Consider the following 144,179-nt stretch of genomic DNA (forward strand, 5'->3'; position numbering starts at 1 on the left):
CTTTCTCTGACTGTAGCCTCTCTTTCCCTCACTGTAGCCTCTCTTTGCTGAAGTCTTGAAGAGCTAAAGCCTCAAGATGACCACTCTCACTCTGTCCACTCAGACAATGGCCACAGCGTTTGCCATTGCCTTCCTCTCGTTTGCTGTTGCCAGTCAATCCCAAAAGTCGGCTGGTCAAAGTTCTTTTTCGTAAATTGCTGCAAAGCTCTGCCTTTAAAATCTCAATCACTGTCCTGATTAAAGGTAGCTCTCTAATACACTCCCTGCCGTGGATTGTCCAACTCCGACAAAACCGGTGTGCAGCACAGCTTTTAAATCTTGAATGCAGACCTGACTAAAAGATAGCTCTTGCTATCAGCATTGTCTCTTGCTGATTAGTCACTCTTCAACTCAGAGAAACTGCCGCAAAACTCTGTCTTTAAAATCGCAATTGCTCTCCTGATTAGAAGGTTATCTGTCCCAATTTCCCTTTGCCTTGCTAACAGACCAATGTGACCCAATTAGAGGTGTCACATAAATTCACAATGTTGCAATTATGTGGCACCAATTGGTCATTCCTGGGAATTAGTGCTTGAAATGAATCTGAGATAAGATGGGTTCAAATCAAGGATAAATAAGACAGATGATGATTGACCCACTCACATTATTCTTGGCGATTGCATAAATGAATTTATTGACCATCAGGTAAAATAATTCTGTTTAGATTAAAGTGTGAAAGCAGTGTCTGAACTTTGCAAAGGGTTATGTCACCTTTAAGTAATATTTACAGTGTGTCAGTTTCAAAGTCCAGCGAAACCTGTCCGGGATATGGAAAATCTTGAAATAGGCTTGAACGAATCACAGAACGGGCTTCCTGGAACTCATGGCACATTCACTGGTGAATGGAGTTACGTGGGCAAGCAATCTCTGACCTCTGTCACCATTCTCAGTCAAGTGTCTGCTGTCAAGTTTGCTCATGAATCAAACAATCTACTTTCAAACACGTACCCAAGAAGTCTGATCCAGAATCATCCGCTACAATAGCTGTTGACTGAAATTATGTATGCACACAAACATACATGTGGACAATATACATAGACAATATACTTGTACAGGGCTTATGTAAGAAATAGTATATGTTTCCAGTCCATCTACGTGTCCAGTCACAAACCAAATGAGATGACAGTGTTGCTCCACTAGAACATGTTCCAAATGAAAAATCCCATTTCCAGTTTCAATTAAGTCAGCTCTCATTGCCATGTTGCAAGGAGTATGGACCTTGAGAATCATCCCATTGTCAAGGATATTTCCGCAGCTGATTTCCAAGTGAATCTCGGTACTGGTCATACCACACGAGATGACAGGAAGTTCATCACTCCATCACCGGGGTTAGATGCAGTATTCCACTCTGCCATGGGATTATGCTCAATTCCCAAACGTGCTTTACAATGCCGAGGAATCAACTTGTTTCATAGGTTATTCTGCGTTTTGTTTTGTTTTGGCTCATAGTGCAAGCAGTCAGCGTCTTGGGATAGGTAGCAGAGTCATCGAAACCTGATCCCTTGGCAACAGTACTGGATCTACAGCATCCTGGGTACTGTGGATGTTTGTACAAGTCCAGTGTCACACTTCTTCCGCTGTGGCATCGATTCCAGCATATGTGAAGTTTTCAAACAAAGCTGTGTTCACGTAAGCCTGGGGAGAGATTAACAGGTTGAAATAATTATTAAAGGCATTTTCTTTTGTCTTCACTAACTAACTTCCCTTGCCTTTGTAAGACACTGCTTAATTGCTGGGGATTGTTCTGAAGCCCAAATAACAGTGGATAACAGTGCATTATTTGGCAGTGGGAAGCACCACTGGCCACCAGTGAACTTGTCTTCACCTGACAGCCACAAAAGGTAAACGAATGGTATGTTATAGAGTCATAGAGCATGGAAACAGGCCCTTCGGACCATCTGGTCCATGCTAACCTGATCTTATGCCTAGTGCCATCTACCTGCACCCAGACCATATCCCTTAAAAACCTTCCATAGATGTACCTATCCAAACTTCTCTTAAATGTAACAACTGAACCCACACCAACCACTTCTGCTGGTAGCTCATTCCACACTCACACCACCCAATGAGTGAAGATGCTTCCCTTCAGATTCCCCTTAAATATTTTGCTTTTAACCCTAAATATATGACCGCTATTTCTAGTCGCACCCAACCTGAGGGGGAAATGCCTGCATGAATTCACCCTATCTATACCCCTCATAATTTTGTAAGATATATCCTCATTCTCCTATGCTCCAAGAACTAAAGTCCTAACCTATTCAACCTTTCCCTATAGCTCAGATCCTCAAGTAGATTTTCAATGCACTATGCACTCTTTCAATCTTATTGACATCTTTCCTGTAAGTTGGTGACCAAAACTGCATGCAATCCTCTAAATTCAGCAGCACCATTGTCTTATACAACTTCAACATAACATCTCAACTGCTGTATTCAATGCCCTGATACATGTTCTTGCCACCTCCCTTATTAAGATGAGTTTAGTCAGCTAATATTAAAGATTTCTTGGTCAGTTCACATCAAGCCTCTTTTTTTTTTAAGAGTGACCTCACTTTGCTATTTATATAAGCCTTAAAAAAAAAAACTTCCTTATTTTACCACTGAGGAAACCAAACCATCCATTACACAAGTATAAGGGAAATAGCTGGTTCGGAATTAAATCTGAGCAAAGCATATGCTGTTTGAGTAGGATCACACCATCCCTGAGGGCAGGGTCTGAATTGTCAATTCTGTTTTGCATCAGGCTGTTATTAATTCAGAATCAGGGTTCATATCACTGGCATATTTCATGAAATAGCAAGGTAGTGTTCATGGGTTCATTGTCTATTCAGAAGTCTGATGAATTAGAAGGTATCTCAACTAGTTGGATAGGAACCAAATGTAAATTCCAAAATTAATTCTTCACCATCGTACTGCTCATTTCCCCCATGCCCAGTCCCAATCCTATCGCCGATGTAAAGTAAAAAATTACTGTGTAGAACCGTTACCCACATCCTCCCCAGCCTCTGAACAAGTTGCACCACCACAGAGGCTGCAAACCTCTGCAGCTGCCATGTTTGCAAAATTCTCTAAAGATTCATCAATAATGCTCCCCTGAAAAATACCCGGGAAAGAAATGATGTTTTAAATAAAACTCCCAGGTCTTATTTCGGAGAAACCCAAAGAGGTGTTTAATTCAGTTGAGACTTTTCTTCACAACACTGTTTGTACAAATAGATCTAGCAAACATTCTGGATCTACATCAGCTGGTTTATAGTCCACAGCAGGTGTCATTCAGGCTCAGGGAAAGGATTATTGTATCAACACCAGCTGTTTTGGGCTCATAGGTACTGACACATAGTTAATATTCGCAATTACTTTCCATTTGGTTTCACCTTGGGCAAATTACCTTTCTTGCTTCGAGCATTCGGTTCAACTGCACTGATATCTGAGCAAAGGTTGGTCTTTCATGGGGCCGATCTCTCCAGCACTGTCTCATGAATTCATAGCTAATGGGATTTTAGATAAAGAGAGATGAAAACTTTAACCAATAACTCCTGAAATTAAAAAAAAAATAATGCTTCTGATTCCCCCCCTGTAAAAGCACAGCAATAAGAAAACAAATGTTCCTGTTTACAGTGACACACATGGTAACGCACATTTTATGTTATAGAATTCACCAATCAAAACCCCAAAATTTGAGATGTAGGTTAAGATTCACCCTCATGAAAAATGTGGAGATAAATAAGCATGTTTTTTTTTGCAATGTGTGTTTCTTGAAGCATGCACAGATGATACAATTTCATGTGTCAGAAAATTACAGTACGGAATATTTTCTAGGAATGCAGCCTCTGTCCCGAACCATAACGTATGAGTTGCCTGTAGTTAACTTTCAGCTCTTTGTAGATCATGTAAAGTCAGAAACATTGCGCTTTGATTTGATAAAGAATTTCCTATCGAAAGGTGCTGGAGAAAAGATGGAGCAGCCTAATTCAACAGAGTTTGAGTTTACTGGAAGTAAAGGAGAATTAAACCTCACAAGTAGTAATAAAATGTTTTGTCAAAATGTAAATTTCCCCCAAAATGAGGAAATGCCACTAGAAACAATGCACACCATTATGCGCAGCTGATTGTTATGAATTCTACATAATTATGATTGAATAGCTAGGCAGTATTTAGCCTCTCCCTGGATCTTCCCCTGCATATAAAAGACACTCAGTGGCCACTTTATTAAGTACATTTGCTCATTGATGTGAATATCTTATCAGCCAATCGTGTGGCAGCAACTCAATGCAGAAATGCAAATAGACATGATCAAGAGGTTCCGTTGTCCTTCAGACCAAACTAGAATGGGGAAGGAATGTGATTTAAGTGATTTTGACTGTGGAATTGATGGTGCCAGATGGGGTGGCTTGAGTATCTCAGAAACTGCTGACCTCCTGGGATTTTTCACACACAACAGTTTCTATAGTGTTCAGAGAATGGTTCAAAAAACAAATAGTGAGTAGCAGTTTTGTGGGCGAAAATGCCTTATTGATGAGAGAGATCAGAGGAAAATGGCCAGAATGGTTCAAGCTGACAGGAGGGCAACATTAACTCAAATAACCACGCGTTACAACAGTGGTGTGCAGAAGAGCATCTCTGAATGCACAACATGTCGAACTTTGATGTAGACGGGCTACAGCAGCAGAAGACCACCACAGATTTCACTTCTGTACTGAAATAAAGTGGCCACTGAGTGTGGGAGTGTAGGAGTACAAATACAAACACACAGATCTGGAAACTCTCACAGGAATCCATTAGACTGATGAATTACTTTAAAGCTTTGCTCAGAATGAGAGATATTGCAAGATTTTCAGCACATAGAATGAAATGCTCATTAATGTGAAAAACAAAAGTAAAGTGAAGGGATAACATTATGATGTTAAAAGATCGGATGAGAAGAACACTAGTGCCAGTGTAATGAGCGTGTCGCTCATTCCCTCTCACTGCCAGCCGACCATATGACAGCCTATGTGGGCAATCACTCACACTTCATCATCACAGTTGAGGGGTTTCTCCATTCGGAAGCCTTGAGGTAATTTCTCATAGAGTTCAGCACATGTCATTCCACAGTATGGCGTTCCCCCTGCAATAATCAGAAGGCAATTAATGCAAAATAAATATAGAAGCAGGGTAGGCCTTGGTAACGTTAAGAGATTAATGTGGAAGATCAAGGTCTATCATACAGGCTACCATCAAGCTTGAAGGAGGAAGAGAGAGAAGATTTTTCCAGTGTAACTGCTATGTTTCAACTCATTTCAAAATCATTTTGAGAATGGGTCATTTTTATTGCTGCAGCTTGCTTCACCCCATAAGTGATTCATGGGAGGGTGCTGGTGACAACTGTTGCTTCTCCAGGTTGACTTGCCGTATCAATAATCCCAGGCAGTCTTCCACCCAAGAACTAACTGAGCCCAAATTTGGTTTCTGCGACCAGACCAGATCAGGTTTTCCTGGACTTGCATTACTGGATCAGCAATCCTGAGAACATTAGCGCACTTTTCACTATGTAAATTCAACCAGTTTAAATAAGAATTTGGGAACCCATTGCACCAATCATTTAAAAATCAGCGGGATGATATTGAGAAGGGAACACAGACTGATGTACCGGAAAAGATGAGATTCTGAAGAAACACACAAAAATGAACAGAAATTAAATAGCCTGGAGACTACAGAAAGTCATTGCTGCTATTACTTACCAAGGCTGACAATCTCCCACAACAGCACTCCAAATGACCAGCTAAAGGATAGAAAAAAATCTACATGTAAATCATTTTCTAATTGATTGAGAGAAAACATAATTTGAGCAGTGTGTGATCATAATTAGTAACAAACCTAGAGCTGCACATGGTAATTGGGGCCTCAGGGGGAGAGGTCCATGTTCAAGCTAGGCACTCATTACACAGTGAGCTAATCTGAATGTTTACCACTTAGTGACGGCATTGAGTGTGAAACATTCGATGTACAGACAGTGGCAATGGAGTACTAATCTGACAATTCAAGTAAAGAGCTGTGCACGGTCCATGCGGGGACAAGCCTGAAGTGATAAAAATGTGCATGGACATTTGAAGAACAGGGTTACCACTCCTCAAATGACGTGTGTCAGCAGGGTGATGGCAGGGTGGTAGCAATGCCTTCACTCCTGCAGCCGTCACACCTTATGCATGAACATCCTCTCTCTTTATTCTTGGCTCATCCTTCCCAAGTCTCTTGCTTTCCAACCTTTACTTGAGCAGTTAATGTGTTGGGGATTTCCAAACTGAACACTGCTACAGGTCGACCTTCACTAATCCGACTACCTGTAATCCGGTTCCTTCGATAATCCGGCACTGATTATGCTTAATGTGATCCTTCTGTAATTCAGCATTTTCACTAATCCGGCACTCCTCAGGTCCCAATGGTGCTGGATTAGTGAAGGTCGACCTGTAGCTATTTTTAAAAAATCTCTGCACAACTTGTCTCACATGTTCTCTCCAATTAAAAAAAATCTGAATACAAAGCAACAGAACTTTTTTTTTTGAGTATCTGGACCTCACACCACTGTGGTTGAATGAAGGCAAGCTGCTTCCTGAGGAAAGTTAATTTTAATTGTATCGTTCCAACTGAAAGCATTGGCGAGCTGACAAGCATTTCCCTGAAAATGCAGAAGCTGCTCCACAGGACCGAAAAGTACCCTGCATTGTCAGCATTTAATCACCGAAGTGTGTCAATCCTTCTTTATACATACGAGGGGTGATTGATAAGTTTGTGACCTAAGGTAGAAGGAGTCAATTTTAGAAAACCTAGCATGTTTATTTTTCAACATAGTCCCCTCCTACATTTACACACCTAGTCCAGCAGTCGTGGAGCGTACGAATCTTGGACCTCCAGGAAGTGCCCACAGCAGGGGTGATTGATAAGTTCATGGCCTAAGGTAGAAGGAGATGGGTTATACAGTTCTCGTTACAGGCACATACAGTTCAACTCTTTGAGTGATTATACAGAAAGTTTAAGGTTAATAGCTCATCAGTTAATAACGCATCAGGGGTGATTGATAAATTCGTGGCCTAAAGTAGAAGGGGATGAGTTATTAACTTCAAACTTTCTGCATAATCACTCAAAGAGTTGAACTGCATGTGCATGTAACGAGAGCTGTATACTGCTGAAACGTGAAACTAAATTTAAGTGACGCCCTGGGTGAGGGGAATTCATCACTCCATATATTAATGGAAAATAGGCACATCTACAGGGAGCGCTGTCACAAGAAAGCAGCATCCATCATCAAAGCCCCCATGCTCTCTTCTTGCAGTTGGCATCGGGAAGAAGGTACAGGAACCATAGGTCCCACACCACCAGGTTCAGAAACAGTTATTACCCTTCAACCATCAGACTCTTGAACCAGCATAAGTTCATTTACCCCAGCTCCAAAATAACTCCACAACCTAAGGACTCTCTTTCTCAAGGACTCTACAACTCATGTTCTCAGTATTATCTAATTTTTGTATTTGCATAGTTTGCCTTCTTTTGCACATTGATTGTTTGTCAGTCGTTGTGTGTAGTTTTTCATTGATTCTGTTGTATTTCTTTGTGAATGCCTGCAAGAGTGTGGATCTCAGGATGGCATATGGTGACATATATACACTTTGATAATAAATGCACTTTCAACTTTGAACTAGACAATGACAACAAGAGAAAATCTTGAAATAGGATGAATTTAGAATCTTTGTGACTGTTGTCTTACCTTCTCATTCTTATAGCACTGAGGGCACAGAGGATATCACCGAGTTCAGCCCACTGCGGAAACAGGACCTTTGGCCAACAGGGTCCATGCCTACCAAGATTCCCTCTAAGCTAACTTGCATTTGGCCCTTATCCATCTAAATGGCCTAATTCTGCTTCTATATCTTATGGTTTATGCTCTTAAGTGTTGTTAATGTACATGCCCCAACCACGTCCTTTTGGCAACTCATTCCAGATACTGAACACCATCTGGGTAAAAATATTGTCCCTCTGGTCAATATTAAACCTATCCCTTACCCTTGAAGTTATATCCAGGTCACTCGTCTGAGTGCTACTGGTACCATGTAACCCAGTACTACCTGTCACATGGTCGGGTGGTCGGCGACTAAACTGGCTCCCCCACCGGGCTTGCCTGGTGAGGAGGGTGGCTAGACACCCTGCCGGATGAAAAACAAGACCTGCAAAGGGCGGATGAACCCTCTCGTATGGCCAACGGCCATCTAGCAAACACGTGGCGTGAAGCGCGGAAAGGGCATCCCTTGCATCGAAGCTTGGTCTGGCCATTCACTGCAACAGAACTTCCCCCAGCTGTCTTGGACCTCATCATGCCGCTGGATCCGGGAGGGGATGTCGAGAGGGTGAGTCTGGACCTGTGCAACCCCCTACTCACCTAAAATCCATTCATGCACACACTGTTCCTTTCTGAGGAGTGGGGTATCCTCAAACCCCACTAACTGACTGAAAGGAACCATCATCATCCCATGGGATGGATAGCCAGAGAGAGAGAGATATCCTATAATTCTTAATTCCACAAAGCTGGGCAAAAAAAGACTGTCTGCATTGACCTCATTTATACCCTTCATGATTTCATATACCTCAGTATGATCACCCTCATTCTCCTATGCTCCATTGAAAAATGTCCATAAACACAAAGGATACATGGAAACATTAATGAGTGATGTATTAAAATGAGCAAAACTCCATGATCTAATGGTTGATTACTCACACATCGCTTTTTGTTGTATAGACACTGTAGTTCAAGGACTCAATTGCCATCCAACGTACTGGAAGCCGCCCCTAAACGATTAGCAGAAGGAAAATATTAAGTCCTGAATAAGGTTCATTAGAGAAAGTACAGGTCCAGTGCAAAATACTGATTAGAAAAATATTACATAAAAACATTGCATTTGAAAAAAGTACTTATATTGCTCCACCATTTTGCACGTTCAATTTTAGGAAAATATGTTTCTTACTTAGTGTTAGAGTGATTTTTGGGTTTAGCACATCTAGCAAATAACTTCAGAAACCAAACTTGAAATTGGAATATAGATTGTAGATTTAATTTAAAATACAGCTCTGAACAACAGTTTCCTAAAAGCCTTGAATCACAGACCAGACAATGCTGATTAAAGTACATTTAGATGTCTGTGGTGTCAGTGCAAATTGGGAGGTGTGAAGTTTGTGTATAGTTTCAAAGTATTGTGGATGCATTGTAAGTGTGAAATCGTACTTTGATGTCTAGCACATAAAATATTGAGCCCCACGTTAGGCCAGCCAGACTTTTCTACTGGAAGTGCCTCAATATGATGCCTACAGTATCTCGTTTTGTCAAATAAACAGGCTGCTTCAAAGCTATCAGTACTTTTCTCTGGAGACTTTATTCATGCAACAAAATTTGGTGTCACAACCCATCGTGTGGCCTGCAATCTTAGCAGTTTAAGTGGGTGAGTATTTTTAAAATGAACACTCAAACTTGTCTGTTCAGGTTGGCGGTACATGGGAATGCGAGGTTTCATGAACACAGACAGCTGAAATGGTAGATATCAAAGCAGTGCGTGCACATGCATGTGCTTTTATGTAAGAGACAAAACTTTGCGTGTAAATTGGTGAGACAGAGCCACCAGTTGCAGAGGATGATTATTGGGGCGTGTACACTCATTGCGAGGGCTGCATTTTAGCATACACATTTTGCAAGTGTGTGTGCCCCTGGTGCAACAGTTGGAAGCAAGGAATTACAGCAGGCATCATGAGTTCAGGCGTACAAAAGTGGCAGATTACAGAATACCTACTCTGCGGTTCTAAGTATGTACTGTTTAACTGGTTCATTTATATTTTGCCTAGTGTGGGAATTAGCGTGGAGACACTTCAGGGAGAGGATTTACTCAGATATATCTGTCACGATGGCACCTACTGAGTTCAGGCAACGTCAGGTCGGGGATCCTGATGATCCGAGCCAGCCACTGATGCCGATTAGGACTATTCATAAGCCCTTCACCCCCGGGGAGAAATAGAGCATTTGTCAGAGTTGCCCTCACTTAAAGTTGCATGTGGGAGTTCGGAATTCTGGCCCAAGCTCGAGGAAATGGTTGAAATTCACCAGATGCACCCTAAAGATATAAATGTGTTGATAAAAGCAAAGTGCCCGAGGAATATGTGGGACAGGATGGCCCAAGGGGTGCGGGATGGTACACAGGCAACTACTGGGAACACCAGCAATGAAGAAAGATATCTCTCTCTTAAAGGGGAAGTGAGGCAGGGACTTAGTGGGGGCGGGGGGAGAGCAACTGGGGAACGATAATAGCAGTGATTCAAAGAGCTGATGAGATAGCTATGGATTATCCAGAATGTAAATATCGGGCATATGAGGAGTATTGAGGGTTAGGTAATCCAGGGAGGGACATCCCAGTCTTCCTGAAAATGCCAAAGGAAGGCTTGAGCTCAGCCCACTAGGAAGTTTTGGATTTAGGGATAGCAGTGGGTTTGACCTACTCTGTGATAGTTTCATGGGCCAGTGAGATAGAACAAAGGAAGTGCAAGAGAAATAGTAAAGTGGCTATAGAAGATGCTGTTGCTGTGATGTCACAGAGGGTTTGCTTTGTGTGCCAGCAGCCGGGGCATGTAGCAAGGAATTGCTGGAATAAACGTGGGAGGATAAAGGAGCTGATATGCTATAGCTGTGGCCTATCGGGGCATGGTTGGAGGCAGTGTCCAAAAACAAGGAAAGAAAAACCCCATCGGTGCCCAGTCTGATCAATCTGACTACTGATCAGATCACGGAGCAGGTGAAGATGACTTCTTGGTCAGAAAAAGATGTGACAGTGGCCCCCACTACCAGCGCTGATGAACCGTGGATGTACACAACAGCATTGTTAGGGGGCCGGTAATGCGATATGTTAGTTGACATTGGCATTGGTACCGATAACTGACCTACCCTACCCAATAACTGGACGGGCTATTTATATTAAGGATGTAGGAGGAATAACGGTGAAAGCAGAAATAAGCCAATCGTAGATACTTGAAATTGGTGGGGTGCAGCTTCCAGTGTATTTCTGGGTCTATCCAAATAATGAGGGTACTGTCCTTGAACTAACATACTAAAGGAAGCAGGGGCCATTATAGAATCTGAAAAGGGAGAAACAATATGGACAAGTCAGGGGCAGCAAATATGTACAACCGACAGAGGACACAACATAGCCAGCGTAGCTGCACTGACAGCTGTTCACAAGTCAGTAACGATAGATACGGATGCTGGAATGAATCCCACAAGCTCCATCCTAACAGGGGGGGGAGGCACACGAGTGCCAGATGGAAGTAGAGCAGGAGGAAGATATCGGTGTGAAGGAAGCACTTCTGAAAGGGGAAGCAGAGGAATTTTTTATAGACGGGTCTCGGAGGTACATAGACAGGAAGCCATGGACTTGAAGGGCTGTGGTGAAGGAAACAGATGAAGAATTAGCTTTAGGAGCACTGCCAGAAGGTTGCTCAGCTCAGGTAGTGGAACTGGGATGAACAATGTGATTACCTTTTGGGGCAATTCTGGGTCGTAGTGAGTCCGGACTTATAGAACATAGAACATAGAATAGTACAGCACAGTACAGGCCCTTTGGCCTCAATGTTGTGCCGACCCTCAAACCCTGCCTCCCATATCAGTCCTCACCTTAAATTCCTCCATATACCTGTCTAGTAGTCTCTTAAACTTCACTAGTGTATCTGCCTCCACCACTGACTCAGGCAGTGCATTATAGGGACAGAATGACACAGTATGTGAAACAACTTTGTAACCAACGTAAAATGTTAAAGGACCGAGTAAAACAATAGCAGCACATTGCCGATCAGAGAGAGCCAGAGGGAAGGGAGATAGTCCTCCCACAGATGAATAAATTCTGGTGAGAGTGCTGCTTGAAAGGGCATGGTTTGCTCCCAGATGGATAGGACAACAGATGGTACTTTTAACAAGTGACACTTGTGTCTGTGTGGAGATCTGGCGAGGCAGCCAGTGGAAACACTGGACGCAGGTTAAACTGTACAACTCACCTTCTTGTTGCTCCCCTCCCCACCCCAGTCAGAGCTGGGGATCAAGTGTCCCCAATAACCATGTAATTACAGAGAACCTCAGAGACAAACACCAGCCGGCCACACCAGATGAAAACATACCTGCAGGAAAAGTGAAGGCAGAAGACACCAAGAGCATGACAGAAACCTGTGAACAGCTTGCTGAAGTGTGATGGCGATGGTACTCTGTAATGAACGCTGGCTGCTGAAGGTTTATGATTAGTTGAATAGCACAGAACAGAACAGATATTGGGGGAAATAGATGGGGAGGAATTAGGTGAAAGCAGAGACAGCAGGTTCCACAACTTTGATAGAATGGCAGACTGAGAAAGATTGCACATGATATCTGAAGGCAATCACCCCCAGCCTGGATGGGGAGTGAATACAAATGAGCCTGGCCCTTTTGGCGGCTGGGTCCAGTAATCGACTGGACAGTTCGGAAGGGGGTGCCACTGGGAAGAAGGTCCTTGCAGTAATTCAAATGGACACTGCCTCAGCTCCTTCTTGTGTATTGATGAGAGAGCCTGTGAGCCTGTTGCACTTACCTTGCTGGTGCCCCTGGAAAGAGAGAGTTTTAGTGGCCAGAGAATGAAGGAGTGAAGGCAAGGAATGTGATAAGCTGCAATCGGCCTGCCGGGCAAGAGCCAATAGGCATACAAATGAGGCCGCATATCTAAAGACTGTTGTTCAAATTTCTGGAACAAACTCTCTGCTTAGCATTTTGTAGGTGGCAATTAGGAATGACAGAGTAAATGTAGATGCACATAAAGTAATTGGGTGGAATTGTGAGGCAGGGCATTTTTGCTGCCCTGTTTGGGTAGATCCTCCTTAAGGTTGGTCTTTCTTGTTACAAATTAATTTTTGTCCAGGAGGACCAAGAAGAGGAACTGTTAGTGATTTTTGGGTTTAGCACATCTAGCAAATGACTTCAGTCACCAATCTTCTTATCTGAAAATACTTACAGATTGTAGATTTAATTTAAAATGCAGCTCTGAACGATGGGTTCCTAAAAGCCTTGAATCACAGACCAGACAATGCTGATTAAAATTCATCTAGATGTCTGTGGTGTCGATGCAAATCAGGAGGTGTGAAGATTGTGTGTAGTTTCAAAGAAAGCATTGTGGATGTGTTGTAAATATGAAATCGTCCCTTGATGTTTGGCACATAAAATATCAAGCCCCATGTTAGGCCAGCCTGACCTTTCCACTGAAAGTGTCTTAATATGATGCCTACAGTATCTCGTTTTGTCAAATAAACAGGCTGCTTCAAAGCTATCAGTACTTTTCTCTGGAGACTTTATTCATGCAACAAAATTTGGTGTCACAACCCATTGTGTGGCCTGCAATCTTAGCAGTTTAAGTGGGTGAGTATTTTTAAAATGAACACTCAAACTTGTCTGTTCAGGTTGGCGGTACATGGGAATGCGAGGTTTCATGAACACAGACAGCTGAAATGGTAGATATCAAAGCAGTGCGTGCACATGCATGTGCTTTTATGTAAGAGACAAAACTTTGCGTGTAAATTGGTGAGACAGAGCCACCAGTTGCAGAGGATGATTATTGGGGCGTGTACACTCATTGCGAGGGCTGCATTTTAGCATACACATTTTGCAAGTGTGTGTGCCCCTGGTGCAACAGTTGGAAGCAAGGGATTACAGCAGGCATCATGAGTTCAGGCGTACAAAAGTGGCAGATTACAGAATACCTACTCTGCGGTTCTAAGTATGTACTGTTTAACTGGTTCATTTATATTTTGCCTAGTGTGGGAATTAGCGTGGAGACACTTCAGGGAGAGGATTTACTCAGATATATCTGTCACGATGGCACCTACTGAGTTCAGGCAACGTCAGGTCGGGGATCCTGATGATCCGAGCCAGCCACTGATGCCGATTAGGACTATTCATAAGCCCTTCACCCCCGGGGAGAAATAGAGCATTTGTCAGAGTTGCCCTCACTTAAAGTTGCATGTGGGAGTTCGGAATTCTGGCCCAAGCTCGAGGAAATGGTTGAAATTCACCAGATGCACCCTAAAGATATAAATGTGTTGATAAAAGCAAAGTGCCCGAGGAATATGTGGGACAGGATGGCCCAAGGGGTGCGGGATGGTACACAGGCAACTACTGGGAACACCAGCAATGAAGAAAGATATCTCTCTCTTAAAGGGGAAGTGAGGCAGGGACTTAGTGGGGGCGGGGGGAGAGCAACTGGGGAACGATAATAGCAGTGATTCAAAGAGCTGATGAGATAGCTATGGATTATCCAGAATGTAAATATCGGGCATATGAGGAGTATTGAGGGTTAGGTAATCCAGGGAGGGACATCTCAGTCTTCCTGAAAATGCCAAAGGAAGGCTTGAGCTCAGCCCACTAGGAAGTTTTGGATTTAGGGATAGCAGTGGGTTTGACCTACTCTGTGATAGTTTCATGGGCCAGTGAGATAGAACAAAGGAAGTGCAAGAGAAATAGTAAAGTGGCTATAGAAGATGCTGTTGCTGTGATGTCACAGAGGGTTTGCTTTGTGTGCCAGCAGCCGGGGCATGTAGCAAGGAATTGCTGGAATAAACGTGGGAGGATAAAGGAGCTGATATGCTATAGCTGTGGCCTATCGGGGCATGGTTGGAGGCAGTGTCCAAAAACAAGGAAAGAAAAACCCCATCGGTGCCCAGTCTGATCAATCTGACTACTGATCAGATCACGGAGCAGGTGAAGATGACTTCTTGGTCAGAAAAAGATGTGACAGTGGCCCCCACTACCAGCGCTGATGAACCGTGGATGTACACAACAGCATTGTTAGGGGGCCGGTAATGCGATATGTTAGTTGACATTGGCATTGGTACCGATAAATGACCTACCCTACCCAATAACTGGACGGGCTATTTATATTAAGGATGTAGGAGGAATAACGGTGAAAGCAGAAATAAGCCAATCGTAGATACTTGAAATTGGTGGGGTGCAGCTTCCAGTGTATTTCTGGGTCTATCCAAATAATGAGGGTACTGTCCTTGAACTAACATACTAAAGGAAGCAGGGGCCATTATAGAATCTGAAAAGGGAGAAACAATATGGACAAGTCAGGGGCAGCAAATATGTACAACTGACAGAGGACACAACATAGCCAGCGTAGCTGCACTGACAGCTGTTCACAAGTCAGTAACGATAGATACGGATGCTGGAATGAATCCCACAAGCTCCATCCTAACGGGGGGGGGGGGGGGGAGGAGGCACACGAGTGCCAGATGGAAGTAGAGCAGGAGGAAGATATCGGTGTGAAGGAAGCACTTCTGAAAGGGGAAGCAGAGGAATTTTTTATAGACGGGTCTCGGAGGTACATAGACAGGAAGCCATGGACTTGAAGGGCTGTGGTGAAGGAAACAGATGAAGAATTAGCTTTAGGAGCACTGCCAGAAGGTTGCTCAGCTCAGGTAGTGGAACTGGGATGAACAATGTGATTACCTTTTGGGGCAATTCTGGGTTGTAGTGAGTCCGGACTTATAGAACATAGAACATAGAATAGTACAGCACAGTACAGGCCCTTTGGCCCCAATGTTGTGCCGACCCTCAAACCCTGCCTCCCATATCAGCCCTCACCTTAAATTCCTCCATATACCTGTCTAGTAGTCTCTTAAACTTCACTAGTGTATCTGCCTCCACCACTGACTCAGGCAGTGCATTATAGGGACAGAATGACACAGTATGTGAAACAACTTTGTAACCAACGTAAAATGTTAAAGGACCGAGTAAAACAATAGCAGCACATTGCCGATCAGAGAGAGCCAGAGGGAAAGGAGATAGTCCTCCCACAGCTGAATAAATTCTGGTGAGAGTGCTGCTTGAAAGGGCATGGTTTGCTCCCAGATGGATAGGACAACAGATGGTACTTTTAACAAGTGACACTTGTGTCTGTGTGGAGATCTGGCGAGGCAGCCAGTGGAAACACTGGACGCAGGTTAAACTGTACAACTCACCTTCTTGTTGCTCCCCTCCCCACCCCAGTCAGAGCTGGGGATCAAGTGTCCCCAATAACCATGTAATTACAGAGAACCTCAGAGACAAACACCAGCCGGCCACACCAGATGAAAACATACCTGCAGGAAAAGTGAAGGCAGAAGACACCAAGAGCATGACAGAAACCTGTGAACAGCTTGCTGAAGTGTGATGGCGATGGTACTCTGTAATGAACGCTGGCTGCTGAAGGTTTATGATTAGTTGAATAGCACAGAACAGAACAGATATTGGGGGAAATAGATGGGGAGGAATTAGGTGAAAGCAGAGACAGCAGGTTCCACAACTTTGATAGAATGGCAGACTGAGAAAGATTGCACATGATATCTGAAGGCAATCACCCCCAGCCTGGATGGGGAGTGAATACAAATGAGCCTGGCCCTTTCGGCGGCTGGGTCCAGTAATCGACTGGACAGTTCGGAAGGGGGTGCCACTGGGAAGAAGGTCCTTGCAGTAATTCAAATGGACACTGCCCCAGCTCCTTCTTGTGTATTGATGAGAGAGCCTGTGAGCCTGTTGCACTTACCTTGCTGGTGCCCCTGGAAAGAGAGAGTTTTAGTGGCCAGAGAATGAAGGAGTGAAGGCAAGGAATGTGATAAGCTGCAATCGGCCTGCCGGGCAAGAGCCAATAGGCATACAAATGAGGCCGCATATCTAAAGACTGTTGTTCAAATTTCTGGAACAAACTCTCTGCTTAGCATTTTGTAGGTGGCAATTAGGAATGACAGAGTAAATGTAGATGCACATAAAGTAATTGGGTGGAATTGTGAGGCAGGGCATTTTTGCTGCCCTGTTTGGGTAGATCCTCCTTAAGGTTGGTCTTTCTTGTTACAAATTAATTTTTGTCCAGGAGGACCAAGAAGAGGAACTGTTAGAGTGATTTTTGGGTTTAGCACATCTAGCAAATGACTTCAGTCACCAATCTTCTTATCTGAAAATACTTACAGATTGTAGATTTAATTTAAAATGCAGCTCTGAACGATGGGTTCCTAAAAGCCTTGAATCACAGACCAGACAATGCTGATTAAAATTCATCTAGATGTCTGTGGTGTCGATGCAAATCAGGAGGTGTGAAGATTGTGTGTAGTTTCAAAGAAAGCATTGTGGATGTGTTGTAAATATGAAATCGTCCCTTGATGTTTGGCACATAAAATATCAAGCCCCATGTTAGGCCAGCCTGACCTTTCCACTGAAAGTGTCTTAATATGATCCCCACTGTATCTTGCTTTGTCAAATAAAGAGGCTACTTCAAAACTATCAGTACTTTTCTCCAGTGACTTCATTCATGCAACAACACTTGGGATTAAAGTATATTTGTTTTTATCACTGTAATCTTTAGCACAATAATGGAGAGAAATTCAATTTTAAAATCCCATTTAATGTGAGAAGATGGTGGTGTGACGGCAGTGCGCGCGGCCTCTCCGGTGATGAATATCTGTTATCTGTCAAGTAGGGGACCGTGCACAATCCTGATCTGATGGAGACAGACGTGAGAGTATGGAGGAACATCTGGAAAACTTCTGAAATGCCTGCTTCACTGCCGCTGCTACTGTGTGGTAACCGGAATCTCCAGAGCAGAAGGGCCTGAATCCTCAGCTTTTGCTTGTTTCAGCAGCCGGGGATAGGTCGACGGTGCTTGGCAGAGGATGGCGCTCCGGAGGCTGTAACGGAGGGTCTGGTCGGAGTCTCGAAGGTTTCGGATGGATGGACTCAGTGTCGGCTGTGGTCGGCTGCTTCCAAGGTATCGGCAAGTTGACGGTGCCTGGAGGTTTATGGCAGGGAGTTTCTCCCTTTTGCCGCCTGCTATCGGGGACTCGGGACTTTGAGACTTTTTTTTTACTCTGCCCATGGTTTGTTCTTCATCAAATTATGGTATTGCTTTGCACTGCTGTAACTATATGTTATAATTATGTGGTTCTGTCAGTGTTAGTCTTTGGTTTGTCCTGTTTTCTGTGATATCACTCCGGAGAAACATTGTGTCATTTTTTAATGCATGTATGCATTTCTAAATGACAATAAAAGAGGACTGAGTGTTCTCATAATCTAATACGGTGTTATGTTTTACAATTTCATTGCTTCAAGTTTAGTAAAATATCGACCAATGTAATACAGATGTTAATAATGTTTTGAAACATTAATATTAAATTCTATAAAACCTTGTTTATCAGATGAACATCAATATGCAATTAATATTGATGAACTAGTTGAACTCCCCACTCCAACACTCTTCATGAGAATGGAAGAAAATAGGAAAAGGCACAGGTCACCTGTGGATGGCCTGTTCCTGTGCTGTACTGTTCTATGTTTTGTGTTTTACACCTGTTTTAACCATAAAAAGGAATAGGAAATTATGAAACTAATGTTATGCAGTCATCTTAAATAGCAAGAACTCAAAATTGTTAGTGTTCTGGTTGAGGGAACAATGTTTACCAGAAAAGCAACAGAATTCTCTGCTTTTATTTGCTTTCCTAACATTATCACCTGGCTGACAAGAACAAGCACAAATCATCTCAATGCAGTTTCCTTCAGAAGATCTTTGAAGCGTCAGCTTTGAGAATGTTGTTAATTAAAGATAGTAGAATCATATACTATAGTGAGGGAAAAATAAGCACATCTCACTTCATCTTACCATGGTCTTTTTTACATACACCTCTTCTCCTCGGGACAGCCCAAAGTCTGCGATTTTAGCCACCAGGTTTTCTCCCACGAGAACATTTCTGGCTGCAAGATCCCTGTGAATGAACTGGGAAAAAAAAGACATGCATCAAACTTGAAATCTGAAGCAACATACAGGCTTCGAAATTCAAATCACAGTGGGTCAAAACTCAGGAATGAAACAAACTGCAGCACCAAGGTCCCAACACACTCAGCCACTACTATACTACAATAAGGATTGCCTACCATTCCATGCCTAGACCGCTTTTTGAGAAATCTGATCACTTGGCTGTCCTTCTCTCTTACGCAAGGCAGAGTAGTGGCTACAGGTTTGCTTTGAGTCAGTGGACTGTACTGTGTTCAAGGGTTCATCAGAGGATTTAAATGAATATACCACAGTTGTCACGGACTTTATAAAAGCAGTCATAGACAAGTTTGTGTCCACAAAATCATCAATCTTCTCCAACCAGAGGCCTGAATGAACCAGGAAATGCACAATCGGCTAAGGGCCAGATCAGTCACGTTTAGGTCTGGTGACCAAGATACAAAAGGTCCAGGTACAATCACTGGAAAGCCATCTCACATGCAAAGTGGCAACTCCGGACCAAACTTGAATCTCTGAGGGATGCTCACCAGCTATGGCAGGGCTGGAACGCTATTACCTTTTACCAAGTGAAACTCTTTCAAAGTGAACCCACGGAAAGCATCCGGCACCGATGGGATACCTGGCTTACTGCTGAAGACCAGTGCTGATCAACAGGCTGGAGGGTTCACCGTTATCTTTAACCTCCCTCTTCAGCAGCCTGAGGTATCCACCTGCATCAAGCAGATTTCGATTATACTGGTGCCCAAGAAGAATATGGTAAGTTGCCTCAGTGACCATTTTCCAGTAGCACTTACATCCACCTTGATAAAGTGCTTTGAGAGGTTGGTGATGAAATATATTATCTCCTCCCTGAGAAGTGACTCAGATCCACTCCAATTTGCCAACAAGCACAACAGATCCATAACAAATGCCATTTCATTGGCTATTCGCTTGATCCTGGATTATCTAGATAGCAAAGAAAATACTTCCAGGATGGAATGGCTTGTGATATGAAGAGCGTTTGTTGGCTCTGGTCCTGAATTCACTAGAATCCAGAAGAATGATGGGTGACCTCATTGAAACCTATCAAATTGTGAAAGGCCTTGATAGAGTAGATATGGAAAGGATGTTTCCTGTGGTAGGAGAGTCTAAGACCAGAGGACACAGTCTCAAAATAGGAGAGCAGCCTTTTAGAACGGAGATGAGGAGGAGTTTCTTTAGCCAGAGAGTGGTGATCCTGTGGAATTCTTTGCCACAAGCAGCTGTCTTTACGTCTATTTAAGGCACAGGTTATAGATTCTTGATTGGTCAGGGCATGAAGCAATATGGGGAGAAAGCAGGAGATTGGGGCTGAGAGGAAAGTTAGTTCAGCCATGATGAAATGGCAGGACAGATTTGATGGGCCAAATGGCCTAATTCAGCTCCTATACTATATCTTATGGTCAAAGATGCATACATCAGGATGCAGTTTATTGACCATAGCTCAGCATTCAATACTATCATCCCCTCAAAACCAATCAATAAGCTTCAATATCTTGGCCTCAATACCTCCTTGTGCAATTGGATCGTCGATTTCTTCACTTGCAGACCCCAGTCAGTTTAGAATGGCATCTCCTCCACGATCTCCATCCGCACAGATGCCTCACAAGGCTGTGTGCTTAGTTTTATACTCTAGTCGCTTTGCTCTTATGACCATGAGACCAAGCACGACTCCCATGCCACATTCAAGTTTGCTTTCACCACTGTCACTGGCCAAATCAAAGGTGGTGATGAATCAGCATATAGGGAGCTTGACTCAAAATCTGCCTGAGTCGTGCCGCAACAACAACCTCTCAGTCAACGTCAGCAAGACTCAGGAGCTGATTATTTGGGAGGAGGAAACTGGAGGTCTATGAGCCAGTCCTTATTGGGGAATCAGAGGTGGAGAAGGTCAATAACTTTAAATTCCTCAGTGTTATAACTTCAGAGGACTTGTACTGGGTCCAGCACGCAAGTGCCGTTATGAATAAAGCACGGCATCACTTCTACTTCCTTCGACATTCGTGAAGATTGGGCATGTCATCTAACACTTTGACAAACTTTAATAGATCTCTGGTGGAGAGTATACTGACCAGCTGTATCACAGCCTGGAATGGAAAATCCTACACAAAGTTTTGGACATGGCCCAGTCCATTGCCGATAAAGCCCTTCTGACCATTAAGCACATCTACACGGAGCACTGTCACAGGGAAGCAGCATCCATGACCAAGAACCATCACCACCCAGACCATGCAGCCATCAGGAAGAAGATACAGGGCCTGAGGACTCACACCACCAGGTTCTGGAACAGTTATTACCCCTCAACCATCACGCTCTTGAACCATTGGGGATAACTTCATTTGCTCTATCACTGAACGGTTCTCACAAACTATGGACTCACTTTCAAGGACTCTTTGATACTTATTGTTTATTTATTTACTATTATTGTTTTATTTTTAAAAAATTTTGTATTTGTACAGTTTGTTGTCTTTTGCACATGGGTTGTTTGTCTTGTTGGGTGCAGTCTTTCATTAAATCTATTTTGTTTCTTGGATTTACTGTAAATGTCTGCAAGAAAATGAATGTCAGGATTGTATATGGTGACATGAATGTACTTTGATAATAAATTTATTTTGAACTTTGAAAGAGCAGTTAATGAACAAGGATTAAAATGGCCAATTCAAGCAAAAGCTCAGCATTAAGCTTGCAGGCTGAATGAGTCATTCTGCAGAGCCATAATCATCTGCTTCCCTTGGGTCTTCCCAGCATAATCCTTTTCCTCTTTTGTGATAGGGTTCACTTTTGTCCTCATCTTCCATTCCACCAGCCAATCACCTTTTTATATTAGTGCCCCTTCAATCAGTCTCCTGTGCTGTTTATATTTATTCATTTTCATCTCCTATCTTTTGTGCCTTTAGACTTGCATAGAACTTGTAAGCTCTAATTTTATCTGGTTGTGGCAGAAGGTTATTGATGTATTAACTTTCTTTATAGTTGCTGTCTGATGTGCTGAGTATTTCCAATATTTTCTACGCCCCTTCACACAGCAAACTACAAACCCATGGTTACATGCCCAACACAGCAAAGTCTTTTTCATCCAGTGGTCTACCATGACACATAATAAATCAGCTAACGGCGATGCTCTATCCACTTTGCTTTTAAACACATGCTCACATTTTCAAACCTACATCAACTCAATATGCAAAGACCAGACTTTGTAGTTAACTGCAGGCATTCACAAGCACACCCAAATAGCTTCTGCACATAATACTGGTGCACATGGACCACGTATCCAGAACATAGTATCTTACCATATAGATGTATGTAAACCTATAGAAAGCAAACACATGCCATACAAAGTCATGCAAAGTATATAAATTGGATGGCTCCAATAGAGGCATGTGGAGGAATTTAAATTTGGCTCTTTATAGACACCCACTTAACACAAATGTCTCCATATATTCTAAACAATTACTGGGGAGGAACTGGGTGGGGATATGCTTCTACTTGTCTCATAAAGTCTTCTACTTCCTTTTCAAACATGCGAGCCAAAGTGCATGACTAACTCTCACCCGCTGATTGAAATGTGGGCTGCCTTGCACAACTCTGGATGAGGGATTGTTGCTCTACCTGACACATTTGGGATTGGGGAGCACGGGCAGGAAGCAGCCATCTATAAGTGGGAAGAGGAGAGAAATTACTTCACCTAGATGTTTGTAATCCTTTAGAATTTGGTCTGTGGAGCTCTCTCCCTCAAAAACCAACTGGAACCAGAGTCTTTGAATACAGTACTGTGTAAAAGTCTTAGGCTAAGTCTTTCCAGTTACCAAATAAAACTTACTACTGCTGAGCTAATACAAAGCTAATTACTCATATTTCCGTTTCCCAACAACCTTCCGATTTTAGCCCAAACACTGTACTGTGCGACAGTCTTAGGTACCCTAGCCATATATAGTATATGTGTCTAAGATTTTTGCACAGTACTGTAGATAGAGTCTTGATACTCAAAGGAATGAAATGTTACCCAAGGTGGACACGGATATGGAGTTGAAGTTACAATCAGATCAACTATGTCTTTATTATTTGGCAGAACAAGACTGAGGGGCCGAGTGGCCCACACATGACCCTCATTCATACATTTACTCCAGAGGTTTGGATGCTTGGTTTTGGAGTAGAATCAAACTGAGACTGATTGATTTTTGAATTTAAGAGCAAAAAAAAAGATATAGGGAATGGACGGAAATACTGTGTTTTATTTATTCGTAACTGAAATGCTGACCAGGCGAAAAGAAAGCACTGGCTGGACCATGGTGCTATGTATCAGACAATCTCCTATCCAGTGAGTATTCCATGATTTGCCAATTTTCATATTTCCCATGTACAACAGGTGTGTATACAAGCTCATTCTTGGTGCAGTTCATGATTCTCAGATGTACGCAGGTCTGCAGCAAATAACACCCATAGCGTGCAAAACACTAACTCTACCAAGCTCAGATTTCCTCTGCACCCCCCTCAAAGCTTTTCCTCACCTGCTTCTCACTCAGATACTGCATTCCTTTCGTGACATCAGATGCAAACTGGAGCAGCTGCTGAGAGGTCAGCGTTGACGCAGTTCCGTGCTCTCTTGCAAACACTGGATCTGTCTCCAAAACTCTGCTCTTTCGTAAGAAGTCCAACAGATTTCCATAAGGGGCATATTCAATAGCAATGTACAGGTAACCTGCTCATACAAGAGATGCAGTTAAATAATTATACTTGAACCTGATAACTCCTTTTGATAGATAGCTAGATGCTTTACGATATCCTTATTTTAGTTTTTATTTTGCAAAATCTTTGCTCTCTCCTTATGTATATACTGTAAGCTGATCTTATCTATATAAGTATATAACCACATAACAATTACAGCATGGAAACAGACCATCTAGGCCCTTCTAGTCCGCACCGAACTCTTACTCTCACGTAGTCCCACCGACTTGCACTCAGCCCACCCTCCATTCCTTTCCTGTCCATATATCTATCCAATTTAACATTAAATGACAACAGAGTATGGCCATACTCAATCAGTTACTTGTGCATTGAGTTTTATAGGATTGCTTTTGTATTTATATTTATTGTGTTCTGATGCTTATTGTGTTTTTTTCACGTTGCATCAGATCTGGAGTAACAATCACTTTGTTCTTCACACTCGTGTACAGAAGAATGACAATGGACAATCTTGAATCTTGTGTCTTGATCTTCAACCCGATACCCAACTTTTGACCTAGTAACTCCTGCACGCCTCAGAACATAGAACAGTATGGCACAGGAACAAACCCTTTGGCCCATAATGCTGTGCTGAACCAATTAAATTAGTAACCAAATGGGCAACTGAACTAATCCTTTCTATCTACACAACGTCTATATCCTTCCATTTTCCTCACATTCACGTGCCTACCTGAAAGTCACTTAAAAGTCTCTAATGTCTCTGCCTCTACCACCACCCCAGGCAGTGCATTCCAGGCACCTACCACTCTGTGTAAAAAAAAAACTTGCCCCTCACATCTCTTTTGAAATTAACCCCTTAACTCTTCTTAACTCTTAATTAACCCCTCATCCTATTCATTCATCAATCTAAAGAGTAAATTCTATAGATTTCAAAGCTACTCTTTCAACAATATAAACCTTTTATTTTAAAGCACCTGATACTCATTCTGAGCTCCAGTAGGATCCCTGTCAAGTCAAATAGAATTGAACTAAATGATTGGGTATGTGGCCAATGCAGCAGTTATCAAAGAGGATAATTATCTTGGGTGATGAGAGTGACAAGCACAAGAGAGAGAATTTCCTTGCTGCCCACACACTACCACAGTATCCAATGGGGTTTCAGGAAGTACGGGCAGTCCCCACGTTAGGTAAGGGTTCTGCTCCTGCCAATGTCTCTGAGTTAAAAACATCTGTTTTCTTCAGTAACCCACATATTAGTCTACATACAATTTCTATAGCTTAGACCATAAGGCACAGGAGCAGAATTAGACCATGCAGCCCATTGAATCTACTCTGCTATTCTGTCATGGATAATTTATTATCCCTCTCAACCCCATTCACCTGCCTTCTCCCCATAACTTGTAACACCCTGACAAATCAAGATCCCATCAACCTCTGCTTTAAATATGCCTAATGACCTGTCTCCACAGCCATCCCCAGAATCACCATGCTCTGGCTAAATAAATTCCTCTTCATCTCTGTTATAAATAGATGTTCCTTTATTCTGAGGCTGTGCCCTTTGGTCCTTTACTCCCACACTATAGGAAACATCATCTCCACACCCACTCCACTCTATTTAGGCCTTTCAACATTTAATAGGTTTCAATGAGATCTCCACCCCCCCCACCCACCTTTATTCTTCTAAACTCCAGCGAGCAAATCTTTCATTTCATCAAATATTCACCCAAACTCAATTCCAAAAATAAATAAATGGAACATTTACTGTATTACATTGTTAATAAAGTACATGAACTTATCTTTACTGTCTTGAAAAATTCTTTAAAAATTTATGGGGGAAATTTACATAGAGTTAGATTTGCACAGTTCAAGTCTCCTGTAACCCAAAAAGCTGTTGAATTGGATATTTCTATGTATATTCTGTAGAATGTACATAACTGTAGAATCCTGTGAGATACACTTTCTGTATTTAATCAGCATAAAGGCTGCTGTGGGAAACTCCTCAGATGAAGAGAGTTAATATTTCAAGTGTTGTTTAGCTTTCACCAAAATGGTGACCTGAAACATTAACCCTCTCTCCATAGATGCTGACTGGTCTTCTGTGTGTTTCCAGCATTTTCTGCTTCTGTTTTCAAAAATTTTCGTTTTTATTTGAAATTACAGAGCTGGAATAATTAGCTAGAATCCCTTCATAGTGCTGAGTCCTGTATTCACTTTACTTTTACCTTACGAAGCAACTTTGGCAGTTTTTGAATTCCTACCTCTGTTCTCACAGGCCCCCAGTAGATTAATGATGTTGGGATGATGTCCAAGTTTACACAGAACCTCCAACTCTCCCGCAAAGTCCCTGTGATCATTCTCAGAGGCAAATTCTGTGCAAGTTACAATAGAATAATGTTACATATATTTTACAATGACATCCAATAGTAGCTGCTTACAGGTGCTTTAGCAATAACCATGAAGAAAGTATCCTTGTGCATAGTTACAGAACAAGGTACTTCACATAAACCTTTCACCATTCACCAACCAAGGAAATAAACCACAATCATTATTCAAAAGCACACAGTCAAGAAGCCTGCAAAAGGTTTATCTAATGTACTGTGGAGAGCATTCCAATTGGCTGCATCACTCTCTGGTATGGTGGTGGAGGGGGATGGTGGGGGCTAATGCACAGGATTGAAGTAAGCTTCAGAGAGTTGGAAGCTTAGCTCCATCACGGGGAATAGCCTCAGTAGTATCCAGGACATTTCCAAGGAGTGATGCCTCAAAGAGGCGGTGTCCAACATTAAGGACCCCAATCACCCAGGTCATGCCTTGCTTTTCTTGTTCTTATTGCTACTATTAGGAAGGAGGTACAGAAGCATGAAAGCACACACTCAGCAATTCAGGAACAGCTTCTCCTCTGCCATCCAACTTTTGAATGGACATTGAACCTCACTACTATCTATTTCTATTTTTGCACTCCTTATTTAATTTAACTTATATACTAAATCATACATAATTTACTGTAGTTAACATTTTTTCTCTATTATCATGTATTGCATTGTACTACTGCTGCAAAAATAAATTTCATAATGTATGCCAGTGATATTAAACCTGATTCTGATTTCACAATGAAAAACAAGAGCTGGGATAACCTCAGTAATTTCATTAATTTCCATATTTTCCTTATGAGGCAGAAGGCAATGATTTGTCTCATCAAATCTATGCCAACTCAGACAGCAGTCCCACCAATCCCATTCCTAAACTACTTTTTTCCTGAAACGTATTCTCCCTGCATTCTCATCCAGACCATCTGATTCTGATGAAAGGTCGATGACCCTGACTAGATAACTTCTGTTTTTCTCATAACAGATGATGCTTGCCCTGCTGAAAGTTTCCAATTTTCATAACTCTAGAACTTAAATACTCTGCTTTTTGATTATCAAATACAGTTAAATCAATTCATTAAACTGCAAATGATTTGTAACTTATTTTTCTCTCTTGGAACAGCCTACCATAATAGAAAATAAAACTCTCCTTCATTGAATTCAATGGGAGTAGTGCATGGCCACCAGGATGGACTAAACTGCTCAGAAACTTCAGAAATTTAGTACTTAGGAATCCAATGTCATTGCACAGTCAGCAATTTATGACTGTGGACCTGTCAGTTAAATTCGGGATATCTGATTCTATTCGTTGCAGAGGCACATTCACATGGAAACTGCTGTCACATCTCAAGAGAATCCAACACAAAAAAATTGCCTTAAAATATTCTGTGATACACTTTAGAATTAACTTGGTCCATTTTGATTAATACAACTAAAATAGGTTATTATATTAAAACAAATATTTTAATTCAATTCTAATTTACCACTTCAGAGGAACTGAATTTTAAATTACTAAACACGTCATTATTTGGTAATTATTTAAAGATATAGTATCATTTTTCCAGGTCTGTTGCAGCTAATCCCTTAACACAGTTTTACTCAAAACCTTTTGAAAGTATGCCTACTGTTACCATTGTAATTAAAGATCCATTTTAAATGCTCCTCATAGGACCATTAATTACACTGACTCTAAAAATGATTAATTCACTCCAGGAGTGTGGACTGTTAAAATAAGAGTGGATAGTGAAGACCTGAGTGAGTTGAATGCTATATTTGCTCAGAATTCCACAGCTATCTTAAAATTCAGCTAGTTAGACCTGAAAATTGGAATCGCCATCAACAAAAGCCAACTGAGTAGAAACTCAAAACAATACATGCTGATTTTGTACATTAAATAGATACCTTTCAGCATTTTGATCGCAGCATTCATCTTCAGCCCATCCTTTTTAATTAAGGCTTTGATCACTTGTCCAAAATTTCCTTCTCCAATAACATCCTCAAATTTAATGTCATCCCATTCTAAGATGGGGTAGGTGAGGGGCTCAGGCTGGGGTTTTGGTCGACGTGTGAGCGTCAGAGTTCCAGAGTTAAACTGAAGGACAGTCTCTTCACCCTTAGAACAAACATACAAAACAACTGGTTACCTCAGTGTAGACTTTATGAGGTTCTTTGGCTAAAGCAGGCTATAACACCATATCTAGGCAGAGACAAACATGGTTCAGAAACTACATTTTCTGTCCTGGGTATTATTCTGTCATGATTAAACATCCTATACTTATCTTGTTCTACTTCAGTGTACTATGTAATGATTTGATCTGTATGAACAGTATGCAGGACAAGCTTTTTAATGTTCCTTGGTGTATGTGACAATAATGAACCAATTCCAATTATGAAAATAATTTCAAATGAAAACTATCCCATTTCCATCAAATATATTAAGAGCTTTAAAAAATCTGCAGATGCTGGAAATCTGAAATAAAAACGGAAAATACCTGAGTTGCTGATCAGCTCAGGATTTGTATATTGCGAGAGAAAGAGAGTTACTGACTTAAGTAGATGTCCCTTCATCTTGAAAAATGAGAAAGCAAAGGTGTTTAAAATAGCACAGAAAGGAGGTGGAGGGGTGGAGAGAGCAAAAGAACGAGAGGGTTGTCCTTTCAAGCCAAATTAGAAGGTATAGGTCTGTACTTCCTGCAGTTTATATGAATGAGGGTGGACTTATTCAAATATATAAGATCCCAGAGAGGCTCGACAGAGTTAACGTTGAGATGTTTTCACTAGTGTGGAGGTTGCAAACAAGGGGACTGAACTGCAAGGTAAGGGGTTGTTTATTTAAAACGAGGATGTGTGGAAAACTCTTCTCTCAGATGGTAGTGAATCTTTGGAAATCAGATTTAATGAACATCGAGATAGATAAATATTTGAAAGATGAAAGTATTAAGGGTTACAGGAAACCGGCACAGAAGAGTTGAGGCCAGCAGTGATCAGCCATAATCATTTTGAATTGTTGGGCGGCTTTTAGTTTCCTGGTGACCCATTTTGGCTCCTATTTACTTTCATCTGTTTTTGAAAATTCAGATTTATTTATCACATGCAGTGAAATACATCAACACGAGGAAATCTGCAGATGCTGGGATTTCAAGCAACACACATACAATTTTAGCAACACACATAAAAGTTGCTGGTGAACGCAGCAGGCCAGGCAGCACCTATAGGAAAAGATACAGTCGACGTTTCGGGCCGAAACCCTTCGAAACGTTGATTGTACCTCTTCCAATAGATGCTGCCTGGCCTGCTGCGTTCACCAGTAATTTTTATGTGTGTTGAGTGAAATACATCATCTGTGTTAAAAACCAACACACCCAGTGATGTGTTGGGAGCAGTCTGCAAGTGTGGCCACACATTCTTCAGTGCCTGTGCACTGCCAAGCAAAAAGCATTCTGCTTATCTACACTAGTTACGCCTCTTATTATTATGTAACCCTCTATTGGACCACCCCTCAACCTTCTCTGCTCCAGGGACAACAAGCTCAACCTATCAAATCTCTCCCAATACTTGAAGTCCTTCAATCCAGAGAGCATCCTGGCAAATCTCCTCTGCACTCCCTGCAGTGTATTGAAATGCAGTACTTGGGGTTACAAGAACCTATAGACTAGGGGTTCCCAACCTTTTTTATGCCATGGACCTATTATGCAAAGGGCTTGTGGACCGCAGGCTGGGACTAGATGGGTGAATAGTTTAGCTCATGGGGGAGCTGCGGAGCAGACTCGATGGGCCGAATGGCCTACTTCTGCTCCTTTGTCTTGTGATCTTGTGATCTTGTGAACCCCTGATAGAGGCAGACAGGAAAAAAAAAAGGACAAATTCTCTTACATTTTAAGATTAGGGACCAACAGATATTCTGTTCAGCAAACATTTACCCTTGTTCAATTTTCCTCTGTTTAACTCATGAAATCAAGACTGATGGTTAACAAAGATGTAGGAAAACAGAGTGCAGAGCTGATTCCAAAAAGAGAGAAACCAAGTTAACAGGACAGGAAGGAGATGTAAAGGAAGTCAAAGAGCGGGAAGGATTACCTGCCATTTTGAAGCAGATCCTTTCCCCCTGAATTGCTCCTTTTAAACATCTGAGTGACGTGAAAGAGCATGTAAAGAAAAAATAAGAGTGAGAAAGTAAAGGTGAAATGAGCCTACAATGTGTTGAATTGTCACTTTATGACCTGTTGAATTGGACCAGTAAAAGACCAATCAAAACTGGTAGAGTTAAGACTCTTGTGTTAGAAATCATATGTTTAGCAATCCTCACATAAGTAATTGATTGAAATGCTCAACTGCAAAGCAGGTGAGAAGTATAGGCAGCAACATATCAAGATTTTGTAAAACAATACATAAATTAAAAAGATAGAAAATCATATTATTATATTTATTTTGTGGGCAACTAGTACTTGGTTCCCATCCTTATTTACCAGTGAGAAGATGGCATTAACCACTTTCTTGAACTGCATCAACTCTTCTCATTATGGCATTTAAAATCAGCCTATTCAGTCCATCGTGCCCATGCAAGCTCCAAACAGAACAATCTCATTAATCCTAGTCTCCCTTTTCTAATCTCTATGGGTCTGCAATTTATTCTCACTCTTGTGCACATTAATGCTGTTTTGGTACTGTTGCTTCTTAGCTATACTAAGGGGCAATGTATGGTAACCAATGAACTCATCAGCACAGGGATGTGGGAGGAAATGTTAACACCAGTCCGAAACACAAATGGTCATGGGCAGAGCGTGCAAACCCCACATGGGCAGCAGCCAAGTTCAGGATCCAGTCTGGATTCCCAGTACTGAGGCTGTGTTACCATGTCAACATTTTGGTGGAAGTGCTCCCACATTACTGATGGAGATGGAGTTCCAGGATTTAGACCGGGCATTGAAGAAGCACTAGAGATATACTTCCAAGTCAGGAGGTGTGGAAATTGCAGATAGTGTCCCCAGAAATGTAATGTTCTTATCCATACTGGTAGTAGAGGTTGCAAGTTTGGAGATGCCATTGGAATACCCTGGATGAGTTTTGTAGCCTGACTTAAGTACTTACTGATCCAGACTGGTAAGTGAAGGTTCGACGTCGGTGAAATAGAGTTTTCCGTATGCAGAAGAGGCCCAGGAGCGCCAAGAGGATGGTCATACAGGTGACAGATACTGAGGCCACAATGGCCATTAAGAGCTGCTGGTCACTTCTATGGGGTTTTTCCAAAGGTTCCGTTCTTCGAAACACACTTGATGTAGCTGGGGTAAAGGAAAACATTCAATGTGAGAAAGCAGTCATCTTTTCAGTTTCTTAGAATGATCTTTTTCTTAGCCCGCAGATATCCTTAGCGACCTGGAACTAAGAGAACCACTCAAACAATGTCCAAAGCCAATACAAAAAAAACAACTGCTAGGGTTAAGGCATTGCATTACTTGTGAAAATCTGGGTTGGGACTGATTGTGCTATATAAAATCAGTCTCTAGAAAACCAATGTGAACCTTCAATGAAGATCAGTTCTGAAGGCTCTGCAATGGGAACAGATCTTGTAATTTTAGTCTTGCCCAGACTGCTATTCATTAAACACAATGGGATTTAAACTTAGATGAGATCCTGGAAGTTAGCCTGAGTGCAAATTGCTCTCATTCAATGTTGAGTCAGCTGACCGACATCTACCAATGATCTGAAGTCCTCCCACACACAATTTCCATTCACCCTTTTAGTCACCACAACTAGCAGATATAGCCAGCGTTTCCAATGCCCTAAATTCTTTGCCTGATTTTCTTTTTCTTTTGTTTCCTTCTTTCTTTCTTATTTCATATTTTTTTTCAATTATGTTGTCTTAAGGATTTGTCAATAGGCTGAATTTCTACTCTCAAGAAAGTTCATTCAATCACTATCGATATGTTGGCTGACCTGCACTGAATCCCCATCCAATAAATGCAAATAGATAACAGTCAATCCTTCAAAACTCTTACCTCAAGTTTAAAATTCTTGATCTTGAGGTAAAATCCCTCTGCAGCCCCAAGTTTTAAAGGAATATCAGATTCCCAGTGAATGGTAGAGCTGGAGGATGTTATAACATCCTATATTTATATATAGCATCCTCCAGCCCTACCACTCTCTGGGAATGTGGTATTCATTTAATTCTGGCCTCTTGTACAATACAAATTGCTTCATCCCACCATTAGTGGCTATGTCTTTCTACCAATTTTAAGATTCTGCAATTCTGGAATCACTTCCCAATCATTTCTGCCCCTTTACTTCACTCTTTTCCTTTAAGACACTCCTTAAAACCTCCACAAGGGACCTGGAAGTCCTTGTGCAGAACACTCAAAAGGTTAATTTGCAGATTGAGTTGGTGGTGAGAAAGGCAAATGCAATGTTAGCATTCATTTCAAAAGGCCCAGAATACATGAGACTGTGGCATTATAACGCACTAGTGAGGTCTCACCTTGCGTGTTGTGAACAGTTTTGGGCTTGTCATCTAAGAAAAGATGTGCTGGCATTGGAGAGGGTTCAGAGGAGGTTCATAAGGATGATTCCAAGAATGAAAGGGTTATCATACAAGGAATGTTTGATGGCTGTGAGTTTGTACTCATTGGGAACTTAGAAGGATGAAGGGGGATCTCATTGAAACCTTTTGAATTTTGAAAGGCCTAAACAGAGTAGATGTGGCAAGGATGTTTCCCATGGTGAGGGAATCTAGGACAAGAGGGCATAGCCTCAGGATAGAGGGACATTCATTTAAAACAGAGATGTGGAGAAGTTTCTTTAGCCAGAAGGTGGTGAGTTTGTGGAATTTGTTACCACAGGCAGCTGTGGAGTCCAGGTTGTTAGGTGCATTTAAGGCAGAGATTGACAGGTTCTTGATTGGACACGGCATCAAAGGTTACGGGGAGAAGGATGGGAAGTGGAACTGAGGAGGGGAAAAAATGATTAGCCATTATTGAATAGTGGAGTAGACTCGATAGGCCAAATGGGCCAAATTCTGCTCCTATGTCTTATGGTGTCTTATAAAATCTCTTTGACCAAGTTCAAAGTTCAAAGTAAATTTATTGTCAGAGTTACAATATTCTACATTGAGGCTTATTTTCTAACAGCCATTAACAGTAGAGCAAATAAATATAATAGAATCAATGAAAAACTACACACAATTTCATGTGATTCTTCCTTCTCTTTCCATCCTGATGTCAAATTTAACCTTCTGTCTAATGTTTTTTTTCCCACATTTCCTTATGATGTAGACAGAAGTCATTACAGCCCATCAAGTTTATGCTGGCTCACAAAGCAATCTCACTCACAAAATAATTTCCCCTGTAATCTTTTCTCTTCACATCTTCTTCAATTCCCATCAGGTTCTGTCACTCACCGTATAGCCAAGGGGTGACTTACAGTGGCCAACATCACTTGACTAACCAGCACACCCTTGGGATAGAGTCATAGAAAAGTACAGCACAGAAACAGGCTATTAGGCCCATCTAGTCCATGCCGAACCATTTAAGCTGCCTACTCCCATCGACCTGTACCGGGACCATAGCCTCCATACCCCTACCATCCATATACCTATTCAAACTTGTCTTATACCTTGAAATTGAGCTTGCATGTACCATCTGTGCTGGTAGCTCATTCTCCACTCTCACAACTCTCTGAATGAAGAAGTTTCCCCTCATGTTCCCCTTAAACTTTTCACCCTTCACCTTTAACCCATGACCTCTGGTAGTAGCTCCGCATAACCTCAGTGGAAAAAGCCTGCTTACATTTACCCTATCTATACCGCTTATAAATTTGTATACCTCTATCAAATCTCCTCCCAATCAATGTAGGACAAAACAGGAGCACCTGGAGGAAACCCATGGGGTCAAAGGAAGAACATGCAAGCTACACACAGAAAGCACTAGAGGAAAGAACCTGGGTTGCTGAACATGTAAGGCAGTAGCTCTACTACTCCAGAATCACTCCAGAAGTTCAAAGTATTGGAGATGAAAGCAAAGTTTAATCTGATGCCCTTTAATACATGCACCATTTGAATGCTATTAGTATAGTTTCTGCCTTGCATTATTTGTTGCAAGTGATTCATTACCCTGCATACTGTGTAGGCAAGTGTCTATATGAATTTAGATGCAGACCATAATCAGTTGAGTCTTTAAATCTCTTACCTGGTGGAGTTGCTGCAGTGCGAAGCTCTTTCATTGGGTTTGGGTGGCTTTCACCCATATTGTTCATGGCTACAACCTCCACTAGGTAGGGGGTTTCGGGCCGCAACCCACGCAAGACGTGCTCTGAGGTTGGCGTCTCCGCCAAATTGATCGTTGTCACTTCAGGAGATGTTGTGGCCCCATAGACTTTACACTTTATAACCACAGAGGAGATGGCATGCTTTGGAGGTACCACCCAGGAGATCACCGCAGATGTGTCGGTAATGTTTGATACCTTAACATCATAAGGTGCTGGAGGAATTGCTGGATTTCAAAATAAAGAAAACAATGATTTGTTTCATTTCCCAAGGACTCCTTTAGGCTTCCCTAGACTCCAGGGATGTTGCTCCAGTAATCTTGGGATGTGGGTCTCAGTGACGAGGCCAGCATTTATTGTGCATCTCTGATTGTCTGGGAGTATGGAAGGTAAACTACTTCAGTCCTTCCGGTGGAAGATCATAAGACATAGAAGCAGAATTAGCCTATTCAACCCACTGAGTCTGCTCCAAGAAAGCACACCAACAGGGGTTTTGGGGAGGGGAATGGTAAGGCTTTTGGATGACTTGGATGCAATGATAGTGAGAAATAGCAATATAATTCCTAGTCAGGTTAATGCAACATGGAGAAGGATCTGTAGGTGGTGTTGATGTTATGAACCTATGTTTTCCATGGTGTTAATGATCTCAGCTTGAGAGTGACCTAGGCATAGGCTATTAAAAAGGCAAAACATGGAATTATCTCTGAAGTGAAAAGCTCTTGTGAGCACTCTGATGAACAGAACTTATCTCCAGCACAACCAATTCAGGGAGCAATCACACAGGCGCAGGAAGAGAGCCAGACAAATTGGGGACTTGGTATTGAGCGTTCTCCTTGTTTTATGTGAATTAAAGACCCTGGTTGTACTTTGGACTTTATTGTCCAATTTCTGCCAGCAACAAGCACAAATGATAATGGTACCAAAGAGCATCTTGCACAGAGGGAGTTATTATACCAGTGTGGATATTCATACCACTAGAGACCCAGCTGGGTCTGGCTACCAGTTACAAGGCAGAGAATGACCTGGAGGGTTGTGGGCAGTTGATTGTGGTGGAATGGATGCTTTGTCCCCTTTGGAAGAAACACAAACGTGGTCTTCCCCGTTCGATTATGGGCACTAGCTTCCCCACCATTGAGAAAATTTTCAAAAGGCACTGCCTCGAGAAGCAGCATCAATCATTAAGTCCCCTCACTATCCAGGACATGCCCTCTTCTCATTACTACCATCAGCGAGGAGATATAGGAGAATGAAGACACACATTTAACATTTCAGGAACAGCTTCTTCCCCTCTGCCATCAGATTTCTGAATGGACAAAAAGCACTACCTCTCTTTTAACACTACTTATTTATTTTTATTTAATTCTTATTGTAGCTTATAGTATTTTTCCCTTTGTCTATTGCTCTGCACTGCTGCCACAATACAAGAAATTCCATGACATGCATCAATGCTAATAATCTTGATACTGATTCCTTTGTAAAGAGACCTCCTTAAAATTTTTGAGAACTCAAGGGTTCAGGCCTTAATCCCAACCCACCTATCTTTTTTTTTTGGAGTGATTGCTGGCTTTCAAGACAGACTGCAACAAATTTAATTTTCTTAACAGAATGTGAAAATTACCTAAAATAAAACACAAAGGGGTTCATAAAGTGAGAATGCCAAAGGTGAGAAATCTGTACACTTACAGTCACTGAATGTCCAGCACGTGATGGGAGCACTCCATTCACCTGCAACTTTAGACTGGGCACGGACGCGGAACTGATACAGTGTGCTTGGACTCAGATCCTGAATGGTCTCATTTCTAGCTGCTGTATCAATCCATCTGGGCTCACTGGGCGGTTCCATCTGCTGGTACTCAATGGTATATTTGTTTATTTCCTTAGTGTTGAGAGGTGGCTGCCACTTCAAGCTTATGCTGGTCAGGGACAAGGGAGTGGCCTGGAGCTGTCTGGGAGATGGAGGACCTGCACAGACAGAACCAACAGTTTCAATTATGTACCTCTGACTGTCAAACCGGGCACAGCCAGAGTACGTAAAACAGAATGGAGTACTCTCATACTGAACCAAGATTGGGGCGTTCCATTGGTTAGATATTTAAGCCTCTGCAGCTCTATGTAAGGTATTCTTTTGATGTACCTTGAGGAAATTGGAAAATTGTCAAATGTATCATACACAAAGGATAGAAAACGCCAGAGAAACTCTGCAAGTTAGGCAGCATCTATGGAGGGGAATATTTTGAACCATTCATCACAACTGGGAAGGAACTGGACAAAAGCATTGAGGAAGTGCCTAGGGCAGGGCCACCGGAGTGCTCAGGATTGCCCCGCAGGAGCATCCAAGCCAACGTCAGGGCAGCAGTGAGGGAGCATCCAAGCCAACGTCAGGGCAGCAGTGAGGGAGCATTCAAGCCAACGTCAGGGCAGCAGTGAGGGAGCATCTGGTCAAACATCAGGACAGCGTTGAGGGAGTGCCTGGGTCAAATTCAGAACGGCAGTGAGGGAGCACCTGGGCCAACATGAGGGCAGCAGTGAGGGAGCATCTGGGCCAACATCAGGACAGTGATGAGGGAGCATCCAGGCCAGCATCAGGACAGCAGTGAGGGAGCGCCTGGACCAACATCAGGGCAGCAGTGAGGGAGCACCTGAGCCAACATCAGGACAGCAGTGAGGGAGCACCTGGACCAACATCAGGACAGCAGTGAGGGAGCACCTGGGCCAACACCAGGACAGCGGTGAGGGAGCACCTGGGCCAACACCAGGATAGCGGTGAGGGAGCACCTGGGCCAACATCAGGACAGCAGTGAGGGAGCACCTGGGCCAACACCAGGACAGCAGTGAGGGAGCACCTGGGCCAACACCAGGACAGCGGTGAGGGAGCACCTGGGCCAACACCAGGACAGTGGTGAGGGAGCACCTGGGCCAACATCAGGACAGCAGTGAGGGAGCATCCAGTCTGACATGGGCAACAGGGAGGATCTCAAGTCAGGAGTAGGGGATTTTTGCTCAGCATCAGATCAGCACTGATGCAGCACATAACATCTCCTGCTGCTGTTTATCATTTATAATCAATCATGAAGGACCTCAATAGGATGAATACACAAAGCCCTTTTTCCCTAAGGAGCAGGAACCAAAAACTAGAGGACATAGGTTTAGGAAGAAAGGGAAGAGACTTAAAGGTGACCCCAAGACAACTTCTACACACAGACGATGATGTGTATGTGGAACGAGCTGCCAGAGAAAATGGCTGGGGTAGACAAATTAACATTTAAATTTGGACAGGAAAAGCTTAAAGGAATATGGTCCAAATGTAGAAAAATGGGATGACTTTAGATGGGCATCTTGGTCGTTATGAACATGTAGGTGCAAAGTATCTCTTTCCGTACTGCCTAACTGTACTCTTGCTTCTATGCCTCCAGATCTATCCGCCTGCCTGTATCAAACAACTTCTACCCACCTGCGGTGCAGCCCTGAGCCTCACATAGGTCTCATCAGACTTTTATGTGCCAGAACCCATAAAACTGGAATGGAACCAACTCATTCTCAATCTCAAAGAACTTCCTAAGATCAAAAGTAACACACACAACAACTGAGGTGGAGTAAAGAGCCAATATTTCCGGCCAAGACCCATTATCAAGGCTGCCAAAGATTGACTAATCATGTATTCTGGACCTGAATTTAAGTCTTTGTTCCAACTGACTTGGCAAGTTCATCAGCTAAGCGCTGAATTAAGGCTAATACACAGAGATAGGTGACTGTTTTAGAAAGACTGAGCATAAATCATAGTTAAATTTTCAACATAAGTAGGAAAGTTGGAAACGGGTTCAGAGGGTTCAAATCTGCTCCTAGTGAGAGGATGAGAGGCTTCTCTGTTTGCTGACCAATGAGAGCAAAATTGAATTGTTGCCGCTTCGTTTCTTGTTAGAATTTAAGGTCTGTAAGGAGTTTGTACACTTTTCCCATGACCAGGTGGGTTTCCTCTGGGTGCTCCAGTTTCCCCTGGGTGCTTCTACAAACCTCGCTGATTTGACTTGATGCAAATGACACATTTCAATGTACGCTTCAATGTACATGTCATAAATAAAGTTAATCTTTAATCTTTAGAGTGGCCTGCACTATACAAGAATCATTGACAATTTAATTCAACGAGTAATGACCAGATGGCAGTTATGCTTCTGTGGCCGGGTTAAGATGACTTGTCTAGAAATTGTTCAGTCTCTTTCAGGTCGGTCACTAGACCTGCACCGTGATGCTCGGTTTCACTGAGATTTCCTGAACATGTCAGCAAAGTTGGATAAAATAACGACTCTTTTTGCACACACAGATACCTGGCAGTTGTGCAGTTCCTGTCTGGAGTGCATGTAGAGTTAGCGGCTGCCAAGTTTCCGTCACGCAGTCTGCTTGGAAAGTCTAAAGGACCTTTCCACTGACAGCTGCAGCAGTGTCGGAAGAAGCTGCCGCGAAGGTGGGCTAGAGTACAGGGCGGTTGGGATTGTGGGGGGTGGGGGGGATGAGAGTATTAGGCAGCAACCAGTAATGAGTGTGCCCATCCCCTCCATGTGATCCCATGGCTCCACTCGACTCCCATGCCATCTTTTCTCTGCATTTAGCTGAGATAATTCTGCTCTTGGAGCACTTGGTGCAGACACTAGGTAATATACCCTAGCAGCACAGTGGCATTCTGGTGGTGTAGTGCCTTACAGCACCAACGACCTGGGTTCAAGTTCCCACCGCTCACTGCAAGGAGTTTGTACGTTCTTCCCATGACCGCATGGGTTTCCTCCAGGTGCTGCGGTTTCCTCCCACAGTCCAAAGATGTACGTTTAGGGTGAGTAGGTTAATTGGTTTCAGGGACGTAACAGGGCAGCACCGCCTCATTGGGCCTGGAGGGCAGCCCCCCAAACACGAAGGACCCTCAACTTCATTAATGAAGTAACATAACATTAAAAGAAGAAATACATTAACATGGTCTACAAATGAATGACATCTTCAGTCCTTTCTCCTTCTGGTAGAAAAAAGTAGCCAGAAATATCTTCACTTTATTTTCTGTTAACTTGTAAGGAAGATCTAAGAACAATTCCAAATTACCTGCATCCACTTTTACTAGAACCTTCTCTGATGGGCGCCCAAGGCTACCACAGTAGAATACAATGACATCCACCTCATATCTGTGTCCAGGCTCCAGATTTCTGATCTCCGTGGATCGCACTGAGAAGGACTCCACTCGAACCTCCCTCTTAACAGAATTCTCAAGGTCAGTCACTCGGACGATGAATCCACTTCCATTCCCGTGATCTTTGGAAATATTCCAGCTGACGGAGATGGTATCTCTCTTCTTGGTCAAGACCCGGTCAATCTTTGCCACCACTGTGGGTTCTGAAGGAAGAATTAGTAGTTCATTTGGATGAAATATGCACAGTGAAAAGTGTGATATTGAAATATAAGGCTTCTGAAGGGAATGGATGGAGTAGCTGGGGAGAGAATATTTCCCCATCAGGATACATCTAGAATTAGGGGTCATTGTTTCAAGGGGATGGGAGTTGTCAACTCTTTAAGTCAGAGATAAGATCATGATCCTTTAGGATTCCATAAAGGCTGTCATGAAATATATTCAAGCCAAGATGAGACCATACTTAGAATATTGGGTTCAATGCTGAAATTTATAAGGCATTGGTTCAAAGGTTCAAGGCATTGGTCAGGTCATAGTTGTGAGCAGTGTTGGGACCCTGATCTAAGAAAGGACATGCTGGCATTGGAGAGGGTCCAGAGAAAGATCATGAGGACAATCCTGGGAATGAAAGGTTAACATATGAGGAGTGTTTGAGGGCCCTGGGCCTGAACTTGCTGGAGTTTAGAAGAATGAGAGAGAATCTCATTGAAACTTATTGAATGTTGAAGGGCCTGGATAGAATGGACATGGCGAGGATGTTTCCTATTGTGAGGAGGTCTAGGACCAGAGGACACAGCCTCAGAATAGAGGGACATTCCTTCAGAACAAAGATGAAGAGGAATTTATTCATCACGTATGTCAGGAAAGCACTGGATCCTTTTTCCTGAGAGGAGTTTACAAAACTCAGGAGGGAGAATAAAAAGATGGACAGTTTGAATCATTTTCCATGGTAGGGATGTCTAAAACTACAGGGTTAAGGTGAGAGGGGAGTTACTTAAAGTTGACCCGAGGTGTAATTTTCCACTCAAAGTGTAGAAGGTAGTTGAATAAGCTGCTGGAATGAGTGGTAAAGGTGGGTACAATGTTTGAAAGATAGTTGGACAGGCACTTGGTAGCAAAGATTTGGAGGGATATGGGCCAAACGCAGGCAAATGGGACTAGCTTAGGTAGGCACCTTGGTTAGCATGGGTGAATGGGGCTGATGGGTCTGTTTCCATGCCTTTAAGTTTATGACTCTAAGATAGTCATAGTTTAGAAAGGAGTCGAGTATAACATGGATTGGGGTGCAAAGTGCTTCTGAACCCAAGATCATTATTGATTGTCAGAGCAGACTCAAGGGGTTTTGTGGTTTAATTCTTTTCCTATAGATGCTGCCTGGCCTGCTGCGTTCACCAGCAACTTTGATGTATGTTGCTTGAATTTCCAGCATCTGCAGAATTCCTGTTGTTTGCTCAGGAAAAGTAGGCATGGTTTCACCAAATTGGAAATACAGCATTACCTCTGTAGAAAACATGCACGTTATGTAGCATTAGAGTACTGTGCAAAATTCTTAGACACATATAAATAGCTAGGATGCCTTAGACTGTTGCACAGGATTGTATTTGTCAATGTGGAGTGGAGTGTGAGTTTGTAAATCTACCGGGAACAAAGGATGATGCGAATATGCCAAATGCAGGCAAATGGGACTAGCTTAGGTAGGCACCTTGGTTCAATATGCCAAAGAATGATGTAATGGACAAAATGGGAGGTGAGGACCTCGATAAAATCACTGTCACTAAAGAGTTAGTGATGAGCAAACTAGAGGGCCTGAAGGTAGACAAGTCCCTGGTCCTGATGGGATGCATCCCAGGGTGCTGAGGGAATTGGCAGAAGTTATAGTAGACGCATTAGTAATCATTTACCAAAATTCTCTAGACTCTGGGCAGGTCCTGGCAGACTGGAAGACAGCAGATGTCACACCACTTTTTAAAAAAGGATGTAGGCAAAAGACGTGCAACTATAGGCCAGTTAGCTTAACACCTGTAGCCGGGAAAATGCTTGAAGCTGACATTAAGGGAGAAATAGCGGAACATTTAGAAAGGAGTGATTCCATTAGACAGATGCAGCATGGATTCAGAAAGGGCAGGTCCTGTTTGACAAACTTACTGGAGTTCTTTGAGGACATAATGAGTGCAGTGGATAGAGGGGAACAGGTGGATGTCGTATACTTGGATTTCCAGAAGGTGTTCGATAAGGTGCTGCACAAGAGACTTATAAATAAGATACAGATGCATGGAGTCAGAGGAAGTGTATTGGCATGGATAGTGGATTGGTTAACCAATAGAAGCAGAGAGTTGGTATAAATGGGAGTTTCTCCAGTTGGCAGTCAGTGGTGAGTGGGGTGCCGCAGGGGTCGGTGCGGGGCCCGCAGCTGTTTACCATTTACATTGATGATTTGGAAGAGGGGACTGAGTGTAACATAGCAAAATTTGCTGATGACACTAAACTGAGTGGAAAAGCAAATTGTACAGAGGAATGTGGAGAGTCTGCAGAGGGATATAGATAGGTTAAGTGAGTGGGCCAAGGTCAAGGTCTGGCAGATGGAATACAATGTTGGTAAATGCGAGATCTTTGGAAGGAATAATAGAAGAGCAGATTATTATTTAAATGGTGAAAAATTGCAGCATGCTGTTGTGCAGAGGGACTTGGGAGTGCTTGTGCATGAATTTCAAAAAGTTGGCTTGCAGGTACAACAGGTTATTAAGAAGGCAAACGAGTGTTGCCCTTCATTGTTAGAGGGATTGAATTCAAGAGCAGGGAGGTCACACTGCAACTACACAGGGTACTGGTGAGGCCGCACCTGGAGTACTGTGTGCAGTTCTGGTCTCCATACTTGAGGAAGGATATACTGACTTTGGAGCCAGTGCAGAGGAGGTTCACCAGGATGATTCCAGAGATGAAGGGGTTAACCTATGGGGAGAGATTGAGTCGCCTGGGACTGTACTCTCTGGAATTCAGAAGAATGAGAGGGGATCTTATAGAAACATACAAAATTTTGAAAGGGATAGATAAAATAGAAGTAGAAAAGTTGTTTCCATTGGTAGGTGAGACTAGAACTAGGGAATATTGCCTCAAAATTCAGGGGAGAAGATTTAGGACAGAGATGAGGAGAAACTGTTTTTCCCCAGAGAGTGGTGAATCTGTGGAAATCTCTGTCCAGGGAAGCAGCTGATGCTTCTTCACTAAATATACTTAAGAAACAGTTAGATAGATTTTTACATAGTAGGGGAATTTAGGCTTATGGGGAAAAGGCAGGTATATGGAGCTGAGTTTACGGACAGATCAGCAATGATCTTATTGAATGGCGGGGCAGGCCCAATGGGCCGGATGGCCTACTCTTGCTCCTATTTCTTATGTTCTGATGAATGGTGCGAGTGGAGTGCCGTGGGAGGCATGTGGGACAGGTGGCAGAGAAGGAGTGCCAGGGGAAAGTGGGGGTGGAGCGGCTGCAGACACACCCAGCCCTGAGATACCAGGCAAGGTCATTTGATTCCAAACAATTGATTTATTGGTCATTACAGAATGTCTCTCTGGTGCTTCCTGCTCCCTCCCCTCTCTCTTCCCCTTTACCCAACATGGTTCCCCACTCATTGGCCTCTTCCCACTCTCAGTCCACAATAGAGACCCCTATCGGAATCAGGTTTATCATCACTCACATGTCAAGAAATTTGTTTTTTTCTGGCGGCAGCAGTACAATCCAAACCCAAAACTATGGCAGTACTGTGCAAAAGTCTTAGGTACCCTAGCTATATACATTTGTGACACTATCCAATTTTGTTGAAGATGTATTAGCAACAGGCTCCATTCAGATAAGACTCTATATGTAACTACCTGGGCAATCCGTCTCCAAGATGGCATCAGGACCTGGGGGGCCCTCTCCTCCTTCTCCTGGGCGGGTGAGCTGTACCCGAACTAGGTAACGCGTTGAAGGCTTCAAATTCATTACAGTGATTGGTTCATTAGTATCAACTGAAATAAAATAAAATATTTCTCAATTTTAGACTTATGAGAGACTGCAGATGCTGAAAATATTGAACAACACATACAAATTCTGGAGGAACTCAGCAGGTCAGGCAGCATACGACTCTAGGACATAGGAGCAGAATTAGGCCATTTGGCTCATCGAGTCTGTCTGTCACATCTGTTATTTCCCTCCACAGATGCTGCCTGATCTGTTGAGTTCTCCTCAGCATTTTGTGTGTATTTCTCAATTTTAACCCAGGTATAATTCACCTGTATTAGTTAAACTACAACAGTGCCATTTAAGACGACTGAAGGGATCTGCTAACTTAGTTGTCATAATTCGTTATTTCTTGTTTCCAATGAACTGTCCATAGCATCCCCAAGTTTTCCAGCATACAGAGAGCATACAAATAATACTTCTAATTCTGATTAAAGTATACCAAATAGGCAGGTTTTTCACAACTCCAATGACGATATCATCGGGTTCCCTAAAGACAATTCCCTTTCAGGAATAGAAAGAGAAAGGTGGAAATGTGCTGGATAAATAGCAATACACGAGAGGCTTGCCATTATCTGCAGGCCAGGTCACTGGTCTGAGTGCTACTGGTACCATGTAACCTAGTACTACCTGTCACATGGTCGGGTGGTTGGAGACTAAACCGACTCCCCCACCAGGCTTGCCTGGTGAGGAGGGTGGCTAGACACCCTGCAGGACGAAAAACAAGACTTGTCAAAGGGCGGATGAATCCTCTCGTCGGGTCAACGGCCATCTAGCAAACACATGCCGTGAAGCGCGGAAAGGGCATCCCTTGCATCGAAGCTTGGTCTGGCCATTCACTGCAACAGAACTTCCCCCAGCTGTCTTGGACCCCACCATGCTGCTGGATCCGGGAGGGGATGTCGAGAGGGTGGGTCTGGACCTGTGCAACCCCCTACTCACCTAAAATCCACTCACGCACACGCTGTTCCTTTCTGAGGAGTGGGGAATCCTAAACCCCACTAACTGACTGAAAGGAACCATCATCATCCTATGGGATGGATAGCCAGAGAGAGAGAGAGAGCCATTGTCTGCACGGTGACCTGCACTGACAGGGTGAAGAATCCAGATACTGGCAGAGTTTTATAGCCTACTAGACTCTCCAACTGGCCTGCCCTGTCTTAATTTTGCAGACATAGTGTTTCCCTCCTGTCAAGGCCATGTTCCCTACACCTACGTCAATTTTGTCTGGATCTGTGAGTCTTCTCATTTTTACCAGTACAGTGATTAGAATATTTAATTCAGCAGCATAAAACAGCAGAACTTGCTGCAAAATATACTTGAGGGGAAACAAGAAGATAGGAAAAGAATTATTTATTTTGGAGACACTTGGACTCCGTGCTTTGTCTAAAACAACTGGAGCCAAGTTTTACATAAGTGACATAAGATAATAACAGAAAGTGCCATAAATAGTCAGCAAGTCAGGCTGCACTTGTGCATGAGGACCAGAGTTAATACTTCAGGCTGAAGATCTTTCATCAGAACTCACATCAGTGACATTAGGAAACACTGAAACACACAGTATTAAATATTTGGAACTGTCTTTCACAAATAACAGCTATGTAATGACAACCATTAATCTTAAACAGGTAATTTTTGATTACATAAGATATTAACGTCAGATATGATCTCAGTGAATAGTGAAGCGATCTCAAAGGGTCAAGTAGTCTTCACTGGTTTCTTGTTACCAAAATTGCCAGCAGTCCACTAGAGGGTGTTCTTGTCAAACATTTTATCTGCTAATGCCCTGGCATATGGTTAATCAATTCAATTTCCAAAATTAACAATTTCTTCACTTAAATTCACCAATGATTTACACAGTCTTTTATCCCCGGCAGTTTTCAGTTCATACTGACTCCTTTAAAGTAACTCACCTACTATTGTAGACCATTGTGTCCGACTGTCATTTGGCTTGTAAAGGAGTTTAACTGATTTCACTGGTCCATCTCCAGTGAAGTTTTCAATATTTGGATTCACCTTTAGTTGCTTGCTCTTCTTTTCCAAGATACTTGGGATATTTACTGGAGTAGGAGGAACTGAAACAACAATTGTTACTTGTTCATGAAATAAGAAAGAGACCAATAGCTGACTCTAGCAGGGCTAGAGGAAAATAAAGAGTGAAATGTGACTATTTTTACAGGAGATGGATTTTGAGATTCGTATGAGCAACCAATATGGTAGTAGGTGACTTTGGATCTACTGTTACGCACTGATAAAGAATTAACTAATAATAATAGTAAGAGATTCTTTAAGGAAGAGTCATTGGAATATTATAGTAAGATTAAAGAAAATGTATCACAAACACAAGAAAATCAGCAGATGCTGGAAATCCTAAGCAAACATATAAAATGCAGGAGGAATGTGTCCGAACTTCACGGGTCCTGATAAAGGGTCTTGGCCCGATACGTCGACTGTTTATTCTTTTCAACAGATGCTGCCTGGCCTGCTGAGTTCCTTCAGCATTTTGTGTGCATTACTTAAAGAAAATGTAGACCATCTTGAAATTCTAATTCAAGCAACATGTGAAAGTAGGAAGTGTAGGTTGGTTGCTGTTGATTACGAAACAAAAGTGTTCCAGCTGTGGGTGAGCAAGAGAAATTAAAGATAGCATTAGATAAAGGAAATGACTTGTAACATTGTCAAAAAAAAGGCAGCAGGTTTGTGGATTGTGAAATTCCCAGATTTTAACAAATTAGAATAAAGAAATTGATAAAGGACAGGGGAAAGCAGAATATGAGGACAGTCATCAATCAAGAAACATTAAAGCAGATTATAAATCATTCGATGGATACGTAGAAAATATTAGCCAAATGCATGGTGGGTTACTTAGAAAGAGGGAAATAACATTTTAGAGAAATTAAACAAATATTTTCTTTCCGACTTCACATTAGAAGGTAAAGAAATCCTTATGAAGAGAGTGGAGAATAACAGTTCTCACATTTGATCATGACTTCAGATGTAATCTGTGTGGAGTTTGCACCTTCTACTCATGATTGTCAGCAATCATTGCTCTGCTGGATGCCCCGGTTTTCACCCTGGTCCCCAAAACCTAATTGGCTACTGTAAGTTGCTCTTCAGTGTAAGCAATTGGCAAAGTAAAAAGTTAAAAGGAAGTTGTTGGGCATGTGAAAGGGAACAGCGTAGCAGAACTATAGGAAACTAAAGAGGGAGATGTGAATGATGGAGTTGCTTTATTCAGAGCTGGCAAGGATTTAACAGACTGAGTGGTCTCGTACTGTGTCATAATAAATAAAGGAATTAGTATTAGTTTTAAGAATAGTAGAAATTGATGGGACTGAAGGCAATGAAACCCCATGATGGGTATCCAAAGATTGTGGAAAGATTGCGATGGAGCTAATGCTGATGTCTTTTCTTTCAATGACTTTTGAGGTTTTTCTCTATTCCATGGCTATCTGGGGAAGACGGATATCAGAGTTGTATTGTACACGATACTTTGACAATAAAATGAACCTTTGAACCTTTCTTTTGAACTTTAAAGGATACAATTGTATTTCAGAATTCTGTATTTGCTAGTATGGTTCCATAAACTGGATGATTGATTTACCCCACTGTTTAAGAGAGGAAGCAGGGCGCAAAAGGGGAACCACAAACGGCTTAGCCTAACATTAGCAGTAGGGAAATTGCAAAAATCTTTAGTTAAGTAAGGGGGTAGCAGGGTACCTGGAAATTAATAGTAGGATTGGGCAGAGCCAAGATGATTATATGAAAATTAAATCATGTTTGATACATCAGACATGGGAGAACAAGTAGATATGTTGTATTTAAACTTTAGAAAGCTGCAGATGAAGATTTGAGTTGGAATTTTGACACTGGGGTTAATATACTAGCATAGATTGTTGTTTTTAATTTATTTAGAGACAGAGCATGGTAACAGGTCCTTTCGGACCTTCAAAGCCGCGACACCTAATTACTACACCGTAACCATCGAACTTACTAACCCATATGTCCCTGGAATGTAGGAGGAGCCCCAACATACAATTATCTTACAGACAGTGAAGGGAATTAAACCCTGATTGCTGGTTCTCTAATATTAGTGCTGTGTTACCGTGTCACCCCCTCACCCCTGCACCCTCATTGTAGTCAGTAGCCCCTGTTGTGCTGTGCCTTTCCCTAACTGGATCTACCTGGAACACTAAATCACAGGATTCTCTGTTCTTTTGTAGCTTACAGACCAGCGGCACTTAGAAGCGCTGTTGGTTTGACCTGGTTTTGCAGTGTCAGGTTTATGGTAATGTTGCTATATAAACTGTAATTACATGTTACACCACCTTGCACATCAGCAAAAAGCTGAATATCAAGGCCCAAAGTTTTAAGCCTTTGGGAACTCCTACCTTTTACGATGACTTTGAACTTCCTGGAGTCAGTGCCAGTAGATGTGTTGACCCCACACTCCCATACACCTTCATCCTGTAGACTGACCTGCGGCAATTTGAATTCTGAAGTAGTTAGGTTCCCTTGCATGATCGATTTCATTGCCTGGGATGAAAACACAAGTGACACTTCAAGTCAGTTCTGATATTTGACAACTGGATAACTTGTACTGACTTTATCGTATACCGAATTCCAAACAATAATTAATCCCTTTTGTACAAAATACCAGTGGAAAGGTTTTTCATGCAATGAGAATAGATTGTCCAGTTCATAACATTCAATAAATAAGGGGAAATTTGGATTTTTATCAATTTACTTCGTTTGAGGAAACACAGCATTGAGTAAAGACATGCATGTTCATTCCCTATCGCAGTGTGTTTCCTGGATTGATGCAGGAAAATGCCTTGAGCAGGCTAAAATACTTTTTCTTAGGGATAAAGAGAAAACTGTCAGGCAGGGTTCCCTCTCTGGACCTTACCACAGTATATGGTGTTTATACCACACGATGGTGAACTTGGGCAAGTTATTGATCACACACTGCAGACCCAGAGAAAGCTTGAGATACAATCGGAGGCAAGCTGTCTGACGCAGGGCCAGGAAGACGAGGTTTTATTTAAAGATTGCAATTTCTTTAAAGAAGCAGGGATGGCAAAATGCAATAAGTCAACAGTGGGGATTTTTTTTCTGGAGGGGAATCTTACCCAAACAACTGAGAAATTAATCTGGACCTAACATCGGTGCAGCTACGAAGAAGGCATAACAGCGGCATATTACATGAGGAGTTTGAGAGATTAGGTATGTCACCAAAGGCAATCACAAGTTTCTACAGATATGCCGTGGACAGTATTGTAACAGGCTACATCACTGTCAGTGAGTTTTTGAACAAAATGGCTGTGCAAGTAGAGAATGCACCGGCTGTCATCTTTTAAAATTCCATAGACTCTAAAATGGCTCTCACAGGTCACAAGACAGCAAATGTCATGTTACTATATAAGAAAAGAGGGAGAGAGAATTCTGAGAAATACAGATCACTTCGCCTGATGCCAGCATAGGTAAACTCCTGAATCAGTTGTTCAGGAATAGGTAGCAAGGCACATAGAAAAAAGGGACTTGGCAGAGTTAGGATGTAATGACGAGAGGGAAATTACATGTTAAAAAATTTGTAGAGATACCCGAGATTGTATAGAACAGAACTCAGAAAGTCCTGACGAAGGGTCTCGGCCTGAAACGTTGACTGTACCTCTTCCTAGAGATGCTGCCTGGCCTGCTGCGTTCACCAGCAACTTCGATGTGTGTTGTCAGAAAGGGAGCCAGTGGGTGTGCTGATTTCGACTTTCAGAAGGCTTTCAGTAGGGTGGCAAACCCAAAGTCAAAGGGTATCAAGAAGTACAGCACAGAAACAGGTCCTTCAGCCTATCTAGTCCTTGCCAAAACCATTTAAACAGCCTACACCTTCTTCATAGAAGATTAGAGTACATACTGTAGAACTGGGGTAATATACTGGCCTGGAGTCATGTCTGGCTCTGACAGAAAACAAAGCTGGTTCGGTGTTGTGGGGAGTGTGACTTGAGTCGTGCTACTGAATTAAGATAGAACAAAAATAATTCAGTCAGTGTACAATGAATCCTTGAAATTCTGTACTCAACAGTCAGTGATATCCAGTTGCTGAGGATATTAAGTACAGTGTTTATCAATAGATTTTTGGATATTAAGGAAATAAAGGATTTTAAAATGACTACTCATCAGGTCCAGCAGAATCTACAAACTTTTTTTTATTGCGAGTAACCGATTTTTAGACTGAACTAAAACAGACATGTAACTTCAGGGAAATAAAGGACATGAGGTTGTGCAGGAAAGCAATAGTGAGGTAAGATATCAGCCATCATTTTAGTGGACAGAAAACCGGCCATGCGGGCTGAATGGCCTTCTCCTGCTTCTGTATTTCTGTCTGTTCTTATGTTCTTAGCAGAGCAAAGAGATTGTGCTATTGTCTATATAGGTTGAACTCTATGTTTCAGTGTAGAACTGAGTGGAATCAGTTTGCCACTTTAGAAGTAAGGATACAATCCCGCACTGTATGTCTTTCTTTTGTTTAATAAGGCACCTTTGCTTATTTGATTCACCAACTATTTTCCAGTGTTTTGGAGAGAGAGGGAATGAGCCAGAGGAGAGAAGAAGAGAGATGGAGAAGGGAGGAGAGGGGAAAGGGCAGAGGAGGAGAGAAAATGAGAGGACAGTAAGTAAGAAACGAGAGAAAACAAGGCAAAAGGATGAATTGGGGGCAGGGGAAAGAAAGGTAAAGGGAGAGACACCATTGAGCACAACTACAAGCAGCACTGCCACCGAAAAGCAGGATCCATTATAAAGGACCAACACCATGCATGCCATGCTCTCTTCTCACCACTGCCTTTGGGAAGGTGACACAGGACCCTTGCATCCCACACTGCCGGGCTCAGGGACAGTCATTACCCTACAAACATCAGCCTCCTGAACCACGGTGAGTAACTTCACTCAGCTCAACTCTGAACTGATTCCACAACCCATGGGCTCACTTTCAAGGACTCTACAACTCATTTTCAGCATTATTTACTTACAGTACCTTGTAAAAGTATTCAGCCCCCCCTCCCACCCCCAAACCTTTGTTCACATAAATGAGTATTACGACTGAGGATTTTGATCAATTTAACTGAGAATTTTTATTTCTGAATCACATTCTCATTTCCCCGCCCAACACAGTTGAGCCCCAAAACCAGGGAAAACTGTAAAGCATGAAAAACTAAAAATTTTAAATCTGAAATTGCAGCAGTTCAAAAGCATTCCCCCCACTCCCCCACTTTTGCTCAGTACTTAGTTGAGCCATCTCTCACAGCTATTACAGCCAGTAGTCTTTTTGGAAAAGTCCCTATTAGCTTTGCACAATGTGATGGAACAAGAGTTTCCCATTCCTCCTTCCAGAATTACTCACGTTGTGCCAAGTTAGCGGGGAAGCAGCAGTGGACAGCAATCTGGAGGTCTTGCCAAAGATGTTTGATCGGGTTAAGGTCAGGACTCTGACTGGGCCATTGAAGGCCATCAATTTTCTTCATTTAATGCCACTCCATGGGTGCTCTGGCAATGTGCTTTGGGTCATTGTTCTACCGAAGGATGAACTTCTTCCCCAGTTTAAGCTTTCTTGCAGAGACTAGTAGGGTTTTATCCAGGATCTCCCTGCACCTAATTGCATTCATCTTCCCATCAATCCTGACCAGATTTCCAGTGCCTGCTGCTGAAAGGCACCTCCAGAGCCTGATGCTACCTCTACCATTCCTTACAGCAAGGATGATGTTACCTGGCTGATGCGAAGTATTAGATTTATGCCACACTTAGACCTGAAGCCAAAAAGTTCCACCTTAGTCTCATCTGATCACAAGACCTTCTTCCACATCTTTACAGAATCTTCTAGTGATGTTTTGCAAATTCTTTAAGGGCAAAGATTTTTTTTTGTGGGGGACTGAATACTTTCACAAGGTGCTGTGTGTATGTGTATATGTGTGTATAAAGTTTGTCTTTGTTTGCACATTGGGTTGTCTGTCTTTGCTTATGTGTAGTTTGTGGTTGATTCTGCAGTATTCCTTTGTTCTACAGTGAATGCCTGCAGGAAAATGGATCACAAGGTAGTACATGGTGACATATATATAATAAATTTACTTTGAACTTTGGGACTTTCCAGAAGTGATTTGCCACCAACACACAATAATAGGATATTGAGGAATAGATATTGGCTAGACCAGACAAGAATTCCCTACTCTTATTCCAAATCCAATCATACGTAGCCTTTCTCGGATGTAGCAGCACAACATTGTGATAAGTGTATGAACGAAAGGGGAGGTGTAATTATCATAACAGGTAATTCGATGAGCAGTTTGCCCCTGAAATCAAACTGTTGTTTCTTCAGGGAATCTTACCATAAAGCCAGCAGAGTATTCCCTTGCATTTATTTTACCCCAGCTTCTACATGCCTATTTCTGACTTCAATTATACAGGACTCTTAGGAAACCACTTCAAAGGTATTTCTATAGCAGTAAAGCACATTAGTCTTCCTGAAAAGAATTGGGTGGCCGAGAGGCACAGCTACCAAAGCACCAGAGACCTGGGTTCAAAAGAGAGAGTTTGCTTGCTCTCCTGTGACCTTGTAGTTTCCTCCGGGTCGTCTGGTTTCCTTCTACATCCTAAGGAGGTGCAGAGTAGTAGGTTAGTTGGACACTATGAGCTACCTCCACCGTGCAGATAAATAGTAGAATCTGGGGCAGTTGATGAGAATGTGGGGAGAATAAAGAAAAGGATTCGCATAGAATTAGTATAAATGTTTGGTTGCTGATCAGAGGGAACTCATTGGACCAAAGTGTTTGTTTTCATTCTGTAATGCCCAACTTTGGTGATTTTGAAAAAATCTCAAAAACCATTAATTAACCTTAATCTTACTTCAACTCATATGAGCAACTGGTTCATATCACAAGTCCTGGTTATGCTCTACTGACAATCTCTGAAGAGCATTGAAAATGGCTGGGGTCAGCCATCTTGTAAAGACACCGCCCAGAAGAAGGCAATGGCAAGCCACTTCTGCAGAAAAATTTGCCAAGAGCAATCATGGCCATGAGACCATGATTGCCTGTATTTTATGACATGGCACATCGTGATGGTGATGACTTCGACTACCTTTGCTTTTACTTCTACTGTTTGGACCTATGAAAAGTTAGTATATCCAGTTCTGAAAGACTTCCCTCTAAAGGTCATGCTGTTATCTATACAGATCACAGGCCTCTTCCTTGTATCTGCTGTTTCCATGGAGTACAGTCTTTCCTCAAAATCTTCCTGTAGCCCTTATCCTTCAATATCTGACCACCGAGTGCATGGCTCACACTCCTCTGGATGTGTTGATAATGAGCAATGAAGTGCGGTGAGAAGAGATACGTGTGAGGCATTATCAGTAACACACAGATACAGGACTGAAGGGTTTGTGAAATTCAGTGCAATTCTCTGTCATATTGTCATTGTAAGAATTCTTATTAGTTTTGAAAAAAATAATCAATAAGTTGTTGATTTTATATATTTAAAAAAAATGTGGCATCAGTCTCCTGAGCTATTCTTGGGTGGACAGTGGTGTAAATCTTTACAGGGCCAGCATCGGTGATGTGTGTTCATTTCCTCAAGGTGCTCTGGTGACCTCCCATATTTTAAAGACGCACGACTTAGTAAAACACGAGCATGCTATGTTGGCGCTGGAAGCATGATGACATTTCCTCAGCACATTCTCGCACTGCACTGATCGTTGACGTAAATGACTCGTTTTACTGTATGTTTCAATGTACATGTGACAAATAAAGCTAACCTCTCTTTAATCTTTAACTCGGGCTTGCAACGTCTACAAATGAGAGCACTGCTTCTTAGAAAACTCACCTTTAGAATTACATTGGTTGGCTTACGGATCTGTATTTCTCCATTGATGGGCAACGGTATAGCTGAAGAAGAACATCTCATTATGGGACTTGACTTGAGGTTCAATTCAACTTCGGTAAATGTGTCCAGTATCTTAGGAATGTGATCTTCAAAGGGAAAACAAAAACCAGCCAAATATTACTAAATATCTCTAAATAGATCACAGTTTACTTATCAGGTAGTGAAAATTCTACCAAGTGCACAAGCTAATATATGGAAGTCATCACTGTCAATGTTTCGAGCATTTCCAAAATCCTGGCCGCTCCAGGAACAAGATCATTTACTTTTTGGCATTTCTCCTTGTACTTGTTGTGGGAACATGGGCTTAGCTGGCAAAACTGCCATTTAATCTTCCACTCAGTTCGAAGTGTTCAGAGAAGATGATGGGTGCGGGTGGACCTTCTGTCAGAATCACAGAGAGACTCGACGCTCTACAGTAGCATAAAGGTTAGCACAATGGTTTACAGTACAGGCAATCTGAGTTCAATACCCGCCACTGCCTGTCAGGAGCTTGAACGCTTTCCCCACATCAGTGTGGCCCTCCTCCGAGCGTCCCGGTTTCCAACCACAGTCCAAAGACATACCGGTGGACAGGTTAATTGGTCATTGTAAGTTGTCCCGTGATTAGGCTCGGATTAAATTGGGGGATTGTTGTGTGGCACAGCTCGAAGGGCCAGAAGGGCCTGTTCCGTGCTGTATCTCAATAAATAAACAAATATATAAATAAATTTAGCTGCTTGCCAATGAATTTCAGAAAGGTACTGATGATGCCAGAAGCCTGAAATAAAACAAGAAATGCAGGAAAAAAACTCATCAGGCCGCATCCGAGGGAAGAGAAACAGTTAGCGTTTCAGGTCTGGCATCAATTCTGCTGCTTGACCTGTTGAGTATTTCCAGAATGCCACCCCAAAGGCAGTTAAGAACGAACAGTGACACTCTGGGGACCACACCATACAGGCTCCACCTAATGGACACAGGTCAATCTGTTGGGCATTTTGTCACTTTTACTGATAACTCTGACTTCTCTTTCTAGATTTAAAAATTGTAAGATTTGAATCTTGTCAAACTGCAGTTGAGCTGGGATTTTGGCACACACTCCACTGAATTGTTAGTCTAGAGCTGTTTTAACCAAACCTAAAGCCAGGCCAGGAATAGAAATTAACAAAATTTTATTTCAATACTATTGAGTAAATCATGGAATAGTGAACACTAATGGGTGATGAATCAATGTCTTTTGCACTTTGGTTGTTTGTCAGTCATTGTTTATGTGTAGTTTTTCATTGATTCTTTTGTATTTCTTGATTCTACTTTGAATGCCTGCAAGAAAATGAATCTCAAGGTAGTATATGATGATATACATGTACTTTGATAATAAATTTACTTTGAACTTTGAATCAAGGTTATTTAAATCTTGCGCGCGCGCGCGCGCGCACACACACACACACACACACACACACACACACACACACACATATATATATATTGCATGCTTGTTGATAATCTCAAATTGAAGTAAAAAGAAAATCATTTTTTAAAGATGCGGTGCTCTCTGGAACAAACAACCACTTTTTCAAAGAAAGTACATACACATGTGCATTCCAAGAAAAGCACATGCAAGCACTCACGCGCATGTGCGCACACACACACGCCTTTCTAAGCACCTTTACACGCGTATCGCACACAATGTCTGATACCTGATTTCTCACAGTTTAGGCCGCGCCATCCGGCTGTGCATTTACACCCACGGAATCGATCACATTCTGCTCCATTCTGACACTGACATTTCAGCCTACATTCAGGTCCATAGGTGTTTGGGCTACAAACTGAGAACATACTTTAATTAGGTCAAGCCAAAAAAGAACATCTTAGATCACAACCTCTTTGCCATTAAAGATAACAGTCATATTCATTTAGTGCAGCTACAAGTGTATAAATAGGATTGCTTTAGAATAATAATTCAGCATGGACTAGATGGGCCAAAGGATAGCTCCTGAGCCGCAGCACTCTATATGACTCTATGATTTTATGGTCTAAACTACAGGTGCCTTTGGCGAATCATTTTGCAGTGATCTGTCACCAACACTTTGTGTATTAGTTGTTTCTATAACTGCACACTGCACCCGGGAAACCAGAAATGACCAGGAATCACACCTGACCCTCTGCTCTGCTGCTGGGATCACAGATGAAATGCTAAATGCACTTCATACCCAATGTTTGCCCAGGGAACTTCCTTTCATGAAACAGACAGCCTCACTTTCCAGGATTCTACATATTCATGTTCTCACCGTTATTTCTCTTTCTTTCTCTCTCTCTCTCTCTCACGTTGGTGTGGAAGAGTTTGTTACCGATTCTCGGGTCGGAGAACTCGGGTGGTGGCGGGGGGGGGGTGGAAGCGATGCGATTGACTCTCTCATCGCAAATCAGCGAGTTGTTTTGTTAAGCCTCCCCTCTCACTGTGAATTGTCAGGTGAACAATTAGTTTTCGTTGTACTGCTGATCATATTCTCTCTTGGGGGCTTTGCTATTTGCTTGCTTGGTGGGTGGAGGGTGTTGATGCTTTTTTTGCTGAAGTAATTGGGGTTGGGGGAGGGTTGTTGCTTTACTGCTGCTTGTATGTGTGGGTGGGGAGAAGTAGGGGGCTTTGGGGTTCTAATGGTGTTACTCTAATTCTTTGGGGCACTCTCCTGTTTTCATGGATGCCTGTGAAGAACAAGAATTTCAGGTTGTATATTGCATACATTTTTTTGATATTAAATGGAAATATTGAAACTGTTTAAAAAATTTTTAATTTGCACAATTCGCTTTCTTCTGCACATTGGTTGTTTGTCAGTCTTTATGTATAATTTTCATAAATACTATTGCATTTTTTAATTTTCCTGTAAATACCTGCAAGAAAATGGATAACAGGGTACTACGTGGTGACATGCACGTGCCTCAATAATCTATTTATTTTGACTTTAAACCTGTACAGTTAATAAATCTAATTGCGTGTTTCAGCGGCCAGGGCAAGGTTGAAGGTGCTCAGCAGAGGATGGTGCTCGGGAGGCTGGCCGGAGGCTCGAAGTTTTTGGGCGGACTCAGAGTTGGCTGTCGGGTGCTTCCATGCATCGGCAGTTGTCAGTGCTTGGAGGATTGTGGCAGGGAGAGTTTCTCCCTTTTTGCCGCCTGCTATCGGGGACTATCGGAGTCGATCGGGACTTTGAGACTTTTTTTTACCATGCCCATGGTCTGCTCTTCATCAAATTATGGTATTGTTTTGCACTGCTGTAACTATATGTTATAATTATGTGGTCTTGTCAGTGTTAGTCTTTGGTTTGTCCTGTTTTTTTTTGTGATATCACTGGAGGAACATTGTATCATTTTTTAAGCATGCACTTCTAAATGACAATAAATGAGGACTGAGTGTCCTCATAATCTAATTCCTTCTTGCAGTAAACAACTGAATTAAAAAAAGAGTACCTGACTTAAATAAACAACACCTAAAATAATGGAGCAAGTCAGCCAGAGGGGAACTAACAGTCAGTGTTTCGGGCCGAGACCCGTCATTAGGACTGAATTCAATATCCGTTTGCAGGGTTTGACTTGAAACTTGATCAAATCATTTCCCTGCACAGATGCTGCTTGATCTACTGAGTTCCTGCAGCAGATTTCTCATTGCTCTAACATCTGCAGTGCTGTGCGTCTCTCAGCCGAATTGAAATCTGGGACATCTTCCAGACTCCTGCACAGTGCAGGAAACAAAAATGCTGGTGGAAAGCAGTGGGCAGGTTAAGACTCTTTGTCTAGACTCAAAAAGTGCAGTTGTCATTGCAAAAATGAAGTTTTTCTTTTCTGTTCTGTTTGAGTTTGTGCCAGAGGGAATCGCTGTACAAACACTATCTTGAACATTTCCATTCCAGTGGCCAGTGAACATTGGTGCTTAGGTATATTAAGGGAAATCCTATCATTGTTGCATGATTAATGCTTTCAAGTTCACTGATGTGCTTGATATGCAGGATAAGACCTCCTCGCTCCATCTTCTCAGGAAGACTTGTATATAAATAGCAGTTCTTATAAAACCCTCAGGACATCACTAAGCTTTTCACAGCCAGTTCGTAACACAAAATAATCTGCAGGTGCTGGGAACCCCACCACCAAGCACATCTTTCCCTCTCCACCCTTCTCCGCTTTCCGCAGGGATCCTTCCCTCCGCGACTCCCTGGTCCACACGTCCCTCCCCACAGATCTCCCACCCGGCACTTATCCCTGCAAGCGCAAGTACTACACCTGTCCCTACACCTCCTCTCGTGCCACCTTCCAGGTGAGGCAACACTTCACTTGTGAGTCTGTTGGGGTCATCTATTGCATCCGGTGCAGCTTCCTCTACATCGGTGAAACCCGACGCAGATTGGGGGACCGTTTTGTCGAACATCTCCGCTCCGTCCGCCACAACAGACAGGATCTCTCGGTTGCCACCCACTTCAACTCTGCTTCACATTCCCATTTGGATATATCCATACATGACCTCCTCTACTGCCATGATGAGGCTAAACTCAGGATGGACGAACAACACCTCATATACCATCTGTGTAGTCTCCAGCCCCTTGGTATGAACACTGAATTCTCCAACTTCCGGTAATTCCCTCCCCCTCCCTTCCCCATCCCAGTTTCACTCTGCCCCCTCCCCCAACTGCCTATCATCTCCCTCATGGTTCCGCCTCTTTCCACTACCTATTGTGCTTTCCCCTATTCCTTCTTCACCTTTCCTGCCTATCACCTCCCTGTTTTCCCTCCCCCACCCCTTTATCATTTCCCTTACTGGTTTTTCACCTGGCACCTACCAGCCTTTTCCTTCCCACTCTCCCCCCACCTTCTTAATAGGGCCTCTGCCCCTTCCCTCTTCAGTCCTGACGAAGGGTTCTGGCCTGAAACATCGACTGATCTTTTCCACGAATGTTGCCCGACCTGCTGAGTTCCTCCAGGGTGTTGTGAGTGTTGCTCTTCACAGCCAATTGCTGGTCACTATTGTAATGGATTCCGGTTAACTGGGCAATCAGTTAATAGGGCCGGCTGTTTATTTGGGACTACTCTTAAAGTTGACTCTATTATGCTTATTGGATTTATTGAGTACACCCACAAGAAAACAAATCTCAGGGTTGTATACGGTGACATATACGTACATTGATAACAAATTGACTTTGAACTTTAAAGGCCAAAAACTAAATTGAGAAACTAACCAGGATTCCCTTTGTTAATTTGGGACACAATGCCCCTTAAATAGGGCAGGAGAATGTTGTCAAACAGTTTCTAACTAGCAATACACACAAAATGCTGGAGGAACTCAGCAGGCCAGGCAGCATCAATGGAAAATAGCACTGTTGATGTTTTGGCCGAGACCCTTCGTGTACGTTGCTTGGATTTCCAACATCTGCAGATTTTCTCTTGTTTGTAGTTTCTAACTAGCGTCAGTCACATGTATTTGCATGGCCGTTGTACACTACACTGTGCTCAGAGTGATCAGATTTTAAATAGTGTCTCTTTGTGTTCAAAAAGCAGTGATTTTACTTGGAGAGAAATAAACAGTAAGACAACTCAGAACTGTTTTGCTCACTGTTGTTTCAAGCATTCAGGCTTGGAGATGGTGGAAATAGCCAGGAGTGAAAATGAAACAAATTCACTATTTCAGTAAGTTAGGAGTTATGAAGGTATCGACAATAATTTTGAATGTACAATGAAAATGAAGATTTGGAGGATGCAGTGGTCTAAAGCATTGTATGAAGGTGGTCCATTATCTGCACTAGGTGCTTGCACTGATTTTGTTCACTTAAAGTCAATCAAAAGAACACAGCAGATGAAGTCCTCTGTCGCTAACTATTTGAAACAAATACACAGTTTTAAAGTACTGTAGAGATATTGGTAGTGTTCTAATTTCTCATGTATTTCATGTAAATACACAAATTGTTACTTAGTTAAATGGTATTTTGTCTTTTTTATGGCTTTGAACTGGCTAATTGGGCCAAAATGTGCTGGTCCCAATGTGTCCCAATACCAGAATCCACAGTATAAGGAAATGTATGGACTAATATGCCCATAGCTATCTCCCACAAACAACAATGTGATAATGACCCACATTGAAACAAATGCCCTGCAACTATCTGGAAGAGTTCCTCTTGCCACGTCAAATTTTGTCACTTCATCATTTCCTGTCAGAGTCACCTTATATACAGACACTTGTGGACCAAGAATCATCTTATATACATACAGTCAGACTACGTATATAAGCTAACCTTATAAGACTGTGAGACATAAGAGCAGAATTAGGCCATTGAGTTCACTCTGCCATTCAATCATGGCTGATCCATTTTTTCCCTTCCTCAACCCCATTTCCCGGCCTTCTCCCCGTAACCTTTGATGCTGTGTCCAATCAGGAACCTATCAATATCTGCCTTAAGTACACCCAAAAAACTTGGCCTCCACAGCTGCACGTGGTAACAAATTCCACAAGTTCACCATCACCTAGCTAAAGAAATTTCTCTGCATCTGTTTTAAGTGGACACCCTTCTACCCTGAGGCTGTGCCCTCTTGTCCTAGACAACCCACAATGAGAAACATGGGTGCATTATAAAGCCTCAGCATCACATCCTTGCTCTTGTATTCAAGACCTCTTGAAATAAATGCCAACATGGAATTTGCCTTCCTCACCACTGACTGAACCTGCAAGTTAACCTTTAGGGTGCACCACACAAGGACTCCAAGATTTTTGGATTTTCTTCCCGTTTAGAAAATAGTCTGCACATTTATTTCTACTACCAAAGTGTATGACCATGCATTTTCCAACATTACATTTCATTTGCCACTTTCTTGCCCATTCTCCCAATCTGTCCAAGTCCTTCTGCAGCCTACCTGTTTCTGCAACACTACCTGCCCCTCTACCAATCTTTGTATCATCTGAAAACTTGGCAACAAAGCCATCTATCCATCATCTAAATCATTGATATACAGCATAAAAAGCAGTCTCAACACCAACCCCTGCGGAACACCACTAGTCACTAGCAGTCAACCAGACAAGGATCCTTTTATTACCAATCTCTGCCTCCTACCAATCAGCCAAAACTCTCACCATGTTAGTAACTTTCCTATAATACCATGGGCTGTTAACTTGATAAGCAGCCTTATGTGTGGTACCTTGTCAAAGGCCTTCTGAGAGTCCAAATATACAACATCTACTGCATACCCTTTATCTATCCTACTTGTAACCTCCTCAAAGAATTCCAACAGGTTAATCAGGCAAGATTGTCCCTTCAGGAAATCACGTCGACTTTGTCCTATCTTGTCCTGTGTCACCAAGTACTCCATAACCTCATCCTTAACAATTGACTCCAACATCTTCCCAACCACTGAGGTCGGGCTAACTGGTCTATATAATTTCCTTTTTGCTGCCTTCCTCCTTATGTCCATTATTATCAACCACCAATCACAGCCACCACTTACACATATCCACCCTGCACCCTGCACCCTTTGGAGAACATTATCTCAACTTGAAAGATCGCACTATCAACCATGTGTGCGTGTGTGTGTGTACACACACACACATATTATATATATATATACACACACACACACCTTATGTATATATGGCCACACTGAAACAATTCCTTGTTCGTTATGTTTTATTGGATTGCTTTTATACCTGTATTTTCTTCTTGTTTTTTTTTAATGAATTTTAATGCTCATTGTGTTGCATCAGATCCAGAGTAACAATCCTTTTGTTCTCCTTTACACTTGTGCACTAAGAATGACAATACACAGTCTTGAATACTGATTGAGGGATGAATATTGGCCAGAACACCAGTGATCACTCTTGAAAACAGTGATGGGATCTTTAATATCCACCTGAGAGAACAGATGTAGCCCCAGTTTAGTTTCTCATTTGAAAAACTAATCGACATTCTTGGCATTTAACATTCACTGAGGCTGAGTAAACAGGTTTTCAAACTAGACTCACCAGACAGCTTTGGAGAGGTTACACACATAAGGTGCCAACACTTGATAGCTAACTTTATGCAAAAAGTTGGCTTGAATACCAGGCAGCATTTTGCTCTTTTCCTGATATGATATGTTACTATTATTCTTATCAAACCCCTAATGAATGAAAGTTTGGCTTTCACTACACTCTCCTCTGCAGACATGGTTCCTTTCCAGAGGATTTGGGCAAATGTACCTTGCCGATTCATTTTGCATCTATGCAAATAAGAATATTAGCATTTGTACCACAGTCAGATATTAGATCAGAAGTTCCACACTCGATGCAAGGACAAAGCTCTATTTTGAGTCGGAACTTACTTGGCCTTTGTTCGTGTGCCCTGCGGAACAGGCAGACCCACAGTTCAAAGGGAAAAAGTAGTCCGATCGGCCAGTGAATGCTTCACCTGCATTTGGCACAAACCGGGGAGTGGGGAGAGAGGGAGCTCACTGAAGCCCATCAAATATTGATGTTTTCAATAGTGGGGGAGCCTAGAATCAGAGGGCACAGCCTCAGAACATAGGATGCCTCTGTCGAACGGAGATGAAGTGAATTTTCTTGAGCCAGAGGATGGTGAATCTGAGGAATTCATTTCTGCAGGTGGCTGTGGAGGCCAAGTCATTGGGTATATTTAAAGTGGAGTTTGATAGTTTCTTAATTAGCAAGGGCAACAAAAGTTACGGGATGGGGGGGAGGTAGGAAATTGGGGTTGAGGGGGAAAATAAAACAGTCATGATCAAACGGTCGAGAAGACTCAATAGGCTGATTGGTCTAATTCTGCTCCTATGTCTTATGGACTATGTCTAAATAACAAGGCAAGCTGAAGCATGCCTAACCTACTGCCCTCATCACAGCCCCTCCAATTTTAGCCACTCTGTCCCCTTTCTCTCTCCTCCTGATCTACCAAATTCCTCCTTCACTCACCCTCCTACTAGCACCTGGATCCCCCCTTTCGCCCACTCCATCTGTCCATGAGCCACAATCCTTTCACTGGGCCTCTCTCCCCCCTGCTGTGCCCATCTGCCCACCCCACTTCCCTTAGTTGGTTTCATTCCCCAACTTTCTTTCCCATCAGATTTCATTATTCACAGTCCTTTGTTGCCTCCGTCTACTACACCCCAGACTCTGTCACTCTTTCCACTCTTCTCTCCTTCATCTATCTTTCCTCCTTACATGGATCTGCCTACCACTTGCCAGCTCTTGGATCACCCTGCCTCCTCACCACCTATACTCGCCATCTTCCCTCTAGCTTGTAGTCCAGGTGAAGGATATCAGCATAAAATATCATAGAAACACAGAAATCTACAGCACATAACAGATCCTTCAGCCCACAATGTTGTGCCATCTATGTAACCTACTCTAGAAAATGTCTAGAATTTCCCTAGCACATAGCCCTCTATTTTTTTAAGCTCCATGTACCTATTTATGAATCTCTTAAAAGACCCTATTGTATCTGCTTCTACCACCTTTGCTGGCAGTGCATTCCACGCACCCACCACTCTCCATGTGAAAAACTTACCTCTGACATCCCCTTCCATCTACCTTCAAGCACCTTAAAGCTATGCCCCCCGCTCATGTTAGCCATTTCAGCTCTGGGAAACAGCCTCTGGTTATCCACATGATCAATGCCTCTCATCATCTTATACACCTCTATCAGGTCACCTCTCATCCTCCGTCGCTCCAAGGAGAAAAGGCCAAGTTCACTCAACCTATTCTCGTAAGACATGCTCTCCAAGCCAGGCAACATCCTTGTAAACCTCCTCTGCACTTTCTCTATAGTATCCATATTCTTCCTGTAATGATGTGACCAGAACTGAACACAGTACTCCAAGTAGGGTCTAACTAAGGTCCTATGTAGCTGTAACATTACCTCACAGCTCGTGAACTCAATCCCATGTATGATGAATGCCAACACACCATACGCCTTCTTAACAACACTGTCAACCTGTGCAGCAGCTTTGAGTGTCCTGTGGACACAGACCCCAAGATCTCGCTGATCCTCCACACTGGCAAGAGTCTCATTATTAATACTATATTCTGTCTTAAAATTTGACCTACCAAAATGAACCACTTCACACTTATCTGGGATGAAGTCCATCTGCCACTTCTCAGCCCAGTTCTGCATCCTATCGATGTCATGCTGTAACCTTTGACAACCCTCCAGACTATCCACAACACCAAGTGCCTAGTGACTGCCTATTTCTCTTCACAGACATTGCCTGATCCGCTGAGCTCCTCCAGAGGTTTGTTTTCTGATCCAGAGTCCAGCAGCAGCAGTTTCTCGTGTCTCCCCTTCCACTTGTCGACTTGTTGGAGCCAATGTCTAATCCAATTTACTTCCTCATCCTGAATGCCGAGCAACTGAATCTTCTTGACCAGCCTCCTCAGGACCTTGTCAAGTGCATTACTAAAGTCCATGTAGACAACATCCACTGCCTTGCCTCCATCCTCTTTCTGGTAACTTCCTTGAAAAACTTGGTTTTTCAAAAAAAAAATGGTTGGTTAGATTTGACCTAACATGCTCAAAGCTATGCTGACAATCCTTAATCAGTCCATGTCTACCTAAATACCTATGTATCCGGCTCCTAAGAAAGCATTTCAGTAACTTTCTCATAACTGATGTCAAACTCACCAGCTTATAATTTCCTGGTATATGCTTAGAGCTTTTTTTAAAACAGTGGAACGGCATTAGCTATCCTCCAATCTTCCGGCACCTCTCCTGTTGCTAATTATACTTTAAATATCTCTGCTAGGGTCCTGGCAATTTCTGCACTTGCCTCCTGTAGGTACCGAGAGAACACCTTGTCAGGTCCTGGGGATTTATCCACCCTGATTTACCTCAGGGTAGCAAACACCTCCTCCTCTGTAATCTGTATAGAGTCCATGAAGTTGATGTCATCTTACCTCACTTTTATAGACTGTATTGGTCTGCCGAGTAATAGAAATGCAAAAAATTCATTTAAGACCCCCCCCCCATCTGTTTGGCTCCACACATGGATTACTATTCTGAGCTTTCAATCCTTTTGCTCTTAACATATCTGCAGAATCCTTTAGTATTCTCCTTCACCCTGTCTGCTAGAGCAACCTCATGCCTTCTTTTAGTCATCCTGGTTTCTTTCTTAAGTGTTCAAAGAGGTTAAAGATATCGGTGAACACTCCAGCCAGTTGGTCAGCCTGTCTTCAGGGTACCCAGTCAGGCAATCCATCTGAGCCAGGCACATTCCGTGGGTTCACCCTTGTGAAGGATGTTCTCACATCAGCCTGAAGTTACAGGGTCACCAGGGGCTGTAGGAGTTTGTAAAGATGTCTCCATGTTGTATTGGCCAAAGTGAGGCCTGGTGGCAGGTAAATAAGCTTTTCCTTAAGGTCAGCAAGACAAGGGGGAAGGTTATAGACTTCAAGAGAACTCGCAACACTTACATGCTCCCCCCTTTACATTGGTGGCACAGCAGTGGAAACTGTAAGCAGTTTCAATCTCCCGAGAGTGAACATCACACACAACCTCTTAGAGTCCCAGAACACAAACTACACAGTCAACAAGGCTAACCAATGCCTCTGCTTTCTGAGGAGGCTAAAAAGAGCACATCCGTACTCCCATCATTCTACAGATACGCAGCAGAGAGCATCCTGACAAGCTGAACCACTACCTGGTATGGAAACTGCACTGCGGCAGACAGGAAGGCTCTATAGCACATCTCTGGCATCAGCCTACCTGTCGTCAAGGTGCTGGAAAACTGCCAGTAACATCACGAAGGATAACACACGCCCTGCTCATGGAGCGCTTGACCTACTCCATCGAGGAGGAAGCTACGTAGCATCCACGCCAGGACCACCAGACTCAGAAACAGTGACTTTCCCCAAGCAGTAAGACTGATCAGCACCTCTTCCACTGTTTTATTATTTGCTGCGAGCCGCCTTAGGTGCAGCCTAACATTACTTTATGGACATACAATCAATTTATGTATATCAGCTATCTTTTATATTTATTGTAGATTTTATTATTATTGTTATTCATCTGGAGTAACAATTGAGTTGAATTGACTTTATTACTTACATCCTTCACATACACAAGGAGTAAAAATTTTTGTTACATCTCTGTCTAAAAGTGCAATTCATACTAATTTATAATAAATAGTACGTATAACAGGACAATCAATATAACAGAAATACAGTTGTGTCAGCCAGATGTCCTGGTGGAAGAAGCTGTCCCGGAGCCTGTTGGTTCTGGCTTTTATGCTGCGGTACCGCTTCCCGGATGGTAGCAGCTGGAACAGTTTGTGGTTGGGGTGATTTGGGTCTCCAATGATCCTTTGGGCCATTTTTACACACCCGTCTTTATAAATGTCCTGAATAGTGGGAAGTTCACATCTACAGATGCTCTGGGCAGTCCACACCACTCTCTGCAGAGTCCTGCGTTTAAGGGAAGTACAGTTCCCTTACTAGGAACTGATGTAGCCAGTCAGGATGCTCTCAATTGTGCCCCCGTAGAAAGTCCTTAGGATTTGGGGGCCCATACCAAATTTCTTCAACCATCTGAGGTGAAAGAGGCACTGTTGTGCCTTTTTCACCAGACAGCCGGTATGTACAGACCATGTGAGATCCTCAGTGATGTTTATGCCAAGGAACTTAAACCTGTTCACTCTCTCAACCCCAGACCTATTGATGTCAATAGGGGTTAGTCTGTCTCCATTCTTCCTGTAGACCACAACCAGCTCCTTTGTTTTTGTGACATTGAGGGAGAGGTCGTTTTCTTGACATCACTGTGTCAGGGTGATGACTTCTTCTTTGTAGGCTGCCTCATTATTATTTGAGATTATCAGTGTAGTGTCGTCAGCAAATTTAATTAGCAAATTGGAACTGTGGGTGGCGACACAATCATGGGTGTACAGGGAATAAAGGAGGGGGCTTTGGACACAGACCTGTGTTACAGTACTCCAAGTTCTCCTTTACTCGTGTACAGGAAAGGACGTTAAACAATCTTAAATCTTGAATCTTGAACACAAGGCACTGAGCTTATCTAAGAGCAAAACCTTGATGTCTCAGACTACATGCTGCTTAGTTTTACTTTGTAGGAGGTGATAGCATTAAAGCCTTACCACAGTTGTCGAGCATTATCTGTGATTCCAGTTTCATATGGAATTGTCACTTCACATGTGAGATGGTTTTCTGGAGGTCATACCTGGATCTCTTGTACTTTATTTAGTTGCCAGACCTGAATGCCATTGATCTGGCCCTCTGGTTAGGCCATACTCCAAGTGGACACAGTTCTGGTTGCCTCACTATAGGAAGGATGTGGAAGCATTGGAAAGGATACAGAGGAGATTTACCAGAATGCTGCCTGGTTTAGAGAGTATGCATTATGATCAGAGATTTAGGGCTTTACTCTTTGGAGAGAAGGAGGATGAGAGGAGACTTGACAGAGGTGTACAAGATATTAAGAGGAATAGATAGAGTGGACAGCCAGCACCTCTTCCCCAGGGCACCACTGCTCAATACAAGAGGACATGGATTTAAGGTAAGGTGGGGGGGGGGGGAAGTTCAAGGGGGATATTAGAGGAAGGTTTTTCACTCAGAGAGTGGTTGGTGCGTAGAGTGCACTGCCTGAGTCAGTGACGGAGGTAGATACACTAGTGAAATTTAAGAAACTACTAGACAGGTATATAGAGGAATTTAATTTGGGGGTTTATATGGGAGGCGGGGTTTAAGGGTCAGCACAACATTGTGGGCCAAAGGGCCTGTACTGTGCTGTACTATTCTATGTTCTATATCTCTTGGTTCATCCAGTTTTTCTGGTTGGGAAAGACTAAATGATTTTGTGGAGAGACACTCATCCATGACTGAGTTTACAAAGTCTGTGACAACTGTGGCATCTTCATTCAGCTCCTCTGACGAGTCTGTGAACATGGTCCTGTCAACGGACTCGAAGCAATCCCATAGCTGCTCCTCTGCCTCCTGTGACCACCTCTTCATTGTCCTTACTTCTGGGGCCCTTGCTCTTTAGCCTCTGCCTGCATGCAGGTAGGAGGACAGCTAAGTTATCAAATTTTCTGCAATGAGGCCTGGACATGGAACGGTAGGCATTCCTTATCGTAGTATAGTAGTGGTCAGGTCTGTGGGGACCATTGGTGCTGCAGATGGTATGTGAATGATAATTGGCCAGAGATTTCTTTGAGCAAGCCTGATTGAAGCCCCCCACAATAATCTGAAAGGTGCCAGGTAGGGTTCTTTGTTTGCTTATCGCTGTCATCAATGCCTTGAGTGCATGCTTAACTTTGGATCATACATTGGATCAATCAGGCAAAGATTTTGTTTGTTACAGCTTTATACAATCCTGAGACTTCACCCTCCCAGTTTTCTTGACCTGAAATTTAGCACTTCAGTATCATATTTCTTTCTTCCACTGCATAACAAACTTCACGGCACTTTGGTAAAGTGAACATTATTTTCTGCACCTACCTTCATTGCATTTCTTCCCGTGCCAACCTGCAGCACAAGAGCAGCCATAGGGATCGGGCAGACAGAACCTGTAACCACTGCAGCGCTTTTGAGGTGTACACTCCTCTTGGCAATTGCGACCAAATTTTCCTTCTTCGCAGACTAAAACAAAAACAGATGGATTGCTGAGAATCTGACCATCTTTAGTCCAGCGCACAAGATGAGCTTTTATAAGATCAATCACAATTCCAAATTCTGGATTAGATAGCATCTTGGGAAGATAGTTTGGGTGAGCTAGGGTTTTTCTCTTTGGATAAGGGTTGGCTTGATAGAGATGTGTGAGATTATAATAGGCATAGATCAAGTGGAGAGCCAAAGACTTTTTCCCAGGGCAGAAATGGCTAATATGAGGGGACATAATTTGAAGGTGGTTGGAGGGAAGTATAGGAGAGATGTCAGAGGTAAGTTTTTATTTTTATTTTACTTATTTATTTTTACACAAAGTGATGGGTGAGTAGAACACGCTTCCTGGGGTAGTGGTAGAGGCAGGTACATTAGGGCCATTAAACTCTTAGGGACATGGATAATAGAAAAATAGACGTTTATGTGTGGAAAGGACAGGATAGATTGCTGTTAGAGGAATTTAAAAGATCGGCACAACATTGTGGGCCTTAGGGCATGTACTGTGGTGTAATGTTCTAAGTTTTTTTGTCCTAATGCAACCACAAATGTTAATTTGCTCTGTTATCTCCACCTTTGATGCTGTCAAGCCAATCAAACCTTAATGCATCACCCCTTGCCTTCTCTCTTAGCTCTCACTTCTCCATCTCTCACTGTCACCTCTGTTCATTCCACCCAAATTTGCAAAGTGCACACTTAGCTGTTCTTGACCACAAATTGGCTTATTTCTCCTCGGATCATACTTAGAGACATCATCTGTCATTACCATTCTCCTTCATCTTACAAATACATTCTGCATAGCAAGGATAACATAACTCCTTTTGCATATTAACAACCATGTTCTTATATATTCCTCTCTGTCAATCCACCCTCTCCTTTTAACAGCAGTTTCCAAGAAGCTGGAGACATTTCTGTCACAGGCACTCAGATCCATATTCATCTGCACCCATACCACCCCATCCCTATCAAGCCAAATAGCCCCCCCACCCCAGGCTTGCCCTACTCCTTTCCTGAACCTAAGTACCTATTTGATCTGAGGCAGCATCCATCATCAAGAATCCCTACGACCCAGGACATGCCCTCTTCTCCTTACTATCAGAGGAGTGGTCCAGGAACCTGAAGACACACATTCAACAGTTTAGGAACAGCTTCTTCCCCTTAGCAATCAGATGTTTGAACAGGCAATAAACCCTTGAACACTACCTTTTTATTTTTGCTCTCATTTTGCACTACTTGTTTAATCTTTTAAAACAGTATATATTTATTATTGTAATTTATAATATATTTTATGTATTGCACTGTACTGCCACTGTAAAATAACAGATTTCATGACATGTGCCTGTGATAATAAACCTGATTCTAATTCTGATTTCTCTCCCATCCTCCATCTTGCCCTTTGAAACTTTGCTTATGTGACCCATCTCTTATTCATTAAACCTAAACTACTATTGGGTACTTGCTCATTAATGCAAGTATCTAATCAGCCAATCATGTGGCAGCAACTCAATGCATAAAAGCATGCAGACATGGTCAAGAGGTTCACTTGTTGTTCAGACCAAACATCAGAATGGGGAAGAAATATGATCAAAGTGACTTTGACCGTGGAATGATTTGTTCACCTCAAAAAAACTGATCTCCTGGGATTTTCATGCACAATAGTATCTAGAGCAGGGGTTCCTAACCTTTTTTTATGCCGTGGTCCAATTCCATTAGGCAAGGGCTCTGTGGAGCCCAGGTTGGGATCCCCTGATCTAGAGTTTACAGAGAATGGTGTGAAAAACAAAAACAAAACAACCAGTGAGTTGCAGTTCTGTGGGTGAGAATGCCTAGTAATGAGAGAGGTTAGAGGAAAATGGCCAAACTAGTTCAAACTGACAGGAAGGTGACAGTAACTCAAATAATCACACAATATAACATTGGTGCACAAAAGACCGTCTCCGAACACAAAACATGTCAAGCCTTGAAGTGGATGGGCTACAGCAGCAGAAGACCATGAACATACACTCAGTAGCACTTTATTGGTATAGGAGGTATCTAATAAAACAGCCACTGAGTGCGTGCTTACTAAACAAGTTTTGTGTAATATTGTGTTGGTGTGGTTATTATAATTTGAACTGCAGAGTTAATGAAAGTTTTAAACTTGTAAACTTTAAACTTCATGATTTTACATTTTAGTTCTGTGTTAAGCAAGATATTAGTTGATAGTCACAGGTAATGATCTGGAAATCCCGGTATGCAAAATAGCATTTCTGATTAATAAATACCATACAACTAACAGGCATCACTGGCCATGAGATCCCAATACACTTTTATGGTGTTTGAATGCAGCTTTACATAAGAGAAAATTGTATGACAAAAACGGTCAGCAATTCTTTTTATTCATCTGAAGTTCTTTACATTCTTCGCTTATTGAATGGTGATAGATATTTGCTGAATGATACACATACAGTGTGCAGGGAAGTTTCTACTGAAATCAGCAGAGCACCTGTGGTTAAAATAGCCACAGGTAAGGGTGAACCAATTTACCTAAAATAGCATGTGAAATTTGCCATCGGACTCTTTAACAAAAGAGGATAACTACACTCATTCTATTTCTGGTGGTCCCACAATCAATGATCTCACTTGAAGGACTCTTTATCTTATTATTTCATTCTCTCATTATTTATTGCTACATGTTTATATCTGCATTTGCACATTTTGTTGTTCATTGATCCTGTTTAAAGTTACTGTTCGATAGAAGTATGCCCGCAGGACAAAGAATGTCAGGGTGACATGTACAGCATGTACTCTGATAATAAATTTTACTTTGAACCTTGAAATAGCCATACCCATGGTTAGTGAATGAATTCTGCTGGACAATGCTGCTTTAGATGAATCTGAATCAGGTTTATTATCACTGACATATGTCGTGAAGTTTGTTGTCTTGCGGCTGCAGTACAGTGCAATACATAAAAAAATTACAAGTTATCATTTTAAATATACAAATTAATAAGTAGTGCGAAAAGAGAGCAAATAATGTTCACAGGTTCATGGAGAAATCAGAAACCTTATGGTGAAGGAGAAGCAGCTGTTCCTAAAATGGCAGATGTACATCATCAGGCTCCTCTACCTCCTCCCTGGCGGCAGCAGTCAGAAGAAATCATGTCCTGGATGGTGAGGGTTCTCAATAATAGATGCTGTCTTCCTGAGGTACTGGCTTTTGAAGATGTCCTCGATGGCGCTGGCTGAGCCTACAGCGGTCTGCAACATTTTCGATCCAGGTCATTGGAGCTCCCATCCCAGATGGTTCCAAAGCACAGCTTTTGTTATGCTGTTACTTTTGTTACTCTGTGGGTGTCAGGGTCTGAGCTTCAAGTAAGTTAATTAAATCACCATAAAGCGTGGCCAAGTGGTTAAGGCGTTCGTCTAGTGATCTGAAGATCGCTAGTTCGAGCCTTGGCTGAGGCAGCGTGTTGTGTCCTTGAGCAAGGCACTTAACCACACATTGCTCTGTGACGACACTGGTGCCAAGCTGTAATGGCCCTAGTGCCCTTCCCTTGGACAACGTTGGTGTCGTGGAGAGGGGAGACTTGCAGTATGGGCAACTGCCGGTCTTCCATACAACCTTGCCCAGGCCTGCGCCCTGGAAACCTTCCAAGGTGCAAATCCATGGTCTCATAAGACTAACGGATATAGATATAGAGATATATATATAACATAAATTTCATTCGAAGAATGGTGTGATACAAAAGTCGGTAATTCAGTTCCACAAGGATGCCTGATTTGTGAAATAAGAGTGCTGCTCAATAGTAATCATCTGTTTTCTTACCAAATTGACAATTTTCTCCTGTGTAGCCTGGTCCACAGATACATTCCCCAGTACCTTCGTGACAGATCCCTCCATTCAGACAATCAGGGCATGTTTTATCACATGATGTGCCCCATTTCTTATCAGGACAGGCTGTAACATAACATGAAGATGTTAGTACAATATTAGATCAGTGTCCAATAACGGGTTAATGTTCATGTAACTTTTTTCAGTTATTTCTCCCGGTGATAGGTCACAGCCCACACTGCCACTGAGCTTCATATCATTAACAATTTTAGATGAATTACACATAATTCCTCTCATACAAATACTTACATAGGATGGGAACAGATATGACTCCAGTAAAAATCCATACAGTGCCCCCTTATTCACAACCTTCTAATTTACAAATGACCCATTTATGTTTACTCTGTTTTCTGTCTGGGAAATTAATCACTTATCTACACCAGTATCCTAATCTCAATACTCTGTCCTCCAACTTTGCTTAATAATCTCGTGTAATTACTAAAATTTCCCCAAAATTCCAAAAGAACCCCACATAAATTGGTTTAAACTCAGCTGTACTGCTCGTTACTACATTCAGGCAAGTCAGATTTGATTTTCCTTTCACAAATCTGTTAACTCTCCTCATTCCTATCATTATGTTCTACAAATCCTTTCACCATTTCCTTCATAATAGATTCCAGCATTTCCCTACTACTGATGGCTACTGATTGGTCTATAAGTTTGTATTTTCTCCCACCTTCCCTGCTGTTGTTACCTTTAAATTTGTGGGAACCATTCTAGAATCAAAATAATTTTGGAAGATGACAACTAGTGTCTGTATTACCTCAACCCAACTCCTCAAAGGCTAGTATACAGGTCATCACGTCCTGGGAATTTATCAGCTTTCAGTTCCACCAATTCCTCCAATATTAAGTTTTACTAATCTTTGAAATCCTCATTCATTCTAGACCTGTGGTTCCCAACTAGTAAGCTTTTTGTGTGAATCCTGATGCAGAGTTCTGACCTGAAACTTTGACAGTTCCTTCCCCCACACCCCACAGATGTTGCTTGGCCCTCTGAGTTTCTCAGGCAGATTATGTGCAGCTCCAGATTCTGCCCATCTGCAGTCCCTTGTATCTCCAAACTTCCTGTGTGCACTTCCATGCAGTCAGACAAAAATATTTGTTTCATTCCTCTTCACATTTCATGCTCAGGTTTGGTCAACCCAAGGAAGGAAATACTTATGACTGACGGTGCGCAACAAAGATTAATTAAGATTGATCCTTGGCTTAAATGGCTTGTTGTATGACTTGGAAGACATATAGGTTAAGCATACAGGGTTTAAAGTTTGATGATCTTATCTATGCTGCTAGTTACAATGTTTTGATTAGTTAAATCTGTTTTTCTTTTCATAAACTTATTTTAATAGCTGAGTGTAGATGGACCAAAAAGCAAGTTAAAAACAAATGATCTGAAATATAAATGAAAGGAAAAAATGCAAATGTTCTGTTATGGACAATTATTTTAAAGTATCAGATGTAGATTACTAATGCAGCATCTATTGACAGTTAACCTGTTGACTTTGCAGATTTTGTCATTTGTTTACCTATTGCTGCAATATTAGCCAGCGTTATAGAGAACACATTGTTCAGCATGTGGGAGAGGACAGGTAACTAGGAAATAACTGAGAAAGGGACTGATGGGTATGCTCCAATGGACTCCATAGAGCAAATGGGTTTCTGGGATATATGGAAATATGAGACCTATCATAGATTAGATGACTGAGAAGAAACCAAGCAAAGTCTGAATCTGAGGGATTATCTTGCATTTGGGGTTGATGTGACAAGGCTTGGGGCTCATGATGCAGGAAAACAAAACCACCGAAAACTACAGGTGAGTGTGTGAAAGATTTTAAAAAAAGTGAGATTAAGATAGGATTAGAGTAAAATGAGCTGTTAATGATTGGTGTGGATTTAATGGAACAAAGAGCCTGATTCCATGCTCTTGTGGCTTTGTGACTCGAACTCTCCGCAGTCTTATTACTATATTATGTAAAAACTTTATACAGGGCTTGAAAAGGTATGTGCAACAATGATTTCTTTTCTTGCGGCTGTTTTGAAAAACTCCTTGAAAAATATATAAATGGAGCACTTTTGTTCATACAGTTGAACCCAAAAATATAAAAACTTTTAATCATAATCATTCCTGACCTGTGAGCAACCCAGTCTTTATTGGCTGAAAACAGTTTTTTAACAAATATAGAGAACTACGTTGTAAATAATTACGGGGGCAGCATGGTAGTGTAGTGGTTAGCACAACAGGTTACAGCACAGGAGACCTGGGTTCAATTCCCATCACTGCCTGTAAGGAGTTTGTGCTCCAGTGTCCTCCTACAGTCCAAAGACCTACCAGTTGATTTGTCATTGTAAATTGCCTCATGATTAGGCTAGGATTAAATTGGGGATTGCCTGGTGGCGTGGATCCAAAGGGCCAGAAAGGCTGATACCACACTGTCTCAATATATAAAATAAAAAAAATACAGAAACTGTATGCAGTTTTATAAATTATAAAGGGCATTTAAATTATCTTTCACACCATTCTCTGTAAACTCTATAGTCTACTGTGCATGAAAATCCCAGGAGATCAACAGTTTTGGAGCTACTTAAAGCACCTCATCTGGTTCCAATCATTCCATGGTCAAAGTCACTGCTATCACCATTCTTCCCCATTCTGATGTCTAGTCTGAACAACAACCGAATCTCTTGACCATGTCTACATGCATTTAAGTAGAGTTGCTGCTGCGTGATTGGCTGATTAGATATTTGCATTAATGAGGTGTATTGGTGTACCTAATAAAGTGGCAACTGAGTGGAAGTGCAGGGAAAAAAAAACTATTGGAGAAATCAGAGGTTCAGGCAGCATCTTCGGAGGAAAATGGACAGTCAACATATCAGGTTGAGACCTGTGCATTGTCGTGGGTAGATCCACAGCTTTGTTCATACTTCAACTGTTTCTCCAGCCTCTAGCAGCCTCTGTCATTGAAAGTATGAAAAACCTGTGAACAGTCCTGTTGTTAATTTCACCAACCACCATGAGGCTATCAGCATTACACGGAACTTCTGCAATATTCAACTAAAGGAGACCTTAAAAGGAGTGCAGTACTGTATTGGCATTACTATATTAATCGTTTTTGCAACTTTAAACTTATTAAAAATCAGATTTTATCCAACTTAATCAAAGGAAAACTGTTTAAACAATTAGCTTTTATTAAACATGATTTTATTTAAAATGTTAAATTCAGTTTTCTTGTACTATGAAAGAAATAGCAAGCCTAGGGATAGGTACCTCACATGGTCTCGTCCATCATTTACATAAAACTCCTATCTTTATGAAATATACTAATTTATTCAATTATAACATTTGGGCATCACCAAGAGGCCAGCGTTTACCGACCATCCCAAATCTCCCATGAACTTAATGGCAATCCAAACTGTCTTTAGGGCAGATAAAAAATAAACCATTTTGTTCTGGGTCTGGTGTCACAAATAAGCTAAAGTTTATAGGAACTGGTAGCCCAGATGAGTTTTTATAGATGACAATTCTGGTTTTAAAATTCTAGAGTTTATTTAATTAACTTATTTTAAATTCCTCTGCTGCCCTGTTGAGATTTGAGCTCATGTTTCTTGATCGTCTGTCTAGTTTCGATAGGGCTACTGGACCAAATATGCTGCCGTTTGCCAAATTCAAGAAGAAACTTACCTCGGACTATAAGTCTGAAGAAGGCACCTTGTAGAATATTGCCACTGAGTACTGTTGTGCTATAAACACAGGTGTGAGATGAACTCGCATTTTCAAACTCCAAGGGAACAGTCCCATTTTTTATTTCATTGGTGTGGATTGTACTCACGTAGCTACCTAAGAAAACAAGATGTCACACACTGTGAGACATCGCTCCAGAATTTCATCAAGAAAAATGTAAATAGGAACAAGGAGACAGAATCAGAAAGGCAAATGTACAATTATTTAGAAATGCAGGAATCGGCTGAAATTAGAAATCTAAGGTTGACTCCAATTCCTCTTTCAGCCCTTTACCTTTTCCATTTATCACCTCCCAGCTTTTCACGTCACTCCACCCACCGCACCCATCCACCCACTTTCTCCCTCACTGCTTTCACCTATCACCTGCCAGCTTGTACTCCTTCCCCTTCCCCCACCTCCTTATTCGGGCTTCTTCCCCCTTCCAGTCCCGATGAAGGGTCTCGGCCCAAGACGCCGACTCTTTATTCCCCTCTATAGACACTGCCTAACCAGCTGCGTTCCTCCAGCATTTTGTGTACGTTGCTAAGATTCCTGTAGCTCTCTTTCTACTATATTGGGTGGTACATATCACCAGTAATAAGAGACAATCTCTTTTAATTGTTCTAAAAGAGATTGATAAACCAGTGCCTACTCTCAAGAATGCAACACCTATCACATGCTACATGTTGACATGTCATGCCTCATTACTGCATTCATAATTACCGTCCAAACTCCACACAGGCATGCCCCTCGTGCAGACATCAAGCTGAGCTCCTTCCAACACCTTCAGCAGGGCACTCACTCCTGCAGGAAAGTCCGACAATGAAGCAAACAGGAAGGTTCAAGTCACTCACCATTGCATTTCAACATGACATCCTCGTTTAACAAATTCTGCTTCTGCACTTGAAGGAAAGCAGTTTCGCCCCTGTTCACTGTGGTTGTGAGTCTGTTAGGGTAGAAATCAGCTGGAAAGTCAGAGCAAAACAACTTTAATACCAAAGTAACGAGTGGAAAGTTTAGAGAATGACAAGTTTCATTTCATATATGTTTTAACACTACAAAATCTACCAAGATATTTCAACGGAGCAATATCAAATCTGGCACAGTCACAGAATGAAATAACATTGAATCAGACCAAAAGCTTGTTGAAAAGATGGGTTCAAGAGGCAGCCTCAAAAAGAGGAAGGAGAGATACAGAGGTTAAGAAGTGCATTCTACAATTTAGGGCCATAATGTTCGAAGGAAAGGCCATTGATGAAGGACTCTGGGAAAGATCAAGAGCTTGAAAGGGAAGGAAGTATTTTGGTTTGAGCACTGAAGAAGATAACAGGCTTTGTGGGGGTGGTTAGTCTATTGAGGAACTTGAAAAGTGAAGATTTTTAATTCGAGTAGGTGTTTAATGAGAACCAAATATAGATCATGAAGCTTGGAGTAGAAGAGCGACCACAATGGTATTGAAGATGTTGTCAGGTAGGGAAATTTCAGAAGCTTCCAAATACTGACACATTCAAAGAATGTGAGGGGTAGTTACAAAATGTAAAACAACTTGAGGCGGAGAAGGAGTTAGCAAATATAGACACCATTAGTGAGGGAGGCTCGGGGATTACCTGCAATGGACAGATGATTTGTAGAATTTAGGAAAATATCAAGCATTGGCACACCTACAAATGGGATTAGGAAATTCCCAGACACACCTCATGAAGTCAAAGAAACCTAGCAACAGTCATTAGACAGTTTACCAAACAATGACCTACCTCATGGTGGAATTACCAAACACTGGCATATTAGCAATGAAGGTGATGGAGAAATGAACACAGCAACATTTTGTGATAGAGTTACAGAGCTAACTAGTCATGGGGGTAGGGAGTTACCACACACTGGTACACCTAGCAAAAGAAGTGCGGAAGTTTGCAAACACAGGCTCTGCTGGTTATATTGGTTAATCTTTTACCAAACGTAGTTAGTGATGTCCTCGGTTTGCTTATGAAATTTGGTTCTGAAGAAGTTGTTCAACAAAATCTGAAAGTATTATAGTGCTGCCTCCTCACCGTTCTAGTGACATATGATCCTGACCTTTGGTACTGTCTCTATGGAGTTTGCACATTCTCTCTTTGATTATGTTTATTATGGTTGTTCATGTTTCTTTGCATATCCCAAAGATATGTCCACTGTAAATGACCCCTTAATGGGGACATGTAGCAGCAAAATGAAAGAGCAGCTTTACGGCATATGAGGCAAAATAAGGCAGGAGTGCAAGGAAAGACTGAGACTGATGGGATTGCTCTGCTGGGAACCGGAACAAAGCAGATGTAGAACAATTTGACAAGGTGCCACACCTCAGGCTGCTTAACAAGATACAAGCCCATGGTATTACAGGAAAGACTCCAGCATGGATAAAGCAGTGGCTGATTGGCTGGAGGCAAAGAGTGGGAATGAAGGGAGCCTTTTCTGGCTGGCTGCTGGTGACTTTAGTGTTCCACAGAGGTCTGGTTGGGACCAATTCTTTTTATATTGTAAGTCAATGATTTGGATGATGGAATTGATGGCTTTTTTTGCAAAGTTTGCAGATGATACGAAGATAGGTAGAGGGGCAGGTAGTTTTGTGAAAGTAGAGAGGCTACAGAAGGACTTAGATTAGGAGAATAGACAAAAAAATGGCAGATGGAATACAGTGTTGGAACAATGCACAACACGCTGGAGGAACTCAGGTTGGGCAGCATCCGTGGAAATGAACAGTCAACGTTTCGGGCTGAGACCCTTCGTCAGGACTGAAGAGGGAGGGGGCAGGGGCCCTATAAAGAAGGTGGGGGGGAGGGTGGGAAGGAGAAGGCTGGTAGGTGCCAGGTGAAAAACCAGTAAGGGGAAAGATCAAGGGGTGGGGGAGGGGATAGGCAGGAAAGGTGAAGAAGGAATAGGGGAAATCACAATGGGTAGTAGAAGGAGGCAGAACCATGAGGGAGGTATTAGGCAGCTGGAGGAGGGGACAGAGTGAAACTGGGATGGGGGAAGGGAGGGGAAGGGAATTACCGGAAGTTGGAGAATTCAATGTTCATTCCAGGGGCTGGAGACTATCCAGATGGTACATGAGGTGTTGCTCCTCCAACCTGAGTTTGGCCTCATCATGGCAGTACAGGAGGCCATGTATGGACATATCTGAATGGGAATGTGAAGTAGAGTTGAAGTGGGTGGCAACCCGGATGCTCCCAGGATGAGGCTTTCTGTTCCAGGACATCTCAAATGTCCTCTTTCTTCGTGGTTTCCCTTCTAACGTCATCAATGATGCCCTCACCCGCATCTCCTCCATTTCCCGCACTTCGGCCCTCACCCCATCCTCCCGTCACCACAACAGGGACAGAGTTCCCCTTGTCCTCAACTACCACCCCACCGGCCTCTGGATCCAGCACATTATCCTTCGCAACTTCTGACACCTTCAACAGGACCCCACCACTAAGCACATCTTTCCCTCTCTACCCAGCTCCACTTTCTGCAGGGATCGTTCCCTCTGCGACTCCTGGTCCACACGTCCCTCTCCATGGATCTCCCACCCACCACTTATCCCTGTAAGCGCAAGTGCTCTACCTGTCCCTACACCTCCTCCCATGCCACCATTCAGGGCCCCAAACAGTCCTTCCAGGTGAGGCAACACTTCACTTGTGAGCCTTTTGGGGTCATTTATTGCATCCGGTGCTCCCGGTGCGGCCTCCTCTACATCAGTGAGACCCGACGCAGATTGGGGGACCGCTTCATCGAGCACCTCCGCTCCGTCCGCCACAACAGATAGGATCTCCCAGTTGCCACCCATGAGGAAATGGCAGAGCAGACTCGATGGGCCAAATGGCCTAATTCTGCTCCTGGAGCAGAATTCTGAAGAGGTTGAGGTTTCTCCTCATACATGAGATGGTTATGGTGTTGAGTGGAGGGTTTTGCCAGGGTTTGTAGCGGGCAGATTCATTAGCAGCATTCAAAAGAGAGCTGGATTAAAATCTGGAAAAAAATAGGTTTCTCAGGCCTTGTGAAGGGAATAGAGAAATAGAATTAGGATTTCTCATACAAAGAGCTGGTACGACATTGATAGCTTTTCATTTGTAATCATTCTGTGATTCTGAAATACTGCCACAAAGGCTTTGTGAGTTAAATACCAGCCTGCTTAAATGCAATCCAGTTTATTCTGTCTGTGCTTCCTGCTGCCTTGGGAAAGTAACCAACAGTCAAAGACACCTCCCATCCCAGTCATTCTCTCTCCTCCCCCTCATTGGGCAGAAGAAGCAGAGACATCTCCCACCCCAGTTATTTTCTCTTCTCCCTTCCCTTTTGGGCAGAAGATACAGAAGGCTGAAAGAAAAATGCCCTACCATGCTAAAGGGCAACTTCTGTCTGTGTTATGGACTGTTGTATGGGCCTCTAATATGATAAACGTGAATTCTTGCTCTCTCATTCAGCCAAGTCTTGGGGCTTGCAGTTAACTTGTCCACCTGAACTACAGTTTTTCTGTAACAGCAACAGGTATTGCTACATCCTGCATTGTTATTGCTTTTGCCTTTATAATGCCTCGATGTATATACGTCTGCCTGGATGGCATGCAAAACGAAGTTTTTCAATCTTTCTTGGTACATATGAAAATAACAACCCATTTACCAATTACTGGATGCCAATCAGACGGCTTCCTTATGGTTCAATGTTTTATTTTGTCAAGCTGTATGAGGTCATTAAATTACTGTGGGGGAAACTGGTTGTGGGAGGGGGTACAGAGCAGGGAGTAAATGGATAGGCAGCTTGCTATTAAAGAATTCTAATATCTGCAATGAAATTGAATTTCAGATGTTAAGCATGAAGTAATCATCATATTATTACATTTGTTGAGTGACCCTCCAGACAAATCTCGACTTTAGGCTGTGATTTTCATGAGTGATTTTGGTGTCTAACTCATTTCTGCTCTTTGGTGAAATTGAAGGTTCTGGCAAGAAAACTAAAATTGAAGGTGGTTGTCAGCAAATTCATCCCTGGTTCACAGCACTTAACTAACTAGGCCGTCTGGTGGTCGAGCCACTGGCTGACAGTGCCAGAAACCAGGGTTGAACCCTGACCTCGGGTACTGTCTGTGTGGAGCATGCATATTCTTCATAAGACTGTGTGTGTTTCCTACAGGATGTTCCAGGTTTCTCTCATGTTCCAGTGAGGTACAGATGGAAAAGCTAAATAGCCCCTGAGTGTGCAGGCAAATGGTAGAATCTGGTGGGAGTTGATGAGAAGGTAAATTGACTTAAAAACTGGGATTAATCTAGGATTAGAATATCTAGGTGCTGGATGGTTGACAGGCCAAGGGGCCTTGTTGCATGCTGAACTTCTCTCAGAGCCTAACGAGACAGTCACGTACTCATGCACTCATGCCGAATGCAAAACAATGGTGTAGCATATTGGCTCCAGCAACAAGATTAATATCACCCCTGTTTTTGTCATGTCAGTGATTGTAAAGACTACCTTTAACGCTGTTAATAATTGTCACAACATGTGTTTTCTCCATTTGCCGTCTTGCTTCACAGTAGTAGATGCCCATCTGTTCCCATTCCTTACAGAAGCATCTCCCCAGAACACGATTGTGCTTCTTCGGGTCTCGGTTATAGTGAAACTTGTTTTGAGTCACTTTAATTATCGAACTATCCTTTTCCATTTTAAGTTCCAATCCATCTGGGTGACGCTCACCAGACACACAAGAGAGGGGAAACTCATTCTTAGAATTGAGGTCGGTGATTAGGTAGACGTCTAAAATTGCTCCTGAATGAAGGAAAAAGAAACACAGAACAGAATAATTTTAGAATCTGAAATTCACCCCAAAGTTCTTTGGAATTTCAGATCCTATACTGTATACACACACTCTGATATAAATGTACCTTTGAACAGAGTCATAGAACTCTACAGCACAGAACAGACCTTCTAGCCCATCTAGGCCATGCCAAACTCGTAATTTACCTATCCCAATCTGCAGTTGGACCATAGCCCTTCATACCTCCCCTATCTAAATTTCTCTTAAATTTTGAAATCGTAATCTAATTCCCCACTTCCACTGGCAGCTCATTCTACACGCTCCCCTGTCTCCGAGTGAAGAAGTTCCCCCTTAAGCAGTTCACCTTTCACCCTTACCCCATGACCTCTAGCTCTAATCACACCCAACCTCAGTGGAAAAAAGCCAGTTTATGTTTACACTATCCACAGTAATCCCCTTATTATTTTGAACACCTCTATCAAATCTCCTTTCATTCTCCTACAATCTAGAGCACAAAGTTCTAACCTACAACTCAGGTCCTCAAGATTGGGCAATGATTTTCTAAATTTTCTCTGCACTCTTTCAATCTTATTGATATCTTTCCTGTAGAACTGCATGCAATACTTCAAATTAGGCCTCACCAATGTCTTGTACAATTTCAACATAACATCCCAACTCAGTACATTGATTAATGAAAGCCAAAGTGTCAAGAGCTTTCTTTATGATGTTATCTAGTTGTGACATCACTTTCAAGGAATCACGGCTCTGTATTCCCAGATCCCTCTGTTCTACTGCATTTCTTAGTGCCCTACTGCTTACCATGCAAGACCCACCCTGATGGGTCCTCCCAAAGTGCGACGCCTCAAACTTGTCTGCATTAAGTTCTATCTGCCATTTTTTAGCTCATTTTTCCAGTTGCTCCAGATCCTGCTGCAAGCTTTGATAGTCTTCCTCACTGTTCACTACACCCCCAATCTTGGTGCCATCTGCAAATTTGCTGATCCAGTTTTCTACGTTTTCATCCAGATCACAAACAACAACGGACCTAGCACCTATCTCTGCAGCACTCCACCAGTCACAGGTCTCCAGACAGAGAGGCAACCATCTACTACCACTCCCTGGCTTCTCCTGCGAAACCAATGTTTAATCCAACTCACTGTGAATGCCTAGCAACTGAACTTTTTGACCAACGTTCCATGCAGCACCTTGTCAAAGGCCTCGATAAAATCCCTGTAGACAACATCCACTGCTTTGCCTTCGTCCACTTTCCTGGTAATTTCCTCGAAAAACTCTGTAAGATTGGTTAGACACAATTTACACAAAGTTATGTTGACTATCCTTATTCAGTCTCTGTCTATCCAAATACTTATACACCAGGTCCTTTAGAATACCTTTCAATAACTTACCTACTACTAACGTCAGGTTCACTGGCCTATAATTTCCTCACTTATTCTTAAGGATTTATTTGAATAATGAAACAACATTAGCTATCTCCCAATCCTCCAGCGCCTCAACCAGCAGTAAGGACATTTTAAATATCTCTGCTAGAGCTCCTTCAATTTTTGCACTAGCCTCCCACAGGGTGCAAGAGAACACCTTGTCAGGCCCTTGCTATCTTTTTTGCTCTTAGTATCTCAGTAAAGCCCTACGGATTCTCCTTCATCTTGTCTACTAGAACAACCTCACGCCTTCTTTTAATCCTCCTGATCTCCTTCATAAGTGTTGTCTTCCATTTCTTATACTCCTCAAGTACCTTATTTGCTCCTTCCTGCATATACCTGCTATGCATCTTGTTTTTCTTAACCAGGGTTTTAATATCTCTTGAAAAACAAGGTTCCCTAAACCCATTGTCCTTGTCCTTTATTCTGACATAAACAAGCAAACCATGTACTCTCAAAATTTCATTTTTGAACGCCTCCCACTTATCAAGTACTGTACGTCTTTGTCAGAAAACAACCTGTCCCAGTCCACCCTTGCCAGATCGCATTTCATATCATCAAAATGGGCCTTTCTTCAATTTAGGATCTCAACCCAAAGATCAGGCCCATCCTTCTCCATAATTATCTTGAAGCTAATATCAGTATGATCACTAGATGCAAAGTGTTCCCCTACACAAACTGCTGTCACATGCCATCTTATTCCCAAAAAGGAAATCGCACTCTCTCTTGTTGGGACCTCCATGTGTTGATTCAGGAAGCTTTCCTGGACACATTTGGCAAACTCTATCCCACCCAGCCCTTTTACAGTAAGCGGGTCTCAGTCAATATGTGGAAAGTTAAAATGACCTACTATTACAAACCTTACCTCCTCGCAACAGTCTGTGATCTCTCTACAAATTTGCTCCTCTAAATCCCGCAGACTGTTGGGTGGTCTATAATAATATCCCATTCATGTGGACATCCCTTTCTTAGTCCTCACTTACACCCATAATACCTCACTAGACGAGTTTTTCAGTCTGTCCTAACGGAGCACTGCCGTGACATTTTCCCTGACTAGTAACCTCACCCCTCCTCCTTTAATCCCTCTTGCTATCACGTCTAGAGCAACGGGTTTCCAGAACACTGATCTGCCAGTCCTGCCCCTTCTGCAACCAAATCTGACTAATGGCTACAATATCATAATTCCACATTTTACTCATAAAATACTGTATAATATGTAGCTGTAAGCACTGTTCTAATACTATAAGGAGCTATGCACACTGGAAACACAATTAAAATGTAGGTATCCAATCACAAGCGAGAGAAAATCTGCAGATGCTGGAAATCCAAGCAACACACGCAAAATGCTGGAGGATTGCTCTGCTGTCGGAAAGGAGAGAATGCCTTTTGATTGCTGGGGAGATCACTCCACTATTGGAGAGGGTGGAGGCTGCCGCTGTGCCTGGAGAATGTTTTCTGCATTTTGTATGTGGATTTGGACTTTAGAGCTTTTTTCAGTCTTATAGTTTTTTTTAAATATTCTGTGTTTTTTTTGTCTGATCTTTCTTGTTTTTTGTGTGCGGGGAAGGGGTATGGGGGGGGTCAATGCGCTTGCTGAGTTTTCTTTTTGTTGTGCGGGGAGGAGCGATTAGGGTGGTTGACTGGGCTGCCTTTCTTTCCTTTCTTAATTTTATGGTTATCTGAAATTCCTCTTCTCCAGAATTGTATACTTTGATAATAAATTAACCTTTGAACCTTAGAGACTACCCTCAACCAATCTAGACACTGAATTTAAATAAGATCACGTTGTTCTCAGCCCAGTTCTCCTTGTAAACGTTGGGGAACGGTATCTCGTTTGAATAGTTAAGCAGCAGTCTGACATAGGAATCGTACCTTAAGGAATCTTTGGCATTATCTTAGGCTACCTCCTGTTTCACTGGCAAAACACAGCAATGAGAAGGGAAGGCACTGTAGTAGGGTGAAGAGAAGCCCCCTTGGAATCCTAAACAATGTCTCCAGGTTCCATGGTATTTCAAGGCATCAGATCAAATACTGACAAGGAAGCCTCTTCCTGATTACCACCAATCATCCTTCCTTGAGTAATGAATGCACCTAGATGTGGAATAACACTGAGAGTACCCAGGGCAACAGTATGCACTCTTGGTGGGGGAGCCGCAATGTTCCACGGTGTACACATCACCAAGGATCTCGCGTGGTCTGTACATACCGGCTGTGTGGTGAAAAAGGCACAACAGTGCTTCTTTCATCTCAGACGGTTGAAGAAGTTTGGCATGGGTCCTCAAATCCTAAGGACTTTCTACAGGGGCACAATTGAGAGCATCCTGACTGGCTGCATCACTGCCTGGTAAGGGAACTGTACTTCCCTTAAACGCAGGATTCTGCAGAGAGTGGTGCGGACAGCCCGGCGCATCTGTCAATGTGAACTTCCCACTATTCAGTTCATTTACAGCGACAGGTGCATGAAAAGGGCCCGAAGGATCATTGGGGACCCGAGCCACCCCAACCACAAACCGTTCCAGCTGCTATCATCTGGGAAACGGTACCGCAGCATAAAAGCCAGGACCAACAGGCTCCGGGACAGCTTCTTCCACCAGGCCATCAGACTGATTAATTCATGCTGATACAATTGTATTGCTATGCTACATTGACTGTCCTGTAATACATACCATTTATTACTATAAATTGCACATTTAGACGGAGATGTAACGTAAAGATTTTTACTCATGTACAAGAAATAAAGTCAATTCAATTCACTTACAGTGGCTTGATATCACCACCACAGATCCCATCTGTGTTCTGAAGGTCATTGCTGTCTGACTGCTTCTGCAGCAGATGGTGAGTGAACCAATACAAGGGATATATGTGTGATAAAGTCCCATCTCCACATGGAGGACAGCCTCCTCTTTGTAATGTGGGTACTATAGTTTTGCTAACAGGGATAGACCCAGAAGAGATCAGGCAGCTCAAAACTGGCATCTGTGAGTTGCTATGGACCATCACTGTCAGCAGCCGTAACGACGGCCATTACAAAGTGAAGTCTCATGACCCAGCAGATTCCTCATTCTATTTACAAATAAGCCGGAAATGCAGAAAATGTGTGGAAGTACTCGTTAGGATTATCATGGTAAGTATTTAAAAAATGATGGGAATGAAAATGCTATTTAAAAATTAGGAGAAGCCAAGGGAAGCGACGGTCTCGACATGTGCATCAAACTTCCAGAATCAGCCCAGGACCATTTGTGGAATTAATGGGAATTTGCCTGTTTTCACTTCGATCAATCAACAGAATCTCCTGCCGGTGGATGAGACTGCTGCGCGGAGAATTGTTGGAGGCAAACCACCGTCGTCCATCCCGACACACACACATATCAGCCTAGCTGCAATACAGAACAACTTGAAACATATAAAGCATGAAATGGATAGAGTGAAGCAATTTCACAACCATCAGATTAGATCATAGGTCTTTAGGCAGGAAAGCTGGTGGACAATTAAACTTCCAAAAGGGAGGAAGAAGTTCCAAGAATATCCTCATTCCAAAACGATAGTAGAGGCTAAAGAGGAGCTGGAAATGCCTATTTGATAATTCATCTCAGCTTTCTCCTGAGATTCCTATGAGCCAAAGTGAGATCAAGCCATGGCTGAGAGCACTAGATATGGAAAGGTTTTGGAGCTGGACGTATTCTGAACTGTAGTGCAGAAGACCTGCAATTAGAACCAGCTATGCCACCATCCCAGATGTTCCTGTACAATTATAACCCTGTCAATGTGAAATATATCCCAGCTCTGTGCTATTCTCAGGAACAATCCAATTAATTGACACCTGATCAGTTTACTCTCTATCACCAGCATAGTTACGTAAGTCATTAAGACAGTGCTATCAAGCAGTTGTGGTTATGAACTGGGTTCTGCCAGCACCATTTGGCTCCAGATCTTATCATAACCTTGGTACAAATATACACTATATTAAAGATGTACATTCTAAAGGTGAAGTGAGAGTGATAACTCTTAAATCAAGGTGTCGTTTGAGTGTGACATCACGGTGCCTTGGTAAAACTGACGGCAATGGGCATCCATCATGAAGGCCCCCACCACCCAGGACATACCTTCTTCTCATTGCTGCCATCGGAGAGGAAGTGAAGGAGCCAGAAAGCATATACTCAACATTTTAGGAACAGCTTCTTCCTCTCCCCTATCTGATTTCCAAACATGAACACCAACTCATTATTGTTTGCTCTATTTTTGCACTACTTATTTTTTATATATGTATTTCTTTTATAATTTAATTTATATATTGCACTGTACTTTGAGTTAGTGAACTATGTCATGTTCAAGAACTCATCAGAAGATCAGAACGAGTACACCACTGTTGTCACAGAGTTTATAAAAAAAAGTTGTAGATGAGTGTGTTGGCACAAGATCATTCAGAATCTTCCCCAACCAGAAGCCATGAGATCAGAAATCTTCCAGGAGCCAGATCAGTGGTGTTCAGGTCTGGCGATCAAGCAAAATACAAGAGGTTTAGGTATGACCTCCAGAAAGTCATTGCACATGCAAAGTGGCAATTCTGAACCAAACCTGAAACAACAAGGTTTCGCTCACAGATGAGCTTAATGCCCTTTATGCTTGCACATGGAGGCGTCTTCTTGATCCCCCACGGCCCCCAATGACCCCATGATGTCAGCCTCTGAGGCCAACGTAGGAGCATCCTTCGGAAGGGTGGACCCATGGAAAAATTTCAGCCCAGATGGGATACCTGGTCAAGTATTAAATACCTGTGCTGATCAACTGGCTGGAGCGATGACTGAGATCTTTAACCCCACGCTTCGGCAGTCTGTGGTATCCATCTGCTTCAAGCAGGCTTCAATTATATCGATGCCCAAGAAGAATGTGGTGACCTTCTTCAATGATTATCATCCAGTAGTACTTGCATCCACTGTGATGAAGTGTTTGAGAAGTTGGTGATGAAATATATCAACTCCTGTCTGAGAAGCAACTTGGATGCACTCCAATATGCCTACCATAACAAAAGCTCAGTGGCAGATGCCATTTCATTGGCACTTCATTCAAACCTGGAACATCGGGACAGTGAAGCTGCATACATCAGTATGCTCTTCACTGACTACAGCTCATCATTCAGTACTATTATTACCTCTAAACTAATCAGTTAGTTCCAAGATCTGGGCCTGAATACCCCCCTGTGCAACTGGATCTTCAATATCCTCACTTACAGATCTCAGTCAGTTCGGATTGGCAACAACATCTCCTCCTCAATCATCACCAGCACAGTTGCAACACAAGGCTGTGTGATTAGCCCCCCTGGTCAACTCGCTTTACACTTACGACTGTGAACTGAGCACAGCTCCACTATCATATTTAAGTTTGCTGATGACACCACTGTTGTTGGCTGAATTAAAGGTAGTGACAAGTCAGCATATAGGAGGGAGAGTGAAAATCTGCCTGAGTGATGACACAACAACAATCTCTCAGTCAACGCTAGCAACACCAAGGAGATGATTATTGGCTTCAAAAGAAGGAAACCGGAGGTCCACCAGCCACCTCACTGCGGACTCAGAGGTGCAGAGTGTCAACAACTATAAATTTCTTGGTGTTAACTTTTCAGAAGCCTATAAAAGGTAGTGGATACAGCCCAGTCTATCAGGGGTAATGCCCTCTCCACCATTGAGCACATCTACATGGCGTGCTGTCACAGGAAAGCAGCATCCAACATCAAGGATCCCCACCATCCAAGGCCCTGCTCTTCTTGCTACTACCATAGGGAAGACCTCAATGTCACTCACCCCAACACTGAACTGTTCCCACAATCCATGGACTCACTTTCAAGGAGTCTTCATCTCATTCTTAGATTTTAATTGCTCATTTATTTATTATTATTACTTTTTTTTGCATTTTCTTCTTGTTTTTTGCACATTGGCCAGTAAAGTTGAATGAAGTTATCCTCACTGGTTCAAAAGTCTGATGGTTGAGGAGTAATAACTGTTCCTGAACCTGGCGGTGAGCGTCCTGAGGCTCGTGTACCTTCTCCCTGATGGCAGCAGGACAAGAGCCCATAATCTGGGTGGTGAGGGGGTTCCTGATGATGCTCTCCAAAGCCAGCGCTCTGTGTAGATGAGCTCAGTGGAGGGAAGAGGACTTTATTGGGGATGAAATTGGCCCTTTGATCTACAAATCTGTACTGACATAAGACAATTAAAACAAATCCTATCCACTGATTCATGGTCCACACCCTCCATCCCCTGCCTGATCATGTTCCCATCTCAATGCCTCTTAAATAAAACTATCATATCTGCTTCGACCAGCTCCCCTAGAGTATATTCCAGATACCTGCCACTCCGTGCAAAAAAAGATTTGCCTTGTATAACTCTTAAACGTTTTTCCTCTCACTTTAAATACATACCCTTAAGAATTAGATATTCTGGACCTGGGAACAAGATACTGGCTGTCAACTTCATCTCTGCCTCTCATAATATTATAAATTTCTATCAGCTCACCCAGAAGCCTTTGATGCTCCAGAGAAATCAATCCAAGTTTGTCCAACCTTTCCTTATAGCTAACGCTCATTAATTCTGATGACCCTCTTATGCACCTCATCCAAATCCTCCACAATCTTCTTGTAGCATGGCAACCAAAACTGATAATGTGGCTTCACCTAAGTTTTATGCAGCTATATCATAACATCCCAACTTTTATGCTTAACATCTGACTGATGAAGGCAAATATGTTGTATGCCTTCTTTGCCATCCTTGTGTTGCCATTTTCAGGGATCTATGGATTTGTTTCCTAAGATCCCCAAGTACATCAATGCCCCCGATAGCTGTATCATGTCCTGTGTATTTTCCTCTTACTGTATATCTGACTTCCCAAAGTCCAACACCTCACACTTAGAGTCATAGAGCAATCTGTCTGTCTAGGTACCATATCTGATACGGACTTTGGTGACCATGGTTTTCCATATAGATCTATCCTTCGTTTTTTGGATGAATTTCCAGAATTTCCAATTCCATAGAGCAATACTGCATGGCTATAGGTTATTTAGTCCAGCAAATCCGTGGCGCTTATCCAGTTAGTCCCAATTCCTTGTCTTTGGTCCATATCCCTCTCAGCCCAACACATCCATATACCTATCCAAGTACTTATCAGACTGCCGGAAAATGACACTAAACTGGTAGTAACGGGAGAGAAAGAAATAGCTTAAATAATTAATAATTCAGCTTAATAATTAAACTTAATTAATCAAGAAGATTCAAGAAATTCAAGAGATTTCAATAAGTCCAAGCATGTTGGGGAGCAAAGATGAGTGTAGCTGCTATTACTAAGGAGAAGGTGCTTGGGAAGCTGAGTGGTCTGAAGGTAGGTAAATGACCTAAGCAAGATGGACTATACCCAACGTTCTGAAAGAGGTAGCTGAAGACACTGTGAGGGCGTTAGTAGTGACCTTTCAAGAATCACTAGATTCTGGAATGGTTCCAGACAAATGGAAAATCAGAATCAGGTTTAATATCACAGCTATATGTTGTGAAACTTGTTAACTTTGTGGCAGCAGTACAATGCAATACATTCAGAAATGGGATGGCAGAGGGGAAGAACCTGCTCCTGAATCATTGAGCGTGCCTTCAGGCTTCTGTACCTCTTTCTGATGGGAGCAATGAGAAGAAGGCATGTCCTGCATGGTGGATGTCCTTAATGATGGACGCAGCCTTTCTGAGGCACTGCTCCTTGAAGCTGACCTGGATACTATGGAGGCCAGTGCCCATAATGGATCTGGCTACTCTCTACAGCTTACTTCGATCCTGTGTCAGATGCAGCCAGTTAGAACGCTCTCCACAGTACATCTGTAGAAATTTGCAAGTGTTTTTGGTGACGTGCCAAATCTCACTCTCTCCTCTTCTGATCCCTCTCTGAGGACTGACGTGTGTTCCCTCATCTTACCCTTTCTGAAGTCCACAATCAGTTCTTTGGTGTTACTGATGAGTGCAAGGTTGCTTCTGTGACATCACTCAATAGCTGATATAGCTCGCTCCTGTACACCCTCTCGTCACCATCTGAGAATCTGCCAGCAATGGTTGTATCATCAGCAAATATATGGGTGGTGTTTGAGCTGTGCCTTACTACACAATCACAGGTGTAGAGAGAGTAGAGTAGTGGACTAAGCACACATCCCTGAGGTTGATTGTCAGTGAGGTGAAAAGTGTAAAAATGTCATTCCACTCTTGAAGGAGGGAGGGAGGGAGGGAGGGAGGGAGGCAAAAGACAGGACACTTTAGGTCAGTTAGAATGACCTCAGTGATTGAGAAAATGTTGCAGTCCATTATTGAGGATGAGGTTCTGGGGTACTTGGAAGCACATGATAAAAAAAATAGTCTGAAGTCAGCATGGTTTCTTTAGGGGAATTTGTCTGACAAATATGTTGGAATTCTTTGAGGAAATAACAGGAAAGATAGTAGCATGGATAAAAGATTGGCTGACTGGCAGGAGGGAAAGAGTAAGAAAAAAGGCGGGCCTTTTCTGGTTGGCTGCTGGCGACTGGTGGTCGATGTTGGGACCACGTCTTTTCACATAAATGTCAATGATATGGATGATGGGATTGATGGCTTTGTGGCCAAATTTGGGGATGATACGAAGAGGGACGGGTAGTGCTGAGGAAGCAAGGAGTCTGCAGAAGGACTTAGACAGATTCGAATGGGTAAAGAAATAGCAGATGAAATACAGTGTAGGGAAGTGTATGATCACGTACTTTGGTAGAAAGAATAAAAGCATAGACCGATTTTACAACAGGAAAAAACTAAAAATATCAGAAATCAGAGGCATTGGTCAGACCATACTTGGAGGATTGTGAGCAGTTTTGAATTCTATCTACGACAGTATGAGCTGAAACAGGAGAAGATTCACAAGAATGATCCTGGGAATGACAGGGTTAGCGTATGTAGAGAGTTTGATGGCCCTGGGCCTGTACTTGCTGAAGCTTAGAAGTATCAGGGGAATCTCATTGAAACCTGTCAAATATTGAAAGGCCTAGATAGAATAGAAATAGAGAGGATGATGCCTATATTGGTGGAGTTTAGGACCAGAGAACACAGTCAAAATAGAAGGATGTCCTTTTAGAACAGCAATGAGGGGAACTTCTTTAGCCAGAGAGTGGTGAATTTGTGGAGTTATTGCCACAGGTGCCTGTGGAGGCCAAATCATTGGTGGTACGTAAAGTGGTGGTTAATAGTTTCTTAATTAGTATGGGTGTCAAAGGTTATGGGGAGAAGGTGAGAGAATGGGGTTAAACAGATAATAAATCAGCCACAGTGGAATGGCAAAGCAGACTCAAGGGGCCGAATGGCTTAATTTTGCTGCTACATCTTATGGTCACTGCATGAAAAAGTTTCTTCTCAGGCCCTATTTAAATCTCTCCTCTCACACTAAAATGTACGTTCCCTAGTTTTGAACTCCCCTATTGTGGGGAAAAGACTGTTGCCGTCTACTCTACCCAAGTCTCTCATAATTGTAAGCATTTGTGTAAGATCACCCCTCATCATCTCACAGTTATGTGTGTTTAATTCCAATTGCCATTCTTCAGCCTAGTTCCCTAACTCGTCTGGGTTAAAAAGCATTTGCCAGTTCTCTAGCCATTTTTTCCAACTGATCTATATTCTGCTCAGTCCTTTGACAATCTTTCCAACTATCCACAGTTCACTCATTTTTACAATCAGAATCAGGTTTATGTACTGTAAGTTGTAGCAGTACAGTTGCAAGAAAAAAAAACTACAAGTTACTAAACTAGATAAGACATAATGTGAATCACAAGGTATTGGCCAATTTTGAAATCTCATGGCAGAAGGGAAGGAGCTGTTCCTAAAACATTTATCGTGAGTCTTCAGACTACCATATCTCTTTCTGAATGAAGCAATGGGAGGAGGGCGTATGGCAGATGGTGAGGATCTCTAATGATGGACGCTGCCTCCTGAAGATGTCCTTCATGGTGGGGAAGCTAGTGCCTGCGATGGAACTTTCATGTGGTCTGCATGCTTACTAATCAGCTCATCCACAATTTTGACTGCCATTTATAGATATTGTGATGAGCTTATGACCTGGTAAGTGAAAAGTAACATTGGCTCCAAAAGAGTGCCAGGCAATGGAAATCTCTAACCTAGGTACACGCTGTCATCACTACTGGAATTCCACACCATTAATACCTGTGGGTCAGCATTGTCCAGAAACCTGGATGGACCAGCCACTTAACCATACATGTAGGTCAGAGGCTGGATAATCCATTTCAAATTACTCATTTCTTGACGTTCTAAAGTCTTTCCAACAAGCGCAAGACACAGGTTAAGAGTCTGATGGAACACTTTGCAATTGGCTGCATGAGAACAGTTCCAACTGCTCCCAACTTCATCCAGGACAAAGTAACCTGCTTGACTGGCAACCCATCCACAACCTATACATTCATTCTCTCCTTTACAAGTTGTTACCATGTTTATCGTCCACAAAATTCACTGCAATTACTCACCCAGGCTATGCGATAGTCCTGCCCAGATGCACAAACCCTGTGATCAAATAGGAAAAGGACTGCAGGTGCATGGGAACCTTACAGACTGCTGTCCAAGTCAGATATCATCCTGACCTGGAGATATGTTTTTGGTCATTTGCCACTGCTGGGTACGACCCCTGGAGCTTGCTGCAAACTGCCATCTACATCTTGACCTGGAGATATGTTATTGGTCATTTGCCATTGCTGGGTCTAACTCCTTGAGCTTGCTGCACAAGAGCACTGTGTGAGTGCTTTCACAAGCAAAAGTTTAAGAAGGTAGCTCACCACCACATTATCCAGGACAGTGGGATAATAAATAATAACCAACCATGTCCAATCTCAAAAATAATATATAAAAAGGTGCTCGATTTGAATGTCACGTTCTGCTCAATTCCCAGCAGGGATAACAACTCTTTTCAATTTATTTTGCAAATACTCAGTTCAAAACCCAGATGTGCGAGTTTTAAAATTCATAAGATTCTGAGTTTGTCATAACTGTGTAACTTATCATGATTCCCCCATGTTTCCTGTACATTTTGTATGGATTTGAACTGTAGATGTCATTGATGCATTTAGATTCTATTAACATTTATGCAAGTTCTTTAATAAAAGCTGATACTGAGATAACTGAGACAGATAAGGCACGCAACAGAAGTTTGATCAAGGGGCAGTTGCGGAGGAGTGGCTCAGAGGAAAATTGTTGGCATGAGAGATCAAGAGGGTGAGGGAAGAAGTTCCAAAGAGTAGGAGCTTGTAAGCAGAGGGATGAATACCCATGAGTGTAAAGCAATAAAATATGGCAAGGGAAAAGTATTTCTGGTTAACTAACTGCAATAGCAACTCAATTACTCTTCACAGATGCTGCATGATCTCCTGGGTGTTTCCAGCTTTCACTATTCTTCTGATTTCCAGCAAATTTGCTTATTTTTATTGTTTGCATGATTTGCTTTTTTTTCTGCACACTGGATGTTTGACTGTCTTTTTAAGAAACATGGAGTCTATTGGGTTTCTTTTCCTGGTGGCTGCCTGTAAGGAGACGTATCTCAAGGCTGTATAAAGTATACATACTTCAATCATTGAACTATGAACTGCTGTGCACCACGTCTCATGGTTCTGAAGCATTCTTTCCCTTTTCTTTCTCTCTCACTGCCAGCACCAAGTGCAGTCCCAGATAACTTTGGTTTCTAATATATCAATATTCCCTTCATTCTTACCAACTCTACCTTTCTAGCCCTAAAGAATGGTCATTAACTTGAAATGTTAATCTTGTTCCTCTCATCACAGATGCTGCCTACTTGCTGAGTGTTTCGAGCAATTTATGTTTTAGTTTTAATACATAACCAGGTGTCATATTCAAGTGTTGGGGGCAGAACTGTCATTCACTGATCATCTATGCCATGGACCTTGCTGTCTGCTGGGACGCTGGCTCTCGGTTTATTGATTTGGCCTAGGGCAGCAGTGCACAGCATGCCAGAATCTTCCCAGTGCATGTGGCCATCTACACAGGCAGCATGACTTTGAATTCCAGTGGATTATCAAAGCAACCGTTGAAATTCCAAGACCATAACATGAAGCAGTAGAAATAGGCCATTCAACTCTCCCAGTCTGTTCTGCCATTCAATTGTGGATGACTTTTTTTCCCTCAAACTCATTAGCCTGGCTTCTCCCTATGACACTTAACCTCCTTACTAAATAAGAACCTATCAATCTCTACCTTAAAAGATGTGGCCTCTAGAGCTGTCGGTGGCAACATAGATTCACCAATCTCTGGTTGAACAAATTCCTCCTCACCTCAGTTCTAAAGGGATATCCCTTTATTCTGAGGTTATGTCCTATGGTCTTAGACTTCCAAAAATGGAAAGATCCTCTTTATGTCCACTATATCGAGACCTTTCAGTAGTTAGTAGGTTTCAACAAGATTCCTCCTCATACTCCATCAAGTACAGGCTTAGAGGCATCACATGCTTCTTATATTTTAAGCCTTGCTTTTTCCGGAATCATTTTTGTGAACGTTCTCCAGGGCTGGTACATCTTTCCTTAGATACAGGGCCCAACGTTGCTCACAACATCAGTATCTTTGACTCTGAATGTGTTACAAATTAAAAATATAGACAGAAAGCTAAAGCTTGATCAAAAAATGTGACAATATTAAATACTAAAAACAACTTTAAGCACTTAAATCCATTGAATTAAATTAAATACAACTTTTGTCTCGGTACCCGATTTCTTCCATTCATTCCTATGGATTTGCTTTACTTAACATATAAAATTACAAAAGGAATAGATAAGGTAGAGGCAGGAAAGCTGTTCCCACTGGTTGTTGAGACTAGAACTAGGGGACATAGCCTCAAGATTTGGGGAAGTAGATTTAGGATGGAGACGAGGGGGAACTGCTTTTCCCAGAGTGGTGAATCGTGTGGCATACTCTGCCCAATGAAGCAGTGGAGGCTACCTCAGTAAATATATTTAAGACAAGGTTGGATAAATTTTTGCATTGTAGGGTAATCAAGGGTTATCGGGAAAAGGCAGGCAGGTGGAGATGAGTCCATGGCCAGATCAACCACGATCTTATTGAATGGCAGAGCAGACTTCATGGGCCAGATGGCCTACTCCTGCTCCTATTTCTTATATTCTTAAACTGGATTTAATCTGGTCTAGATTCAGCATGTTGATTTTCACTGCCTGACAACTGGGGAGCTCTGTAGAGGCTGGTATTGCCCTGCTGGTCCCAGATGGAGTCCTCCAACATAGCACAGCACAGGAGTCCTGCCGCTGACAGTCTGTTGAGTGGAAAGCAATGCTACTGTGGAATGGCTCGGTTACAGCAGTTCCCAGCAACAGATCCTTGTGAGGTTTCAGTGAGTTATACTTGATGATCCCTTACATCTAGGTTCCATTAGGGTTCATGTTGCATTATGGTTACTGCCCTTAATTGCTTCAGACACAAATTGCTGGAGGAACTCAGCAGGCCTGGCAGCATCTATGGAAAAGAGGGGTCTTGGCCCGAAACGTTACTCGTTTACTCCTTCTCACACATGCTACCTGGCCTGCTGAGTTCCTCCAGCATTTCGGGGGTGTTGCTTAGGATTTCCAGCATCTATAGATTCGCTTGTGTTTGGGATTGCTTCAGGTTTTGCTTTGCTCTCAGAACATGCTGACCCAGGACATGTTCTCTTCATAATACCACCATCAAAGAGATGGTACAGGAGCTTCAAAGCTCACAGTCAGTGTTTTACGAACAGCTTCTTTCTCTCCGCCATCGGATTTCTGAATGGCCAATAAACCAACCCATGAACTACTTAATTTAAAAATTTTAAATACATTTCTTTTGTCATTTATAGCAGTTATGTGTATTGTATTGTACTGCTGCCGTAAAACAACAAATTTCAATACGTTCCATGAGGGAAATGTGAAGAATATCCTTCACCATTCCCTCCAAACTTCCCCTTTCTGAGGCAGAACATTTTGTCCTCAACAAGCACCTTTCCTTTGTCCCCTTCGCCTGCACATCACTGAGTTCCACACCCGCCACAATGTCGAGCTCTTCTTCTGTTGCCTCCGTCTCCAAGCCTACTTCTTTGGCAAGGATTCCACACGCTGCACTGATGATGCCTTTTCCCCATCTTCATCCCTCCTCCTCCTCTTGGATATTCTGCTCTGGATCTTTTCATCTCGAATTGCAGACGCTACATCAACCGTCTTGACTTCAGTACTCCTTCCTCCTCCTTGAACCTTGCCCCCTTTGGATCATTGTCCTCCACTCTCTGCACAGTCCTGAGCTTATCATGAAACCCACAGATAAAGGATGTATTGTTGTGCTACACTGACCTCTACCCTGCTGAGGCCCGGTGGCAACTCTCAGACACCTCCTCATAACTACCCCTTGAAGAGGACCTCACTTTGTACCATCTGAAAACTGCCTCCAACACTATCGCCGACCTCATCAACTCTGGAGAACTCCCAACCACTGCTACCAAACTCATAGTTCCCTTACTCCGCACTGCTCACTTCTACCTCCTACCCAAGATCCATAAACCAGACTGTCTGGGTAGGCCCATTGTCTCTGCTTGCTCCTACACAACTGAAATCGTGTCTTCATACCTCGATTCCATTCTATCCCCCTTGGTTCAGTTCCTTCCCACCTACATCTGTGACACCTCTCATGCTCTTGATCTCCTCAGTAACTTTAAGTTCACTGAGCCTGACCACCAGATTTTCAGCATGGATGTTCAGTCTCTATACAGTTTTATCCCTCATCAGGAAGGCCTCAAAGTTCTCCGCTCCTTTCTTAACAAAAGAAACACCCAATTCCCCTCTGCCAACCCCGTCCTCTGTCTGGCGGAATTGACCCTCACCCTCAACTGTTTATCCTTTGGCCACTCCCACTTTCTCCAGACTAGAGGGGTGTCCATGGTCACCCACATTGTCCCAGCTATGCCTGCCTCCTTGTTGGCTATGTAGAACAGTCCATGTTCAAAGACCTTCGCGGTAGTACTCCCCAAATCTTCCTCCGCTACACTGACAACTGCACTGGACCTAAGGTCAAGTTTATCAACTTTGCCTCTAACGTCCATTCTGCCCTTAAATTCACTTGGTTAATTTCTGACAACTTTCTCCTCTTTCTCTAACTTTCAGTCTCCATCTCTGGAGACAATCTGTCAACCAATATCTTTCATAAACCTACTGATTCTTACAGTTGTCCTCACTAGATCTTTTCCCCACCCTGTCTCCTGTAAAAATATTATTTCCTTTATTCTGTTCCTTCGCCTCAGCAGCATCTGTTCCCAGGCTGTGGCCTTACTTTTCAGGACATCAGAGATGTTCTCCTTCTTCAAAGGACGGTGTTTCCCTTCCTCCATTGATGCCGTCCTCATCTGCGTCTCCTCCACTTCCCAAGCATCCAGACTCACCCCATTATCCTGCAGCCTTAAAGATGATAAAGAGTTCTTGTGCTTATCTATCAATATATCATCTACAACTTCTACATCTCCATAGGGATCCTACCACTGAACATATCTTTACCTCCACTGCCTCTCCGGTATCCATAGAGATCACTCCCTCTGTAATTCTCTTGTCGATTTGTCCCTCTCCACTAATTCTCCCCCCCCCCCCCCCCCCGGGCACTTACCTCTGCAAGCATCCAAAGTGCCTCACCTGCCCTTTCACCTCTTCCTTGACCTCCATTCAGGGGCCCACGCAGCCCTTCCAGGTGAGGCAACACTTCACCTGCGTATCTGCTGGGGTTGTCTATTGTGTCTGGTGCTCCCAATGTGTTCCCCTCTACACTGGTGAGACCCGTCATAAATTGGAGGACTGCTCATCAAGCACCTCTGCTCCATCTGCCAAAAGCAGAATTTCCTAGTGGCCAAACATTTTAATTCCGATTCCCATCCCCATTCTGACATGTCAGTCCATGGCCTCCTCTTGTGCCAAGATGAGGCCACCCTCAGGGTGAAGAAGCAACTGCTTATATTCCATCTGGGTAGCCTCATATGGCATGAATATTGATTTCTTGTTCCAGTAAAAAAAAATCCCTCCCCCTCCCTCCTCTTCTATTCTCCACTCCAGTCTTTTACCTCTTCTCACCTGCCTATCACTTAAGTCCCCTCCTCCTATCCTTTCTCCTACGGTCCACTCTTCTCTCCTATTAGATTCTTTCTTCTCCACCCCTTTACCTTTCCCATCCACTTGGCTTCACCTATCACCTTCCAGCTAGCCTCCTACCCCTTCCCCTACCTTTTTACTCTGGTGTCTTCCCCCCTCCATTCCAGTCCTGAAGAATGCCGCTTGACCTGCTGAGTTATTCCAGAATTTTGAGTGTTTCTTTTGATTTCCAGCGTCTGCAGACTTTCTTGTATTTAATATGTCAGTGATATTAAATCTGATTCTGATGTTTTCTGACAATTTAACTTGCACTCTTGTTGATAGAAAGGCTTCCTCCTTAAGGCTGTGCGATGCATACAGCAGATATACATCTACAGACTTACCTGAACGAGCCTTCTGTTCCGGTAACATAGAATTCTCCAACTTCCGGTAATTCCCTCCCCCTCCCTTCCTCTATTCCTATGACACTCTTCCCCCTCCCCCAGCTGCCTATCACCTCCCTCATGGTTCCGCCTCCTTCTACTACCCATTGTGTTTTCCCCTATTCCTTCTTCACCTTTCCTGCCTGTCACCTCCCTGCTTCCACTCCCCCACCCCTTTATCTTTCCCCTTACTGGTTTTTCACCTGGAACCTACCAGCCTTCTCCTTCCCACTCTCCCCCCACCCTCTTTACAGGGCCTCTGCCCCTTCCCTCTACAGACCTGACGAAGGATTCCGGCCCGAAACGTCGACTCATCGTTTCCATGGATGCTGCCTGACCTGCTGAGTTCCTCCAGCGTGCTGTGAGTGTTGCTTTGACCCCAGCATCTGCAGGTTATTTTGTGTTTAGGAATATTTGACTGACCTATCTATAATATCCCTTCGAAAGAAGCATGGCTTCCTGGTTGAGGCTTACTTAGTATCTCACTGATGCCATTCCGAAAGGAACTGTCTGGTCCGTGCTCTGTTTATGTTTGTTGGAAAGTCTGTGACCCTCAGGTCACTAAGGCTATGACTGAACACACAGTTGGAGGAACACATCCTGTCCCATTGTCTACGGTCTCATTGTCTTTCAGTGTCACTGTGAATAAAGGACTGGACCTAAAAACTTAAGTCAACTTTGTTGATGTTTGTTCTATGCTAAAACAATGTAAAACCATTCTTACAGTGGAGTAAACATGAACTCGGAGGATCTTCTTCCAATTTATCTTGCCATCAGTCAGGCCCCTGGTAGTCCCTTCAAACCATCTTCCGATTAACTTTTTCCTTTCCAATGCTAGTCATGACTGTTCCATTATATACTGCATTACCCACTCAGTCCTACATTTTACCCTCCCTCTGGCTCTGCTGTCACTCACATTGCCCTCAACCCTCCAGCCACTTCTTCTCCCTTCCAAAGTCGGTGGGGAAGAGTATACATTTTTCTTCCCTTCCTCTTCAAAGAAAAAAAGAATCAAAACTGCAGATGCTGGAATCATAAAAGAACAGAAAATGCTGGAGATACAGTACTCAGCAAGTCTGGCAGCACCAATGGAAGGAGACCCAGGGTTATCATTTCAACTTCAAAACCCATGTAAGACATTCTGACCTGAAACATTAACACTGGTTTGCTTTCCACAGAGGTTGCTTGACCTGTTTAGGTTAGTGATGACCATGCTGAATGGCAAAGCACCCTTGATGGGGTGATGGCCTGATCCTACTCCTATTTACATGCATTTCTCTTGTTTGTGCTTTGTTCTCATCTTGATTTCCAACATTTTCTGGTGTTTTTTGTTCTCTCTTTCCATTCTGCCCGGAATAAGATATCTATTGTGAGTTAGCTCTGGCCTAGTTACTTCTTTCTGCTTCTCTTTTGCCCTCTGTCACAGTTTGGGACAGCAAAAGATGCCTCATAATCAGTTTGCATCGACAGAAACAATCACGGAACTTGCCGGAGTCACTGGATATTTGGCTTCAGGCTTCACATGTTTTGGAAGTACCAAACTGCGGACTCCACCTGAACTTCCACGAGCAGGGAATTTTAATTTCACACTTCCGATTCCTAGGTAAATCCTAGGGTTGGGGCCCATTTCCTGAGGGAGGACAGTAGTTGTGAAAGGGAGAGATTGATTTGGTGTTGGCTGAACGAGTATTCTGTTCACCCTCATCCCACACTCGTCCTAGGTACGTACATAGTTAGAGCTACAAGAGACTACGGATCCTTGAACCTGGAGCAAAAAGCGAACTGCTGGAGTAACTCAGTGAGTCGGGCAGCAGCCGTGGAGAAACCACCCCAGCTGAAGTGTCTTGACCTTGAGGGAGAGCCGGCATACCACTTCCCTCTGCAAATGGTGCCTGACCCACTGAGTTCCCCTATTAATTTGTTATTTGCACATTTACATGGGCTCCCAGTAGCCCCCTTTAAGAACCCCCTTACTTCAGGATAATTCAGGCAAACAATATGAAATGATGGTTTTTCAATGCTGTAGTGCAAAAAAGTTGGCTTTTCAATATGGGACCAACAAAAGTGACAAGAAAGAGCATAAAAGGTTGATCCTATGGATATTCAAGGCCAGAGTGATAGGGAGTGGTCAGTGGAATAGGAGCCAATAAATTATGGTGAGAGAAGTCATTATAGAAACACAGAAAAGCTACAGCACAATACAGGCCCTTCAGCCCAAAAAGCTGTGCCGAACATGTCCTTACCTTAGAAATTAGGGCATTAAAGGTTATGGTGAGAAGGCGGGGGAATGGGACTAAATGGGAGAATGGATCAGCTCATGATAAAATGGCGGAGCAGACTCGATGGGCTGAATGGCCGATTTCTGCTCCTTTGTCTTATGGAAATTACCTAGGGTTAACCATAGCCCTCTATTTTTCTAAGCTCCATGTACCGTTCCAGGAGTCTCTTAAAAGACCCTATCATTTCCGCCTCCACCACTGTCGCTGGTAGCCCATTCCATGCTCTCATCCCGCACTGCGTAAAAAAACTTACCCCTGACATCTCCTCTGTACCTACTTCCAAGCATCTTAAAACTGTATCCTCTCATGCTAGCCAATTCAGCCCTGGGGAAAAGCCTCTGACTATCCACACAATCAATGCCTCTGATTATCTTGTACACCTTTATCAGGAAACCTCTCATTCTCTGTCGCTCCAAGGAGAAAAGGCCGAGTTCAATCAACCTATTCTCATAAGGCATGCTCCCCAAACCAGGCAACATCCTTGTAAATTATGACAGGAAGCAGAAGGATGAAGGGGTACATGAGACTTCAATAGCTATTATAGAACCATATAGCACAGAGATGTGCCCTTTTGACCCAGCTTGTTCATGCCAACTGTGATGCCTATCTACACTAATCCAATTTGCCTGCATTAGGCTCATATCCCCCTATCCTATCCAAATATCTTTTAAAGGTTGTAATTGTACCTGCCTCCCCCATCTCAACCAACAGCTCATTCCAGATATTCACCCTCATCTCTGTGTGAAAAACCTGCCTCTCAGATCTCTTTTAAATTTCTCCCCTATTACTTTAAACCCATGTCCTCTGGTTCTGGTCTCCCCTGCCCTGGGGTAAAGATTCCGCCTCTCAAAACTTTATAAGGCTACCCCTCGGTCACCTATCTAATTTAGAAGTCCCAACCACTTAAAACATTTGTAAGGGGAAAGTGAAATTCATTATGGTGTAAGAATAGCAGCAACTGGATGTGTAGACTCATACAAGTCAAGTCACTTTTTATTGCCACTTCAACCTTAACTGCTGGTACAGTACACAGTAAAAATGAGACAACGTTTTTCAGGACCATGGTGCTACAGGAAACAATACAAAAACTACACTGAACTATGTAAAACAACACAAAAACTACTCTAGACTACAGACCTACCCAGGATTGCATAAAGTGGACAAAACAGTGCAGGCATTACAATAGATAATAAACAAGACAATAGGCACAGTAGAGGGCGGTAGGTTGGTGTCAGTCCAGGCTCTGGGTATTGAGGAGTCTGATGGCTTGGGGGAAGAAACTGTTACATAGTCTGGTTGTGACAGCCTGAATGCTTTGGTGCCTTTTGCCAGATAGTAGGAGGGAGAAGAGTTTGTATGAGGGGTGTGTGGGGTCCTTCATAATGCTGTTTGCTTTACGGATGCCCCTTTGGCCCAAATGGTCCATCCTGACCCTTCTAAGCTAGTCCCATTTGCCCACATTAGGCTCATATTCCTCTGAGCCTTAGCTATTCATGTAGCTCTCTGAGTACCTTTTAAATAGTCTCAATTTACTTACCTCCAACACTTCCCCTGGATCTCACTTGCCCAGAATTACCTGGAAACTGATTTTTTTGTTTGTTTTACATTTGGTAAGCTGTTGGCTGGGGAAGGAGGGTACCTGGCTGGTGTTGCAATACTTGTAAGTAGATTTGCTGCCCTACAGCTCTAGCAACCCAGATTCAATCCTGACCTTTGTTGCTGGCTGTGTTGAGTTTGACCTCTCTCCCTCCGGGTGCTCCAGTTTCCACCTATATTCCAAATACATGTGGATTGGTAGGTTAATTGGGAGATTGCCCCAAGTGAGTGAGAGTGTATGGGTAGAGTTGATGGGAATTTGGGAGAATAAAATGGGATTAATGTGGAATTAGTGTAGCTAGATATTTGATGGTCAGCACAGATTCAGTGGGTCAAGGGAGCTTTTTTTTAATGCTGAGTGATTTGATATTTCTGGGATAAATCACATCTTTCAGATTTAAATAAGACATAAATAATGTGAGGGAATAATGTGACTGTCAAAAAAGCCAGATAAGACCATAAGATATAGGAGCAGAATTAGGCCACTTGGCCCATCGAGTCTGCTTCACCATTTCATCATGTCTAAATTTGGCATGGAATAGAAGGGCTGAAGGGCCTGTTTCTACACAGTAGTGCTCAATGATTCTAAAAAGGTTACCAAATTTAAGCATGAGACAATAGCAAAACGGACACTTTAAACATTGATTTGGATTATATGGCAAAAATTGTGAACACTAATTACAAAGTGAAATGTATATTTCTTTTAGTTCTCAAAAATATTTGGCAACCCACAATGGACCATATTCCTTTTAAATTTATCAGCATTCATCTGTGCACAAAGTGAAAACAATGTTCCATATTTAAAGTGCCACAGAGCTAACATCATTAGTCCTGTCAATACTTTATCAGGCAGACACTGCAGTGGGTGAAGTTCCAGGATCAAATTAAGGACACACAGTAAAAGAGCAGGATTAGACTATTCATCCCATTAAATTTACTCCATGCAATTTGATGAACAAGATATTCATGTCATGTTGTTGGATGGCCTTAAAGTCTATTGGTTGTAGGTAGAAGATGATGACACATCACAATGGCAGTGAAGGCAGAAGAAGGCTTCAGCAGTGAAGAGTTGAGTCATCTTGCATTCCATGCCATTGAACCTTGACCTTGACACTGTCAAGGACCGTGTGATGGCCGGCCATACATCGGCCTCTCCACATTAAACAAAGTCACACACAGGTGTTCTCCGATAAGGGAATTGACCCAACTCCTTTGGAGAGCGTTATACTCGACTCAAGTGCTCACACTGCTATACTCACATGAGACCGTAAGATATAGGAGAGGAATTCTGCCAGAGAGTCAGCTCTCTCATTCAATCAGACTGATTTTTTTTTCAAACCGCATTCTTCTACCTTCTCCCTATAACTCTTAATTATATTACCAGTCAAGAACTTATTAATCCCTGCCTTAAGTACATACAATGATTTTACCTCTACTACCCTTTGTGACAAAGAATTCCATGGATTCATCAGAATCAGAATCAGGTTTATTATCACCGGCATGTGTCATGAAATCTGTTAACTTATCTCTGGGTCCTCTCCTCCTTCCCTTTCTCCTATGGCCCACTCTCCTCTCCTACCAGATTCCTTCTTCTTCAGTCCTTTATCTTTCTAACCCGCCTGGTTGCACCCATCATCTTCTAGCTATCTTCTTCCACACCCCCCACCTTTTTATTCTGGCATCTTCCCCCTTCCTTTCCAGTCCTGAAGGGTCTCAAGCTGAAATGCCAACTGTTTATTTATTTCCATAGATGCTGCCTGACCTGCAGAGTTCCTCCAATATTTTGTGTGTTACACTATATAATTGAGTTATTATCAAAATATCAATATAAGTAACTGAATAATGTGGAAGGAATTGCTCAGAGGCAGACACACAGAAATAGCATACTGTTGGACTATTATAGTGTGGTCTACAGTACTGAAGAACTTCACGGAAAAGTTTTGAAAAACATTTTTAACAAGTGTTTTGAGAGCTTTTGTATTCAAGCATTGCTGCAGATCAATTCATTGACATGGCTCAGAATATTCAGCAGATAACGTAACTCCCAAGACCTAAAAAGCAAAGTCTGAAAACCCTTTTGGGTGGTAGAACATAGAACATAACTGCACAGTATATGTCTGTCAGCCCATGAAGTTGTGCCAAGCTTTTAAAGATCTATCTAATCCACATACCCCTCCATTTTTCTTTCATCCATTGCTAAGAGTCTTTTCAATGTCCCGAATATATCAGCCTCTACCATCACCCCTGGCAGCATGTACCATACACCTAGCATTCTCTGTGTAAAAAAAAAACCTACGCTTGAAATCGTTAGATTTATGCCCCCTCGTATAAGCCATTTCTGCCCTGGGAGAAAGGCACTGGATGTCCACTCTATCTGTGCCTCTTATCATCTTGTACACCTCTATCATGTCACATCTCATCATCTTTCACTCCAGAAAGAAACCCTAGCTCGTTCAATGTACAAAAGATATCTGGTCTAATCCAGGCAGCATCCTAGTAAATTTCCCCTCTAAAGCTTCCACATCTTTCCTATGATGAGGCCACCAGAAATGAACACAATACTTCAAGTGTTGTCTAACCAGAGTTTTATAAAGCTGCAATATTACCTCATAGTTCTTGAACTCGATCCTCTGACTGATGATGTGCCATATGAAGAGACCGTATCTCCTTAACCACTCAATCAACTTGAGATGCAATTTGGAAGGATCTTGGCTGTGGACCCCAAGATCCCTCTGTTCCTCACACTGTTAATAATTCTGTCTTTAACCCTCTATTCTGCCTTCAAGTTCGACCTTCCAAACTGCTGTAATGCCAGATGTGTGGAGGACATGATGTAATATAGAATGTCAAATGGCTGGAATCGCCAACCCTTCAGCTTTGATGTAACCTTTGGAAATGTCAGCATCTTAAATAGGATACAAATGTTTTTATGATAACCTGATTCATTAATTTTTGTGTGGCACAAGAGGGGTCTATGGGCTCACATGTCGGAATGGGAATGGGAATTGGAATTAAAATGTTTGGACACTGGGAAGTTCCACATTTGGTGAATGAGCAGAGGTGCAGAAGCGGTCCCCAATTTATGGCAGGTCTCACCAAAGTGGAGGAGGCCACACTGGGCACACTAGATGACCCCAGCAGATTTGCAGGTGAAGTTTGACCACACCTAGAAGGACTGTGTGGGGTACTGAACGGAGGTGAGGGAGAAGTGAATGGGCAGGTGTAGCACTTTGGCCATTTGCAGGGATAAGTGAGAGGAACAAATGGACAAGGGAATCAGGGAGGGGGCAATCCTTGCGGAAAGCGGAGAGATGGGTGGAGATAAAGATATGTCTGGTGGTAGGATCCCTTTGGAGCTGGCAGAAGTTGCAGAGAATCATGAGGCTTGTGGATGGTAGGTAATGGACAGGGGGAACTCTATTGCTGTTAAGGCAGCGGGAAGATGGAGTGCATGTGGATGTCCAAAAAGTGGAGAGATACGGTTTAGGGCAGCATCAATGGTGTTTGAAGGGAAATCCGGTCCTTTGTGGAAGGAGGACATTTCTCATGTCCTGGAAAGGAAAACCACACAGGAACAGATGCGGCAAAGATGAGAGAACTGAGAAAAAGGAACAACATTTTTATAGAAGTGGGAAGAGATATTGTCAAGATAATTGTGGGAACTGATAGATTTATAAAAAATGTTGGTCAACAGTTTGTCTTCAGAGATGGAGACAGAGAGATCAAGAAAGGGGAGAGAGGTGTCGGAAATGGACCAGGTGAATTTAAGGGCAGAGTGGAAAGTTGATGAAATTGACGAGTTTAGCACGGGTGCATGAAGCAGCACCAATGTAGCTGTCAATGTAGTGGTGTTTCCAGCAAAATTCCGATTGCTTAGTTGTCAACAAGGAACATTTTTTTTTATTACTAATTGCTTCCTAATTTATTTTCTCTTAGTGGACCCTTTGGTCAGATTTGCTGTGAATGACCTTAATTAGCAGGCATACTCAATTAAGTTAGTGGTCAAAGCGTGCCAACGTTACTCCAGTGGTTTATGTACTTCAGGACAGACTTCACACAGCCAGATTAGGAAACAAAAATTGCCCGCGAGCACACTTCCTACTGTGCCTGCACCACTGAGTAGTCACCTATAGAGGGGGCATCTCTCTGTGGTACAGTACCTGTGTTCTGGCCGTCTTTAAAAATATACTTTATAATTACTGAACTAACAGTTAAAATAAACAAAACTCGCAGGCACAGCCTCCTATTTTGTTTTCTCTAGAAGAAATACTTCCTAATAACGTCCCTCTAAAACTTTGCACCTTCAGTTTTCCACAGCTATAATCTGGTAGACGACTGTGCGCGCAATAGCAGCTTTATGCAGACCTGTTGGAATATTTAATTTCCAAATAGCGCGAGTCTCGAACAAGAGACCCGACGGCTTTTAACCCGTCCACCGGAACTTTAAAGCTAACCCGTCTTTACTTACAAAAAATACGATAAAATAATTTTGCTTGAAATACATCAAAAACATTGAAACTAATATTTTTACTCTTTGGAAGACTTACCCGTTATGTGAAAAGAAAGTGCCAACCTGTAGAGATGGAACAAAATCATTCTGCGTTGTAACATGCCGAAAGAATATCCAGGCGTTTTGAATCAAATCCTGATGGAAAAATCCTAGTGATTCCAGCAAAAATACCGTTTGCCGAGTTTTCCTCTCTCCGCCCGAGAACCTCGCCTTGAAGTAGTTACTTTAATTAAGACTAGTTAAAACGAGTCTCTTTTGGATTGATATCTCTAGCAATGAGATTTATTTCCATTTTGAGAGTTATTTTTTTCTTTGTCCCCTTTGCTTCTCTTCGCCGAAGTTTCTGAACTGAGAGCACAGAGAGGAAAAGCGTCACTTGTACTAATGAATCGGGGTGATTCACGAGAACAGGAGTTGTTATCACATTAGATCCGCCCGGAACATCACTGGAATACCCACTCCCCAACTCTACAATTGTTTCACAGCCAAAAAAACACTTCATTGCCCAGTCATTACTCAATTTTAATGTGACATCTATTTAAAATTACACATCAACCGGAATTATTGGTCTATTAATAACACCTCAATACAAGAAATTAAAGGCGGGATGTTGCGCTGGCCATAGAGCATTCCTTTTCCACATGGTTTTTAACTTGCCCATCCACAGCTGTAGGACATTATTTGAAAACCGGCTATCGCCGTCTCCCCGATACCATGGTACCCGGCAAAACACAAACACTTCGAACTGCATCAGGATTTTCACCTTATTACTCTTGAATAGCATTTAAGTAACATTGAATATAAGCAGGCTTTTCCCACGGAGGTTGGGAGAGACTTGAACTAGATGTCATGGGTTAAGGGTGAAAGGTCAAATATTTAAAGGGAAAGTGAGGGTAATCTTTTTCACTCAGTGGATGCAGAGAGTGTGGAACCAGCTGCTAGTGGAGGTGGTTAATGTGAATTCGATTTCAACATTGAGAAACATGGAAAACCTAAAGCACAATACAGGCCCTTTGGCCCACAAAGTTGTGCTGAACATGTCCCTGCCTTAGAAATTACTAGGCTTACCCATAGCCCTCTATTTTTCTAAGCTCCATGTACCTATCCAAAAGTCTCTTAAAAGACCCTATTGTATCTGCCTCCACCACCATTGCCAGCAGCCCATTCCACGCACTCACCACTCTCTGCGTAAAAAACTGAACTCTGACATCTTCTCTGTACCTACTTCCCAGCACCTTAAACCTCTGCCCTCTTGTGGCAACCATTTCAGCCCTGGGACAAAGCCTCTGACTAGCCACATGATCAATGCCCCTCATCATCTTATACACCTCTATTAGGTTACCTCTCATCCTCCGTCGCTCCAAGGAGAAAAGGCCAAGTTCACTCCACCTGTTTTCATAAGGCATACTCCTCAATCAAAGCAACATCCTTGAAAGTCTCCTCTGCACCCTTTCTATAGTTTTCACATCCTTCCTGTAATGAGGCGACCAGAACCGAGCACAAGTGGGTCTGACCAGGGTCCTATACATCTGTAACATTACCTTTTGGCTCCTAAATTCAATTCCACAATTGATGGAGGCCAATATACCGTATGCCTTCTTAACCACAGAGTCAACCTGCGCAGCTGCTTTGAGTGTCCTATGGACTCAGACCCCAAGATCCCTCTGATCCTCCACACTGCCAAAAGTCTTACCATTAATGCTGTATTCTGCCACCGTATTTGCTATACTTATCTGGGTTGAACTCCATCTGCCACTTCTCAGCCCAGTTTTGCATCCTATCAATGTTCCGCTGCAACCTCTAACAGCCCTCCACACTATTCACAACACCGTCAACCTTTGTGTCATCAGCAAATTTACTAACCCATCCCTCCACTTCCTCATCCAGCTCTTTTATAAAAATCATGAAGAGTAAGGGTCCCAGAACAGATCCCTGGGGCACACCACTGGTCACCGACCTCCATGCAGAATACGACCAATCTACAACCACTCTTTGCCTTCTGTGAGACAAAGCAAGGTCCACTTGGATCCCATGCCTCCTTACTTTCTCAATAAGCCTTGCATGGGGTACATTATCAAATACCCTGCTGAAATCCATATACACTACATCTACTGCTCTTCCTTCATCAATGTGTTTGGTGACATCCTCAAGAAATTCAATTAGGCTCGAAAGGCATGACCTGCCCTTGACAAAGCCATGATGACTATTCCTAATCATATTATACCTCTCCAAATGTTCATAAATCCTGCCTCTCAGGATCTTCTCCATCAACTTACCAGCCACTGAAGTAAGACTTACTGGTCTATAATTTCCTGGGCTATCCCTACTCCCTTTCTTCAATAAGGGAACAACATCCGCAATCCTCCAATCCCCCGGAAACTCTCCCGTCCCCATTGATGATGCAAAGATCATCTCTAGAGGCTCAGAAATCTCCTCCCTCACTTCCCACAGTAGCCTGAGGTACATCTCATCCAGTCCCGGCAACTTATCCAACTTGATGCCTTCCAAAAGCTCCAGCACATCCACTTTCTTAATATCTAAATGCTCAAGCTTTTCAGTCCACTGCAAGTCATTACTACAATTACCAAGATCCTTTTCCATAGTGAATACTGAAGTGAAGTATTCATTAAGTACCTCTGCTATATCCTCCAGTTCCATACGCACTTTCCCACTGTCACACTTGATAGGTCCTATTCTTTTACGTCTTATCCTCTTGCTCTTCACATACTTGTAGAATGTCTTGGGGTTTTCCTTAATCCTGCCTGCCAAGGCCTTCTCATAGCCTCTTCTGGCTCTCCTAATTTCCTTCTTAAACTCCTTCCTGGTAGCCTTATAATCTTCTGGATCTCTAACATTACCTAGCTCTCTGAACCTTTCGTAAGCTTTTCTTTTCTTCTTGACTAGATTTACTACAGCCTTTGTACAACACAGTTCCTGTACTCTACCATAACTTCCCTGTCTCATCGGAACGTACCTATGCAGAACTCCACACAAATATCCCCTGAACATTTGCCACATTTCTTCCATACTTTTCCCTGAGAACATCTGTTCCCAATTTAAGTTCCTGCCTGATAGCCTCATAATTCCGCTTACTCCAATTATACGCTTTTCTAACTCGTCTGTTCCTACCTCTCTCCAATGCTATTGTAAAGGAGATGGAATTATGATCACTATATCCAAAATCCTCTCCCACTGAGAGATCTGGCACCTGACCAGGTTCATTTCCCAACACCAAATCAAATACAGTCTCTTCTCTTGTATGCTTATCTACATATTGTGTCAGGAAACCTTCCTGAACACACCTAACAAACTCCACCCCATCTAAACCCCTTGCTCTAGGGAGATGCCAATCTATATTTGGGAAATTAAAATCTCCCATCATGACAACTCTGTTATTATTACACCTTTCCAGGATCTATTTCCCTATCGGCTCCTCGATATCCTTGTTACTATTGGGTGGCCTATAAAAAACACCCAGTAGAGTTATTGACCCCTTCCTGTTCCTAACCTCCACCAACAGAGACTCCATAGACAATCCCTCCATGGCATCCATCTTTTCTGCAGCCGTGACACTATCTCTGATCGACAGTGCCACACCCCCACCTCTTTTGCCTCCCTCCCTGTCCTTTCTGAAACATCTAAAACCTGGCACTCAAGTAACCATTCCTGTCCCTGAGCCATCCAAGTCTCTGTAATAGCCACCACATCATAGCTCCAAGTACTGATCCACGCTCTAAGCTCATCCACTTTGTTCACAATACTCCTTGCATTAAAATAGACACATCTCAAACCATCAGTCTGAGCGCTTCCCTTCTCTATCATCTGCCTATCTTCCCTCACACACTGCCTCCAAGCTTTCTCTACTTGTGAGCCAACCGTCTCTTCCCCAGCCTCTTCAGTTCGGTTCCCAGCCCCCCACCAATTCTAGTTTAAACTCTCCCCAGTAGCGGACCTCCCCGCCAGGATATTGGTCCCCCTGGGATTCAAGTGGAACCCGTCCTGTTTGTGCAGGTCACACCTGCCCCAAAAGAGGTCCCAATGATACAGAAATCTGAATCCCTGCCCTCTGCTCCAATCCCTCAGCCACACATTTATCCTCCATCTCATTCTATTCCTATACTCACTGTCACATGGCACAGGCAGTAATCTGGAGATTACTACCTTCGCGGTCCTGTTTCTCAAATTCCTTCCTAACTCCCTTCAAAGTACATATCTTAGAGTATGTATACTTCATACAATTTTGAGATTTGTCTCCTTACAGGCAGCCACAAAACAAAGAAACCCAAGCAGAACCCATTAAAACAAAAGCAGGTCACCAAACACCCAGTGTGCAGAGAGGAAAGACAACAGATTGTGCGAACATAAAAGCGAGCAAATGGCATTTAGAACTGCAGATCACAAAAATGAGTCCACAGCCCACTCAGAAGCAATTGGATGCAGGCCACAGCCTCAGTTCAGTGCAAAGACGAGTAAACCTTGTGGGGCAGTGAGCTGAAGTGGAATTAATAAAAATAGAGTTAGAGGTTAAGGTACAGATGTGGAATAAATTGTGCATAAATACATATACCTGTATAGCAGCATGTGTTATACAAATGTGTTAAACAGCCTTATACAAAGTTATATTAAAGTGTTTACAGTGCAATCTTTTATTTATTATTTTCAATTTCTTACTCTAGAGAAAGAGACCATTCTGCCCTTCAAGTCAATCGCACATGTCCCACTCCCCCCACTTATTTCCTTGCACCTATTTTCTATCACATAGCCATTAATCCACTGGCCAGTCTCCTGTTGCCCACCCCTCACTAAGGTTAATTAAACTAACTACTAAAACATCTTTGGGATGTGGGGAAAACTGGAACAGCCCGAGGAAACCCATGTTGTCACCGAAAGAAGGTGCAAATTTTGCCGGGGTAGTTCCTGAGGTCAGGATCAACTCTGGGTCACTGGCACTAAGGCAGCATCCCTAACTGCCACAATATTGTGCCAACTCTTCCCAAACCTTAAACTTTCTCAACCCAATGAACAAAATCCACTTGTTTCTGCTTATTGGAGACCGACCAGATGTTTTGAAAGACAAAGCCGTGGAGAGATGGATCATAATCAGCCATTAATCAAATTGGGTGCTTTTTTAATGATCCATGAGGAACCAAGGTAATGTAACCAATGCTAAGATGTCTCTCTTATCATGAAAATGAGCCTGGCTCTTGGTAGGTGGGTGATGCCTTCAGATAGCTAGAGTTCAAGATCAGTCATGATTGCTTCATACTCTCAACTGTATTTAAAATCCTTCTCACTATGCAATTGGTGAATTTTGATAAGAATGGTGGCCACAGGGGTGGCGTGAGTATGAAGGCATTGCTTATTGCTGTCAGGGCAATGTTCACCAGCATGTGTGAGACTAGAGCTCAGTTCTCATCTGCAGTTTACCATCACTTAGTTCATCTCTGGAAAAAGGTGAGGGGGTAGTGGTGGGATGGAGTACCAAGGTGTTCTAATGAGCTTGTTTAAAATTGGAATCTACTATACATCCATGTTAGACCCTTGATTGGACCTCTGATATGATGAAGATGTGCTCTTGATATCTCAGTCTATCTTGTCTTGACACTTGTTGGTCTAACTGAACTTGCTCTGTAACTGAAACACAGTGTTCTCCTTTCTATTATTGTTTTTTTCCTTTTGTACTATCTTGATATACTTAAGTTTGGAATGATTTGCCTGGATGACATGAAACCCAAAGCTTTCCACTGTATCTCAGTACATATGACAATAGTAAGCACATACAGACCGATTTGACAACAATCCAATCAATTGGCATAAATGTATAATGCAGGTTATGTAGATGGTGACAAGGTGACGTACAGGAGTGAGATCGATCAGCTAGCTGAGTAGTGTTGCAATATCAACCTTGCAATCAATGTCAGTAAGACCAAAAAACTGATGATGGACTTCATGAAAGTGCAAGTCAGGTGAACACGTCAGTCCTCATTAAGGGGCCAATAATGGAAAGAGTGAGTAGTTGCAATTTCCTGGGCGCCAACATCTCAGAGGATCTATCTTGGGCCAACCATACTGATGCAACCATAAGGAAGGTACACCAGCAGCTATACTTCATCATGGGTTTGAGGAGATTTGGTATGTCACCAAAGACTGTAGCAAATTTCTGCTGATGTATCATGGAGAGCATTCTGGCTGATTACACCACCATTTGGTATGGAGGCTCCAATGCACAGGATCAAAAAACTTACAATAAGTTACAAAAAGAAATATATCAAACATAAGCAATTAGTGTAAGAAGAGAGCAAAATATTGAGATAGGGTTCATGGGTTCATGGACCCGTCCAGAGGGTTGTGGACTCAGCCTACTCCACCATGGGCACTGACCTCCTTAACGTCGAGGACATCTTCAAAACTGGTGCCTCAGGATGGTGGCATCTGTCATTAAGGACCCTCACCATGCAGGACATGCCCTCTTCAAATTGCTACCAACAAGGAGGAGGCACGGGAGCTAAGGACACACACTCAACATTTTAAGAACAGACTCTTCACCTTCACGATCAGACTGATGAACCCGTGAAAATACCTCACTAATTTGCTCTCTTCTTTGCACTATTTCTTTATTTTTTATATTGCTTGTGGTAACTTATAGTAATATTTAATGTATTGCATTGTAACATCGCTGCAAAGCAACAGATTTCATGACATATTTCAGTGTTAATAAACCTGATTCTGATTCTGATTATAATTTGGTCAATGCTCGTGTATTTTGTGTCTCATTTATACTGACTAATTGAATTGTTTTGCCCACTAAATAACTTCCCATGGTGTTTTCTAGATGTTGGACCTGCCTAATGTTATTCCTGCCTATTGTTAGGAGGAATTATCAGTGTAATAAGTATTTTGGGATGTGGAAGTCACAATGCATCAATGCAGTACTGCACTGATAGTAAATATAGGCTCATATTAGAATGTTTGCATAAGAAGTATCAAGTGGTCAGAATTTGCTTGCCATTTCAGTTATCGAAATGCCATAGAATTTCCTCTTCTATGGTTCAATGCTGATGGGGAGGGTACAGTTAAGTACTCTGTGACCCTTTTAACTCATTTAATGTTGTCTTCTGATGCAGGTCATTATGTACTTTACAGCAAACAATAAAAGCCCTTATATTAAACCCTGGCCTTGTCGCTGTTGAAATGTTTTAAGGCTCTCACATTTTGTGAACAATGTCATGAAAATAAACATTATGATAATTTCGTGATGTTTACATATCTGTTTATGACAACATTACTTGTAGTAGCAAACCAGTGAATAAAATGCTTTCATTGCCCGGTACTGTGATAAATCAGTGTCAGAGCTTGACCGTGGAAAATGTTAATTTTCTCAGCCAATGTCTCTGTGCACAGGAAGGAATTTGCACAGGAAATAGTCGCAGAAACAATCAGCACAGAGTATCAATTTTAGTCAGGACTGGAGATAGCCCTGTGGAAGGAAGTGTCAACTTGGCATGGGTCTTTGGATTGGGTGGGTTAGCAGAACTGGATGCTGGGATAGAGGAAATACTAATGCTGAGTGAACAGAAACAGTCAATCTTTTGACTTAATTTATTGCTTTTAGAAATATAATTTCTACTGACATTATTGTGCTTATATTTCCTATACATGTCCCAGAGGAGAAGATATTAAATAGAACAGTATAGACCCTTTGGCCCAGGATGTTGTCACCATCTATCTATGTATACCTACTCCATGATCAATCAAACTCTTCTCACCTACATGGCCCATAACTCACCATTTTTCTTACATCCATGCAAGAGTTTCTTAAATGTACAGAGTGTATTTCTCTGTGTAAAAAGCCTGCCTCTGACATCTCCCCTAAGTTTTTCTCCACTGGCCTAAAACTGATGTCCTCTGGTATTAGCTTTTGCCACCCTGGGAGAAGGGCACTGCTTATCTACTCTGTCTATGTCTCTCAGAATGTTATACCTCACTTTCAATTCCCCTCTCATACTCCTTCGCTCCAAAGAGAAAAGCCCTAGCTTGCTCAACCTTTTATCTGAAGTCTTGAACAAGATTGGTAGATTCAGAGTATATTCCCAAAAATGAAGAACATCATTGTCTTTCCCATTTATTTATAAAGCATCAGCCTAAGTATTAGGCTGTTATTCCACATACTAAATGGTGCTAAGTTATTCATTCATACTTAATTCCATTGTTTCTTAAGTAATTCTCAAGTTAGGGGATTTGTCCTCTTAGCAAATATCAAGTACTGTATCTTAGCTGCGAAAAGCTCAGAAGTAAAATATCAGTGAACTGTTTTATAGGATTTGTTCAATATCAGAAGATCACAATTCTTTTGGTGGCTTCATTTTTTAACAGTGTGATATCCAGTTATTTATTTACTTAACTGTGATTTTAATTATATCCAATTTCAAATCTGAATACCAACACTGGCAGAAAAGAACATTTATTTCAATGCATAAAGCACATTTCAAGGTTGGATCACAACAAACAAAAATCCATGGTGAGTAAAGGCCGGGACAGCAAAGGTTTTCAAGTTAAGCATTCAGAGAAAACTAAGACCCTGAATGGTTAATACAACAAATACTTCCTCAGATGTCATATCCATTTGGAAAAATATTGTCTCTTATTTAAAGAGATACATGTGCTTGCAAAATATTTGTACAATTGTGATAATCATCCTCCAAGTGTTTTTTGCCCTCCTTGATGTACTGCACACCATAATCAGGTCTTTTTTCTTTTTTCTACATCTCTCATTTAGCCTCTGCTTCTACTGGGCTCTCTCAACTCTCCACAATTCTAATGTGAAAATGAAAGAACATATTTATTTATTTATTTATTTTTATCTTTCCATTCCTGCTATCAGGAAGAAAGTACAGGGGTCTCAGGACTCACACCACCAGGTTCAGGAACAATTACCACTACTCAACCATGAGCAAAGTGATAACTTCACTCACTCCATCACTGAAATGTTCCCACAACCAATGGACCCACTTTCAAAGACTCTTCACTTCACATTCTCGATATTTATTGCTTATTTATTGATTATTATTATTTCTTTTGTTTTGTTTGTATTTGCAATGCTTGTTGTCTTTTGCACACTGATTGAACCTCCAAGTTGATGTGGTCTTTCATTGATTCTATTATGGTTATTATTTTATTATGGATTTACTTTGCATGCACGCAAGAAAATGAATCTTAGGGATGTATATGGTGACGTACATATATGTACTTAGATAATAAATTTACTTTGAACTCTGAGTCCTTCTTGGGACAATTGTCTTTTAATACTTAAACATTTGTCATCAACAAAATGTCTTTTCTACAATACAGCATAATACTTTATGTACAGAGTAGTAATTTAGCCCTTTTGAAATGTCATTCATTTAGAGAATTATTGTCAACATTTAACAGAATTTATATATATAGTGTGCATACATGAATCTTTTATATATAAATAACAGGAACAAGAGAAAATCTGCAGATGCTGGAAATCCGAGCGACACACACAAAATGCTGGAGGAGCTCAGCAGGCCAGGCAGCATCTATAGAAAAAAGTAAAGTCAACGTTTAGGGCCGAAACCCTTCGGCAGGACTGGAGAGAAAAAGCTGAGGATTAGAGTTAAAAGGTGGGGGGAGGGGAGAGGGAACCAGCAGATGATAGGTGAAACCTGGATGGAAAGGGATGAAATAAAGAACTGGGAAGTTGATTGATGAGATGACGTGAGAGAAGGAAAAGGGGATGGAAAATGGAAGGGGCGTGTGTTGGGGGGCATTACGGGAAGTTTGAGAAATTGATGTTCATGCCATCAGGTTGGAGGCTACCCAAATGGAATATAAGGTGTTGTTCCTCCAACCTAAGTGTGGCCTCATCGCGACAGTGGAGGACGCCATGGATGGACATATCGGAATGGGAATGGGAAGTGGAATTAAAATGGGTGGCCTCTGGGATATCCCGCTGGTTCTGGCAGATAGAGAGTAGATGCTCAGTGAAGCACCTATCACTCCACCAGCCTTTGCGTCCAGCACATAATTCTCTGAAACGTCCACCACCTCCAATGGGATCCCACAACCAAACACATCTTTCCCTCCCCCCACTTTCTGCTTTCCGCAGGGATCGTTCCTGTATGACTCGCTTGTCCATTCGTCTCTCCTCACTGATCTCCCTCCTGGCACTTACCCTTGCAAGCCGAACAAGCACTACACCTCCTCCCTCACTACCATTCAGTGCCCTTCACCTGTGAGTCTGTTGGGGTTACTTACTGTGTTTGGTGCTCCCAGTGTGGCCTTCTGTATATTGATAAGACCTGATGTAGAATGGGAGACCGTTTCCCCGAGCATCTATGCTCCGTCTGCCAGAACCAGCGGGATTTCCCAGAGGCCACACATTTTAATTCCAATTCCCATTCCCATTCTGATATGTTCATCCATGTCCTAGAAAATCATAGATTTTATGTAGAAATGATGGAATTAAGAGTAGGTGGCGTCCACAAAAGAACGGACCATGACAGGGATCAGTCCTGGCACCTCTACTATTTAACGTTTACAAAAATGACCAACCAACCTTTCCTAACACATGCAGGTTTATCTATGCAGTTGACCTATACATAGCAACACAAGCTAACTCCTTCCAAGAAGCTGAAGTACGACTTCCAGCAGTCCTCGAAGCAATGAAGCAGTATTATGAAAAATGGTCTCTGAACCCAAATCCATCAAAAACTCAAGTGTGTGCGTTCCAGCTGAGGAATCGAGAAGCAGCTCAGAAATGCAAGATCTTCTGATGTGGGAAGGAGCTCAAACACCATCCAACTCTAGTTTACCTGGGTGTGACACTGGATAGGACGCTCTCATTTGCCACCCACATCCAAAAACTCCGAGGGAAAGTTAGCTCTCGCAATTCTCTCTTGAAAAAATTAGAATACTGTGCACCTGTGTGGGGCAGATCAGCACACGCGAAGAAAATAGACCCGTTGCTTAATGAAGTCTGCCCAATAATCACGGGCACACTGCGCCCCACACTCACTAACATCATTTACAGACTTGCAGGCATTGCTCCCCCAGAGATCCAAAGACACACTACAACAAAAATTGAAAAAGGTAAACAGAACTCGGATCCACGGTGCCCACTACATCATCATGTGCCAGTTTCCAACCGCCTAAAATCGAGAAAAAGCTTTGCTACAGTGGGGGAACTACCGCACGGAACATCCCCCCAAACATACAGGATTGACCTCTGGCAACAAACAGAAGCCAAAACCCCACCAAACAATACAGTGCAAGACCCCACAGGAATGCTACCAGACGGGGCACTGCTTGACAGACGGAAGTGGTGCACCCTTGGCAGAGCGAGAGCGGGAGTTTGTAGGACGGGAGACAATATGGTGAAGTGCGGTTTAAAGACCAGAGAATCCTGTGAGTGTGGCGAAAGGGTGCAGAACATTGAACACGTTCTGTGCAACTGCCCACTCTCACCTGATTTAGCTGACACTGACCTGCTCAATATCAACCAGACAATACCAGAGTGGCTGGCTGTCTGGTGTGACAAGCTATGATGATGATCCATGGCTTCCTCCACTGTCGTGATGAGGCCACACTTAGGCTGGAGGAACGACAGCTTATATTCTGTTCTGATGGCATGAACATAGATTTCTCAAACTTCCGATAAATGCCACCCCTCCCCCGCCATTCTCTAATCCTATTTCCCTCTCCCTCCTATCTTCTTACTTGCCCATAACCTCTCTCTAGTGCTTCTCCTCATTCCTTTTCTTCCATGATCTTCTACCCTTTCCTATCTGACTCCCCCTTCCCTTGCCCTTGATTTCTTTCATTGATTTCTCAAACTTCTGGTAATGCCCCCTCTCCTTTTCCATTTCCCATCCCCTTTTCCCTCTCTCACCTCATCTCACCACTCAGCATCCCAGCTCTTTATTTCATCCCTCGCCCTCCAGGTTTCACCTATCACCTGGTGGTTTTCTCTCCCCTCTCCCCACCTTTTAACTCTGCTCCTCAGCTTTTTCCCTCCGGTCCTGCCGAAGGGTTTTGTTCTGAAATGTTGACTGTACTTTTTCCATAGATGCCACCTGGCTTGTATAAATAACAGGAGTCCTGTTCATTCTGATTAGAAATACTGTTAGTTGAGGCTAAATGGAATGAAATACAGTACAGCAATGGCAAACTGATCCACAATCCTGAAGGTGGATTTTTAGACTGAACATTAATAACATAAAGTGTGAAATACTCCTTTACTTTTGTTCTATTAAAATAATGCTTCATTCTTTAGAGTACAATAGGAAGCAGGACCAACTGTATATGGAGCTATTTTATGATAATGTTACATTGTTTATCTTTTACATAATTTGCAACCATCCTCTCAACTACCATGACTCTAGTCCCTGAAATACCTTTCATAATTCTTTTTCCATTCCTTTGCTTTTTCTTAGCAGCTACAGATACAATTGTGCTTCTGCTCATCTACCGTCAGAAGCATTACCAGGACAAGAGCTAATGTAAGTCAGAAAGTGGTGCTCGGTGAATAGAGCTTTGTGTGAGTCGGGAAACAGGAAGACAAGGTTTGGATAAACAAGAGTGTCGTGGAAGGTCTGGAGAATAACTGAGTCCAGAGACATGTAAGAGGATCCCAGCAGCTGAGTGGAGAGAAGCAGAGTCTTAGTAACGGAAGTGACATACATTTGGAAAATCACCTATAGGATCAAATTAGAGAACAAGGCTGCAAAAGTTCAGTCCCAAACAGATGCAAGGAAAAGGGACACAATTTTGTTTTCACTGAATAATTAACTAAAAAAACCCCATATAATAATATAGCACAAAGAGGGTTAATTTACAACAAATATCTTAAAAGTGTCTTTCCTATTTTGGAGTGGTTAGTAGAGTCAGAATCAGCTGTAATATCACTGACATATGCCATGAAATTTGTTGTTCAGTGACAGCAGTACAGTGGGATACATGAAACAAAATTAAATAGTGCAAAAAGAGATCGATAAATAGTGAGATAGTGTTCATGGGTTGGCCCTTTGTCCATTCAGAAATCTGATAGTAGAGGGGAAGAAGTTGTTCATAAATCATTGAGTATATGTCTTCAGGCTCATGCAGCACCTCCCAGATGGCATGAATGAAAAGAAGGCAGATACTAGTAACAAAAGACATGTGTCATAATAAACATCTCTGGCTCATTTGCTGCACTATACAACCTTTTACAGAACTGAATGAAGTATTTTGAAGCTGATAAACTCAAAATGATTTTCTTGTTTTCAGTTTCTCATCCCTTATAAGGCATATCTTATAAATGATCCCTTATAAACGTGCAGACATGAGGAAATCTGCAGATGCTGGAAATCCAAGCAACACACACAAAAATTGCTGGTGAATGCAGCAGGCCAGGCAGCATCTCTAGGAGGTGGTACAGTCGACATTTCGTGTCGGGACCCTTCGTCTGGACTAACTGAAAGAAGAGATAGTAAGAGATTTGAAAGTGGGAGGAGGAGGGGGAGATCTGAAATGATAGGAGAAGACAGGAGGGGAGGGATGGATCTAAGAGCTGGAGAAGGGAGAGGATCATGGGACAGGAAGCCTGGGGAGAAGGAGAACGGGGTAGTGGAGCCTGGAGGGTGGAGAGCAGGCAAGGAGTTATAGTCCGCCAGAGAAAGCAGGATCTCCCAGTGGCCAAACATTTTAATTCCAATTCCCATTCCCATTCTGATATGTCTATCCACGGCCTCCTCTACTGTCAAGGTGAAGCCACACTCAAGTTGGAGGAACAACACCTTGTATTCTGTCTGGGTAGCCTCCAACCTGATGGTGTGAATATTGACTTTTCTAACTTCTGTTAATGCCCCTCCTCCCCTTCACACCCCATCCCTTATTTATTTATTTAATATATTTTTAATATATTTTTTATTTTCCCCCCCTTTTTCCCTCTCTCTCTTTTTTCTCTCTCTGTCCCTCTCACTATAACTCCTTGCCTGCTCTCCACCCTCAAGGCTCCCCTCCCCCCTTCTCTTTCTCCCCAGGCTTCCTGTCCCATGATCCTCTCCCTTCTCCAGCTCTTAGCTCCATCCCTCCCCCTCCTGTCTTCTCCTATCATTTTGTATCTCCCCCTCCCCCTCCCACTTTCAAATCTCTTTCTATCTCTTCTTTCAGTTAGCCCTGACGAAGGGTCCCGGACCAAAACGTCGACTGTACCTCTTCCTATAGATGCTGCCTGGCCTGCTGCGTTCGCCAGCATTTTGTGTGTGTGTTGCTTATAAACGTGGTCTGTTTGACAGTTCAGCCATTGTTACTTCTTTTACCATTGGTTAATCACTCCCACAGAGACTGAGGCATACACCAAAAGCATAAATTACCTTTCAACTAACCACATGTTAATGATTCCTTACCCTGAATAAAACCAATAAGAAAGTTACTTCTTAATTGTTTCACTTGATATATCTGAATGTAGTTAATATTGTTTAAAAAAGAGAGCAAGCATAAAAACAGTAACTCAAAGCCAGTCAGCTTAAGTCTTGTTACTGAAAATACCTTTAGAAACACTAATCCGTGACCTGCTAAGTCACCTGCATGAAAAGGATTGTTAGCAAGCCTGCCTGGATTTATTAAAAGCAAATAATTTTTAACCAGTTTGATAGATTTTTAGATGAGCTATTGGGGTTGAGTACAATGCAATAGATTTGGTTTATATGGACCAAAAAGGATTTTGACATAATGCTGCACAATAGATTTATCAACAAACTGCAGAGTTATCAATCGATTTATCAATAAGCTGTAGAACATTGCATAAAAGGAATATAGATAACATAGTAATGAAGTTAGATGAGTAACAGATAAGAAAACGTTGCAATGTGGGATTGTATTTCAGACTGGTGGAAGATGAGTGGTGCTGTTTCTCAGAGATTGTTGTTGCTTTTTGTTCTCTATTAACACCTGGACCGAGGAGACCCCAAATTTCTAAATTTTGTAGATGATAAAAAGTGTTGACAGTATTACGAACTGCAAGGGGAATAGTGATACACTACAGCAGAATGGCACTAATGCGATCACCCTGGTTGAGTGTAATGTTCTCCTAAGGAGCTGTCTGCGGGTGGGTCCTCATCTAGCTGTAGAGGTCATTTTGGGACTCGCACATTAATGGAGAACTCCTGTGCAGGACTTTGTTTAACATGGGGAGGATGAAGCATGGGAAATGACCTCACAGCCTTTGACAGATCCAGTTGCACGGAATACAGGATGATTGAAGACCCTTCACCACAGCTGTTTTCCTCCACCTTCACTGCCGTTGTGATGTGTCATCATCTTCTGCCAGCTCCACCATTGAGGTCTTGGTTAGATCACAGTTGGTCTGGAACCTCCCTCTTGATCTTACCACTATGGCTGGCCCCTACTCCAGACGGTATTGCTCTTGGAATCTCAGGGACTCTCAAGCCTCTCCACCGTGACAAGGTGCCAACCCCTGGAGAAGACAGTAGGACATAAGCAGACTGGTGTAATGGGCAGATGCCAAGCAGGTGAAGCCTAATGCAGAGGACTGTGAAGTGATGCATTTTGTAGGTAAAGTAGCAGAGAAATACTGAATAAATGGTTTATGAAGATAGAAATAAATAGCAGAATATGTGCATAAATCATTGAAAATTGTCAAGCAGGCTCAGAAGGTGGTTGTTACTGTCAGAGGGTATACAGACGTTTGTGCATCATCTATTGATGCATGGAGTATAAGAGCAATTGTTTTGCTAGGCCAGTCTAGCCTCAAAAGAGGCATTGTGTCAGGTCTGATTGCCATTTCAAAAGAAGATATGTAGGCATTTGGGGAGATCTAGAAAAGATTCACAGGATCAGACCCTGGATTGAGGGACTGTAATCACAAGGACAGGAGCGGAACAGTTTTCCTTGGAGAAGGGCGAAAAAACAATATAAAATAATGAGGTTCTGGACAGAGAATATAAGTAGGAAGTTGTTCCTTTTAGTGGAGGAGGTCAACAATTTGAAGTCACAGGTATATAACCAAAGGAGAAGAGAATAAGAGTGTCATAAGCAAAAATACTTTTAGGTACTATGTGGAATCTGGAATCTAGGAACTAGAATGCAATGCCTAAAGATGTGATGGAGGGAGGTTCCACTGTATTCAAGAGCGAACTGAATAAATACATGGTGGAGAAAAATTTGCAGGGTTCCAGTAAGGGTTTGCTAGGTGGAATTAGAAAATTGCTCCTGTGGAGAGTGTTACGTACCCCATAACTGGGTTGCCAAAGCAGCAGAAATGGATCACTCAGTTGGAGTCTGAATTACTAGAACTAAGAAAGTGTTATTAAAGGAACAAGCAACACAGTCCTCTAATCAAAAGGATAATGAATGCAACAGTTCAGCAATGATAAACATACATTTACACAGAATTCAGATAACAGGATCAATCAAGCTCTATCGTTGTCTAGGGGTAAATGACCAGTTTCAAAATGACGCAAAGTTCAGTTCAATTTAGTTCAGTTCAGTTCGCAGTAATCGCTGCCGTGGCGATGGACAGTGTGGGGGAAGGAGAGAGAGAGCAAAAACGAATGAATATTCAAGGCTTCCACACAGACCTTCGCAGTCAGCTTTCGGGCGAGTCCTTTGTGATGTCATCTGAGGTCACCGACCGTGACCCCTCCGTTTCCAGATACGATCGTTTCCCTGCGCTGAACCTGGCACCCAGGCAAGGATGGACACACACCAGGTTCCCGCCGATCGTGCCTTTCCACCCTGTGCGCTTATGGCCCGGTACTTCCTACCGACTTGTGAGAGATGCACCGCTTCCAGGGTCTTGTTACCTCGGGTGTCGTGTGTGTCCTGCCTTAGTGAACCTGTCCCTTTTAATCCCCCTGCTGGGGTATCGCCTGTCCATCACTTCAAACAGTTCAGTGTTCAAAGGGGGAGCCGATCTTGACAGCTCTCCTTCCTTCATTAACATTTCCAAATGCTGCTCCATTGTTTTCCTTATCTCTCTCTCTCCTGAAGACAGGTGGCAGACCAACTGCTGATTCCACGGGTGCCAGCACAGGACACATACATCTTAATCTATGTGTATTCTTGTCACAAGAGCCAGTACAGACATGCTGGGCCAAGTGGTTTCTTTCTGTGTTCTATCCATTCTATGGCCTATGATATAGGGCAGAAAATCATCAATGAAAACCATCTAGCTACTCTCAAGAATTAAAATATACCAAGTAGGTTGTGTTTCAGTTGGCTCAGAGTTATCAGTCATCCAGAATCTGACTTAATCATGTGCCAATGTAAAAAGCATTGTAAGTCTCTCCTTTTAGATAACCCCACCAGCTCTCCTGTGTTTAATTCTAACTTTCTGTGGACTTGCTCTGCACTCCCTTCACTACCACTCTCAGATGCAATTGGGATGTTTCTGCATGTTAAAGTTGCCACATAAATTCAACTCAATTTTGTTCTTACATAAGTGAAAGACAATATTCAATACTCAGGTGATATCCAAAAATTCTTTGCTATCTCACCTGTAATTCAATGTCAATTGTCTCTGTTAGATTGGGAGCACAGAGAGAAAAATGCTAATTAAATAATTGGTTCAGTAATTTAGGAGTCAGATAAAGACATCAGAATGTAATCAATTGTGATTCTTCTTTTACTGGCAAGTAGTTCACATTCCCAGACAAGTAGCTCACATTTGTCCCTAACTTCCCCTGTAACCTATTCTTCCCTTTGAGAATGACTTACTTTTTGTTCTGGTTTCAATGGGTTCTGAGGTAGCTAAAGAGGCCAATGTGGGGGACAAGCATCAACAGTTTCTTTTGTCTGCAGACTCATGTACAGGTAGGACCTGGGGGTCAGTGGATGGGGAAATTTTTTTGTACCTTTTCTGATTCATGGCAAAACTGTCACCATCTTAGACTCTAGGAGCAGTAATTCCAATCTTTTCCAGAGATCCGGCCACTATTGTGACTGCAATCTGACAGTCTGCCAGTAGGAAGGGAGGAGACGTACATGCATAAAACTAGAGTTTTTATATCACTATCCTTAGCCCACAAAGGCATGCTTTTCACACTGACTTAACAAGAATTGTACAGAGCAAATTAGAAGACTGAATAAATGGATTAGGATGGATAACTATCAGGATCATTATTCAGTTTGTAATTTTGGAAATCTAAATATCATATCTTAATCTGCAATTCATTTCCTGGTAATATATTAAATTCATTTTTATCTTTATTCGACATAAAGTCAGGGGTCCAACTGAAGCTGAACTGAATATGTTGAGAACAAAATATCACTGGCCATTGACTAAAAAAAAAGGCTTTTCCCCAAACTGATCTGTAGGAACAGAAGCCTCTGCAGAACATAGGTCATTGTATAAAACTGTATTCCATCAGGATTAACCTCCCATCATATGGTAAGCCTCTTACAATATCTGCCTTCAATAGAATTAACTTCCCGTTATACATTGAGCCTGTTAGAATATCAGCACTGTGTCGGGATTAATCTCCCTCGACACATTAGCTCTTTTCTAATCTTGTATTTCACAGCATATAAGTAATAATATAGTGAAAGTCCTGATGTAGAGTTTAAGCCCGAAACACTAATAATTCCTTTCCTCCCACAGATGCTGCTTGACTTGCTGAGTTCCATCAACAGATTGTTTGTTGGTCCAGGTGCCCGCAACTCCAGTTTCTTGTGTCTCTCTCAGAATGCGCTTTACATCAGCCTTCCTATAGAATAGTGCCAACAATGCACATAATATCTGTTGTACTAGATCAAGCTTGAATAACCAAAAACTGGAGTATAGTCAGATTACACACATCAAAGTTGCTGGTGAACGCAGCAGGCCAGGCAGCATCTCTAAGAAGAGGTACAGTTGACGTTTCGGGCCGAGACCCTTCGGTTAGTCCTGACGAAGGGTCTCGGCCCGAAACATCGACTGTACCTCTTCCTAGAGGTGCTGCCTGGCCTGCTGCGTTCACCAACAACTTTGATGTGTGTTGCTTGAATTTCCAACATCTGCAGAATTCCTGTTGTTCGCGTATAGTCAGATTGTTCTTTATCCAACAGTTTAATCCCCACCACACTTGCTCATGGAGCCAGAGATTCTTATTCATATTTCCTCTATAGGATGAATGTGCAGGCAGCTCGGACAAAAGAAAAATAGATACAATGGATTCCCTTTCCATCTCTCTTCATGCCACGGAAGCAAGATGGACATGAAGAATACCAACAGGCAAGGAAGATATTCTGTACACTGGAAGCACGGAAGCAAAAGGCAGTAAACAGGAAGATGATCTCAATGGAATGTAAATTTCCTTTATCTCAGTGTCACACATTGGTACAGTAGCATTTCTTGTTGCTCATTGTGCTTATTTTTCGTTCTTCAGTTGTGACTAATGATGATGTCACTGTGTTTCATTGTGTTTTCTATGATGTCCATTTTCCTGGTCGCGTTTCCCAAGTGCACCAAGAGTTTGGCAGCAAGGGGTGCAAGGAGTCTGTAGAAGGGCCTGGAGAAATTAGGAGAAGGGGCAAGGAAGTGGCAGATGGAACACAGTGTAGGGAAGTGTATGCTCATGCACTTTGGTAGGAGGAATAAAGGCACAGGCCATTTTCTAAACAGGAAGCAAAGTCAGAAACTGTGGTGCAGGGGGACTTGGGAGCCCTTGTGCAGGATTCCCTGAAGGTTAACTTCCAGGTTGAGTCAGTAGCAGGGAAGGCAAATGCAATGTTAAAATTCATTTTGAGGGAACCAGAATTTAAAAGCAAGGATGTAATGATGAAAATTTATAAGGCATTCGTCAAACCTCATTTTGAGTAATGTGATCACTTCTGCGCTCCTTACTGGAAAAAAAGATGGTAATGGAGAGGCTCCAAAGAAGGTTCATGAGAAAGGCCCCAGGAATGAAAGAGCTAATGCATGAGGAGCATTTGAAAGATCAAGACCTCTTCGAAACTGAATGAATATTGAAAGCCCTAGACAGGGGGATGTGGAGAAAATGTTTCCAATAGTGGGAGAGTGTAGGACCAGAGGGCACAGACTCAGAATAGAAGCACACCCCTTTAGAACAGAGAGGAAGAGGAATTTTGTAAGCCAGAGGGTGGTGAATTTATGGGATTCATTGCCGCAGATGGCTACGGAATCCAAGTTATCAGGTTTATTTAAAACGGAGGTTGATAGGTTCTAAGGTAAGGGGAGAAGGCAGAAGAATAGTATTGAGGGGAAAAATAAATCAGCCGTTATTTAATGGCAAAGCAGACTCAATGAGTTGAATGGTTAATTCTGTTCCTATGTCTTATGGTCTTATGGATCTGAGCTGTGTCTAGGCCATATAAGACTATAAGACCACAAACCGTAAAACATAGGAGCAGAATTAGGCCATTTGGCCATTCGAGTCTGCTCCTCCAATTCATCACAGCTGATCCATTTGTCTTCTCAGCCCCAATCTCTTGCCTTCTCCCTGTATCTCTTTATGCCCTTACAAATCAAGGATCTTCAACCTCTGCCTTAAATATACATGAAGACTTGGCCTCCACAGCTATCTGCGGCAACAAATTCCACAAACTCACCGCTCTCTGGCTAAAGAAATTCCTCCTCATCTCTGTTATAAAAGGACACCCCTCTATTCTGGGGCTGTATCCTCTGGTCCTAGACTCTTCATCACAGGAAACATCCTCTCTACACCCACTCTATCAAGGTCTTTCATCATTCGATAGGTTTCAATGTGGTTACATTTCATTCTTCTGACTTCCAGGGAATACAGGCCCGGAGTCATCAAACACACTTCTAATGACTAGCTGTTCAAACCTAGAATCATTTTTTGTGAACCTCCTTTGAACTCTCTGCAGTTTCAGAACATCCTTTCTAAGATAAGAGGCCCAAAACTGCTCACAATACTCCAAGTGAGAACTTGCCAGTGCTTTATAAAGTCTCAACATTACATCCGTGCTGTTATATTCTAGTCCTCTTGAAATGAACACGAACATTGCATTTGCCTTCCTCACCACGGACTCAACCTACAAATTAACCTTTATGGAATGCTACACAAGGACTCCCTAGTCCCTTTGCAACTCAGCTCTTTGTATTTTCTCTCCATTTAGGAAACAGTCTCACCTTTCATTTCTTTACCAAAGTGCACAAACATATACTTCCTGACCATATACTTCCAACTACCACTTCTTTGCCCATTCTCCTAATCTGTCTAGGTCCTTCTGTAGCCTCTCTACTTCCTCCAAACTACCTGCTCCCCTACCTATCTTGATATCATCAGCAAACTTTGCAACAGAGCCATAAATTCCATCATCCAAATCATTAGTAGATAACGTAAAAAATAATTCGTCCCAACACAGACACCTATGGAACACCACTAGTCACTGGCAGTCAACCAGAAAAGGCTTCCTTTATTCCCACTCTTTGCCTCCTGCCAATCAGCCACTGCTTTATCCATGCTACAATCTTTCCTGCAATATTATGGGTTTGTAGTTTATTAAGCAGACTCATGTGTGGCACTTTGTCAAAGGCCTTCTGAAAATCCAAATACACAACATCAACTGATTCTCCTTTGTCTATCCTGCTTGGTATTTCATCAAATAATTCCAATAAGTTTGTCAGTCCAAATTTTCCCTTGAGGAAACCATGCTGACTACAAGCTAGTTTATCATATGTCTCCACGTACACAAAACTATTTCTTTAGAAATCATTTTCAACATCTTCCCAATCACTGAGGTCAGAATAACTGGCCTGTTATTTCTTTTCTTCTGCCTCTCTCCCTTTTTGAAGAGTGGAGTTACATTTGCAAAACTCCCAATCTTCCAGAACCATTCCAGAACCTAGTGATTCTTGAAAGATGATTAGCAAAGCCTTCACAATCTCTTCATCCACTTCTTTCAGAACCCCAGGTGACTTATCTACTGTTGGACCTTTCAGTGTCCCAAGAATCTTCTCTCTAGTAAAGGTAACTTCATGCACTCCATGACACCTGGCACTTTCACCATAATGCTAGTGTCTTCCACAGTGAAGACTGGTGCAAAATACTTATTCAGTTTCTCCGCCATTCCATTGTCCCCCATTACGACCTCTCCAGCATCATTTTCCAGCAGTCCAATATCGACTCTTGCCTCCTTTTTGGTATCCTCTTTTATATTATTAGCTAGCTTGCTTTTGTACACCATCTTTACCTTCTTAATGACTTTTCAGTTGCCTTCCATTGGTATTTGAAAGCTTCCCAATCCTCTAACTTCCCACTAATGTTTGCTCTATTATAAAATTTTGCTCTGTTATATGCCTTCTCTTTGGCTTTTATGTTGGCTGTGACTTCCCTTGTTATCCATGGTTGTGTCATTTTGCCTTTAGAATACTTCTTCCTTTTTGGGTCGTATATTCTGCACTCCTTTGAGGGAGTGCAGCGTAGGTTCACAAGGTTAATTCCCGGGATGGCGGGACTGTCGTATGTTGAAAGATTGGAGCGACTAGGCTTGTATACTCTGGAATTTAGAAGGCTGAGAGGGGATCTTATTGAAACATATAAGATTATTAAGGGATTGGACACGCTGGAGGCAGGAAGCATGTTCCCGCTGATGGTTGAGTCCAGAACCAGAGGCCATAGTTTAAGAATAAGGGGTAGGCCAATTAGAACGGAGTTGAGGAAAAACTTTTTCATCCAGAGAGTGGTGGATATATGGAATGCTCCACCCCAGAAGGCTGTGGAGGCCAAGTCGCTGGATGCTTTCAGAAAAGAGATGGATAGAGTTCTTAAAGATAGCGGAATCAAAGGTTATGGGGATAAGGCAGGAACTGGATACGGATTGTGGATGATCAGCCATGATCACAGTGAATTGTGGTGCTGGCTCGAAGGGCTGAATGGCCTACTCCTGCACCTATTGTCTATTGCCTATTGTCTATTGTATATATCCTGTGTCTTCCAAGTTGCTTCCAGAAACTCCAGCCATTGCTGCTCTGCTATTATCCCTACTGGTGTTCTTTTCCAATCAATTCTGGCCAACTCCTCTCCCATGCCTCTGTAATTCCCTTTACTCCACTGTAATACTGATACCTCAGACTTTCATCTCAGGGTGACTTTGATCATATAATGACTACTTACTCCTAGTGGGCTCAACCACGAGCTGCTCGAGAGAACCACCTTGTAGGCATTCTAGAAATTCCCCCTCTTGGACTCCAGCTTCAACTTGATTTTCCCAACATACCTTCATATTGAAATCCCCTGTGACTATTGCAAAACTGGCCTTTTGACATGCATTTTCTATCTCCTCTTGTAACTTTTAGGCCACATCCTTACTAATGTTTGGGGGATTGTATGTAACTCCTGTCAGCATCTTTTTACCCTTGCATTTCCTTAGCTCTATCCGCAGTGATTCAACATCTTCCGAACCTTTGTCACCTCTCTCTAATGATTTCATATTTTACTAACAGAGCAGCCCCACCCTCTGTGCCTTCCTGCCTGTCCTTTCGATACAAGGTGTGTCTTTGGACATTAAGCTCCCAACTGTAATATTCTTTGAGCCATGATTCTGTGATGCCTACAATGTCATACCTGCCAATCTGCAACTGTACTACAAGTTCATCTATCTTAATCCGTATACTATGCGCATTCAAATATTACATCTTAATTCCTGTATTCACTTTTTTCGGTTTCTCCATTTTTTATATTTCAACTCATCTTGTTGACTGCAATTTTGTCCTATCATCAGCCTCTGCTTGCTAGGAGTCTCTCTACACATTGCCTCTGCTTGAAAATCATCAACTTCATCTTCAGCACTATCACTCTGGTTCTGATCCCCGCCCACCCCCCCCCCCACCAAATTAGTTTAAACCCACCCAAACAACTCTAGCCAACCTGTCTGCAAGGATGTTGGTCCCCTCGGGTTCAGGTGTAACTCTTCCCTTTTGTATAGGTAATACCTTCCCCAGAAGAGATCCCAAAGGTCCAGAAATCCGAAGCCCTGCCCTCTGCACTGGTTCTTCAGGCAAACATTCATCTGCGAAATCATCCTACTCTCTCTGATGCACGTCACAGGCAGCAATCCAGAGATTATTACGATGGAGGGCCTGTTTCTCAGCTTTCAACCTAGCTCCCTAAAATCTCTCTTCAGGACCCCCTCACCTTGTCACCTATGTTATTGGTGCCAATACATACAAAGACTTCTGGCTGCTCACCCTCACCCTTGAGAATTCCATGGACCTGATCTGAGAAATCCCTGATCCTGGCACCAGGGAGGCAACATACCATCCGGATATCTCTATTGCACCCACAGAACATTGTCTCTGTTCCTCTGACTATGGAATCTCCTATCGACACTGCGCCCTCTTCACCTCTCTGCTCTTCTGAGCCACAGCACCAGACTCAGTGCCAGAGACCCAGGTCACTGTGCTTCCCCCAGGGAGGTCATCCCCGTCAATAGTATCTAAAGTTAAATATTATGATTGAGGGGAATGGCCACTTGTGCATTTTTCCTCTTTCTCCTGACAGTCACCCAATTACCCGTCTCCTGACACCCTTTGGTGACTACTTCCCTGTAGCTCCTGTCTATCACCTCCTTATTCTCCCGTATGAGTCAAAGGTCATTGAGCTCCAGCTCCAGTTCCTTAATACGTTCTCTCAGGTGTATGAGGGGAATCTTCTTTCCCTGAAGAACATTAATAAACTAGATAGTTCTTTATAGCCATTCAGCAGCAACAATGATCTTGCTGTACTGTGGGTTCAAGGATTGTCAGGTTTATAGGTTCACTCGGCCAGCAGAGTGGCACATTTAGTGGAGCAACTGTCTCATACTACCGGAGGCTTGAGTGCTGTCTGTGTGAAGTATGCATGTGAACATTGAATATAGATCAGTTCAGCACAGAAATGGCTCTTCAGCTCACAGTGCTGTGCCAAACTAATTAAACTATTAATTAAACACCTAACTAAACTAATTTCTTTTCAAGATTCAAGATTCGAGATTCAAATTTATTCAAGATTCATGATTCAATGTGACAATGGGGGGCATTGGGAACTGACCCAAATGCAAGACACAGACACTGAAGTACAAGGAACAGAACTTGAATAGAGTTGGGATGTGACAGGATACAGACAAGGAGCAGAGACAAGAACGCAGACTTGGGCTTGGACCCTGAGCCAGAGACTGGACAAGGACCCTGAACCTGGATCTTGCCTCGGGCTCCGGCCCCAGATCTAGGCAAGGACATGACATGACTGCAGGACTGGAGGCTGGGGTCTTGAGGCTTGAGCTTGGAGACAGGCTGTAGCAGCGACACCCGATGCATCAACATCACGTCTGCTAAGAGAGCCGCACGTCCCTGAACCAGAACCCTACGCCGGAGATCTCGGGAAGTGCCAGGCTTTTCTGCTGCAATGCTCCTTGGTGTTTGAGCAGCAGCCATCCACGTACGCCACGGACAAGTCTAAGATAGCTTACATTATGGGATTGTTGTGAGGAAATGCTTTAGCGTGGGCCACCGTGATTTGAGATAATCAGCCAGAGATCTGCTCTTCCTTGCCCACCTTCATCTCAGAAATAAGGAAAGTTTTTGAACATCCTGTCCGCGGTAAAGATGCTGCTAAGTGGCTACTCATCCTCCATTAAGGCTCACGCAGTGTTGCCGAATACTCCATGGTGTTCTGGCCGACTCGGGCTGGAATGATGAGGCACTCCAGGAGGTATTCCGGCAAGGCCCCTGTGACAAGGTAAAGGACGAGTTGGCGGCTAGGGATGACACTAACAGCCTGGATTCATTGATCTCCCTAGCCACCAGGCTGGACAACCGACTCCGAGAACATCAGAGGGAGAGAACTGGTCGTCCAACTCCTTTGGCCACCCCACGGCACGCTTTACCATCTACTACCAGTCCTAACCTCTCTCCTCCTCCTGCTTCTAGAATAGCATCTGGCCTGGCTGTTTCCACCACCCCGGGAGAGGAACCAATGCAGCTGGGACGGAGCCGTCTTTCTCTCACAGAGCGTCTCCGGAGATTAAGAGCAGGGGATTGTTTCTATTGCGGTCAGTCTGGCCATTTTCATGCTACCTGTTCCTTTCGGCCAAAAGGGAAGGCTCACCAGTAGAAAGGGGGACCTTGGTGAGTCAGACCACATTCCCTTCTGTCCCCCAATCCCGGATGCAAATCCAACCCACTGTAAGCTACAACCAACAGACCCTGTCCTTGTCTGCCTTGATAGGTTCCTGTGCTGAGGGGAATCTGTTGGATGAAAATCTAGCTTCCTAAGCCAGAATTCCTTGGGAGCCGTTGAGTACCCCTCTGGAAGCCTGGGCACTGGACAGAAGACTTCTGGCCTGAGTCACTCACTGTACCCCACCAATGTCTTTGGTTCTCTCTGGGAACCATCAGGAACAGGTACAATTTAATTTAATCTCCTCTCCTCAAGCTCCAATAATTCTTGGGTACCCCTGGTTAAGCCGCCATAACCCTTACATTGATTGGTCCATCCTTGTGAAATACTTCGTTGTCTTGTCCGATTAGAACCGTTAGTTCTAAGTTTAGTTCCAAGTTCAGCTCTAGTTTCCAGATAGTCCCTGTAAATCCCGTCTCCTTGTCAAGATTCCTCCGGGTTGCTGTTCTACATCTACATCTACGCCAGCATCCCCAATTCAGTCGACTTGCCGGTGTCCTGCACTTGGGTTCTCCTCAGTCACCCCGTGCAACATTCAAATTTATTTATCAACTGTACTTCAAAACATACATTGAAATATATCATTTGTATTAACAACTAACATACCCAAGGTGTGCTGTTGGTGGACTGCAAGTGTCACCATACATTCTGGTGTCAACATAACATACTCAGATTGCTCGGCAGAATAACAAAGAGAAAAAAAAACTGAACATAACAAGCGATACACCAAAAACATCAAAACAAGCTGCAGGAGATTATTAGATCTCATTCCTGTCATGGTCCAGTCCGTGAGGTCCGCATTCTGGTTCCCGGTCTGGTCCATCGATCTTTGTTCCAGGTTTTCTTGTTTTCTCCCTTGTTCTGTTGGGAGCCTTAATTGAGGCAACTTATTCTCATTTCACTCTGGCACATAATACCTCTGCAAACCAGGGATTGTTGGCTGCACTGTTCCCTTCCTTCTGAAACCTTCGCCTGAAACCTCATCAGTATCCTCGTCAATTTCAATTGCCGGAGTGAGACCAGAGCATCGCCACGCCAAGATAAGGAACTATCTATTGTTGAGTTTTGAACTGTCTCTTTGTGCCCCAGTGTTTAGTGTCCATGTCAAAGAAGAGTCCTGGCCCTTTGTCCTGTGCTCCCCAAGGAGGGGTCCCGGCTCTGTGTTCTGTGTTCTGTGTTCCGGTGCTCAAATCCAAGGCTCTGTGTTCCTGTGTTCCTGTGTTCCAAGTTCAAGTCCAGGCGTCATGTTCCAGCTCTATCCAAGTCTGAGCTTCATGTCCTTGCCCAGCCTAGGAGTACCTCACCCAGCCCAATGCTGGAGTTCCCTCATCCTGTGCAAGCCACATCCAAGAACCTCGTCCAGTTCATGTGCTAGTCCTGTGCAGGAGTTCCATGTCCTGTCCTGTGGCCACGTCGTGTCCTTGCCAAGATCCTAGTCCCAAGTCCTAGCCTAGGCCTGGATTCAGGCTCCGAGTCCCAACCAAGACCCAGGTTCCGGGTCCTTGTCCAGACTCTGGTTTTGGAGTTCCGAGTTCCTAGTCTAGCTCCTCGTTCCACATCCAGGTCCTGTGCTTCTAGCCCAAGTCCTAGCCCAGGCCCTGAATCCTAGTCTCGTCCAGGGTCTGTGTCAATGTCCAGCGTCGTTTCTTCCTTGCTCACCTTGCTATCTCAATAACCCTAGTCCTGTTCCTAGTACTTCAGTGTCTGTGTCTTGCACTTGGATCTGCCATCAATGCCCACTTGTAACAATTCCTCCTGCCGGCAGAGTCCTCCAAAACCTGCTAACAACTCACTGACTGGGGGCACCAGTCCTTGTCCGTGCTGTTCTGCTGGCCCAATATCCGATACCCGACCACAGGTGTCCCACGTCTGCGTCACTGGCCTTCAAATGCAGTGTAGAGGCTTAGACTCTGACCTAATCTAAAAGACAACTAAATATGAGCCGTGACCCAACAGAGATAGAAACTCAGCGCCAACACACCCTCCACAATGTTCTTATCTTCCTGAACATATGTACAAGCCTATGTACAAGCCTCTTAAATGCCTATAGTCATAGAGCAATACAGCATGTTTAACGCCCTTCCGCCCAGCAATGTTGCCTTTCCATCCTGTCCCAATTTCCAGTGGCCTGTATCCCTCTAAGCTCTGTCCCGTTGATTTTACCCCCCTCACCTTAAACGCATATCCTCTGACCACGTGAGTTTTGCCTGGCAAGGCCAATTGGTCAATATGAATTGCTTCAAGAATGTAGATGATTGGTAGATTTTGGAGTGTGGGGGTTGGGGTAAAGGGGACTTGATGATATAATGGAGAGAATAAAACATGGCATTTATGTATGATTAGTGTTAAAGGGTGGTGGAGAGTCAGTAGGGACTCAGTGGGCTGAACGGCCTTTTTCTGTACTGTATGTCCAGATAACTCTATACTATCCATAAGTTGAAATGATGGGATATAAGTTCACATCCTATTGAGCTTTCAGTCCAGTGACAGAACCCCAATGGGTTGCCATACCATTTTACCTGCTTCTTTTGAAGATCCCATGTGTGAATCTGTCATGCCTTCCTTATGAGTGAGTTACTAGCGACAAACCAGATGTAGCAAGTTGTTCAGAGCATATGCATGGTCTGTTCCATGGATTACAAGGTCTAACATCAACTTCACTTTCGAGTTGAGATCCACGTCAAGTTCAAGTGATAGTTAGCCACAATGGAAAATGGTGCTCAGCCTCAGCAAGTAGATTCAGACAATATACAGAACATAATTTATACATGAATTATACAATATACTGAAGCAAGATATTAGTGCAAAAAAGCCAGAATCAAAGACAAGTCCATGGTAGTGCAAGAGTATTGTTCCATTGCTGAGCTAGGATTAGGGTTGTGCAGGTCGGTTCAAGACCTGATGGCCATAGGAAAGGAACTGTTCCATTTCATTGGATCATCATACAGCTCTGGAACCCCTGGACAATAAAGATGTATATATCAGCATGCTGTTCATTGACTACGGCTCAGCATTTAACACTATCATCCCCTCAAAACACATCAATAAACTTCAAGACCTGGGCCTCGACTTCCTCACATACAGACCCCAGTCAGTATGTGCTGTTAACAGTATCTCCTCCACCATCACCGCATGTGCTAAGCTCCCTGCTTTACTCAGCTGATGACACCAAATTTGTTGTTGGTCCAATCAAAAGTGGTGATGAATTGGCTTATAGGAGGGATATTGAAAATCTGTTTGAACGATGCCACAACAACAACCTCTCGCTGAATGTCAGAAAAACTAAAGAGCCGGTTATTGAGTACAGGAGGAAGAAACCAGAAGTCCATGAGCCAGTCCTCATCAGGGCATCGGAGGTGGAGAGGATCAGTAGTTTTAAATTCCTTGGCATTATCACATCAGAGGATCTGTCCTGGAACCAGCGATTAATTGAGATCACAAAGATGACAGTGCCTCTACTTTCTTAGAAGTGTGTGAGATTTGGCATGTCATCAAAACCTTTGACAAACTTCTATAGATGTATAAGACCATAAGATACAGGGGCAGAAGTAGGCCATTCAGTCCATCGAGCCCGCTCCACCATTCAATTATGGGCTGATCCAATTCTTCCAGTCATCCCCACTCCCCTGCCTTTCCCCATGCTCATCGACGCCCTGGCTAATCAAGAACCTATCTACCTCTGCCTTAAATGCACCCAATGGCTTGGCCTCCATAGCCTCTTGTGGCAACAAATTCCACAGATTTACCACCCTCTGACTAAAGTAATTTCTCCTCATTCTGTTCTAAATGGACATCCTTCAATCTTGAAGTTGTGCCCTCTTGTCCTAGAATCCCATACCATGGAAAATAATTTTGCCATATCTAATCTGTTAAGGCCTTTTAACATTTGGAATGTTTCTATGCAATCTCCCCTCATTCTCCTAAACTCCAGGGAATACAGCCCACGAGCAGCCAAATACGGTTAGCCTCATACGGTAACCCTTTCATTCCTGGAATCATTCTCGTGAATCTTCTCTGAACTCTCTCCAATGTCAGTATACCCTTTCTAAAATAAGGAGCCCAATACTGCACACAATACTCCAAGTGTGGTCTAATGAGTGCTTTATAGAGCCTCAACATCACATCCCTGCTCTTATATTCAATACCTCTAGAAATGAATGCCAACATTGCATTCGCCTTCTTCACCGCAGACTCAACCTGGAGGTTAACCTTCAGGGTATCCTGCACAAGGACTCCCAAGTCCCTTTGCATCTCTGCATTTTGAATTCCCTCCCCATCTAAATAATAGTCTTCCCATTTATTTCTTCCACCAAAGTGCATGGCCGTACTCTTTCCAACATTGCATTTAATTTGCCACTGCTTTGCCCATTCCCCTAAACTATCTAAGTCTCTCTGCAGGTTTTCTGTTTCTTCAACACTACCCACTCCTCCACTTATCTTTGTATCATCGGCAAATTTAGCTACAAATCCACTAATCCCATAGTCCAAATCATTGACATACATCATAAAAAAGCAGCAGTCCTAACACCGACCCCTGTGGAACTCCATTGGTAACCGGCAGCAGCCAGAACAGGATCCCTTTATTCCAACTCTCTGTTTTCTGCCGATCAGCCAATGCTCCACCCATGCTAGTAACTTCCCTGTAATATCATGGGCTCTTAAGACCATAAGACCATAAGACAAAGGAGCAGAAGTCGGCCATTCAGCCCATCAAGTCTGCTCCACCATTTTATCATGAGCTGATCCATTCTCCCATTTAGTTCCACTCCCCCGCCTTCTCACCATAACCTTTGATGCCCTGGCTACTCAGATACCGATCAATCTCTGCCTTAAATACACCAAATGACTTGGCCTCCACTGCTGCCTGTGGCAACAAATTCCATAGATTCACCACCCTCTGACTAAAAAAATTTCTTCGCATTTCTGTTCTGAATGGGCGCCCTTCAATCCTTAAGTCATGCCCTCTCGTACTAGACTCCCCCATCATGGGAAACAACTTTGCCACATCCACTCTGTCCATGCCTTTCAACATTCGAAATGTTTCTATGAGGTCTCCCCTCATTCTTCTAAACTCCAAGGAATACAGTCCAAGAGCGGACAAACGTTCCTCATATGTTAACCCTCTCATTCCCGGAATCATTCTAGTGAATCTGCTCTGTACCCTCTCCAACGTCAGCACATCCTTTCTTAAATAAGGAGACCAAAACTGCCCACAGTACTCCAATTGAGGTCTCACCAGTGCCTTATAGAGCCTCAACATCACATCCCTGCTCCTATACTCTATTCCTCTAGAAATGAATGCCAACATTGCATTCGCCTTCTTCACTGCTGACTCAACCTGGAGGTTAACTTTAAGGGTATCCTGTACGAGGACTCCCAGGTCCCGTTGCATCTTGGAACTTTGAATTCTTTCCCCATTTAAATATAGTCTGCCCATTTATTTTTTCTGCCAAGAGCATAACCCTGCACTTTCCAACATTGTACTTCATTTGCCACTTCTCTGCCCATTCTTCCAATCTATCCAAGTCTCTCTGCAGACTCTCCATTTCCTCAGCATTCCTGGCCCCTCCACCTATCTTCATATCATCAGCAAACTTAGCCACAAAGCCATCTATTCCATAATCCAAATCGTTGATGTACAATGTAAAAAGAAGCAGCCCCAACACGGACCCCTGTGGAACACCATTGGTAACCAGCAGCCAACCAGAATAGGATCCCTTTATTCCCACTCTCTGTTTCCTGCCAATCAGCCAACACTCTATCCATGTATGTAACTTTCCCGTAATTCCATGGGCTCTTATCTTGTTAAGTAGCCTCATGCGTGGCACCTTGTCAAAGGCCTTCTGAAAATCCAAATATACAACATCCACTGCATCTCCCTTGTCTAGCCTACTTGTAATTTCCTCCAAAAATTGTAATAGGTTTGTCAGGCAGGAATTTCCTTTAAGGAATCCATGCTGAGTTCTGCCTATCTTGTCATATGCCTCCAGGTACTCTGTAACCTCATCCTTGACAATCGACTCCAACAACTTTCCAACCACCGATGTCAAGCTAACAGGTCTATAATTTCCTTTTTGCTTCCTTGCCCCCTTCTTAAATAGCGGAGTGACATTTGCAATCTTCCAGTCCTCCGGAACCATGCCAGAATCTATCGACTTTTGAAAGATCATCGCTAATGCCTCCGCAATCTCCACAGCTACTTCCTTCAGAACACGCGGGTGTATTCCATCTGGTCCAGGAGATTTATCTAACTTTAGACTATTCAGCTTCCTGAGTACTTTCTCTGTCATAATTGTGACTGTGCACACTTCTCTTCCCTGCCACCCTTGAGTGTCTGGTATACTGCTGATGTCTTCCTCAGTGAAGACTGATGCAAAATACTCTTATCTTGCTAAGCAGCCTCACGGGTGGCACCTTCTCAAAGGCCTTCTGAAAATCCAAGTGCATCACAACCACTGTTTCTCCTTTAACTACCTTGCTTGTAATTTCCTCAAAAAATTGCAGTAGTTTAGTCAGGCAGGATTTTCCTTTCAGGAAACCATGGCCTATCTTGTCATTTGCCTCCAGGTACTCTGTAATCTCATCCCTAACAATCGATTCCAACAACTTCCCAATCACTGATGTCAGGCTAACAGATCTATAATTTCCTTTCTGCTGCCTCCCTCCCTTCTTAAATAGCGGAGTAACATTTGCAGTTTTCCAGTTATCCAGTACAATGTCAGAATCTATCAATTTTTGAAAAATCATTGTTAATGCCTCTGCAATCTCTCCAACTACTTCCTTCAGAACCCAAGGGTGCATTCCATCAGGTCCAGGAGATTTATCCACCCCTAGACCATTAAGCTTCCTGAGCACCTTCTCAGTCGTAACTTTCTTTTCAATCTTTTTATTAATTTCAGCATCATAAACATTACAAAAAATAGATACAGAGAAATTGGGATTACATTATTGATAAATAGTTTATACAAGTATGAGCTCAATTGATATATAATTGATGAGCCTCCCAAAATCTCAGATAGTACAAATATAATATTGGAAAATATAAGGTGAAAATATAAAAATAACATGAAAAAAGAAAACAAAATTATACCCCAAAAGAAAAAAAATCTAACCCGATTAAAAGAAAACTAAACTAAACTAAAGAAAAAAAAAGAAAAAGAATGGGCTATTATGATACCTCAGATAAGACCATTGGTGTCATTGACTCCGCTCTTCTTCCTGAATATGGAGTAACAAAATAGAATTGGAAAGGGTCAAATTACATCATATGAAAATATTGAATAAATGGTCTCCAAATCTCTTCAAATTTAATAGAAGGGTCATAAATGACACTCCTAATTTTTTCTAAATTCAAGCAAGACATAGTTTGAGAAAACCATTGAAATGTAGTAGGAGGATTAATCTCTTTCCAATTCAATAATATGGATCTTTTAGCCATTAGCATAACAAAAGCAATCATCCAACAAGCTGAGGGGGTCAGATGGTGTTGTTCTATCATTGGTAAACCAAAGATTGCAGTGATAGGATGAGTTTGTTTTCAGTCGTAACTTTAACTGCACATACTTCACTTCCCTGACACTCTTGAATATCTGGTATACTCCAGATGTCTTCCACTGTGAAGACTGATGCAAAATACACATTCAGTTCCTCTGTCATCTCTTCGTCTCTCATTACAATATCTCCAGCGTCATTTTCTATTGGTCCTATATCTACTCTTAACTCTTTTTTTCCCTTTATATACTTAAAAAAGCTTTTAGTATCTTCTTTGTATAGTAGAGAGAATGATAACTTGTTGCATCACCAACTATAATGGAAACACCAACGCTCAGGAATGGAAATATCTACAGAGGGTGGCGCATACAGGCTAGTCCATCACTGGCAAAACCATTGACCACATTCACCTGGAGTACAGCCACAGGAAAGCAACATCCATTGGTAAGGACTCCCACCATTCAGGCCATGCTTTCTTCTCAGGAGGTAATAAAGTTGTAGGTCTCACACCACCAGGTTTGGGATCAGTTATTACATTACAGCCATAAGGCTCCTGAGTTGGTCAACTTCACTCACAATTACTCTGAACTGATTCCACAATCTATTCTTCACTACTCATGGTCCCAGTTTTTTTTATTTGCAAGTTTGTCATTTGCATATTGGTTGTTTGCCAGTCTTTGTGTGTAGTTTTTCATAAATTCTACCGTAATTCTTTATTTTCCTGTAAATGAATCTGAAGGTCGTATATGGTAACATATATATATTTTGATAATAAATTTTACTTTGAATGTTTTGTATTTGATCTTTGAACCGAATGATGTGAGACTTCATGCTTCAACACCTCTTGCCCAATGGTAGCAACGAGAATAGGGCATGACCCAGACGGTGGGGATACTCATTGATAGATGCTGCCTCCTTTGAGGCAATGTACTTTCAAAGGTGGGCAGCACGTAGGATGGACCAGGCTGTATCTACTACGCTTTTCAGCCTTTTCCATTCCTGTGCATTTTATTTGCCAGGATGCAACTAGTCAGGATAGTTTTTGAGCCTGTCTTACTGACTTTCAGAAATTGCTGGAGCTGACTATGGTCAAAGTTAAATTAATTATATATTTGTGGAACTAAATCAATTGTACGTATTTCCATAAAAAGTCTGATATTATCTGGTTTAGATAACAAGAGGCAACTATCCAAACTGATGCTGTGCACGAATGTGATTACTCCCAGTGGGGAATGGCACTGTTGGGTATGGAAGTTTCAGTTAGGAAACTGGGTGTGTTTTCATTTTAATTAGATTTTCATTCTGTTTCAGGTGACAGAAAAGGAAATGAGATCCAGTTGCTGCTTGGAAATTGCAATTTCCCGTGGTATGTAAATAAACTATTCTCAGGCTTCTGATCAGATAATGCAAATGATTAAACAAACCAGAGGCTGGTGAGATAAATGTGGCATTAATATATCACTCGTCAAAAGCAATTAGAACATTGGAACTAAGCAGTAAATGAAAAGGATATGAGTTTTAGTTAGAATTCCTTTATTAACCCACAATTGTTTCAAAATCAGAATCAGAATACTTAGTTTAAATTAGGTTATCTCCTGGAATTGCACGGAATGAACAGTACAGAATCAGTCCGTTTGCTTTACCTGGCCCGGTATCTTCACTTAATTAATCAACAATTTTCAGATGCTTCATCAGTGGACATCCCTTTGTCATAATGTGACAAGTGGCTCCATTTACTATTAAAATTCCAGAGGAACTCATCAGGTCAGGTAACATTTAAATAATCGATGTTTCTGGCCGAGGTGAGCACAATGTTAGAGGAACTCAACAGGTCTGGCAATGTCTATGGAGAGGGAAAAAACAGTTCATGTTTCAGGCTGAAATGAAGGGTCTCGGCCTGAAGCATCGACTGTATATTCCTCTCCACAGATGTTGCCAAACCTGGTGAGTTCCGTCAACATTATGTGTATTGCTCTGGATTTCCAACATCTGCAGAATCTCTTGCATAAGGTTCAGCTCATAAACTTAAGCCTGAAATCAAAGCAGCAGACAGACCTAAATATTCCTGCTTCATTTAAAGAAATATTACTTTCCTGGTCTTAGATTTAATCAAGGCCTTTGCAACTTATCCAGAGACTTGTGTTGATATGTAGCTTTGTCAGAGAATATAAAAAAACTTCCTCTTAGTTACATAAATCTTCTTTTTACAACAGTGAAGCAAAGGGTCCATCAAAAGTATATTTACTCCACACTCTTTCATCTACAACTGGAGAACACAGGGTCAAAATATTATTTCTATCGCTGTAACAATCTGTATTTCAGTTTGAATGATAAATTAGTGTTAATCGTCTTATTGGGATATACAGGCAGCAGACATTGAAGAAGTTGTCAGTAACTTCTGCTGAAGTCTGATAATTGTCATCTCCTCCTTCTCATCAAGGCCTCTCATTGTGATTAAAAATTAATGGTATAGGAGGGAGTGGACAGCTTAAGAGGAATTTTTATGCAAACACTTCTGCAATTATCTCTACTGAGCAAGGTGAGATCTTCGTGGTGCTTGTGTTTGGATTACAATACGATTGTTTGGCTAGGGTACAAAACTACTCTTCTCTGGTTAAACTATTAAGTCAGCTGATAGTCATTAATCCATGCAAATTCCAGGTGAACTTCTCTGCTTCCTCTCCAAAGTAACCATAACTTTCCCATAATGTGGCAACCATAACTGCATGTGAAACTCCAGATGTAGGCTAACCAATGTATTATACTGCTGCAGCATGTCCTCCCAACTTTTTTATTCTATGGTCTGACCGATGAAGTCAAGCATTCCCATTAGTGGACACAGTTGTTACTACCCTATCCACTAGTAATGCCACTTTTAGGAAGCTTTGGACTTTCACCTCAAGCTCTCTGTATACATCAATGCCATTTA

The 144,179-nt window shown here is 42.6% G+C and overlaps 1 protein-coding gene across 4 annotated transcripts; it reads right to left on the minus strand.

Moving 5' to 3' along the window:
• Positions 1-654: 654 nt before the first annotated feature.
• On the minus strand, positions 655-107,955 carry tie1 (tyrosine kinase with immunoglobulin-like and EGF-like domains 1). Of its 4 annotated transcripts, XM_063065021.1 has the most exons (25): positions 107,787-107,955; positions 107,653-107,678; positions 80,946-81,239; positions 76,322-76,432; positions 75,429-75,584; positions 71,685-71,816; positions 67,718-67,858; positions 54,954-55,082; positions 53,221-53,366; positions 47,745-47,889; positions 45,267-45,428; positions 43,224-43,361; positions 39,272-39,559; positions 35,873-36,151; positions 34,114-34,416; positions 31,025-31,215; positions 27,839-28,049; positions 25,829-25,939; positions 23,396-23,586; positions 18,738-18,851; positions 8,783-8,853; positions 5,757-5,797; positions 5,047-5,143; positions 3,425-3,524; positions 655-1,674 (listed from the first exon to the last, which is right to left on the minus strand). In XM_063065021.1, exons 3-25 carry the CDS (start codon positions 81,133-81,135, stop codon positions 1,603-1,605), a joined length of 3,519 nt encoding a protein of 1,172 aa, XP_062921091.1. In that variant the 5' UTR covers positions 81,136-81,239; positions 107,653-107,678; positions 107,787-107,955; the 3' UTR covers positions 655-1,602. The 4 variants fall into 4 exon arrangements, with proteins under 4 accessions (XP_062921091.1, XP_062921090.1, XP_062921092.1 ...); XM_063065020.1 differs by having other exon boundaries at positions 107,653-107,955; XM_063065022.1 differs by lacking the exon at positions 34,114-34,416 and having other exon boundaries at positions 107,653-107,955.
• Between the last annotated feature and the right edge of the window lie 36,224 nt (positions 107,956-144,179).

The sequence above is a fragment of the Mobula hypostoma genome, chromosome 12 (genome assembly GCF_963921235.1).
Source record: "Mobula hypostoma chromosome 12, sMobHyp1.1, whole genome shotgun sequence".
In the NCBI taxonomy this organism is placed as follows: domain Eukaryota; kingdom Metazoa; phylum Chordata; class Chondrichthyes; order Myliobatiformes; family Myliobatidae; genus Mobula; species Mobula hypostoma.

Coding starts and splice junctions, on each gene's coding strand:
- tie1 (XM_063065020.1), bottom strand. CDS start 107,716: ATGTTACAACGCAGAATGATTTTGTTCCATCTCTACAGGTTGGCACTT. Junction 47,890..53,220: donor CAACCAATGTAATTCTAAAG/GTGAGTTTTCTA, acceptor TTTTCATCCCAG/GCAATGAAATCGATCATGCA. Junction 43,362..45,266: donor ACAATGGTCTACAATAGTAG/GTGAGTTACTTT, acceptor ATTTTATTTCAG/TTGATACTAATGAACCAATC.